The following is a 144,179-nucleotide window of genomic DNA, read 5'->3' on the forward strand; positions in this document are numbered from 1 at the left end:
CCACCTGAGAGAAGCTTTTCTTTCAAACAAAGTAGTGTTCAGAAGAGGCACCCTTCCACCAAGAAACTGATCTTTTTTTTCTTTTTATTTGACTCACACGGTGCAGAAACATGCCCAGTCTGGAAGCAATTTCAACATCTGAAGGGGATACCCTCAAAGTCGAGCGGTTGGATACAAGATCCCAAAGAAGAGTCAATCTTTATCTCAGCTAGGAGCCCTTTAGAAACGTCAATGTCAACCCAAATCCAAGCATAAGTAGAATGATATATATAATAAGAATCCTTATCAATCATTAGGAAGTCGCCTAAAGCCTCCCCAAATTCCTTTAGCAGAGAGTTCATCCATACAAGAAGGGGAAGGTTAGGGAGCCTAACCCAAATAGGGATCTTATTAAAAGAATCAATAGATGGGTTAAAATTCGAGAACCAGGGTTTAACCATCAAAACAAATTTATCCTCCCAACTGAAAGGATTGTTATAAAAAAAATTTGATCTATCCTCAACCTCTTCAAATTTAGCAATGAAAAAACCCTTGGCTAAAGGATAAATGTTTACTGTCAGCTTAAGAAATCCAAGTGTGCAGCTGAGGAAGGCTTGGCCAAAAGCCACAAAACCTGCAAATCAGTCCATGAGACTCAAACACAGAGGAGTTGTAGATGATCTCCTTTTTAGTGTCACTAGACACCCTAAAAGCCAAAGCATTGCACATGAGAACAACCGTAGGCACCAAGCCACAGGCAGCCTGATCCGCAACAGAGGGCGTTGAAACCTCAACACCACCATCTGCAACATTCTTGGTAGGAGCATCCACCTTCGGCCCACCAAATGCAGCAAACAACCTACTCGCCAGAGAAACAAGGTCATTAGGCATCAACCTAGAAGCAATACCAAGGGCACGCACCTGAAGGGAGGGGGTGAAGGAGTCATGGAAAGAGAAAGAGACATTTGGATGGGAGCGGGGTGGGTCAAACAAGGAACACAAGCTAATATGATTCTTTGGTTTTGTTATGTAACGAAGTAAAAGTGTATAGAACACTTGTAACTATACCATGACATATTGGCTTTGCTTGAAGAAAAACAAAAACCTTCATCAATTGCTTTGCTCATGCGGAGTCCAATCTTTGAATATCGTGCAGAAACGGGGCTAATTTAGTACTCTGTATCAGAACTGGACTTGAAAAAACTATTTATTTTTGCATTTCTAGGTTCCCCCATTTTCTGCATTGTAACAAAATGGCATCTATTCATTAGGAATATGATAGGGAAAGCTGCATGTCCAATGGAACAAATCATATATTGCTATTTCCCTCTTATTAACATGTGCTTCAATACTTGTCAATAATGGTATGAGGAAAACTCTTGTAGCCACTGTTCTAACTGTGAAATTATGCATTGGCCTTGGACAAATAAGCCAATGCATTTTAGTCACATCATATACGATCCTGTTCCATTGATAGATTGATATAAAGATTTGTTTTATGCCAATGTACAACACCAAGTTGAGGACTGTAGAGATTTCTTTCCAGTCACACAATGTGCAATTCAAACTAGCTAATTTAGTACTCTGTATCAAAACTTGACTTGAAAAAACTATTTATTTCTACATTCCTAGGTTCCTCCATTTCCTGCATCGTAACATAATGACATTTATACTTTGGGAATATGATAGAGAATCTTCCTATGCAATGAAACAAATCATGTATTTCTATTAACCTTTTATTAATATATGATTCAATACTTGTCAACAATGGCATGAGGAAAACTCTTGTAGCCACTGTTCAAACTATGAAATTATGCATTGGCCTTAGACAAATAAGCCAATGCATTTTAGTCAGATCACATATGATCTTGTTCCATTGATAGAATGATACAAGATCTGTTTTATGCCAATGCACAACACTGAATTGAAGACTGTAGAAATTTATTTCCAGTCACACATTGTACAATTCAAACTAGCTTATTGTGTAGTCATTCCCCTATTAATGAGAAACAAGCTTGTATGTGGCAGTTATAATTTTATCCAAACAATAAAATAATCCTTGCCTATTTCCTAAATGTTCAAGTTTGGTCCCATTATAACCAATGGTCAATACATACAAAACATCGTATTAATAAAAAATTAACTATCATTTATCATATTTAAAATAATATGAAATTATTTTAATTTTTTATTTTCAAAATAATGTTGGTCATTCAATTGGTCAAATTTAGATTTTAAGGATATCCATGTTATGATTATAAAATAAATTTGGTGATTTGAGAACCAACAAGAAGATGTAACATGTGTTGTGGGTTCACATCTAAATGAAAAATACAAAAAATTATAACATTACTCATGATTAACTTGTTGGTGATTTGAGTTGTAGGTCTCAAAATCCCTCAGCCTAGATAATCTCTTAAATGCCATGGGTGTCAAACTTTAAAAAAAAAATTACAAAACCAATGTTAAGTGGGTAACCAAATTCTTGAAGTAGGTGATGTAATACCCTAAAATTGGTCATCTAAACCATGGGCCCCTAATCTCGACAACATCACCAAGGTCATAACCAAAGGTAATTAAATCAATCTTGAGCACATTAATTAATTCTTTAATCATCAAATATTACATGGCAAGTGAATTACTCAATATTAATTAAATATTTATTTAATTAATTGAATCATTCCAAGAATATCATTTGATCAATTATCCTCTTTAATTTATTAAATATCCTAGCATATTTAATTAATTAATAAATTTGTCATTTAATCATGCAAAAAAAGGAATTAATTTATTACAAAAGAGGAATTAATCTGAAAATAGAATAAAAGAATTGAGAGAGAAATCAAACTTGAGATATTATTTCTTTTTCTAAATTGAGAACTTGAAATCAGGTAAAAGCAATTAAATTAAATCATTCTCTAAAATTAGAACTCAAAGTTTTTGAGAAAAAGAAGTTCAGTTGCATTAAAAGACACTTTTCTTGAATAAATCAAAGAATTATCTATTCTTATCACAAATGCATGGAATTAATTAATTCTTATTTCTAATGCAACTTGAGCTTCTTATTTAAATGCGTTTCAATTAAACTATAATTGGAATCTATCTCGAAGTTAAGTGAACCTGATTTCTCAATTATTTCAATTAATTCTAAATTGTGCTTTTTCTTGATCTCTCTTGTAATTCTCTATAAATTCAGCCTTCAACTCTCATTCAAATCACCCCAGAGATTTTTGAGAACACCTTGGAGATTATTATTATGCTGATTTTGCTTTGGAGTCATTGAAGATATTGTGCTTTCTTTTTGAGATTATTGCATCTTAGTTTAGATTATTCCTGTATATGGTGAAAAGTGGAAACAACAATATTGGAAGACTAAATGAATTCAACCACAAAACCCTAGCCTAACAACAACAAAGATCCACCATAACATATGAAGATTACTTAAGACAATGCAAATCAAATGAAATCACAAAGATTATACCATCACATGTCCAATAGGGTTTGGATCTCCATTCTTCCTATCTCCATTGATCTTGCTTGATATATTTGCTCTCAGATTTTATGTATGCACAAGAGCTCAACAAAGAATGGAATTGTGGGTGCAAGTAGGATCGCATATGAAAGTTCGAATGTTAGGATCTTGATTAGAATGCATAGGGTTGATAATGAAGGAAACATCTCCTTATATAGAAGACACTATAAGAAATGGAGGGATAAGATTAAGAGGTGTAAGAGATAAATGGTCAGCTATGATTAGAGGGTAGGTAGTGAAAATAAGAAAATAATGAGAGGGTAGGTAGTGTAGGAATTAAGAGATGAATGACATGTGTCATAGGTGGAAAAGGATAATGAATTAATTAAATAAATAAAGATTTATTTAATTAATAGAGGAAGTGGGATCAATTAAATAAATAAAAGTATTTATTTAATTTAGGAAAAGGGAAATTTAAATAAATAAATGTATTTATTTAAATGAGAAATAAGGCTAGAAGAGGATAAATGAATTAATTAAATAAATAAAGATTTATTTAATTAATAGAAGAATTAGGCTAAATAATTAAATAAATAAATTTATTTATTTAATTAAACAAGACAATTTTAGGTGTCTACATTTTGCCCCTCTTTGAGACAATGCAACTTGTTGCGTTGTTTCAAAGAAGATAAGATGAACTGATACAAAGTTGCCCCAAGATGGGAATGATATGCCCCCTCGAGAGATTGGATAGAAAGATCACAGACAATCTCTTGATAAGAAAGAAAGGCTAGAATGGACTGACCGGATAGAGTGATAGAGTCACGGGATAATGAAGACTGACTCAGGAAACGAGGGCTAGGGCTAGGGCTAGGTTAGTCTATAAGATAGACTATGAGGGGAAAACATCCTCATTGTCATCCACACATCCAAGAGATCAGAGTGGAGAGAGAGAATAGAGAAGCAGTAGTCAACAGCGATGGCATTGGTTCACAAATTCGATCGCGTTCGCCGATTTCAGAGGCCAGCAGATGCAGGAGAGCCGGTAAGTACCACAAAACCTCCTTGTACTTTGTCACAATAAATGTTGTCATTAATGCATGCTAGGTAGTGTAATAAATGCACATTTAGGAATGTCAAACAAGGTCAAAAAATGCTAAGGCATGTCTGTGCTGGTGTCAGGCGCATCTGGGTAAGCTAGGCGCGTATGTGTTTGTGCCAGGCGTGTCTGCGAATGAAAAGGCATTTGTGCCAAATGCGAGTGCGTCTGTGTTGTGCAAGTGCATTTGTGCTATATGGGTGGGTCTGTGTAGAGAAAAGGCACATCTATGTATTTCAGGCGAGTCTGTGCAAGAAGACACGTATGTGCAGTATGCAAGCGCATTTATGTCATGAAGGCGCATTTATGTCTTCTAGGCCAAATCGGCAGTTATGTGATAAACATACATTGTTGATTGGATAAGTTGTTGAGAGGATACACTCAAGCAGGTCCTCTAAGGAAGACTAGGATAGTAGATAGGGCTAGGATTGACAATTCTATGATAGAACATACGTTGCCAATTAGGAAACTACTCAAGAGGATACACTCAAGCAGAGGCCCTAGGATAAGATAGATCGAGGCACTTTGTGATGATCAGGGAATGCTACTAGGATAGAGAGAAGTACTTTGTGATGAATAGGGAGTACCACTAGGATAAAAAGTGACACTTTGTGATGAACAGGGAGTGCCACTAGGATAGAGTGCCATAAGCACTAGGATAAAAAGTAGCATTTTGTGATGAACAGGGAATGCCACTTTGACTGACACAGTTGATTTGCTTGACTATAGGAGGATCTACCTATGCTAGAGTCACGGGAGAGATTCTCATCGACTCAGAGTTTATGACCAGAGCTGACATTTGAGGATAGGGCAGCAATTGAGGTTATGGGCTTGCGCCATATTTTGTATGTGCCTGAGTTTCGGGAGAACATGGGGTTGCTGACCGCTTTAGCTGAGAGATGGCACTTAGAGACTTGTAGTTTTCATTTGCTGATGGGTGACATGATAGTCACCTTAGAGGATGTTTACAGGATTTTGAGGATACCGATTGATGGGGAGTTAGTACCCTATGATCGAGCCGAAGACAGGGATGAACTGAGACGAGTGTTCCAGGATCTAGGATTGGAGATGAGGGTTGGACACATGGCTTGGGATACCATGAAATGGATAGGATTAGCATTACCAGTAGTACTAGTAGGAGTGATTAGTAGGTTCCTATGTTTGGACAGGGTGACACAAGGGTTGGTCGTGGGCTAGGGTAGCACACTGGAGACACTGGTGACACAACATACCATATTTGCATGGGGACCGTGTCTACTGGCACATTTGTATTATGAGCTTCATCAGTTTGTATATCATAGATCAGTAGGATTGGGCTGCGAAGTGACATTGTTGTAGGTGTGGGCTTATGAGCATCTGTTAGTTACCTAACTGATTCATTTCAGAGGCAAGGGCCATTGGTGCAGTTTTGTGCATTTATATGATATGATTACATCTAACTCGTGGATTGGGAGATTAGAGTACTGGTGCAGGGTCATCGATGAGATTGACACTATAGTATAGAGGTTGTACCGAGAGTACAAGGAGTGGGAGGATGATGTAGTGGATCTGCCATATACATTTCAGAGTAGGTATCTGATTGGGTGGATGCCATATGTGCTGGAGAGGTAGTTAGTGGATAGGGTGGGCAGACAATTCAACAAGATACAGCGGATGCCATGGGGTTCCAGGATGTATGCTCAGACAGTGAGGGATCAGGTGCACTTCAGGCCATTATTGTCATATGATCAGGTAGTTATGCAGCTGGTAGAGATGATTCCCTTTCCTTGGGATATGTGGCCAGAGATAGAGGATGTAGGGATAGATGTAGAGTATACTGCATATTGGGCTGAGCATCCATTTCCACGGTTGATGGATCCTGGGGAGCTGATAGATGGAGATGGTGAAGGTGATGGGGATGATGATGGAGATGGTAGAGGTAGAGGTCGACGGAGGAGGTGGGGTATAGTAGGAGAGAGGAGAGTGGCTCTGCAGAGGGAGGGTGGAGAGGAGAAGTAGGATCGGTAGGCTCACATGGTGAGGGGAAAAAGTGGATTACCTTTACAGGTGCCAGCAGTACAGGGACAGGGACAAGGCCAGAGGTAGCCATAGGAGTAGCCATAAGGTGAGGGGGAGAGGAGGAGGATGAGTTGCTAGAGTTGAGGGAGATCTGCTAGCGACAGGTGGATGAGATCCAGGATCTCAAGCGGGAGAGGGATAGGCTCAATGGACAGCTAAGGGATATTGAGCGGGAGAGGGATCGGGCTATTCAATGCTATATGGAGGCTGAGACAGCACTAAGGGCAGGGAGACAGGCAGCAGATTACATAGTAGCTAGATATGCCTATGTTCTGTGAGTCGGGGAGGAGATAGGTTACTGGAGAGACCTATTCTATGGAGCAGTGCCACCAGAGAAGTGGGCTAGGAGCTTCCATAGACCATCATGGATAGCGATGACCATTGGAGGGAGGGACAAGAGATAAGCATCTAGCAGTGGGGTCATGGGTCTTCCACCACCACTAGATAGAGGGGGTAGGAGAGATGATCCTAGGGTGGGTCCTTCCAGGGTTCAAACTCCGTCAAGGCCAGGCGGCTCTGAGGGAGGCAGTTCATCATAGCCTTAGAGGGCTCCCTATGTATCAATTTTGTACCATTTTGTATGATGACACCTTCAGGTGATTGTAGCCATATGATTTTGACATCATTGTATCATGACACTTATGATTATATATATATGAGATTCATCCTTGCGGCAGCTATATGCATGTGTACCTATGTGATGAGATGTTTCATGATGTATGTTTCTATGTGATGGTTATGATATGGATGCAAATATGTACATAATGAAATGCAATATTTTTTATTTTTTATGTTTTTATATGTTATGCCAATGCAAATGTGAATGTATGAAATGCAAATGAATATGATAATGCAAATAACTATTTACATGATGAGAATGTAAAATGTGCTAACATGTGTTGTGTGCAGGATGTGATGCAATTGTGATATCTATATGTATGTATGAAATGAGATATGCTAACATGTGATAATGCAGGTGAAAACTACATGAAATGCAGATATTTTTGGGTGTGTCATTATACTTAGTCATGTGATAGTAGGCTACACGGACTCAAGAAAGATGATGGAAGTCAATTAAGAAAGGGGGATGGAAGATAGAAGATATGAAAGTGAAATAACTTCTTGTGCTATTATCATCATTGAGCTTTATTATGGCAAGTAGGTTATGACAATCCAAATATATGTTCGACCTGGAAAGTCATTGTACCCGTTTGCATGGAGATAAGATAGTTGCAAACAAGGAATGCCCCGGTTCATACTAGACTCACAGTGTCCTCATATCCTTGGACAAGTCATAGCATTACTAAGAGACAATCCACAGACAACAAAGAAAAATAGGTGACGATACCCCATCCTCACCTTTCTAGTCAAAGACATCCTGGAGATAGAATCTCTAGTCAAAGACATCCTGGAAAAGCTAAAAGACATGTCACCAGAAAGATAAAATCAAAAGAAAACCAAGACTCGACACCAAAATCCACTGTAGTCCTCAAGTTTAGTGTCTCTTGTCACTTGTATAAGTCTATTTGATTGTGGTCACAATGTTTACTTTCACAAAAGGATAGATAGCACTAAACCATAATTTTGTCTGAGTTTGTTGAAAGATTTGATTTGTTGAAGCCCATTGTTGCTGCTGTGTCTCATCTGAAACTGACTGAATCCATACAACTGATACTTTATTGCAAAGAATAGGAAACTTTATTGCGGATTGTGATGCAAGTGCTACTTTATTGTGGATTGTGCGTGGATAGACTGAAGAAAACTGGAAGAAACTGTACTCCTCAAAATATGTGATGCTCTCAGTTCCACACCCGTCACGAGACATAGGATTTGCCTTAGCCACAAATAGGAATTAATTTATTATGGATGGAAAGGGGTGAAAAGGGAGGTTTATTATGAATGGCTAACCAATCTTGGGTAGATCAATAACAAGCCATGATGGGAATGGGTAAGTTTATTATGAATGGATAGGCTCTAAGTGTGTGCAAAGTGAAAGGATGAAAGAGAATCCTAAAGGAGGGAGGAGCAATGTCTCTACACATGGTGTTGGTGACCCAGTTTTCACCATGGTAATTGCCCAGGGTGCCACCGAAGTGGTTTTCACCGTTGGACGAAATGTTTTTTCTTTACTTTTTTTTTGTGTCACAAGGCGCTTGTTTGCCAGGTTTTCACCAAGTAACGATTTATTTTTATTTTTATGATTTTTTTGTATTTTTGATTTTTTGATTTTTTTGAATTAGGATACTCTGAAGAGCTGTGTGTAAAACCTGCGAAGGTGCATGTTGTTGATAGGATCCTCCAAAGGTTCGCCATCTAGAATTGAGAGCTAATATGCACCGGATCCATAGGCCATTGTAATGATGTAAGGACCAAGCCAATTTGGTTTGAATTTGCCCTTCTTCTCTTTGTCTTGCTAATTTTTAGGATTTTCTCTGAGAGCTAAGTCACCTACCTCAAATGTGTGAGGCTTGGCTTTATGATTGTAATTGCAACATTCCTTGTCTGAATGATGTGTAGCTTGAGTGATTGTCTTCCTTGATAAAGGAACTGAGATAGAATTACTAGCGTATGGACTACACAAGCCCATATGTGTGTCACCTAAAGAAGTTCGGGCATCCTTGACAATAAAGCCCTTTGAGGAAGCTCCATTAAAGGTCCATGATGTATCGCCAGAAGGGAAAGGATGTGTGGAACGAGTGGATGAGTTATGAAGGCTTATGATTGTGAAAAGAAGTGAAAGTAGGATAGCATGATGGAGACTTAGGATCAACAAGTATGCTTTTTGACTTGAAATTGTAGAACTTTTGCCCCCAGTTATTTTGATATTAGGGGAGATCAACTCTTGTTCTTTTTTCTCCATAGGATTTTTATCCTTGACTTTGATTTTTGCAGAGTCCAATAGCTTATGATTTTGATTTTTGCAGAGTCCAATAGCTTATGATTTTGATTTTGATTTGAACTAAAAAACTTTTCTTTATTTTTTACTTTTAGATTTTTCTTTTCAAGGCTTGATTTTTCATCCCCAATTAGCAAGGGCTTTTGTAATTCTTGTTGATCCAAGTCTGGTAGAGGAGTGGAAATGGAATGAATAGGTGAAATGGTAAGGCTATGAGAGTTATCAAGAGGGCTAGCAATACGCTCAATAGATTCTTTGTTGGAACCACTCTTAGGATTATTGATATCAAGAGTTGCTTGCACCACTAGAGGAGATTTGCATTCAAACTTAGTAGCCACAACACTAGGTGGTTCACACCCAATTCCTTGGCATTGCAAATTGTTTGTAGATTGTTCTTGTTGACTAAATGTCTTAAGAGATAGTGGGAGTTGATCAACATGAAAGATATACTCACCACATCCCAGGTCTTTAATCTTGAACTTTTTTTTGATCTTTGTTTGTTTGGATGTAGAAGCTTTCAAGGATTCTGGATCCACATATGCTGAAGATGGAACAACTTCTCGATTGACTAGTATTGTTATTTCTGATCTATGTTGTAGGTTATTGCAATATATGAACGGATTAGGATCACCATTAACTGTTACTTCGACTCCATTGTGAGGAAACTTAATGCATTGGTGGTATGTAGATGGGACTGCCCTCATCTCATGAATCCAAGGATGTCCTAGCAATATATTGTATGTGAGATCCAGGTCTAGGACTTGACAAATCACATCCTTTGTAACTCATGACATTCCTGTAGACTTCCTTTTCTTTGCCCCCAGCATCTTGTTGTGCTAAGAGTGCCCCTAGTGTTGTTGAAGTAGTGAATATGTATAGTAATAGGGGTTGATTTGGAATCGGTGGCATTAAGACTGGCGGATTCAGAAGATAATCTTTGAGTATCCAGAAAGCCTGTTGACAATTATCATCCCATTTGAATTTGATGTTTTTGTGTAGCAAATGCTGAAAAGGATGACATTTATCTGCAAGTTGTGCTATGAATCTTCGTATGGACTGGAGTCTCCCTTACAAAGATCGAAGTTGACTGATATTTCTTGGTGGTTGCATCTCTAGGATGGCCTTGACTTTTGTTGGATCGGCTTCAATTCTTGTTTTTGAGACAATGAATCCCAGGAGCTTCTTGGAGGTTACTCCAAAGACACATTTCTTGGAGTTTAATCTTACTTTGTACTTTTCCAACTAATCAAAAATCACTGAAAGTATGTCCAAATGTGTATCTCTATCTATTTATTTTCCCAAAAGGTCATCAACATAATCTTCCATAGTAACATGCATGAGATCATGAAAGATAGTAGTCATGGTTCTTTGATATTTAGCGCCTGCATTCTTGAGCCCGAAGGGCATGACATTCCAGCAAAAAGTTCCCCAAGGACAAGTAAATGCTATTTTGTGCTGATCCTCAAATGCGATTTTTATTTGATTATAGCCAGAGAATCCATCCATTAAAGATAGCATCCCATGACTTGTTGTGAGATCTACGATCAGATCAATATTTGGTAATGGAAAATCATCTTTAGGACAAGCTTTGTTGATGTCTCTGAAATCTGTGCATATTCTGATGCTATGATCCGGTTTGTTAATAGGTACTAAGTTGGAAATCCACTCAAGATAGTCAATTGGGCGAATGACTCCAACATCCAATAATTTTTCAAGCTCTACTTTGACTAATAATGCCACTTGTGGATGCATCTTTCTTAATTTTTGTTTCACTGGTTTTGCCCCCGATTTGACTGTCAAATGATGCATTACCAAATCTGGATCCAGTCCAGGCATATCAGCGTATGACCATGCAAAATTGATTTGTCACTCTGTGAAGAAACTTATGAACTTTGATCTTTATGTCTCTGTCAGAGAATGTGCTAGGAATATGTTATATGGAATTTCTTTTGTACCAATGTTTGTTTTGATGGTCTCCTCTACCAACATAGATGATTTTTCTTCGTATGATGCCAGGAGAATGTTAAGCCTTCCATCTTTGGGTGCCTTAGAGAGGTTTTTGCCCTCAGATACATCCTTTCTTTTTACTTTTTTGGGGTCAGACAGTGCCACAACGTGGTTTCCACCATAAGACCCTTGATTTGTTTTTATTTTTATGTTTTTGCGACTGGAAGGCCCAACACCCTCACCAAAATATGCCACGCTATTGAGTTCTATAGTGTATCCTGCCTTATGGTCCTTAGGAGGAAGATCATCTCGTATGCCTAGATATTCAATAAAGGATTCATCATTTAGGAATGTGTCAAACTGTGCAGGTCCTTCATGGTCCCAGTCAATAATTTGGTGGTGAACAAAGGGAAGGCCTTTGATGTCTTCAAAGTTAGTGGGACTAGGGGTGAAGATGCAGTTATACTCAGGTATGTCGAGGTAGTTATCGGGGTCATCGTTGGCACTCTACTCATCTATCTCGATCGTAAATGAATCCAAATTGTCATCACTAGTAGTGCATTCCAGGACAGGTGTTCTCATTCTTCATGATTTTGACCTAGAACCTAGAGGCAAGGACTGTGTGGGATCCTCAGGGGTTACCCCTTGACCAACTTTGAATTTTCTATAAAATTCCTCTTCTTCTATGGGTTAACTTGGTTCTCTGAATGTCTCAGTGAGTTCATAGTCACTGGAGGATTTGTCTGAATCCCATTCCCATTCATTGGAGTCTGTGGAATAGCGATTCTCCTGTTGAATTTTGGCAACTTTGATTTGTAATGCTTCTCCTATCTTTTGAGTATTGATCTTGGAAGACATGAAACCAAGTCCTTTCGAGCATTCCTTTTTGAATGTCAAATCAGGTTGTAAAGGTTCAATGATGCCTTCCTTTCTTAAACCAAGAGGACTTTTGCCATCATACCCAAATTTTTGTAGGATCTTGAATCCTTTACCATACTTTTCACATGGTATGTTGATGTGATCTTGTGTATCATTTTCAGGGTCATAAAAATTTTGTATGTTGATGTGTCTTCCCTAACTGTTCTACAAGGTCATACTCAGGATTGGTTGATGATGCAGTGGTGTTTTTAGCTGGAGCACCTTGCAAAGTCAATTTACCTCGATGAGTTGTAACATTACATTTAGAGGTAGGTTCAGAAGAAGATCCAATTCCTTTTAGGACAATTTTGGGTCTTTGGGTAGAATTCTCAGGTGTTTTCTCCTTGATGATAATGGTAGAGACATAATTGTCCATCAAAATGTGATTGATAGTTGAATCATAGTTATAAGATTCTTTGGTATAGTTGGTTTGGTCATTTGTGGCTTTAGCTTTTCCCTTTTCATGTTTTGGAAATGGTTCTTTAAACATTTCATGTTCTTGATTAGATGAGTGTCTTTCACTTTCAATGTCACCTCTATCAATAAGATCTTGTATGATGTTCTTTAGTTGATGACAGTTTCCTATTTTATGACCCTTGCTTTTGTGATATTCACAGTATTCATCGTCATTCCACCAATTTGGTTTGACCTTTGGCTTATATGGAGGCAAATCTGGAATTGTTATTATTTTGTTTGCCACTAGCTTCTTGAAAGTTCATTCAAGTGGTTCTCCCAATGGGGTGTACTTCCTTCATGATTTGGAAGTTGTTTGAGTATTCACTTGATTGTTTGCAGAGCTTGATCCAGAAAAAACAATTTTGGGTCATACTATATTGGCATCAACAATACCATCATTGACTGTGTTCTTGTTTTTATTCCAAAATCTTGACTTGTCTTTTCCTTTAAAGTCCTCTTTGTTTTCTTTGAATATCTTAATTACTCCTTGTTCAATTAGGACCTTTTCTGTTGCTAAGCCTTTTTCAATAACGTCCTTGAAGATGGACAAACAATCTTTTCTTAGGTCATAACCAATGTCTTTGTTAACATTCTGGGTGAACATCTCTACCATTTGTTTTTGTGGAATTTCACAAGAGCATCTGCTGGCTAGATTTCTCCATCTTTGTAAAAATGATGAAAAATACTCTCCATCCTTTTGCTTGGTGTTGCACAAAGTAGTGACTGATATGTATGTCTCTATGTTGTATGAGAAATGTTGGATAAAAGCCTCTACTAAGTCACCCCATGACTTAATTCCAGGTGGGAGTTGGGAGAACAATTCCATAGCTTGATCACCTAAGCTCTATGGGAATAATCTCATCAAATATGTCTCTTTTGCTGCTACCTCAATGCAAGTTGTGAAAAACTGTCTTATATGTGCCTTAGGATCCCCTTTTCCTCTGTACTTATCAAACTTAGGTGTCACAAAATGTGTATGAAATGGAGGCACTGGAATGATTTTTTCAAATGGATAGGGACATATGTATCTCATTGTGCAAGTTGGCTTCAGTGTATTTATGTCCTCCATTTTCTTTTGTAAGTCCTTAATTTGCTATTCCAAATTGTTCGTAGGTGGAGACCGACTTCTTGGACCATACCCCATGCTTGAGGCATTAGGTGGAGGAGGAGCATGTTGCATATATGGATGATATTGATCATACACATGTTCATATGGAGGAGGTCTATAATGATGTTGTGTATATGGACCACTTGGTAGAGAGTCGTGATGAGGAATGGAATATCTATTTTGTCCTTGTATACCATACTCTATAGGAATGTCATGAGTTTGTTCTAGTGTGTTGCCCCCAAATTTGACGTGGGGTTTCCTTGTGTCCAAATTTTGATCATACCTTTGGATATCCAATTGCTTTAGTGGTTCATCCTTAGCATTTGCATGTGATTGAGCATATTTTTCTGCATAGGACTTCCATAATGCTCTGCGAAGGTGAGTATCATATGCTTGATCATGTGTATGTGGAACCTCTGGTTTTGAAACAAAGATGATGGTGATTCAGGCACCATATGTGGTCCTCTATTGCCTCCATTATTAGGCCTCCTTTGATCCATGTTGAGGTGAGGTTGTTGCAAAGGTCGATTTTCCATTATTTGAGACATGTCAAAGTCATGAGGGATCTTGGCTCCACTTTATGCCATCACTTGTAAGAAAAATTGTCTATCTCTCCTCATTATTTCCTCAACCAATTGATTAAAACGGGGATCCATAATGGAGTCTTCCACTTCTGCTAAATGTACTGAAATGTTGTCCATATTGTCATTGTGTGTATCATTGTTGTTTGTAGTATCCATGTTCTCAACATTTGGAATGTTTCTATAAGCATCCATGTCAGGTAATGTAGTACGATTAGAATTGAAAAAGATATCATTGTCATACTCATAGGAACTCATGTTTGCGGACTCTTTAGCCTCTTTAGCTTCTCTCCTGGATTTTTGGGAACAGGTTTCAACCATGAACTAGGTCTTGACCAAGATGTGTGAGACTAGATGAAAATGAAAAGAGTATGGAAGACCAAGAGTTGGATGGAATGTAAATGAATTCGAGGTTTACTTGCAATGTCCAAAGTGTAAGACCAAGTATGTATGTAGTAGAGTAGGTGTGACTTCCAAAGAGATGATAGTTTCTCTTGATGAGGTAAGTTGACCTTGACTCTAAGTAAGACCAAATGAGACCCAAAGGTGATAGACCTTGATGAGGGACCACTTAGCAAAATGTTGTTGTATGTAGTGTGTTGACAAAGCAAGATGAGGACAAGCAAGTGACCTTTTGACTCAAGTTTAGATAAATGTGAATGTAATGCAAGGTGTAAATGAATGATGAACTTGTGAGACCTAGAAATAGGCTGAATTCTAGATGAAAACTCAGAGAGATAACCTAGGAAGCTCAATAAGTCTGAAACTAATTGCTCTTGTTTGTTGGATTGTGTGTTTTTCAATTCTGAACACAGACACGCCTGTATACTTCACAGACGTAGTTTTGTTAGACACAGATGTGTTTCTGAGATTTTGTAAATGAAAGTTTCTCAAAAGAACATAGACGTGGTCCTGCCCTTCATAGACGTGATTCAATGACACAAACACTATTTTGCCAGACACAAACGCATTTTTGAAAACTTAGTGCAATTTTTCCAATGTGTGAAGTTGTTTGTTGTGACCCAATCTGAAATTTTGACTGTATTTCCATGACAAGAGGACACAATGTTGATGAAGACTCAATGTTTGCAAGTGTTTAGACTCAAAAATGACTCCAAGAAAAGTGTGTTGTTTGATGTAAAATTGTTTTGCATACACTTGAAGAAACAAAAGACACAATGTTTTGATGTTTGGTCTTGAATGTTTGAATGTTCAAAATAAGACAAGCACAATTCTTATGGCTGGCCAGGACAATAGTTGTTGATCCCACATGAGGCTATGCTATTCAGAGCGGATACTTAGATGCTTGACCCCACTGGCTCCACCGTCGGCACTCACTTCTCAGGGTAGCCAAGCATCAGTCCCCATGAAAACTCCTCGTGGTAAACTTTGTGTCTCTACTAAGAACCGTATGTGTGTTGGCCGCTCCAGAGGTCCGACCTCCTACCCCAACAACTAGAAGGATTTTGGCTTCTAAAACAAAAAGGTGCTAGTAAGGGCATCTACTCATATGGCCATACATGCGACACTTTCAGCTCTGTAAATATAGAAGGCTCCCAGCCGATAGGGGTTACGCCCTACAAATGACCAAATAAATTTGATCAAATGGATTTATGGGGAGACATAGTGTCGGTATGAACTAATTAGCACACGTTATCCATAGCTTTCACCATGAATACAGTTGTTTATAGTGGTTCAAAAGAGGTGAGTTTTCCTCGCTACCACTTGGGTCATTCTCTCCTCACTAGTAGTCCTAATGAGCACACGGGGAGACAAGCCCTCTAAAGATTAAACAAAAAGAGCCTATTGCTCAAGACACAAAAGCCACTGGTTCAATTTTAGTGCACCAATTTAAGTGTTTGCTAGTCTATGAAAACAAGGCACACAATAAAGATCAAAAACCCTTGCCAAGGTCCTACAACAAAGATCTGTTAGTAGTTTGGATTGTTTCAAATGATCACCCCTTCCTGCAAGCACACAAGTTAGGTAAATTTTAGATCCAAAAGACTTTGTGTAATAGGGGCCTTCAACAAAATGATTTTTCTTTCAAGACAAGCTGCACCAATTTCATTAGCTAGATCTGAATATGTTAGCTCAAAATAAACCAGATCCGAAGTTCGAATAACAAAATAAAACCCTAAAACTGGATAAAAGACCGAAATGCAAAAGCTAAAACACATATACAATTTTACCCTACACAAATGCGTTTCAACACCTCACAGACGCGATTTTGCAACACAGACGTGTTTCAACACCTCACAAACGCGTTTCTGCAAAAATATGCAAAACAATAAAATCTACAAAACACAAACGCGATTAAAATGATCACAGATGCGGCTAAATCTCGTAGATGTGATTAAATCGTCCACAGATGCGCCTATAATGAAAACTTGCAATCTGGAAAATGAAAATACTACCAGAGACACATACGCAATTCAGAGGTTCACAGACACAGCAGAAAATAAAAAACGCGATCTCAAAATGCGCAAATGCAAAAATATCGAAATGTTGTCAAAAATGTCAAATCTGCAACTTCAAAAACACAAAATCTACAACAAAATATGTTAAATGCAAAAGGGACAAGAGTCCCACCAGGCATGCCAAAATGTATATGGTGAAAAGTGGAAACAACAATATTGGAAGACTAAATGAATTCAACCACAAAAACCTAGCCTAACAACAACAAAAATCCACCATAACATATGAAGATTACCTAAGACAATGCAAATCAAATGAAATCACAAAGATTATACCATCACATGTCCAATAGGGTTTGGATCTCCATTCTTCCTATCTCCATTGATCTTGCTTGATATATTTGCTCTCAGATTTTATGTATGCACAAGAGCTCAACAAAGAATGGAAATGTGGTTGCAAGTAGGACCACATATGAAAGTTTGAATATTAGGATCTTAATTAGAATGCATAGGGTTGATAATGAAGGAAGCATCTCCTTATATAGAAGACACTATAAGAAATGGAGGGATAAGATTAAGAGGTGTAAAAGATAAATGGTCGGCTATGATTAGAGGGTAGGTAGTGAAAATAAGAAAATAATGAGAGGGTAGGTAGTGTAGGAATTAAGAGATGAATGACATGTGTCATGGGTGTAAAAGGCTAATGAATTAATTAAATAAATAAAGATTTATTTAATTAATAGAGGAAGTGGGATCAGTTAAATAAATAAAAGTACTTATTTAATTTGGGAAAAGGGGAATTTAAATAAATAAATGTATTTATTTAAATGAGAAATAAGGCTAGAAGAGGATAAATGAATTAATTAAATAAATAAAGATTTATTTAATTAATAGAAGAATTAGGCTAAAATAATTAAATAAATAAAGATATTTATTTAATTAAACAGGACAATTTTAGGTGTCTACAATTCCATATTTAGTTTATTTCATTATTGCTTGAATTTGTTATTGCTTGAATTATTCATCCATCTTGCATCCATATAGTTTAATATCATATAGATTAAATCCTTCATCTTGGTGTAGTCTAGTCACTGGTATTTCTTATAAAAATATGAGAGAAATCTTATACTCACATCTTTTAGAAGGCAATTAGTCGCTTTGTTATGGTTTATTATTTATTGATTATTCATTCACTAACCATACATGTAATGACTTAATGGAAGTGTTGTGCCTGTAGCTATTAGACCTCTTTTCACTTTTTCACACATGCATTTATGACACCCACCGTGGGGCAGAAGACTACATTTTTCGGCCTCAAGGACTGACTTTTTATTTTTGTTATTTTTCAGATTTTTTGGCTTTTCAGATTTTTTTCCGTACAGTCTGTTAGTGTAGAATTCTGATTTCCCTCTTATCCCCTTGTAAGAAAATAAATAACTTTGTCTGCATATGAAGAAATAAAGGAAAAAAGAACCTTAGAGTAACATATAATAAGGTGTTGAGAACCTTCTACACTTTGAACTTATACAAAGTTCAGGCAGGTATACCTTTTGTGAATTCACACTTTTAAATGAGATCCATAGTAAACCAGTGTCAAAAACCAGTGGATTTCATCACCTCAACATAAACTGAAATATTTGAATAAAAACTTATATAATTCTTCAGTAATGATCTTCAAGAAAATTAAAAAGAATCCCACAACAAGTACCAGTTCCTTATCCAAGCCACAAAGTCACCTAAATTAAGCAATAATTTTCAACAACTGAACATTATGATATGCCTCATCATCTCAGCTTTCATGAACCTCATACATGCCTAACATATACATAAATACTTTCCCATTTAACTAAAATAATTCATCAGATTCGTGGCAACAGACAATACATTTGCTGACAAAAATATTCCTTGCACATATAATCCCTCTCTTGAAGAGAAAAGCCAGAAATAATGTCTATAAGATCACCTTACAATCCATGCTCATTCAAAAAACCCTAGATTATCCAAATGAAACTAGCAAACTACAGAATGCACACTAGAAGACAAAGAAATTTTAGGCCTGAAACTTTGATTTATATATTTATATTCATTCTTGAAAATATTACATCATCCAGAGTCATCTCCATGAAACCAGAAAAAGAAACCCAAATATATTTTGCTAGAGTTTCCTTACAAAATTCTTGTGGTATCCTTTTCACTAGTCCTGGTATCCATTTATAACATTATGGATGCATACAAGCTTTGAACATTCCTAGAAAAGTTTGTTACAAACCGCGATACTCTCCAAGAAACAGTTACCACTCTTTTTCAATATCAACGACCTCTTCTATTTGTTGTTCTACTGCAAACTTTTCTATCTGCTCTGGAGTATCTTCTTTTTGTCTGATATATTTGTCCTTCCACTCCTGGAACACATCATCACTTGGCCAAGAAAAGCTAATAATCTTTTGTTTCATCCCTTCTAGCCTTTTCCAAGTGACCTTTAACTGCCCAATTTCTATTTTTATGAAACCATAATGTGATTTCACCTTTTCAATCTCTTCAATTGTATGGACAAATAAGGATGTGTCATCAATGTTAATGATTTCATTAACCCTTTGGGATAATTTGTGGTCCATCTCTTCTAGCCATGCCTTCTCCTCTTTCAACTAAATTGGACCAACAAAACCCCCTGGAAACAATTCATATTTGTGATCTGAATATTCTTTTCTATATAGTTGGGCTTTTATTTTTACACCTGCCCTTTCCTCTAAGAATATATTCATTTCTTTTATAAACTCACTAGTGGACCTAAGATTGTCATTTGCCTCTACATCTACATGGGATAAACACATGAGCTCTAACTCCTTACCTCTAGGCATCCACTTATTAAGAATTAGTCCTAAGGTGGTTTCATCCTCTCTTAATTCAATCAGAATATTCAGGATCCTTTTCATACAAATGTGCACAGCAGAGGCCTTGACCGAATCAGCAAACTTCAAAATTGTGGCTTTTACTTTTTCTTCATACTTGCTTGCAAACAATGTTTGAGCTTGTTTCAACTTTTCCAACTCATGTTGGATAGTTTCAACAGACTGGAAACCAGAAGGCATAGTAGAAGGGGAATATTCTATAATGGGACTGGTAGGTGGAAGTCTTGCTGGAGAGGAGGATATCATGAGATTAGAGGATTCACTTGGATGGTGCTGACCTGCCAACTGACTCTGAAGTCTAGCAATAATACTGTCTCTCTTGGCTACTCCTTATTTGGCCTCATTGTAAGCCTTTAAGATGTTTTCCAATTTTAATTGGAGATTAGCCTTCTCTTTTGCCTCCTTTTCTACTACTACCACATTGAACATTGTAGTTTCCAAGACCGTGCTTGCAGCTTCCACCACCCTTGTATCTTGGACTCTTTTTACAATCATGCCTCCTAGGAGACTAGAATCTGATACACCTTTCCTCCTTTTACTTTCATTCTTCTTCAGTGACCACATGACTAGAGTAGCATTATCTTTGTTGAAGGTCACTCCTTCCATGGGTTTTCTTTCCTTCCTTACTGCTTCAAGAACCAGAGCATCAACTATATCCCATTCAAGGAGGATTAAAACACCAGCCTTAGACACCATCTCTCTTCCCTTCTCAGGAATAATAGTCTTAAACTCTTCAATCATTTCCTACTTCACCTCTTCTTCCACCTGAGTTACATCTCTATGAAGTTGTTCACTCTTCCTTTGCTCACATCTGGCTTTGAATTGTTCCATATTTTGCTTCCACACAAATTGTGTGAAAGCCCCTATTGTAACAAAATTACTGTCAGCCAGGAACTCCTCACTGGCTTGCTTAACAGTAAGGTCTAATTCTTTTCCCTTTATCTCACCATCAGTCAAGTTCATTTCAGCACTAGGTGGCTCTTTTGGCATCCCCTCTTGGGTCTCCTCATATGTGTAGGCAATCTCCCCGAGACTCCCTAACTGCAACAATTGTTCAACCACCACCTGCTCATCTCCTATGTGGATAGGGGACTGAGATGGAGAATACTAAGGTTCACCAGTTTCAACTTCCTTCCCCACTCTTTGCCTTTTAGGGGAATCTTGGATGTCAATGACATCTTCAATTGCTCTTTTCCCTCTTGAAGTGGAAGGCGCACCTGTCACTGGCATCATCACACTGTACTTTGATTTCTTATGCATCATATAATCACTAGGTGGGATAGCCTTAGCAAAGGCAGGCTTTGCTAGGACCAATTTAACCTTGTCAGGATCATTTTGCATTATAACCTCCCTTTTTTCTTTCAAGGTTTGCATGAGGTCTTCAAAATAAAGAATCAAGAATTTGACTTTTTCCTCAAAAGGGTTGAAGCTAGAAAGAGGGTCATAACTACTATCAAATTGATGAATAAAGTCAAGAGCCCTTTTATATGCAACCCACTTCTCCTTCCTCAGTTCCTGCTCATCTAAATTGAATTCATTCCTAATTAAATCTTCAGGGAACTGAAATTGATGAGGCATACCTTTACACACTGCCCTCTTTCTAAACGTGTCATTGAAAAAGTCCACAGGGTCTGCACATCTTGAAATTGCAGTTGACAACCTATATGGCTTAAAGAATTCTTCAAAATATTTCTAGCCACCTTTAGTGATCACAAAATGATGGGCCATGCTAATGGTTGGGAAAATGGTCCCTTTACCCCAATTTGTCAGCTCTGCCTCTTGTACACCTCCAATTTGCCTCAAGACTTCTACAATCCCTATCTTCCATGGGACTTGATAGGGCAATAGATAGGGAGTACCTCTGAAACTATACACTCTGGAAATAGTAGGAATAGGGTACAGATACATATCTCCCCAATTGTGAACAATTGTAATACCCTCAACAAACTCTTTAGGCCTGAGGAATTCCAAGAGACCCTTAGGAATCCTAGGGTTTTCCGTGCACAAAACAATCCTAATTTTAGATGCAAAGCATCCATCAAACTTTAGATAACTAGCATCCTCTCTATCTTAGGATAAAATAGTGCTCCAAAGTTGAACAGGCATCTCTTCCTTATCTTTTACCTTAACCAAATCCCTTTCCTTTGCAAAATAGTCAGCACCCTTGAACAAAAACATGTGCATTAGAAGAGAATACCATCCAAACAGTCTGTCCACCTTACCATTTTTTATCCCTACTAGCCCTACATGAATTGCATCAGTAAGGTATGGCGCATAATCAAATGTTATTTCCAGAGAGGGGTTTAGAATTTGTGCAATCATCAGCATGTAATGGGTTGGCATGTTATTCTTAGCATCTTCTCCAAAAATCTGAAACAGTGCCCAATACATACCCTTAGCTCTTAGAGTAAACAGATTCAGGGAGAAGGGTTCCATTGTACTAGGGCCTACAACTGTTAACCCTCCTATTTTAACAAATAACTCTTTCAATGGGCCACTCCGAAGGTGATCCCTTTGTGCATCATAAACCTGAGCCAGTGATTCAAAATCAATAGGCTCTAACAAATTTGAAGCCTCACTGAGCTTAAACACACTTCCGAATTCATCGTCTTTAATTTCAATCAGGGCTGATCCTTTTACATTCTTGATACATCTAGTTATAGGGTCATAATTTTGGGCAATCAAAGTCAACAAATCTACATCCATGAACACACCAGGAACTATAAGCTTCCCCACATCAAATTCCCATATGCTATTTAAAGGGGCAAGGGAATGTCTCTGACCAAAACCTACTTTGAACAATCCTAAACCCGACAGCCATATTTGTGGTTCCCTTAACCAATTACCTTTATCATATAAGTCATTCCCAATTCTTAGACGAGGGTTCTTTGGTACTAATTCTTTATCTTTAGCCTCGACATTGGTTGACATAGTTAACTATTCCAAAAAATCATCACTAATGTTCCTACCCTGGTAATTCACTTTTCCTGTCAACTCCCTTCTTGGTGCTATCTTGATAATGCAACTATATCAATTGAGACTTGCACAGATCTCTAATGAAACAATTCACACAACAATCACCGACTTCAGACTAGAATTAGTAAGAAAAAGCATAAAAAACCTATTATTCGCTTGAAGAAAACCACTCTGCATCAATTTCTCTGCAGCAGACTCGTTGAAATGAAGCCAACATTCAAGTTGATGCGGACTCTAATACAGCAAGTTGGCATTGAATTTTAGAAATTAATCCCGAATGCTTCGGCCATCACCTCATAATTGAATTCACAAATCAAATTCAAAGAAAGGCTCCAACGGATCATAAATTCTCTGAGTATTTCCTCTATTTCATTGTTTCACTATTTCACAAAGCTTAAAATCTTCGCACCTTTCTTTTGCAAAACAATGATAATTGCTAGATCATGAGAATTTGCACTGCTTTTATTTCATCCAGTCTTTTAGTGTTAGTGACGGGCCCTACCTTCTTTTCGCTATTTCCTAGGCCTTAAAACTTGTGCAATTTTCCTTCGTGAAGCAACGCCGGCCATTAGATCATGATCTACCTGCCCGGTCTTTATTTCCTATAATGACCATTAGTCTTATTAACTAACCGCACATCACCTTGATGACTAATGGTTTTCGCCATTCACAGAGACTAAAATGCGGGCATCTTTGAGCTATGAAACAATGACAACTGTTGGATCGACTATGAGATGAACACTTTTTAACATGCTTTAGACCTTTCAAGTGGGCCCTTTAAGTCAGAGACCACTTTCTTTATCTCATCATCGGTTAACAAATGCCACATGGCAGTCAGCCATTTGCTCAAGAAGTTCCATCGGGTTCCATTCTAAAACGGCCACATGCTTTACTTCACTATTCTCCACATAACTGCCAGTTGAACCAAGGTGGGCCCTCAACTACCCTTCAGAGCCACATGCACTTGACAAGTCACCATTACACTCCATGGAACAAACCATCTATCCTACCATGTCATCCGTCATGTGATTGCCACATCATTTCTCTATTTCACGAACATTAATCTCTTCTTGACTTTAGGCCACGAATCCACAACAATCGTCCGATTAAATCATACTTAATTGTCCTTTAACTTTATGACCTGCCTATCCTTCGGGCCCATCGATCCCTTTCGCCATTTCGCAGAGCTTAAAATTTAGGTTACTTATCTTCGCGAAGCAGCGGTATCCGTTGGATCTCAGGAACTTGCTTGTCGGTTACCCTTGCTATGACCACCTCGCCCAGGCCCACCACCTTTTCGCTACTTCATGAAAGGTAGAACACATGGATCTTCTGGCCACGAATCAACATGAGCCGTTGATTATTTCTAAACCAATCATCCTTTAACCAAAGAAGTTGCTCACCTCTGGGACCCGCCAAGTCTTTCGCTGTTTTGCAAAACTTATATCACGTGCATCTCAGGCTAGCAAATCAATGCGAGCCGTTGGATTTAAAGAAAGATGCAGTCCTTTAATCTGACGGTCAATCCATTTGGTCGGGCACACCTAGCCTTTTCTCTATTTCATGATCATTAACTTGCTAGCATCTTTGCCTAGCGAAACAATGACAACCGCAAGATTAACAATGAGTTGCACAATAATTAAGGGGCCTGACAAACATTAAAACAAGATAAAGGTAAAGGCGCATAGATTTAAAAAATTAAAGGACCACCTAGGGAAATAACTAATGGGGGGACACTTTTCATGATAGACCGACTCTTCTCTAAGTGGTAAAAGTAACGCAGAAATAGAACATAAGGGTTTTTTGCAAACATAGGAAGGGTTAGAACTCAAAAACCTTAAACCCTCTTCTAACCCAAGAAAATCAGAGGCAACAAGGCCATACTAGACACATTTTTTGCATACTTCTAGCCAATTATGGAACAAGAATATCCAATTTTAAACAGTGATAACAACAGCTCTGACTAGGGATGGTTGATTGCAAGATCAACACAAGAATTCACAAACTCTCTGGAGAACAGACCAAACACAAGCCCAAAAAACAACAACAAAAGAAAACCTAAATATGTATAGACTAAGACCTACTGTGCATGGACATTAAGAGAAGTAATTTTTTAGGAATCGTCCATGCACTGGAAATTCCTATACCTCATCATTCATATTCTGCAAAAAATATGAATCCTTTCCATTAATATCACAAACCACAAAGGAGCCTATCCATAGTGACTCAATTTTTTTGTGTTTTCCCTTATCTTGTCCTTTCGCATTCCATTGAAGAACCACATCACCAATTTGAAACTTTCTCAATGAGGTCCTTTTGTCAAATAGATATTTTGACTGCAATTGGATCTTCAAATTCCTCTTTTGAGCCAAAGTTCTAATTTTTTCTATCTCCACCATCTGAATCATCCAGTCTTCCATAGGTTCAGATAACTCCATGTCTTCAGCTTGCAGGAACTTATACACTGAAAGAAGATTATTGACTGGCACCCTAGATTGCATACCATAGACCAACTCAAAAGGTGAGACACCAATTGCTCTCTTAACAGTAACCCTATCTACCCAAAGGGCTAATTTCAACTTCTAGTCCCATGATCTTTTATTTTCCTCCAAGATTTTCTTAATAATGTTCAAGAGGCTCTTATTACTTGATTCAACTTGCCCATTACCCTGAGGATGATAAGGTGAAGAGTAGGACATAACTATTCCATGGCTGGTGCAAAATTCAACAAACTCTTATGACCTGAAGATCATGGCATTATCCATCACTAGTTTTATAGGGACTCTGAATCTGGTTATGACATTATCCATCAGGAAGTCAATAACAACCTTACTTGTGGCTCTCCTAGTGGGTATAGCTTCAATCCACTTGGTAAAATAATCAGTAGCTACTATAATCCACCGATGACCTCTTCCTAATTTTTCAACGATTTCTCCAATAAAATCAATGCCCCATTGGATAAAAGGAGCTTCCATTGTGATTGGGTTGAGGGGTAAAGCTCCCTCATACTTCAATTTTGATGAAAACTTCTGGCGTGGGTCACATCTCTGGAGATGTTCATGAGCATCTTTAAACAAAGTAGGCCAATAATATCCAACCCGAACTATCTTACCAGGTGTTGTCTTGGTAGAGTAGTGACCCCCACACACTCCATCATGCATTTCAGTTAACACTCTTTTAGCCTGGTATTTATCCAAACACATTAGTAATGCCTCATCTCTATTCCACCAAAATAGATCACCCTGAAAGAGGACATATTCTGTGACTTCAACTTCAAAGTTCTTCTCTGGTTATGGGTCATTCCTTCTGAAAATGTTGCATCTCTTAAAAAATGTACTATCTCTAAGTACCAGGGTTGTGCCTCAATACTGGTGACCAGGATGTTCTCAACTTCAACATTATTCACTTCAACATCAAGAAGGTTTGATTCAGCCATAAGCTTAGCAAGGCCTAACCCTCTCACCAATTTAGTGATCTTAATTTCTAAATCAAATTCCTAGATTTTGGTTATCCATCTGCATCTTTTACCTATGACCTCAGAATGGGATAGAATATCTTTGACAACCACATGTGGGACCTAAGAAATTACTCGTGCATTTACAAGATATGGCCTAAAATCTTTAACAGCCTTGACCAAAGTACATGCTTGCTTCTCCATAATTTCATACTTTAAGTCTGCAGCCTATAAAGATTTGCTATAAAAAGCTATAGGATGTTCATATCCTTCATTATCCTTTTGTAAAAGAACTGTAGCCACTGTGTGATATGAAGCAAAAGAAAACAAAGAGAAAGGCTTACTATAGTCAGGGGACTTCAACACTGATGCCTCCTAAATAGCCTTTTTTATTTCATCAAAATCCTTTGAATCTTCTTCATCCCAGCAGAATTTTGTATCCTTCTTAAGCAGTTTAATGATGGGCTTGACTATCTCTACAAAATTTGCAATAAATCTTCTAACAAAATTTACTTTGCCCAAGAAAGATTGGATACCTTTAACATTCTTTGGCTCAGGCACATTGTTTATAGCCTCAAGTATTTCAAGGTCTATTCTTACCCCTTCTTTGGAGACAATATGCCCTAGCAGCTTCCCTTCAGTAACAGCAAAATGACACTTTTCAAGATTTAAGGATACTCCAAATTCCAGAGCTTTATTAAAAACCTGTTCTAAGTGTCCATAGTGGTCATCCACCCTTTTGGAGAAGCATGTCAAATCATCTTGATATACTACCATGATAATATTGATGAATTCCTTGAAAGCTACATCCATTGCCCTCTGAAAAGTAGCTCCAATGTTCTTCAAACCAAAAGGCATTCTGAAATACACGTATGTTCCCCAAGGGGTAGTGAAAGTAGTTTTGAATTGTTTAGATTCTTTTACTAACACCTGGTTATACCCTGAGAACCCATCCATCATAGACAATAAGTCACAACCAGTTACTCTTTGCAACATTGCTTCCATATTAGGAGAAGAGTAATTATCTTTCAAGGAAGCAACATTTAGGTTCCTAAAATCAACACAGAGTCTAATGTCCCCATTCTTCTTTCTAACCAGGACCAAATTTGAGACCCATGATGAATTCCTTATAGGATTAATAATTCCCCCTTCCCTTAACTTGGTCAATTCTTACTACATTTTAGATTCCAACAAGGGGTTGATAGGTCTTTATTTTTGTCTAAAAGGCTTAGCATCTGGAAGCAAAGGGACTTCATGCTGAAACAGATCCTGTATATACACCTTCAGATCTTCATAAGACCAAGCAAAGACATGCTTATATTTCTTTAATAAATTAATAAGGTTTATTCTGACATGAGGAGGCAAATTTTTTCCAATATACACCAACTTAGGTAATGATTTTGTCCCCAATTTTACTTCCTCTAGTTCATCTAACTTAGTGGTTGATTGCTGGTGCAAATGACTATCATTGTAACTAAACATACCTTCTAGTTCCACCAACCCTTTAGGTATTCCATTAGTTTCTAACTGAACTAGGTCATTTCCAAACACTGTTTCTCTATTTTCAACCACTTCCACCAAGGCATTGCAATCAATTTTTTGTCCATCATAGTCATCAATGCATTGTATAAACCCGAGAATATCTTCATCATCAACAAACACTTGCCAATTATATGCATTGTCAGGAACGGCAGGCCTAGCTTTTACCTCAACTGTGGATATACCAGTTAGTGTTGCATCATCATTCTTTAATGCCACGTTTGCTAAGAAATCATCCATGATATTCTTAAATCTTTCTATCCAATTTATAGAGAATTCCCTAAAATACTCAATCACATCCCATACTGCATGCTTGTATCTTTTTAATCTATCATTCTTAGATGCATACTTAGCTCTAACTTGAGGAACAACCAATTCTGAGTCTCCTAACACTTTTAACAATTGGATGCCATGCCTTTTTGCAACTTCAAGTCCCAATAACAAGGCTTCATATTCAGCAGTGTTATTTGTACACTGAAAGGCTAACAAAAATGAATATTTGAATGTTATACCTGAAGGGGACAGAAAAAGAACTCCTACTCCAGATCCTTCTTTAGAGAAAGCTCCATCAAAATACATGTGCCACAAACTATGTTGTTGAGATTCCAATTCATTCACAATAGAGTCAGTATTCTTCAATTGAGGTAAAATTGGTTGTAATCTAAAATTGTCAAGATCCACATCAATCATACAGTTGAGCATACCAGGATCTACTTTCTCAATTACCCTAGGAGCACGTGGTTCTCTATACAATTTGACTTGGTTTCCATTAATTGGGATAGTAGCATATGATAGATCCAACTGAACATTTCCACCTACTGCTGCAGCCCACTGTCTAGACAACAACATGCCATAGTGGGGTTTGGTGTCAGTTACAATGACATCCATCTTGTATGTTGCTTTAGGGAAGGCTGCTATTTTTACTTCAACATCTTTCATTGTACCTATCACTAGCACTTCTCTATTATCCATAGCATAACATTTCCCATACATTGTACTCACTGACAATCCTAATTCTTTCATGACACCATAAGGCATTACATTTGCAGCTGCACCAGAATCTATCATACAGTTTTTAATTAACCGGTTATTTACTAACAAAGTAACATAGAAACGATCAACCTATGAGGGTTCTTGTGTATTAGTTGTTCCAACATATACCTCTTGGGTTTGCAGCTCCTGATCCTTTTCATCCTTAGTTGAACCGGAAGGTAAAGTTGTGTTACTATCAGATATTTTAGAAAATAAAGATAAAGCAGCTTCTCTATGTTCCTTTATTTTCAATAATTATATCAATGGGACAGTGACCTTCATCTGGGTAAGAGCCTGAGTCATATCAAAGGTGGAATTATTAATCAAGTCAGTATTAGTCTTAACTTTCTCTATCTTAGGTTGACTTTCCTTCTTCATTGTGACAGTTCCTTATATATCACTAGTAGCTTTATCATCCATACCCTTGGCTACATCTTTAACTTGGTTCTTCTTTTCTTGACCTTCTTGAGGCAAGGTGTTATTACTTGCTTCTTTCTTCTGGGATACTTCTTTTATAAACATTGAGCCAGGTTCACCTTGATCCCCATCCTTCTTAGTACTTCTCAAATTGTAATTGTGCTTGGCTTTGGCTATGGCAGCTTTAGTGAGATTTCTTACTTCTTCGTCACTAGGACTTCTAAGATGAACTTCTTCATCTTCAATTGTTAACACATTCAAAGTGGGATGCCAATCAAGTGTTAGTTGTCCTTGGCAAAACCTTTTACTATTCAGCACATCACATTCACTAAGTTCACTTTGTAATGACTCACCATCACTTTCTATGATAGTTTCAAATATATTTATATCAGGCTCAGCCTCTTGTCTCATGGATTCTTCAAGGGCTTGAGCTACATCACATTGATGAGGAGAATGTGGTCCATCATAAGCCATGCACCAAGGAGTATTCTCCATATTATGAACATTTCCTCCTTTTAAAGGATTTGGGGTATCCTGGTTCTGAGTATTCTTTGGCTTCTCATTTTGGGGCTTGCCATCCTTCCAAGTAGTGTTGTAAGGCATGTCATGCAACCTAGGAGGCCTGTCTTGCCAATTGTAATGAGGCTTATCATTTTTACTCACCTTGGTAGTAAGATCCTTCATAGCAGTCACTAATTTCTCTATTTTGTCTTCTTCTTTAGCAACTTTATTAGGCTGTTGTTTTGATTCTTGCAACAGCCTACCATTAGTTCTTCTCCCTATTTTCCCAGATGCTTTCCTATTACTCTCCACATTAATGGCAATTCTAAATGCATCTCTTAGACTATGCGTATTTTTATCCCTCGGAATATAGGCCATTTTAGAATCAAAGGCATTGTAATAAGTATTCAGGCACATATTATCATCTAACCTCATTACCTGATATAGCCTATGCATTGCTTTCTGAAACCTGGCATTAAAATCTGTGACAATTTCATTGTCAGACTTTCTGATATTGTTGAACTCATTGAGCATGAAGCTCACATTTGTTTTGTCACCATACTATTCTTGAAAGCAATTTTTAAAATCTTCCCAAGACCCAATGCTATTCATAGGGAGACCTCTATACCAGTCCCTTGCATCATCTACTAAAGACTGTACAAACATTTTCATGATGACATCTTCATCTACAATTTCATAGTCATTTATTAAGTCACCAAAAGATTTCAAGTGTTCTTCCACACTGATTGCATTATTCCCAGCAAATTTGTGAAGTCTATCCCTCAATTCCATAGGAACATGGCTAAGGTACCCTAGGATTCAATCAAAAAAGAGATTCCTATAAAGTTATAGATTAATAGGTCTTCTCTGGAATTGGTTAGTAGCAAGGTTATTTCCCATGTTCATTCTTACATTGGGGCTTTGAGTCAGAGAGATCTAATTACCTTGGTTAGTAACAGGGGCTTGATTAGCTGTGGCAGTGCTAATAGGCAAGGTTGGCTGAATTTTAACTGGAGGGAGTGAAGCTTGTTGAGGAACAAGTTTATTTAGGTCTACTGAGGGAAACATGATAGGAGGAGCCTTCAGATAGATAATATTTCTTTTAACTTCTTGATTGGCTTCTTCTAATTTAGCTTTCTCTAACTCCATTTGGAAATCTTCTTTCTCTTTCCTCATCCTTTCCATCTCTCTTTCATGTGTAGATAGCATGTGAGAGATCTCCACTGTAGTCTTAGATCCAGACCCACCTTCCATGCATTTCTGCTTTCCTTTGTCAACATTATTTCTAACAGGTTGTGGGTCACTAAGGACTTCCCTACTTGGTTGCACTACTGACTTATATGTAGGTTTGGTCTTGGGAACTAAGATTTCTCTGATCACTGGACCTTCCTCCTCACTCTTGGTCTTTTCTTGGGTAAATAGCTCAAGGTCAGAAATTTGTCTTAGAAGCTTGTCTCTCTCCATCAATTTTGCTTTTACCTCTCTCTCTTTATCTGCTTCCTTTTGTGTTCTTAAGGAAATTAAATGATGGACTCTTCTATTCAGGACTTCAATTTCTTGGGATACCTTACCTTCATCAGGGAAGATTTCTTCAGAGTCTGACATATTGACTTGGTCAATATCAATTAAACTAATGTTTCCATCAATTGTCCTAGGTACAAAATCTCTCTTAATGTTTGAACTACTTATGTCTTTCCCATAAAAACTAGCATGGGAGATCCCATGATTTGAAACTTGGACATCTTCAATATTCCCAAACAAACCAGAATGGAAACCTAAAATATCATGCTCAGATTTGTAGGAAGAAGAATTTGAATTTACATAGACGGGTCTCTCAGATGACTTACCTATATTGATGCTGTTCTGTACCCAAGCAGCATTAGATGGCTCATGTACAACTGATCTTTTCTGGCCTCTTCATGACTATTCAGGTAGTCCCTCTTGCAATGTCTCGTGAGGATGCTTCTTCATGAAAGACCTGGTGTTCCTTCCTCTCTACATTATGCTTGTTTTCTTAAAGAGTTTCACTTATTTAAAAGGACTGGTTATGCTTGTTAGAGTCGCCACCCACAAAGATTGTGGGAAATAAGAAAACAAGCTTTAAACAAAATACTTGTCGATTTTTAAAAACAAAAATCATGAAGATTTTCAAAGAAATAGATAACACAAATCAAAGATCAGGCAATTTCTCACAACATAGATATCCGAACAACTTCTGAATTAATTTAGGCACCAATCTGCAACATAGATACATACTATGACTCTCCCCAACAGAGTCGCCACTTTTGTTAGTCTCAAATTCTAATTTCCCTCTTATCCCCTTGTAAGAAAATGAATAACTATGTCTGCATATGAAGAGATCAAGGAAAAAAGAACCTTAGAGTAACATATAACAAGGTTTTGAGAACCTTCTACACTTTGAACTTATACAAAGTTCAGGCAAGTATAACTTTTGTGAATACTTTCACACTTTTAAATGAGATCCACAGTAAACCAGTGCATTTCATCACCTCAATATAAACTGAAATATTTGAATAAAAACTTATATAATTCTTCAGTATTGATCTTCAAGAAAATTAAAAAGAATCCCACAACAAGTACCAGTGCCTTAACCAGGCCACAGAGTCACCTAAATTAAGCAATAACTTTAAACAACTGAACATTATGATACGCCTCATCATCTCAGCTTTCATGAACCTCATACATGCCTAACATATACATAGATCCTTTCCCATTTAACTAAAATAATTCATCAGATTCATGGCAACACACAATAGATTTGCTGACAGAAATATTCCTTGCACATTTAATCCCTCTCCTAAAGAGAAAAGCCAGAAATAATGTCTATAAGATCGCCTTACAATCGATGCTCATTCGAACAACCCTAGATTATCCAAATGAAACCAGCAAACTACATAATGCACACCAGAACACAAAGAAATTTTAGGCCTGAAACTTTGGTTTATATATTTATATTCATTCTTGAAAATATTACATCATCCAGAGTCATCTCCATGAAACCAGAAAAAGAAACCTAAATATATTTTGCCAGAGTTTCCTTACAAAATTCTTGTGATCCCCTTTTCACTAGTCCTGGAATACATGTATAGCATTATGGATGCATACAAGCTTCGAACATTCCTAGAAACGTTTGTTACAAACTGTGATACTCTCCAAGAAACAGTTACAAGTCTTTTTCAATATCAACAGCCTCTTCTATTTGTTGTTCTATTGCAACCTTTTCTATCTGCTCTGGAGTATCTTCTTTTTGTTCGATATATTTGTCCTTCCACTCCTGGAACACATCATCACTTGGCCAAGCAAAGCTAATAATCTTTTGTTTCATCCCTTCTAGCCTTTTCCAAGTGACCCTTAACTGCCCAAATTCTGTTTCTATTAAACCATAATGTGATTTCACCTTTTCAATCTCTTCAATTGGTTGGACAGATAAGGATGTGTCATCGGTGTTAATGATTTCATTAACCCTTTGGGATAATTTGTGGTCCAGCTCTTCTAGCCATGCCTTCTCCTCTTTCATCTGAATTGGACCAACAAAACCCCCTAGAAACAATTCATATTTGTGATCTGAATATTCTTTTCTATATAGTTGGGCTTTTCTTTTTACACCTACCCTTTCCTCTAAGAATATATTCATTTCATTTATAAACTCACTAGTGGACCTAAGATTGTCATTTACCTCTACATCTGCATGGGATGAACACATGAGCTCTAACTCCTTACCTCTAGACATCCACTTATTAAGAATTAGTCCTAAGGTGGTTTCATCCTCTCTTAATTCAATCAGAATATTTAGGATCCTTTTCATAGAAATGTGTACAACAGAGGCCTTGACAGAATCAGCAAACTTCAAAATTGTGGCTTTTACCTTTTCTTCATACTTGCTTGCAAATAATGTTTGAGCTTGTTTCAACTTTTCCAGCTCATGTTGGACAGTTTCAGCTGACTAGAAACCAGAAGGCATAGGAGAAGGGGGATACTCTATAATGGGACTGGTAGGTCGAGGTCTTGCTAGAGAGGAGGATATCATGATAGTAGAGGATTCACCTAGATGGTGCTGACTTGCCAACTGACCCTGAAGTCTAGCAATAATATTGTCTCTATTGGCTACTCCTTATTTGGCCTCATTGTAAGCCTTTAAGATGGTTTCCAATTTTAATTGGACATTAGCCTTCTCTTTTGCCCCCTTTTCTGCCATTGCCACACTGAACTTTGCAGTTTCCAAGACCGTGCTTACAGCTTCCACCACCCCTGTATCTTGGACTCTTTTTACAATCATGCCTCCTAGGAGACTATAATTTGATACACCTTTCATCCTTTTACTTTTATTCTTCTTCTATGACCACATGACTAGAGCAGCATTATCTTTGCTGAAGGTCACTCCTTCCATGGGTTTGGTTTCCTTCCTTACTGCTTCAAGAACTACAGCATCAACTATATCCCATTCAGGGAGGGTTAAAACACCAGCCTTAGACACCATCTCTCTTCCCTTCTTAGGAGTAATAGTCTTAAACTCTTCAATCATTTCTTGCTTCACCTCTTCTTCCACCTGAGTTACATCTCTGTGATGATGTTCACTCTTCCTTTGCTTACATCTGGCTTTTAATTGTTCCATATTTTTCTTCCACACAAATTGCATGAAAGCCCCTGTTGTAACAAAATTACTGTCAGCCAGGAATTCCTCACTGGCTTGCTTAACAGTAAGGTCAAATTCTTTTCCCTTTATCTCACCATCAATCAAGTTCATTTCAGCACTAGGTGGTTCTTCTGGCATCCCTTCTTGGGTCTCCTCGTATGTGTAGGCAATCTCCCCGAGACTCCCTAACTGCAACAATTGTTCAGCCACCGCCTGCTCATCTCCTATGTGGATAGGGGACTGAGATGGAGAATACTGAGGTTCACCAGTTTGAAATTCCTTCCCCACTCTTTTCCTTTCAGGGGAATCTTGGATGTCAATGACATCTTCAATTTCTCTTTTCCCTCTTGAAGTGGAAGGCTCCCCTGTCACTGGCATCATCACACTGTACTTTGATTTCTTATGCATCACATAATCACCATGTGGGATAGCCTTAGCAAAGGTAGGCTTAGCTAGGACCATTTTAACCCTATCATGATCATTTTTCATTATAGCCTCCCTTTTTTCTTTCAAGGTTTGCATGAGGTCTTCAAAATAAAGAATCAAGAATTTGACTTTTTCCTCAAAAGGGTTGAAGCTAGAAAGAGGGTCATAACTACTATCAAATTGATGAATAAAGTCAAGAGCCCTTTTATATGCAACCCACTTCTCCTTCCTCAATTCCTACTCATCTAAATTGAATTCATTCCTAATTAAATCTTCAGGGAACTGAAATTGATGAGGCCTACCTTTACACACTCCCCTCTTTCTAAACATGTCATTGAAAAAGTCCTCAGGGTCTGCACATCTTGAAACTGCAGTTGACAACCTATATGGCTTAAAGAATTCTTCAAAATAATTCAAGCCACCTTTAGTGATCACAAAATGATGAGTCACAGTAATGGTTGGGAAAATGGTCCCTTTACCCCTATTTGTCAGCTCTGCCTCTTGTACACCTCCAATTTGCCTCAAGACTTCTACAATCCCTATCTTCAATGGGACCTGATAGGGCAATAGATAGGGAGTACCTCTGAAACCATACACTCTAAAAATAGTAGAAACATGGTACAAATACATATCTCCTCAATTGTGAACAATCTTAATACCCTCAACAAACTCTTTAAGCCCGAGGAATTCCAAGAGAGCCTTAGAAATCCTAGGGTTTTTTGTGCACCAAAGAATCCTTGTTTTAGATGCAAAGCATCTACCAAACTTTAGATAACTAGCATCCTCTCTATCTTAGGATAAAACGGTGCTCCAAAGTTGAACGGGCATCTCTTCCTTATCTTTTACCTTAACCAAATCCCTTTCCTTTGCAAAATAGTCAGCACCCTTGAACAAAAACATGTGCATTAGAAGAGAATACCATCCAAACAGTCTATCCACCTTACCATTTTTTATCCCTACTAGCCCTACATGAATTGCATCAGTAAGGTATGGCGCATAATCAAATGTTATTGCTAGAGAGGGGTTTAGAATTTGTGCAATCATCAGCATGTAATGGGTTGGCATGTTATTCTTAGCATCTTCTCCAAAAATCTGAAACAGTGCCCAATACATACCCTTAGCTCTTAGAGTAAACAGATTCAGGGAGAAGGGTTCCATTGTACTCGGGCCTACAACTGTTAACCCTCCTATTTTAACAAATAACTCTTTCAATGGGCCACTCCGAAGGTGATCCCTTTGTGCATCATAAACCTGAGCCAGTGATTCAAAATCAATAGGCTCTAACAAATTTGAAGCCTCACGAGGTTAAACACACTTCTGAATTCATCATCTTTAATTTCAATCAGGGCTTATCCTTTCACATTCCTGATACATCTAGCTATAGGGTCATAATTTTGGGCAATCAAAGTCAACAAATCTACATCCATGAACACACCAGGAACTATAAGCTTCCCCACATCCAATTCCCATATGCTATTTAAAGGGGCAAGGGAATGTCTCTGAACAATCCTAAACCCGATAGCCCTATTTGTGGTTCCCTTAACCAATTACCTTTATCATATAAGCCATCCCCAATTCTTAGACGAGGGTTCTTTGGTACTAATTCTTTAGCTTTAGCCCCGACATTGGTTGACATAGTTAACTGTTCCAAAAAATCATCACAAATGTTCCTATCCTGGTAATTCAGTTTTTCTATCAACTCCCTTCTTGGTGCCATCTTGATAATGCAACTATATCGATTGAGACTTGCACAAATCTCTAATGAAACAATTCACACAACAATCACCGACTTCAAACCAAAATTAGCAAGAAAAAGCACAAAAACCTGTTATTCGCTTGAAAAAAATCGCTCTGCATCAATTGCTCTGCAGCAGATTCGTTGAAATGATGCCAACATTCAAGTTGATGGAGACTCTAATATGGAAAGTTGGCATTGAATTTTAGAAATTAATCCTGCATGCTTCGGCCATCATGTCAGAATTGAATTCACAAATCGAATTCAAAAACGGGCTACAATAGGTCATAAATTCTCTGAGTATTTTCTCTATTTCGTTGTTTTGCTATTTCACAAAGCTTAAAACCTCCACACCTTTCTTTCGTGAAACAACAACAACCGCTGGATCACAGGAACTTGCACTGCTTTTATTCCGTCTAGTCTTTCTGTGTTAGTGACGGGTCCTACCTTCTTTTCGCTATTTTGTGGGCCTTAAAACTTGTGCAATTTTCCTTCGTGAAGCAACGCCAGCCATTAGATCATGATCTACCTGCTCAGTCTTTATTTCCTACAATGACCATCAGTCTTATTAACTAACTGCGCATCACCTTGACGGCTAACAATTTTTGCCAGTTTGCTGAGACTAAACTACGGGCATCTTTGGGCTATGAAACAACGACAACCATTGGATTGACCACAAGATGAACACCTTTTAACATGCTTTAGACCTTTCAAGTGGGCCCTTTAACTCAAAGACCACTTCCTTTATCTCGTTACCGGTTAACAAACGCCACGTGGTAGTCGGCCATTTGCTCAGGAAGTTCCATCGGGTTCCATTCTGAAACCGCCATGTGCTTTACTTCACTATTCTCCACATAACTGTCGGTTGAACCAAGGCGGACCCTCAACTACCCTTCAGAGCCACGCACACTTGACAAGACACCATTACACTCCATGAAACAAACCATTTGTCTTGCCATGTCATTTGTTGTGTGATTGCCACATCATCTCGCTATTTCATGAACATTAATATCTGCTTGACTTTAGGCCACGAATCCATGACAACCGTCCGATTAAATCATACTTAATCGGCCTTTAACTTTATGACCTGCCTGTCCTTCGGGCCCACTGGCACCTTTCGCCATTTCACAGAGCTTAAAACTCAGGTTACTTATCTTCGCGAAGTAGCGGTATCTGTTGGATCTCAAGAACTTGCTCGTCGGTTACCCTTTCTATGACCACCTCACCCGAGCCCACCACCTTTTCGCTACTTCGCGAAAGGTAGAACACATGCATCTTTTGGGCACGAATCAACGCGAGTCGTTGATCTTTTCTAAACCGATCATCCTTTAACCAAAGAAGTTGCTCGCCTCTGGGACCCACCAAGTCTTTCGCTATTTTGCAGAACTTATATCACTTGCATCTCGGGCTAGCGAATCAACGTGAGCCATTGGATTTAAAGAAAGATATAGTCCTTTAATCTAACGGTCAATCCATTTGGTCGGGCCCACCTAGCCTTTTCGCTATTTCACGATCATTAACTTGCTAGCATCTTTGCCTAAAGAAACAACGACAACCACAAGATTAACAATGAGTTGCACAATAATGAAGGGGCCTGACAAACATTAAAACAAGATAAAGGTAAAGGTGCACAGATTTAAAAAATTAAGGGACTGCCTAGGGAAATAACTAATGGGGGGACACTTTTCATGATAGACCGACCCTTCTCTAAGTGGTAAAAGTAACACAGAAATAGAACATAAGGGTTTTTTGCAAACCTAGGAAGGGTTAGAATTCAAAAATCTTAAACCCTCTTTTGACCCAAGAAAATCAGAGGCAACAAGGCCATACTAGACACATTTTTTTCATACTTCTAGCCAATTATGGAACAAGAATATCCAATTTTAAACAGTGATAACACAGCCTGCGTAATATCGTATGACATTTGTCACAGGTCAAAATGACAAACTACAGGTGTCGTACGAATTGGAATCCTATATCGTACGATCTGGTAAATATTGTCGTACGATTTTGTTTTTTTTCCTAGTTAAAAAGAGAAAAAAAAGAAATTTTTATGACTCTGGTTTTCTGTTCAAATTGATTATACTGACGACTGACCCTGGTTGTTTATTTGACTATCTTAGAATTTTTCACAGCCTAATCAATTTTTGCAGAACGCTTGTTGAAGAATATGATTGTTGCACAAAGACAATATGACTACTAATTCATTGTCATTGCAGGTTGCCTGAGAAGAATCGACCAAACACCGTGTATTCTTTAAATTCATTTTTAGGCACCTAAATTGCTATATGGTTAAAGAACAAATCTGGATTTTGTGTTTTAAGTAAATTCTGAGAGGTAGGAGAGTATGCTCTTGTCTTTTTAGACAAATCAGAAATCCAGACCCTTAAGGCCTTTTCTTTGTTTGAGATTTGTACATCTTTAGCAAGTCTTCCCTCTCGAGGAGCTTAAAAACTCTTAAAGCCATTACAGTCGGTGTGAGGGGAACGACCTAAGTGGGAATGGCTAAACGCCAAGTACTCCAACCCACTATAAAAAAAACATGATTTGATGAAAACCAAGTCAACGGTAGTGCTCGGGAATAGCTCTCCTCAGTACCTTCGGGTATATTAAACCTTGGTTTTCAAGGCTGGGAGACCTCTTAATTGAGTTTATACCTCAACACACCAAACGGACCCCTTACTAGATCCAATTAAAATTAGAAGCTACCCGGTTCAACTCCAAAAGGGGGATAATTTTTGTGCAAGAGAGATAGTAACTCTCCCAAGATACTTGTCATTTCGTGCCCCCATTAGTGTTTGGAGTCAAATAATATGGCATTGAGAATCCATTGCGTGAGACTCAGTGATTGTATTTTGATTAGCTATTGGGTGTATACCTGAGTCTACAAGAAAAGGTTTTCTTCTCTCACCAAATTCCGTAGGGTTTGCATGTTGTGATTGGGGTTACTATTCATATTATGTGTTTTCATCCCTCAAACTAAAACTGAAATACAAAAAACTGGAGAAAACAAGAAACAACTCAGTGATCAAAAACTTTGTCTGTGTCAGAACTAGTCTATCCTAAGTCGAAATTCTATCCAAAACTAGTCTATCCTAGTAAAAAATCTATCCATCTCAAAATTGGTCATACTCGGTTGTCATACTCAGCTATTTAAAATTCAGAATTTAGACTCTGTCCTATGAACAGTCATACGAATCTGATCATTTATCATTCCGTTTCATATCCTGTATCGTATGAGTCTGATTATTTATTGTTTGAGCCTCAATACTGTGTCGCACAAATCCTAAAAGTTTATCGTATGTTGTTGAATCCTGTGTCGTACAATAAAAAAATTGCACTAAATAGTCTGTCATCCTAGACATACCCATCTATCATACAGTATTAGGAAGCAACTCATACGAAACACTGTTGTTGTCATCTTGATGCTATTGAATTGTCGTCTGGTCCTGAGAAACCTATCATACAAATCTCTAATTTTATCAGTCCAGAATAGTCAAACTTGCCTAAAACAGTCTACAACAAGCATAAAACTGGTTATTATCATCCTGAGTATAAACAGATCAAAACAGTGTACCTCTGCCAGCTGTGTTGCATGATTTGTCGATCATCCTTTTAGCTAGTTCAATCAACTATATATCAAACCTAAGTCACTTAGATAAACGTCTTATACAGGATAGATCTTTCTTGAAACCAGACTGAGTCTTAGTCACTTCTCTCAGATCAACTTAGTTAAACGTCTTATACAAGATAGATCGTTCCCGAAACTAGACTAAATCTTGGTTGCTTCTCTCAAACAATACGTTAACTGAACAACTAGCTTTGAATTTGATCTTGACTTCTGCATCACAAACAATTTTAGGTCACACCAATCAATAAAAATGCCTACTCAAACCAGGAGTTCTCGTAAGAAAGATGCTAGAGGCAAAGGGCAACCCTATTTCATATAAAGATAATCCATTTTACGAAGAGGATCCCCTGACTGATAAACCTTCATCATCTGAGAGACTAATTTATGATCAACCATTATCTCCCACTATACCTAGAATAGAACAAAATGATGAAGACAACCTCAGTATTCATGAAACCAATAATGATTCCTCATCGAGTGAAGCTGAAGATTCTGAACCTCCAGAAAAAGATATCCATAAATGTCAAAAGGATAAAGATTTCCAAAAAATGATGAAGGCTATCATGGCTAGAGAAAAAGAAGACTATTTTCTAGAACTAGCAAAACAATGCACCAAACTTCCCACTGGATATGATGTTCAAACTCTCATCACTAAAAAGGAAGAATCACATATAATGATGGTCCACAAACAATTACTAGCTTTACGGACTGAGCTCGCAGAACTCAAAACAAAGGATAAGTCCCCAAAACAATATTCTCTGGAGACAATATGCCCATTTCCATTTGACAAAAACCTATACATGCCTCCATTCCCTTCAAGATTTGAGATTCCAAAATTTGACAAATATGATGGTGCCTCAGATCCTCAAGATCATGTTAGAGAATTTTGCGCTACTTGCATGGAGTTCATGCACAATCAAACGTATCTCATGCACCTTTTTCCAAGGAGTTTGGGAGGACAAGCTATGGAATGGTTCTTAAGTCTACCTAAAGGGATAAAAACTTTTCAAGAACTAATACAGCTGTTTTTACAACAATACTCCTACAATATTCGACATCCTGTTACTATGATCGAACTTTGCAATACCAAACATAAAACAAGGTAGCCTTTGCTCACTTTCCTCCAACGTTGGAGAAAGATGTTCTCTAGGTATTCACGACCTATCCCAGATTCTGAGAAAATGAATATATTTGTCGACAACTTGGTCCCTGAATTAAAATATAGTATCCAAATGCAAGTACACCCATCATTTAACAAAATGGTAGACAATGCTATCCGAATGGAAGATGCGCTTATAAAGAAAGGAGATATCACACCTTGGAAAGAAACACAACCAGGCTCTAGCTCTAAAGAGAAGAACAAGTATTGGAAGTATGGAAAAGACAACAATAAGAATGTTGTTAATGATGGAGTAGTAGACATTGTTAAAACCAACTCAAAGCCCATGATATTCAACTTGGCTAGTGGCATACAAGCACTCAAAGCAGCTGAAACCACATTAGAAAATCCTCTGAAGAAATCAAAAGAGTGGTTCAAAGAGAAACCTTGGCTTTCGAAACCTAGACGCAAATTCACTCCTCTGGAAGAATCATACGAAACCGCATTCAAAACTCTCTTGGCAAACAACCTGATAACGTTACCAGATAATTCTAGGCCATATGATCCGAAAGTCAAACCAAAATGGTGGAGAGAAAATGAGTACTCTGACTTCCATTGGAATAAAGGTCATAACACAAACAATTGCATGAAACTCAAGCATGAGATTCAAGATCTCATAGACGCTGGTAAAATTGTTGTTGGGAATCACCCAACAAATGCTGATCATAAAGCATTTAAGGACCCTTTACCTGTTTACAAACAAGGTGAATCCTCAAAGACCAGAGGAGGTGCCAAAGTCAATTATACTTATACCAGCAATGATAACGTCATCAACATGATTGAGCCTTCCCAATCTGAATATTGCAATGTGATTATAATCCAAGATAAACAAAATGAATCATGATATGCAAGAGCCATGAATCGTTCTCAAAAGAAAGTCACTCTCCAAGGAGCTAGTTCTTCAACTCCGACTCAAGCAACATCAAACCTACCAGCCTCGTCAAACAAACAAAAAGAATCAACATTTGATAAATTTAAAAGGCTAACTTCATCATCATCCTCTGGATATAGCATTGTTGAACAGTTGAAAAAGACAAACGCTCAAATTTCCATATTTGAATTACTAAAAATCTCTCCTGCTCACAAAGAGATCTTGGACAACGCTTTGCTTGCCAAAGATGACAACTCACTAAATCATCCACATAACCAGCCATTACACATTGAAGCCACGATCCATAAAAAAAGAGTCAAATGTGTTTTGATAGATGGAAGCGTGGGGTTGAATATTTGTACTTATAGTCTACTTACACAACTAGGATTTTCTAAAAATGTCATTGATTCGAGAAAAAAAATAAAAATTAAAGCCTATGATGAAGAGGAAAGGACCTCTAAAGGTCTGGTATCATTACCAATCAGGGTGGGACCTGTAGAAAGAGATGTCATTTTCCAAGTACTTGATCTTCCTCTGTCATACAATATCTTATTGGGCAGGTCATGGATTCATGAAATGAAGGCAGTTCCATCTACATACCATCAATGCTTAAAATTTCCTTATAACAGAGCTGAGGTTAGTATTCCTGTTGATACAAATGTCCCCTATAATTCATTGACAAAAGGTGTTGATGCCTTTGTGCTTCATGATAGAGAAGCCTCTACAAATGAAAGTTTAGAAGCCCTGATGAAAGACTTGGAAAACAAATTTAAAATTACCAATACTAGCATGGATGAATACAAGATAGAACCAGTACTTTCATTAGTCTCTCTTCCTCCATCACCGAAGTAGTTGGGCAAACCATCAGAGGCTATGAGAACACAAACTTCAACTCTGAATATCATATATGATGGTCTTTTTGTACAGTCATCTACTTCCCTGGTAGATGAAATAGAAGAGGATGTTGTTCTAAAATGGCTTTTCAAGAAAGATAGTCAAAACGAGGAAGTATGACATTGTAAGATTTCCTCAACCCAATATGGTCTTGGCTACAAAATGATCCAACACATGGGATATTCAGGTACTGGTCCTTTGGGAAAACATCAAGAGGGTATTATTGAACCGATTCAACTACAAACAAAATCAACAAATGATAAGGCTGGACTGGGGTACAACCCAAAAAAGACATCATACCAAAAACATGCTTCTAAGTCTAAGTGGTAGAAAAGGATATCGCCTTCAACATTACAAGAAACAAGCATTCAACAAACTCAAGTAGAGTGTGTAAAAGAAAAAGAGGAATCAACAATCAAGAAAGAAGAAACAATAAACACTCAAGCTCTGATGGTGTCAGCTACAATAATACAAGGAGTTGAAGTACTAGAGGATATAAGAGATGAAGTAGAAAGAATCAAAGAATTGTTTGTGCCATTGAAAATTGCAGTCACATACACTGGTAGGCAACAAGTAGATGATTCAGAGACTGACTCAAATGAGTATGAATGGGGTCCAGATCACCTCTCAGATACATCCACTACAAAAACTCCAGAAGATTATAATGGTATCACGGATGATGCTCAAGAGCTGATGCGCTTAAAGCTAAAAAAGGAGATACAGGAAATCAAACTAAGAAGACAAGCAGATTATGAACAAGGGCTGGAGGAAGGAAGAATACTAGAAAGTTTTTCATCTATTATATACCCCTTTAATAAAATAGAACAAATTAGGTATGGGTTTACACAAGAAGAATTGGAAGCTACAGAAGCAAAACCGGTCATTAGTCCAAAGGAAGTTGAATGGAGTAGACAACAGGAAGTCACGGAACCATCAAGCTCATGTCAATAGGTCTATCAGATACAAATGCTAAATGAGACAGATCTTGAAGGAACTTGCAGCATTAAATATGTTGGTGTTGATACCATACATATACTCACTAAATCACTTGAAGAAGACTTGGAAAGTTCATCCGATGACTCTAATGACTCTGACAACAGTCCTATTCTTGATAATACCTACTCAACATCCAACTTTGAATCATCTGATGTAAATGATGAAAATCTGTCTACTGATCTTATTACTGTCGAACCTCAATATGAATTTCACCCTAGCATAGAGAACGATGCTACAAGTAGGTCTATTGGATTACGTCAACTAAATATTAACGTGCATTTTAATAATCATGTTCTGACTCTTCCTGGTCTCGAGACATTTATGCAAGGTATCCTTCTAGAACTCAACTTTTCGATCTGCAATTGTGATGACAATATCGTGAACTCCCTCAAACCTGTCCAAAATTTATCCATAGTACATCTAGAACTAATTGACTATACTTTACAAGACCAGCCCATAAATATACCTACTTTTGCCAATGACTATACATTAGCCTATTATCTCAATGCAGTTGAACCTATGGACTCTTCCACCAATGAACAGAGTGAAATCATGACTGAAACAAATATCAAGTATCTTAGTTGCAAAAATAAGAAAAATAAAAATAAAACATCTGATGGCGAAAACCACATTGTGGTGGTATCAGATCTAAAAAAGAGAAAATAAAGGACATACCTAAGGGTGAAAACCTCTCTGAGGTGCCTGAAGGTGAGATACTTGATATATTGTCAAGTCACTTCTAGGAGAGATCTTCTATATTGATTGATCCAACTCAGCCAGTGAACATTGGGAGTCAAGAGACACCACACATCATTCATGTAGCTCAATCATTATCAACAGAAGAATTGAAATATTTCAATCATCTCTTTTCAGAAAAGAAGATCAATTTTGTATGGACATACTCTAATATGCCAGGCCTGGATCCTAATCTTATCATGCATCATCTTTCTATCACACCAGGAGTTAGACCAGTCAAGCAAAAACTCAATAAGATGCACCCTCACGTGGCACTACTAGTCAAAGCTGAGCTAGAAAAACTGCTAAAAGCTGGATTTATCAGAGCTATAGACTATGCGGAATGGATTTCAAACATAGTACATGTGTCAAAGGAAGACAAATCTATTAGGGTTTGCACAGACTTAAGAGATCTCAACAAAGATTGTCCGAAGGATGACTTTCCATTACCAAACATTGATATGATAGTTGATATGACTGTTGAGTATGATATGTACTCGCTAATGGATGGATTCTCCGGTTATAATCAAATCAAAATAGCTCCTGGAGATCAAGAAAAGACATCTTTCACCTATGCATGGGGAACCTTTTGCTGGAATGTCATGCCATTCGGGCTGAAGAACGTAGGAGAAACTTATCAAAGAGCAGTAACAACTATATTTCATGACATGATGTATAAGAATATGGAAGATTATGTTGATGAAACTTTGGTAAAGACTATGAAGAGATCCACGCATATTCAAGAGCTAGGCCCTATACTAGATAGAATGGAAAAATTCAAACTCCGACTAAATCCAAAAAGGTGTACATTCGGAGTGACATCTGGTAAACTACTTGGCTACATCATTTCAAAGAAGGGAATTGAGGTTGATCCTAAGAAGGTCCAAGCTATAATGGAAATGCCACCTCCGAAGAACATCAGTCAAATGAGAAGTTTACAGGGACGTCTCCAATCAATCAGACGCTTCATTTCTCAGCTGGCAAATAAAGCTCAACCTTTCACAAAAGTATTAAGGAAAGGATTAATATACAACTGGGATCGAGAATGTGAACAACACCTTCAACGGATCAAAGAGTACCTATCCAACCCATGAAAATTGATGCCACCAAATCAGGGAAAACCATTGATCTTATACATATCAGCCATTGATTCATCATTGGGGGCACTTCTGGCACAACAGGATGAAAATAAAAAAGAGAGAGCTATATATTACATCAGTAGAACATTGGTGTCTTATGAAATGAACTACACTATAATAGAAAAAGTGTGCTTGGCATTAGTCTTTGCATCACAAAAATTTGAGACATTATATGTTGGCACATTCCATCAAACTAGTAGCTAAGATTGATCCACTCAAGTATCTTCTCAACAAAGCAACACTCACTGGAAGATTGGAAAAATGGGTCATGGTACTTGCAGAGTTTGATATTGAATATGTGGAATGCAAAGCCATCAAAGGATAGGTAATTGTAGATCAACTCGCTGAAGCTCCACTTGAAGACACTCAACTGCTGCATATAGAGTTTCCAGATGAATCAATAATGCACCTTACTCAACAACCCTGGAAGATGTTCTTTGATGGGTCTTTCACTCAAAATGGTTCCGGTGCTGGAATACTATTTATTACTCCTCAGAAGTATTCAATCCCAAAGTCTTATAAGATTTTGTTCCCTTGCACAAACAACATTGCATAATACGAAGCTTTGTTCAATGGGATAAAGCTAGCTATAGAATGGAAGGTTGTAGAATTACAAATCTATGGAGATTCTCAGTTGATCATCAATCAAATCAATGATACATATCAGTCTCAAGATGAGAAATTGATGCCTTATAAGAGAATGGTGGGTGATCTCAAGAAATATTTTTCCTTTGTATCATTCCAATAGATCCCTAGATCCACAAACAGAGCAGCAGATGCTATGACCACCTTGGCGTCTATACCTAAGTTACAAGAATCCAATTTTCGCTTTGAATTCCTGGTGGAAGAGTTACATTACCCTGCCTATGATTCTCCTGAGACCCAAATAGTTTGTTATATTATTGGACATGACATCCCGATACATCCACATTTACTCTTATCTATGAGACCAAATTATCCCTAAAAATCTTACCTGTAATGAGAAAAGGAACTTAACTCGAAATGCTTCGTGGTATGTCATCATTGCTAATGATTTGTTTAGGAGAAGTTAGGATGGCACATTGCTTAGGTGTCTAGAAATTGAAGAATCTAAATGTGCATTATCGGAAGTCTATTAAGGTATTTGTGGATCTCATTCAAATGGTCTTACTTTAGCTTGGAAACTACTAAGGGCTAGCTACTACTGGCCCGACATGGAGAAGGACGCTATAAAGTTTTCTAAAACTTGTGAAAAGTGTCAGCTACATGGAATATCATACATGCTCCAGCAAGGGATCTCATACCCTTCATCACACATTGGCCTTTTCAGCAATGGGCCTTTGATCTCATTGGTCAGATCTATCCTGCATCATCCAACAGACACAAGTTTATCATAACTGTCACTGAGTACTTCACTAAGTGGGTAGAAGAGGTTCCACTCATCAAAGCAACTGGTAAAAAAGTAGCTCTATTCATTCTAAACCATATCATTTGCAGGTATGGGATACCTTCATCCATCATGACTGACAATGGAGGACAATTCAAGAATAAAGATCTGGGCGAGCTCTATGAGAAATTCAAAATTAGACAACACTGGTCATCTGTATATTACCCTCAAGGTAATGGACAAGCTGAGGCATCTAACAAAAACATGTTGGCTATCTTACACAGAACAGTAAACAAATCTGGGAAGGATTGGCATCTGCAGCTCACTCCTGCATTATGGGCTTACAGAACAAGTATCAGAACACCTACTGGGGCTACACCTTTTTCTTTGGTGTATGGGTCCGAAGAAGTATTACCTATTGAAGTAGAAATACTATCTCTAAGAGTTTCTTTGCAAGGTCTTGTTACTGGTGAAAACTATAGAATATCTAGATTGTAAGAACTCAAATTGTTGGATGAATGTCAACAAGTGGCATTTGATCATCTTAGTGTGTATCAAAAGAGAATGTTTAGAGGATATAACAAGAAGGTTCAACAAAGATAATTTCACATTGGTGACCTAGTTCTAAGAGAAAATCCTAAAAATCAACAGTTTTGAGACAACAAAGGGAAGTTTCAACCCAACTGGTTGGGTCCCTACATCGTTACTACAGTATTTGGCTTTGGTGCCTATCAGCTCTCAACATCGGAAGGAGAACAACTCCATGAACCGATTAACACCATCCATTTGAAGAAATTATTCACTTAGCATTCTCTACTCCAGCAATCTCTACAACTAAAAAATGTCTTGAAAAATAACAAAAAAAATAAAATCGTAAAAAGTCTTGAAAAAAAACAAAGAGAAAAAGAAAAAGAAATGCCCTGGTGAAAACCTGGTAAACAGGCACCTTGGTAAAAAAAGAAATGAATCTCTTCCAAGTAGGTGAAAACCTAGCAAACAGGCGCCTCTTGTACTCAATGCTCCATCTATCAACGCAACGTTGGCATTTCCCGCTTTCATGTATCTTTATTGTTGCTTGTCCATATATTTCAGTCACATTTGTGATATTCTGGTTTGTTGGAACCTTCATGGCTTGAAACTAATTAATGTCCTAGTCTTAGATTAATCAACAGAGCACAATATATGTCCTAAGTAGTATCAACCAAGTCATCTTTCCATCAGTGAAACCTGGTCATCCACTCTGAGTCAGTCACCTAAGTCACCTATCTCTTAACTACCGAAGACTTTTATCACTGAGTACACAAGCAAAACAACAAAATTGAAAACAATCACTAAACAGTTTGAGCTATGAATGAAAATTTACTTTGTATGTTGTCTTTTATATTGATTTTTTGATTATTATCCCTCTGAGTAACTCGAGGAAGTCTATCTTGACTAAGAGGAGAAAGGATTGAGGGCATAATATTTTCTTTGTTTTCTGCTTGTAGGAATGATTCTAATGATCTAGAAACATCTAATAAGTTGGGTGTATGTGATAAGAGCCTTCACATCAAGGTGAAATCGCCACACATACCTCGACTCCGCTTACTTGAATGCTACAGGGAGGTTCCCATCATTTCTTTGTCTGTTTTGAGGGAATTTCTTTATCATGCAATCCGGGTCCCTGAGAAATATGTCCAAGGATATGAACAAAAAAAAAAAGAGGTCATTGTGAACAAGATAATTAATATTGCATATAAAAAGAAAGGAACTCTAATCTGCCTGTTATGTTTGTTATGCTCAATGATGAAACTTAAGCATTTTAAATCCAGTGACTAGGTTTAGGTTGCATCTCATTTTGCATTTCATTTTATATTTTGTGAATTTAGAGTGATTTCGTAATGGTAATAATCTCTTTATATTCTGAATGAGAGTTGGGTGCATCATCATTTCTTAGCTAAGTGGTCTCTTTTTCATCATTTCTCTAATCAAATACTTGTGTATTGAGATGTTAGTTGCATACATAAGCATCTTATATAGATTCATACATTTCATTATCACTCATTCGCATTCATCTTATTGCATAGAGAAAAAGAAAATTTGCATTACTCATTACTCGTTTTCATCATTTATTTGCATATGAAAAGAAACAAAAACAAACATTCATATTCATCTGCATTACATACATCCATGCAAAATAAGAAATGCATACATATAGAATAAATCATATAGAAAGCATCTCAAAAATGAATCAACATAAGTACAATGAAGTCAAATCAGATCTTGTATATGTATATATTGTATAAAGTCTCAGAGTACAAAATTATGTCAACTGACATCTACAAACTCCCATCAGAGCAAGAATCGTATAAGCTACATAAAATGGGTGTGTCTACAAAAAATCTCAAAGCTAAAAAAAGAATATCTAGCTCTCGGCCTCTCCCTCATCGCCTGGTGGAGGAGGTGGAGCCTGCTGACTAGGATCCTGACGAGGTGCTTGTGCTCCCTCTGATCATGCCATGTACCGCGAGTAGGGTACAAGCTGCTGGGCTACAGGAACAGCTACGCTGTAAGCTACAATGTAATAAGCTACCCGACTGGTCTGGTGCAAAACCTCCTGTTGAAGAGTGTCTCTCTCTACCCTCATCGCTGCAGCCTAAAAATCTATCTCCACTCTAAGATCTATTAGTTGTCGGTCTCACTCCGCTAGTTGTGTATGTGCCACTGTCAACTGTGACTGTATATCTGCTAGACGTGCTCTCATCGACCGCGTTGTGTTGGCCCCCTCATCTCTTGTAGGCTCTCCACCCCCATCTCCACCTCCAGCTCCACCCTACTCCTCCCATCTCTACCTAACCTATCTCGGAGCTACTCGCTCCTCCTCACCTCCACCCAACCTAATACCAACACTACCTAGGGATCCACCCTCACCCCTTTGTTGTCTACCTCCTACTGGAAACCTGCTGCTACTAGCACCAGGATCACCACCTATCCACTTTAGAGCCTCGACTCTCAGTCCCTATCCCTATCCCTGTGTGGGGGCATCATCCTCAATCTTCTCAATATGAGGTGCCTTCTCTGCTGGATCAGTGAATCTAGGGAAAGAGTGCTGCTGGAACTAATCCCTGTACTGGGGCAATACCCCCACATCTGCAATGCCATCCATGTAATCCCACCGGAGTCATTGTAATCCAGTCAACTCCTACATACCCAAGGCATAGGATAACCTCGATGCCCATCCCCGCCTCTCCTCATCAGCATATCGCGCTTATGCAGTGAACTCCTATGAAATCCCCTGAGGTCTACCATATTGCCTCATCACTCGAGAAACCACAAATCACTCAACCATAATCTGTGATCTGCCAATGAGTGGACGAGTAACAAACAAATCTCTCTGAACAATCCTCCAATCATCCCACAGCTCTAAACCCCTGTAAGGTCTCCATGTAACGGCTATCAAGCCATCCAGCTATCGTCTCCAAAAATTTGTCTTGCCCAGATGGGGCTGAGTGACATAACCTAAATATCTATATACAATAGGTTGACTAGGATCTCTGCCATCATCTACAATCGGCCTGCATACTGGGAGGTGCTCCCAAGCCCACACCTATAAGATCAAAACTCTGGCAGTCATGCTCTTCCCCTCTCTATAAAGAATCTCATGCATCTCGTGATACATGTGTGCTAATATACAAGAACCCCAACCTAATCTCTGAGGGGTCTCAACAAGCCTTTCTAGCATCCTTCCCCATCCACACAAAAATCCCTGTTGTCCCCTATCCGGCATAATAAAACAGCCGATAAACCCTGCCAAGATGCAAGCAAGTGGAAAATCCTCGCTGTACCTACTCATCATCACATCCCAATTGATAGAACGTGTCAAAATATCTAGATCCCTGAAAACATGTCTGACAGCCTGTAACCTAGGATGTTGCGCTGCATCATAATCTACCTTACCCCCAGCAAAAGGGATACGGAGAATCCTATAAACGTCCTCAGGAGTGATGGTCATCTCTCCAACTAGCAAGTGGAATGTGTTATGCTCAAAATGGAATCTCTCTACAAGTGCAGTCAGCAGTCTGTGGTTCACACGAATATCAAGTAAATCAAGAAGGTGGGTCAATCCGCACAAATCAATATGAGCTTGATCAACCTCTGACAACTGACGCACTAATATCATCATCGGTAGATAGACGCACCTGAAAAGGACATGAGGCAATCGAACCTACAAAAATCAAACAATAGAGCATCAAAAAATATTTCAAATGAGCTTATAAGAGAAGTAAAACATCATGCAAATTCGACTACACCAATTGCAAAATCAAAATTTCAAGTTTGCACCTTAAAAAATGCTCACTATTTTTCAAATGATAAAACACAGAAGGGAAGGAACTCGTACAAGTCAGGAATGGGCTCCGTAAGTCAAAAGACTCCCGTACAATACAAGACTATACCTAGGATGACAAAAGACTCCCATACGATACAAGACTATACCTAGGACGACAAAAGGGGCTCTTTTGAATATTGTCATACGATACAAGGGTAGGCTTCGAACGACAAAACTAGTAGGCTTAAATGACAAAACAAACTTCATCAGTTTGTCATACGAGACAGGATCCTATCTTGCATGACAAAACGAGAATGGCCAACTTTAAACGTGCTAAAAATTGAAAAATTCAACAAAAAATTTCAAAATTGAAATGAATAAAAGGCTTAAGATCGATCACTTACAGCTGGCTCATAGTCCCGAGGTCAATTATGTCGTCTTTGTCACTCGAATCGATGCTCATGAGTGGGAACCACCATTTTTCTTCACATAAGGGTTTTTGAATTTTCAAACTTGGAGGGTTAAAATGAATTGAAAATGACACTTTTACCCCATATATAGCCAAAACCCTAATTTTTCAACTTGCTCTGAAGGACATGAAAATTGTACCCTTAGCTAATTTGCCTGTTTTGATTCCATTTTCAGGATCAAAATCGAAATACGAGATCATTTTCCTAATCAATTTTACAATTTGGACCACTTAGCACTTTTTCATCAAAAGCTCATTCTTTCTTCAAATTGCGCCCAATTTCTTAGTAATCAACGCTGAATCTCAACTCAATTTCTCATCAATCAACGCTGAATCTACAAAAATTCCTCTGAATCAATTTGTGCTCAAATAATTGTCATCGCCAAAAATTGCCTATAATCATGTACCCTCGCTATCTTTCGATTTCGCTCCCGAGGGGGCATACTCATGAACTCATGATTCTCACATCTTCAAAGTCGAGAAAATTTTCAAATCTTCATCAAACTCGAGAAAAAAAATATCTTTTTCAATTAAAGGAAATCAAATTCTTATTGCTAAGGGGCATCTCAGCTTCATCGCTTCACATCAATTTGAGATCTCTTGATCATCTGAATCGAATCAATCGCTAGGGGCATATCAATTTCATCACTTCAAATCAAGCTGATATTTGTCTTCATCTGAATCAGTCTCTTAACGTTAATCAGTTTCATCGCTTTTCACCAAGCTGATTATTCATTTAAACTCAATCAAGGGTTTAAAGAGTATCTTCAATCACACGCTCAATCTAAGCAAGTGTTCAGTTTTATTGCATCAAATCAAGCTAGACAGTTTATCTTCGCTCATTGTGCCTTGATCCATCAAGTTCAAGATCAATTTTATCTTTGCTCGCTGTGCCTAGATCAATCAAGTTCTAGACCAATAAGATCCACTTCTTGATCAATCAAGTTCAAGTTTGGTATCTTTGTTCTCTATCGTTCCTAGTTCAATCAAGGTCGGGATCGGTATCGCTTTAATCAAACTTTGTTCAGCTTCATTGCTTCAAATCAAGATAAACACCTCGCTTTTTATCTGGTTCGTGAGCAATCAAGTTCAGAACTGGCATCTCCTAGACATCAACTATTCTTTGAACCAACATGTTGCTCGCACATTAATTGAAAGAGGGGCAAATGTAATACCCTAAAATTGGTCATCTAAACCATGGGCCCCTAATCTCAACAACATCACCAAGGTCCTAACCAAAGGCAATTAAATCAATCTTGAGCACATTAATTAATTCTTTAATCATCAAATATTACATGGCAAGTGAATTACTCAATATTAATTAAATATTTATTTAATTAATTGAATCATTCCAAGAATATCATTTTGATCAATTATCCTGTTTAGTTTATTAAATATCCTAGCATATTTAATTAATTAATAAATTTGTCATTTAATCATGCAAAAAAAGGAATTAATTTATTACAAAAGAGGAATTAATCTGAAAATAGAATAAAAGATTTGAGAGAGAAATCAAACTTGAGATATTATTTCTTTTTCTCAATTGAGAACTTGAAATCAGAAAAAGCAATTAAATTAAATCATTCTCTAAAATTAGAGCTCAAAGCTTTTGAGAAAAAGAAGTTCAGTTGCATTAAAAGACTCTTTTCTTGAATAAATCAAAGAATTGTCTATTTTTATCACAAATGCATGGAATTAATTAATTTTTATTTCTAAGGCAACTTGAACTTCTTATTTAAATGCATTTCAATTAAACTATAATTGGAATCTATCTCAAAGTTAATTGAACCTGATTTCTCAATTATTTCAATTAATTCTAAATTGTGTTTTTTCTTGATCTCTCTTGTAATTCTCTATAAATTCAGCCTTCAGCTCTCATTCAAATCACCCCAGAGATTTTTGAGAACACCTTGGAGATTATTATTATGCTGATTTTGCTCTAGAGTCATTGAAGATATTGTGCTTTCTTTTTGAGATTATTGCATCTTAGTTTAGATTATTCCATAGTTTAGATTATTCCATATTTAGTTTATTTCATTATTGCTTGAATTCATATTGCTTGAATTATTCATCCATCTTGCATCCATATAGTTTAATATCATATATATTAAATCCTTCATCTTGTTGTAGTCTAGTCACTGGTATTGCTTATAAAAATCTGAGAGCAATCTTATACTCACATCTTTTAGAAGGCAATTAGTCGCTTTGTTATGGTTTATTATTTATTGATTATTGATTTACTAACCATACATGTAATGACTTAATTGGAGTGTTGTGCCTGCAACTATCAAACCTCTTTTCACTTTTTCACACACACAAGTGAGACCTTCATTTTTGGTTCTATAAAACAAGGAGGGTTTCCCTAAGATGTTGAGTTAAATGATATCAAAGGGACTGAATATATTATCTCATTACAAACCATACCTAATACACACTCTATCCCTATTCTTATTGTCATAGCATACCTATGTATTGGTTTAAACATACAAAATTATGCACCTTTATAGCAAAAAAAACTAACTAAATAAAATGTTTAAAATAGCAATGCACAACACCTATTGTTGTTATACACTTATATACAGAACTTAAGAAGAATAAAATGGTTGTAAATGATTATATAATGTTAGTTTGTTTTAAAGTGAAGTGATGGAAGAAGGAATGAATAATATACCAGTGCATGTATCAAGTGGATAAAGAGTATTACATACACAAAATATGCAATACTTGAAACTAAATGGGGTACCTTAATCAAGATGCACCTAAAGATTGTATTTACTCCCATGCACACATAAACCGAGTTCTACATATGCAAATAAATAAATAAAAAATACAAAATTCATAGCTTTTATATATGTCTACTTAATAATCTAGCAAAAAATATGTATATATTTTGATTGAGCTTGAGAAAATACAATTCAAATGTTTTGGAAGGATTTTGTAGGATTCTAGCTGACCAACTCATCAAAGCCTAATAACACATAAAACTCTTGGAGACACTTGTACAATGTTGGATCTACTATTTACACCAACTCTTCAAATTTATGATGGTTATGTTGCATATTCTAAACAAACCCACATCAATACAATCCCAATATTACACTCTATAGAACTAGAAAAAATGAAACCATTGGGCTTCCTCCAATATCTTCTTCTTGCTAGCTCTACAACTACTCAATTTTCTATTTTTGGAGGTCATCCTCTCAAATGGTGCATGATTGATTATTTTATTCCTAGATATATTTCAAAATCTATAATAAATTCTCAAGCTCAAAAAATGATATGTCTTATAGGGTACCCATGCCTATCATAAACTATTTTTCTTAAAGTTGCATCATGAATCACATTACGAATTCACCTAGATGTATGGGAAAAACATGAAGAGAATGTTTTTCCTCAATTTTAAGGTGTTTATATCATTAATATCATCACTAATTTAGGAGTGCAAGCTGAGAAAGTGATTGCAAAGTTTGTTGAAATTGTGGCTAAGCTTCACACGCTACATTAAAAACATAGTCAAGGTTACCCCTTTTTTAGTTGTTGGAAATATATGAATTTGTGTCCATTTTGGTAAATAATAATTTTGGGTAAAAAATATGATCTGAAAGGTTATTGCATCATATCAGACCATTCATGGTGACCTAAGATGTATAGGTTTGAACAATAAAAAGCATGGAAGTTGTAGACTTTAAGGGTGTGGGATAAGGCATGTCTGATGCCTTTGGTTGCGGTAGTGGGAATTGAGAGCGAAGAAGAGCTTGTGCCATTAAGGTATGTAGCCTGAAGGAAGTCTAAATGAACAACTTTGAAAAGAGAAGAGAGTCTAAAAATGTTGGAGGTTGAGAGTCAGGCATACCTTATGAGAGGTACCAAGGGAGAAGGAAGGTTAAAAGAATTATTTTAAAAGAGTACTTAGTAAAAGGTTTAAGATTCAATGGATTAGAGTTGGCAAAGAACGCGTGACAATAGGGGAAAGTCCAAATTTTGACGAATATATTTTAGGAAGCTTCTAGAGGGAAAGGAATCATGATGTCAAGGGTAACATGGAAGGGTATTCAAGTAGAAGAAAGCCTGCAAATCTAACTCAAATATAATACGTAGCAAAAGACATCGAGTTATGAGTTGGGAGTAGGGGAGGGTCCAAATAAGGTACCCGGGTAAGGTATGGTCCAAAACTCTAATTTGAAAGACCAAAAAAATTTGATGACAAAGGTTTAAGATGTTGGGAGTAAGGGAAAAGGTATACCTAGAGGATGAAGTCCAATAACTCAATAATAATGATCAAAGGAAAGGAAAAGATGGTTGAGATGGCATACCAGGGCACACAACCCCAAAAGCTATAACCCTAATAAATTTTAGAAACCTAAGGAAATCACACAAACACACCCAACACATTTTAGATTTCTTAAACCTTGGACACTAGTAGCGACAACAGGGATTTCATAGAGTGGACACTAGTGAGGACAGTGGAGATTTCATAGAGTGGCAATTAGGAAAAAATTAAATCATGAAATATTAACTTAAATTAAATTAATTTGGTAATAAATGATGGGCTAGCACAATACAACATGTACAAAACATAGGAAAAATGGATAAAAGAAAGAAAAAAAATAGGGTGTCAACATTAGCTCTTTTTGGGGATGTGTGGCTCTTGTAGGCACAACAAGGATCTATAAATCTCTACGAGTAGATCAAAAAAGACAAAAGGGTGGACTAGGATAAACACACTTCATTGTGGCCAAACTAGGACTGTAACTACACAAAGACACACATGACACACTAATTACAAGACAAAACACTAACAACAATGAGAAATAAATAGTATACAAAGGTCAAGAGAACCTCGCCCTCAAGAGAAGTAATGCTTAACGTATTAACCATGAATTTATAATCTATGAAATCTTCATCCAAACTCTTAAAATAAAAAGTTCCTTGTCCATGTTCCTCAATAACTTGGCAGGGACCAATCTATAGGGCATCAAGTTTTTTAATCTTTCCCTTGTCTTAGACCTAGAACTTTACATAACAACAAGGCTACATTCTGTAACTCTCCCTTCACAACCCTCTTTTCAAAGCGGTATTTCATTTTTTTATCTTAACAAGCTACTTTAATGGGCAACCCTTCTTATTTCTTCAAGCTCAAGCAAATCATGCACCCTTTGAGAAATGGTGTCTACTTCTTCCCCTAAAAAACTAGTAACTCAAGGTTGAGTGGTAACTTGGCTTCCATGCAATAAAATGCTTCAAATGGACTCCTTATAGTAGCCTTCTTATGTGTCACTCTATGTGCCCAAACAACAAATTTTGATTTATCATCCCATCTCATCTTTGTCCATTTCCCTACAAATGATAAGAGGATGAATGATGTTTTTTGTTACAAGACTCACCTTGTCTATTTCCCTACATAAGATAAGGAGATTAATATGTTAATGCAATCTCATATGGTGACCACACATTAATAAAATCTTTGGATATAAAACGTAATAGTAATTATTTCAAATGACACTCCAAATTTGGTAATTATGTTGAGGGGCATCTACAATGACATCAAAATATCCATAAACAAAAATTCAATTTTGAAACAATTTGACATTCAAATAATGGACAAATGTGTGAAATATATCATCTTTTGGTTTTTGTGGAGGTGTTATTTTATTACTCCAAATAAAATAGAATTCTCGCCACTTGTCTCCAACTATATGAAACTGTTACATTCAGATTCCTTTCTATTATAAGATATCTCTCGACATAATTCACCTATATTTTTTAAATATAGATATACTAATTATGCTGAGAGACTTTCATCAATAAACAAAAACATATTTTACATAAATTTGACGTCCTTCAACCACTACCATTAATAATGATTTATTTTAATGTTCTCAGTGACATGGTCAGTGGGGATGAAAGAAATTGCAACAATTACAACTCAGGCAGCTGGCATTACGTAAGTGATGGTTAGACATAAGAGTGGGATGACGATAATGAAGAATGAATCGAACCACCGTTCTTCCAGTATTACTCTTTCCCTAGAGATTAGGATCCATCTATAAAAACATTTTCCTCTGTAACTGACATTTTGGATATTTTGTAATAGATCCATCCTCACATGGTTGGAGTGCCTCTCTGCAACTTAAAACAGAAGAAGAGCTTGTGTATGTCAATGAAAAACAATACCATGGAATTTTACAACATAGACAATCACGAACCAAGGCAGAGTCAGAAAATAAAGTTGTGAAAGTGAGAAAGGTACAGTGAAGTTATCTATATCACTAATTTCTTATCATTTTTGCAGGTAATTACACTCTGGAAAACATTCAAGCCATAGTGATAGGAAACGATTGTAAGCCATTGGTTGATGGCCTTTGCAGGGGTGAGCATATTCATTCTTTTATTCTCCTTTATAAGGAGGTCCATATAGTTACATGTACTTTTTACAGTGGAAAGTTTTAATCTTGGGTGAAGTAATTCATATAAATTTTTTTGTTACATCAACTTTTTACCAAAGATTTTCTTTTATTATTATCATTAGTATATTCAATACTTGAAAATATCACTTTATTTTACAATTATTATCATTAGTATATTCAATACTTGAAAATATCACTTTATTTTACAAAGGATTGATATTGTTATTTTTAAATCCCTAACCCTAACATACTTATAATTTATTTTTAAAATGATATCTTTTGATGTATTTTACATACATTCATATGAATATAGGTATTGCTAGTTATATTATTTCGTAGAAATTTTATCACTGGTTTTGAGGTAGCATTTCTTGTAGGAATTACTTCTAACCGTTCTGTAAAATAATTAATGGCCACCAACATCCACCTAAATCTACTGGTTTTTTTTGTTATCTCCCTTTAAAGTTTATACCCACTATTGTAATTGACATATGCTAAAATAGTGATAAGGGGAATGCACCTACAAAATTACCAAACAATCTCTAACACTAATCACACCAATTTACAAACTTATACATCTCTTTAAATAATATATATTTCATAATTTTGTGAGTAGTTAACATGAAATGCCAACCACAAAATCCTTGATGGCATTTATCAACAACTTTTACAAAATTCAACTCATCTCAACATTTCAAATAAAACCATAAGGTTCATCCACATTAACTAACTTTGGAGTAGTATGCACCTTTGATCTTTCAAATTTAATGTTCCTATTTGTTTATCATTTGGTTATAAAGGTCGGCTCATGTTTTATAAATAAAATATTATGTCCTTGTACTAAATACAATCTTTCAACTAACATGCAAAAAAAGATGGGTCTGTTGGCATTTTGAGTTTGTTGGCATTTTGCATATAGATTGCATTAATGATATGTTGTCATTGATGTCAATTGAACCGGTAATGGTATTCATGTTATTGCTCATATTGTTGTTTTTGATATTGCCTAGTAACTGATAAGAAGAGCTTTGTGGAAGACGTTGTAAACCGGTATGTAAAAGTTTGTGAGTTGAACCGGTGAACTGGTGTAAAGGGTTAAACCTTTCTATGCAATGTAAGGTCAGTAAACCCTATCAGTTGTTAAACCCTAACCGATCAAGTTTGTTGGTTTATTATCTGATGAGTGGTAATGATGGAGACACGTGTGATCATTGTATGAGGATAAGTTCAAATTGTTTTGGCATGTTTAGTTATTGTCTAGGGAAGAAGAAAAGTGGATTGCATCTAATGGACAATGCGTGATGAGTTACAAAGTCCGATGAAGCAATGATCATGGAGCGGTTGGAATTTTCTTGAAGAATATGAAGAGATTGTCATGATTTCTAACGGTCAAGATTGTACTGACTTGTTTGTAATTTTGATGATGAGAATTAGGTTTTTGTTGTGTTATCGACCTAACTGATTTGTATTTAAGGTTGATGAAGTTGTTTGTAAAAGGGTGTTGGCAAAATTGATTGAAACCTATTGAGTGTGTAGTTGCCTAACCAGTGAATGGATCTACACTTTGAGTGAAGGCAGATTGAAGCTTAGAAGGATCCTATCAAACAAACGTAGTGCTACTCAGACAAATCAAGAAAACCTGTTGTTTTCTAACAATTACAGCAGAAGTGAAATTCCTTAACCGAGTAAGCTCCAACAAGCTTGGTTACTCATTAAATCCTCTAACAAGGTGGTCCATTAGATTGGATTCTTAAATCCTCTAGCGAGGTTACTCCTAACAAGGTATTGTGCTTTTCATCAAGGCATATTTGTAAATCCCCTAACCGAGTGATTCCTAACTGGAATTAGTTCTTAACAACACTTATTGTAAATATTTAACAGCTTGGCTCCTAACAAGGCGAACTTCAGAAGAGTTTAGATAGCTATCCTTGTGATTTTCATCTCACCGTGGTTTTTACCTATTTGGGTTTTCCATGTATAAACATTTGTGTCAAGTGGTGAATGCTTTTGTGGTTATGATCTTATTTGTTGATTTGATTAACTTTTGATAAGGCATGATAAGTAGAAGCCTTGAAAGATGAATATGTTGAGTTATGATTAAGCATTGTTGATGTTTACAAGATTGAAGTTGTTTACTATTAAGTTGTCATAACGGTTAAACCGTTTGATGTCAAGTATTCTTTTGAATGTTGATCTTGACTGAGATATGTTTACCTTGTGTGACTAAGTTTGAGATTGGGAACTTTGTATTAGTTTTTTAATATACTGATTCACCCCCCTCCCCTCCTCTCAGTATTCTGCCAGATACTTATTCTTTCATCATACCATCAATTGGTATCAGAGCATCTCAGGTCCTCTTAATCTAAAAGCCTAACAGCTTGAGGAAAAGATATTGTAGATCATGATGAAGAAAGAAGGTCTGAAGTTCAACAAACATAACTATAGAATATGGAGTGACAGAATGAAGATTTACATTAAGAGTATTGGTAGTCAGTATTGGGATCATATTGAAAATAAGTATATTACACCTATTGGACCCCTGACTGATGATCAAAAGAAAGAACAACAAGAAAATCATCAGGCATTAGAGGCTATTATCAGCTCCATGTCTGATGTTGAATATGTAGATGTTCATGGTCTTGAAACTGCATATGAAGTATGGAAGAAATTAGAAGAGATTTATAGCAGTGATGAACATGTCAAGATTGCCAAAGAAGAGAGTTTAAGAGGAAAGTTTGATGACATGAGAATGTCTGAAGGTGAGAATATCCAGCAGTATGGTCAAATGATTAAAGAGATAGTTGGAGAGATAAAAGAGTGCAAGAGGGAAAGTGGAAGATGTCACAGTAATCAGTAAGGTATTGAGAACCCTGCTACTAGTCTATGCTATCCGAGTTGCAACTATTCAAGAGGTGAAATCCATTGACAAGACAAAGATAACTCTTGACTCTATTATTGGCAAACTTATGGCTTTTTAACTAAATGGCTATGATGGTAGTGTACAGAAATCAAAATCTGCATTCAGAGCTTTTGTCTCTAACTCATCTATGAGATGAAGTAGAGATACAGACCATAGCTATGAATCTAGATCCAGCAGAGATGTTGATGATGAAGACAGCTTAGTGGAACTTGAAGCTTTGTTGTCAAAATGACTCCCTAAAGGCACTGGTAAATATAGAGGTAAGCTACCTTTAAAATGTTTTGCATGCAACAAGATTGGTCATATAACAGGCAATTGCCCTAATGATGAAAATGAATACAAGAGAGACAATTTTAAGAAGTATAAGGGTAAAGGCAAGAGAGATTGTCTTGTAGATATTGACAGTGGTATTACTGATGAAGAATCTGATGATGATGCTAGTGAAGATATTGTGTTTGTAGCTATAAAGGAAGAAACATCATATCAAAAGGCACTAGTATCTAGAATGGATAACTCTGATGATTGGATCATTGATAGTGGTTGTTCACATCACATGACCGATGATCAGAGCAAATTTCTTTCCTTGAAGGAATTTGATGGTGGTGTTGTCAAATTTGGCAATGACTCACCCTGTATGGTTAAAGGTAAGGGAATTATTTCTCTTAATGGGAAGAGCAGTGCTGATGGTGTCTATTGGGTTGAAGGCCTAAAGCACAATCTTTTAAGTGACTACTCGAACCCAAACTATTGTCGAACTCGGTTGAAGTAGAAAGGAACAACTATGTGGCTATACCATCCCTCTAGTAGATAGCTCCTCTACATGTCAAACATTTGTATGCGTAACCCTACCCACATGGACATCCTGAGGTAGGGTCTCCATATGATCTCGTCCGCTGTCAATCTATCCATGCTAAACCTCCAATACAAGAGATCATCGAATCGCCACTCATGGGTAAGAGGATAAGCATATACCCTAGGCTACTCTAGGACTAGCTCTATGGGGGCTCCACCAGGTCTAGTGCATGTGATATGCTCAAACATCCACACCTGTAGTAGTGTGCATGTCAGAAGGCTACATCCATGTCCGAACACATACTCTCCAAGGTCATGATAGAGATGTGCAAACATTCTCCAACCCCAAGAGTATACTCTCCTATGTCTCTCCATGGCTCGTATGGTGTAGATGAGTCATCTATGCATATGTGTGTCACACCCATTGGGGCTTACAACTAATGCAAGGGTCGCAATCATGAGTCACCTCACTAATGGAACCTCGTTTATAGGTTGTAGGAGCCAGCTAACCATAATATAACCCCTCATCTTGATGCATATCACTCTCCCCATAGCATAGACCTACTCTCTCCTATAATACTCCTCTGTGCAGTAGGATTGATATCTCTGATGGGTAGGCATACAATGCGGTATACATCCTCTAGGGTGATTGTCATCTCCCCCACTGGTAGTGAGAATGTTGAGGTATCTACATCCCACCTCTCCATAAGTGCCATCAACATAGCAGAATGGAATCAAATGGCCAACAAGGTCATCGCATCCCACGAGCCCACTACATGTAGCAAATCCCTCCCCCCTGTTGTCAGTCTCGGGACCTACTCCCGAAGACTCTAAAAGGTGAGACTGATGGTATTCCTGTGGATGTATGGTAGTGTCTACAAAACACAAAGAAATCTCTCATCAGTAATCGATCAATCATCTATCATCATCTAATCAAAGCAATCACTCTATCATTCCTATCATTTAGCATCTGATCTAGTGTCGTCGTTGGTTACCCCTAACAGGGACCGGGGCTCCCTGTGTGGACCAGGGCTGGGACCATGGCACCCTACTTAGAAAATGGCACCTAGAGGGAACCATAGCGGCCCCTTGGGACCATGGCGCCCTATGACCCCTAGGTGTCCAAAGGGTGGATCCCGGCCCAGACTAGGCAATGACATCATCACTTATGAAAACTATGAAAATATGACAAAGTCAAATGGAGTCAAGGGAAATTCAACTCACCTGGTCAAGCGAATAGCTGTCAAGTATGGACTAGAACAAGATCTACATCCGCGTAGGTCGCTCAGGTCAGCGTGGAGGCATGATGACTTGTATGTGGACTCCTCTATAGTGAATAGTGACAAAAAGTTATAAAGTGACAAATGAAGGTGTCATTTTCATATTTATGTGTTATGCACCTTTTGACTTTATGTTTTTAAGTTAAAACCCTAATTTGTACACTTTTTCTTCAATCTATTATATCTTGAGCTAGGAAGCTCCGATTCTTGCACCGTTGGTGGCATTGGAATCATGATATATTCCTCTTGCTCTATATTAGTTCCATAATACACTTGGATGAGTAATCAAGCCTTGTTGTAAACTTTCTTCATCACAATCTTTATCACAATTCATTGTGGAAAACATGATGCCCTTGTTTCACCTCACAAATAAGCAAGTCGAAACAGGGGGGCATATAGCTACTCGCAAATTTAATCATCTTCCTTAGTAAGAATTAGGTGATTTTGTGATCTCAAATGTGGTTTTGTATGGTGTGGTTCCTAACTATGTACTGTAGATACCGCTAGGGGCTTCGTTCGACAACTTATAGATATATCCTTTTTCAAATGATGTTTATTTTTCTCTACTTTAGCTTGCATATGCATGTAGTTTCATATGACCTCTAAACTAGGGGCTAAATATAGTGTTGTAAATTGTATACCCTTGCTAGGGTGGTACAATTTCACACTTAGGTTAGCACCCGCCTTCGTGTGTTTTGCATCTTGCATTTCTCATTCCCCTTTAAGCATTTAATTAATTAATTTAATTAAATCTAAGGTCATGTCTCATCACTTTACACATTACAAAGTTGGGCCCTTTACCCTAAGTGTGCCCCTTTTCATATTTTTTCTCCAATGAATCATTTTATCATAAACCCCAATTATGTCTTATTTTGATCGTTTAGGCCCGATTTCGCATATCAAAACATCTTGAAATCAGTTGTAACTTTGGGATGCACTCTAATATCATCATATCTAACAGCCCTGAAAATTCAATGAAAATTTGGTCAGACCGTGGCGGGAATGCACATGGTCCATGGCTTTTTTCCCAAAATTTTGGGAGCACAATCCTATGATATGATAATGCTTAACCCTAAAAGATTAGCGGGAAATTCAAATCCTAGATCTACCTAAACATGAAATTAAGATCTAGGGTTTCATACTTAAGAGCTCTTTTTCTTCATTTGAAGGGGTCTTCTTCTAAGAATCTAAGGGCAGGTTTTTGGAGTTTTAGAGCCTTCTTTGCAGTGAAAGAGTAGATCTTTTAAATCTTCAATAACATTCAACATTCATCCATCAAGCATTCATCAAGTATCATTTTATCAATTGGGGGCTTTTGAAGATGTAGAAGAACAATAGGAGATCACCGATTGACAATTGGATTGTACCTCTCCCTTTGGGTTGGGTATGGTTTCATGTTGTTTTCAGATCTTTGCATAAGCTTCATTTTGATTCATATTCATGCTTTAGATCACTTTGCATTGTGGATTTATAGCATTTACTTTGTCAATTTTAAACAATTAGGGTTTACTCGTTAGGGTTGTTCTAGGTTGTTTACTTTCATTCTTAGGATATTGCATATACACAAGGTTCTTACACACACATTTTCAATACATTATTGGCTATTTGTGGAGGTGGAAATCACCAACATGGGGGTTTGACTACAAAAAAACTCTATATAGCCACCCCAAACCTTCCCTTTTCAGATTGTAGGTGTAGAAACATGAATCTAGAAGCAGGTACAGGTCTGGAACAGGTATCTACATCACACAAAAACTTCAGAAGTACAATAAACCTATCAAGGATAGGGTGTGGTGCCCTAGTCCTGCCCTCTATCAGCAGGACTTGGCTGAACAACAACTCATAGGTCTCAGAATCCCTCCTGTCAGTTACAACTCTAAAATTGTAGAATCAGGACAGTGGAGTGGCACCTTGGTCCTAGCCATTTCTGCTCATATTTTAGACACAGGTGCACCTCTAATTTTCCCTTCTGATTTGTACTTTTCAACAGAGTATCAGTTGTTCTTTGATCTGTATTCTCAGATTAGGATTTGCTTGCTTATTTTCTTTCTAGATTAGATTGCATTTTGCATCATTCCTCTCTCTCATTTACAGCAAAGGAATATAAAACCTAAGTGGTAATCCATGACTCTCACTTTCTCATAAGAAGTAGTTGACATGTGTTGCCTCCCTAGGCTCTTTCGTATTCCATGAGTGTGTATGAGAGTGGAATTGGGGTTTCCATACTTAATCTTACTTTTTACCCTACACAGATACCTCTAGCTGAAACAATGTATCCCAATAGCTTACCTGAAGTGACACCAAAGGCACATTTCTTGGGATTTAGCCATAACTTGTACTATTCTAATTGGTCAAAGATCTTCTCTAGTATCCCTATATGTTCTTCTTTGTTGTATGATTTGGCCAATATGTCATCCACATAGTCTTCCATGAATGTATGCATCATGGCATGAAATATCGTTGTCATAGCTCTCTAATATGTAGCACCTGCATTCTTTAGTCAAAATGGCATGACGTCCAGCAGAAAGTACCCCATGGACATGTGAAAGTTGTCTTTTCATGATCTTTAGGTGTTATTTTAATCTGATTATATCCAGAGAAACCATCCATTAGAGAAAACATGGAGTGTCCAGCAGTTAAATCCACAATGATGTCAATGTTAGGCAAAGAAAAGTCATCCTTTGGACATGCATTATTAAGATATTTGAGGTCTGTGTATTACTCTGATACTTTTATCTGGTTTGGAAACAAGAACGATGTTTGATACCCATTGAGGATATGCTACAGGTCTGATGAATCCTACATCCAGTAATTTCTTTAGTTCTACTTTGACCAGAAGAGCGATATGAGGATGCATCTTCCTTAATTTCTATTTAACTAGTTTGGCTCCTAGACTGACATTTAAGTGATGCATAATAAGCTCTTGATCCAATCCTGGCTTGTCTACATATGACGAGGCAAAGTTGATTTGACATCATTTGAAGAATTCCATATATTGTTGCATTTCTTGTTCTGATAGAGAAGTTGTTGGATGTAGAATATTTGCTTGCTTTGTTATCCCAATGTTAATTGCCTCTGTTGGTTTGATCAATATGGATGATCTTTCTTGATAGTACTCAGGTAAAGTGTCAAATCTCCCATCTTTCAGTACATCGAGGAGGTTTTCACCATTAGATGTATCCTTTCTTTTTACTTTTTCTTGGTCTAATGTTGAAAATAAATGGTTTTCAGCATTAGACCTGATATTTTTTTCTTTATTTTCCTTTTTGCGACTGGGAGATTTGGCACCCACTTGATTGGAAGATGAGTTGTTGAAATTCTTGGTGAAATTTGTTGTGAGTTTGATTGCATTAAGATATAAGGATATGGCATGGTCATTAGGAAAGGTATCAATGGTAGTATGTCTTTCATTTTCCCAATCAATAAGTTCAGGGTGGATTAGAGGTAAGGGGTCCTCAGTTTGTGATGTTTCAAGGGTATTAAGGGTCATGATAGAGATGTCAAAGTTTTTGATATGTACTTCAATGTCTAGAATGGTACTCTCATTAGAATGACCTCATGCAAGTAGCTCCTGATTGTCCTTGATTAAGCCCAAGTCAGCCGTATGTGATTCTAATTCAAGTGGGCTAGTTCCTAACATTTTCCATGCATGCGTATGAACTACATCAACTCCTACGTCTTCTTCAAAGCAAGTTTCTTCAATTGATTATTCAGAATGATAGGAATCCCATTCCCATTCATTATAATTTGTCTCACTTGCAGCTTACAATCTACAGATTTGTTCATATATCGTTTATTTTGTTTCTTCTATTTTTCTTGCTATATCTTTTCTTCTCTCATATTCAGCTTCTTATGGACTGAGATTGAGTTCTGTAAACCTTGCTATCAGCTCTCCTTGATTTGTACTGGCTTCTTGCTTGTTTTGATTGAGAGTTAATGCTACTTGGGAGGTACCTTTAGTTTGTTTTTCTTGTTGATAAGAAGCTTGCTTCTTTTGTCATTTCATGTTTGTTTGTTCTCATTGCTTGGTAGATGTTTCTTCCCTTTCAATTGAAAGTTGTTCTTGTCTATTTTCATAATCATCTTGTTGTTGGCTAGAAGATGTGTTCTTTGGTAGAGTAACTTGTCCATACCCTAAGCCTGATTTGTCTATAGCCTGCTGAGTATGAGGTTGGATAGGTTCTAAGATACCTTCTTTTCTTTTTCCTACATGACCTGCTCCAGTGTATCCCATTTTTTGAAGGATGTTAAATCTTTTTCCATACTTTTCTGTAGGTATTCTAGCATTGTTGATCTTTTGTTGGACTTCTTCATCCTTGTATAGCCACTGTAGCACATCTTTGTCTTTTGTTTCCTCTGATAAGGTCCCAGCACTAACAAATGTTCCATCAAATATTAGAATATGTTTCACAATTGGTTGTTGTTTAGAGTTTGATGGTTTTCCATAAGATTTAGGAGAAAGTGGTAATCGTGATAGCGAATATTCTTCATTCCCTTGATCTCTTAACTACATTTGATTTTCCATACTTGACAAATTTAGACAAACGATTTTTCTTTGGATTGTGTGTTCGAAGATGATGCCTCCCTATTATGAGGAACAATGACCTCTTGAGCTTGTTTTAGATTACTACAGTACTAAAATGGATTTGAATCTGCTAAGATAATGATTTCCTACCCATTGTAGAGAAATTTTAGGAACTGATGATATGTTGATGGAACAACTTGTATGTCATGTATCCAGGGTCTTCCCAAGAGTATGTTGTATAATAAATCCAAGTCTAGGACTTGGCATGCCGTGTCTTTCTGAAAAGGTCCCACTCTAATGGGTAATATCACAATTCCTTTAGAGGAACGCTCTTCTTCATCATATGCTTTGAATGTGATCTTTTTTGGGGGATCAACTGCATCTTCAGAATAACCTAGAGCACAAATAAGACTCAATGATAAAATGTTTAGGCTAGCTCCTCCATCTATTAGGACATGTTTAACAAGTGTTCTATGAATGAGGACTTCAATTTGCAAGGTAGCATTATGGGGATGTTGCAAGGAATCAATTCTTAGATATGAAGGAGATGGGCTTTGAATAGGGTCCTCTGAAATAGGTTTGATGGCCATTATGGATATCCCTTGGGGAACTTCATCCTTGGGTGTATTGTTTGGTGAGGATGCTATGGAAGGTTCTTGCAAGTTTTTAAGAGGTGTAGGAATAGATGCCTTTGGAGAGTAAATTTTCTTATGGGGGAATGAGCCATTGCTAGACATAGGTGCACAATTTTGATCTTCCTCAACAAAATCCTTTAGGGATCTATTTAAGAGTTGCATAAAAGAGCCACCTTTCTTTGGAGATGCATTTGAATCCTTGTGAGGTTTTGACATAGTTGGCTTTTGATTTTGGACTTGTTTGATTTCTCTAATATATTGACCTGTTATGTCTTCTTCTTGTATTTTGCTTTGGTATTCCATGTTTCTATGATCTTCAGCTATTTCGAATGTTTCTATTTATGTTTATGTGATCTTTCATCTATGTGCTCTAGTTAAAATGGGCATACACATGTGTTGAATATTGTGCAAGGATCCAATTGTCTAGAAGGTGTTTTGATAAGTGACCAACTATCAATGTAGGTATGACAGAGTGATATGATATGAAAAGATAATTCAAGTATTTGTAGATTTGTAAGTTTTTGGATATTAGTTTGGACTGCAATGATGCTGATTTTGATAAAAACCAAGTGCAATAGGAATTATATATCCTACAATGTGGGACAAGGTTATCATGTTCAAACGTTGTAGTTTCGTGATAGAGGATGATAGATCCTAATGAGAAATTATGTTTTGAGTGATCAGTTCATCAAAGAAGGTGTGATGTTGCACTTTGAGATGTTAGATCTTAAACTTGTTGGAGATGAATACTTGAGAACCTTAGTGTGTCTACCTTTGAATTTGTTTTAACAAAAGATAACCTGACTGAGTGACTCAAGAACATGACCTAGTCTCTATGTTTGACTGTCTAAGAAGTAGGTTATTTTTGTTCTCTGATTTTGGTGCAGTTTACCAGAAACACTAACAAAATGACCAGAAACGTTGCTAAACTTACCAAGAATGCTACTATACTTACCATAACATTGCTATATGGACTAGAAATGCTGACAAACTAACCAGAAACACTAACAAACTAGCCATAAACGCTGACAAACTGACCAAGAACGTTGCTATACTAATGAGAAACGCTGACAAACTAAACAGAAACACTGAAAAACTTACCAGAAACGCTGCTATAATAACCAGAAATGTTGCTATATTGACCAAAAATGCTATTTTGTAGTGCAGTGACTCTAAAGTTCAAAACAGTGATGTTTAGACTCAACAAATTGGGTGGTTTAACTTAGGAGATTGTTGTTTTGACCTAACTTTTTTATTTTCAGACTCAGATGACTGATATTTAGACCCAGCAAGTGCAAACTAGGAGATCTAGTGTTGAAACATGAGCAATTTGACATTCAACCCAAAAGAGCTATTGTTTAGACCAAGAGAGATGACATTTAGACTAGAAGAGCTAACGTTTAGACCAAGAAAGTTGACGTTTAGACCAGAAGAGCTGACGTTTAGACCAAGAGAGATGACATTTATACCAAGAGAGCTGACATTTAGACCAAGAACTCTATTGTTTAAACTAAGAGATTTATTGTTTCAACCATGAAAGTTGTTGTTTAGACCAAGAGAGTTGTTGTTTAGACTAGAAACTATGTTGTTTAAACCAAGAGAGTTGTTGTTTAGACCAGAAGAGTTGTTGTTTAGACTAGAAGAGTTGTTGTTTAGACCAAGAGATTTGTTGTTTAGACCAAGAGATTTGTTGTTTAAACCAAGAGAGTTGTTGTTTAAACTAGAGGAGTTGTTGTTTAGACTAGAAGAGTTGTTGTTGAGACCAAGAGAGTTGTTGTTTAGACAAGAATCTCTGTTGTTTAGACCAAGAACTCTAAAGTTTAAACTAGTGACGTTGGAACTTAGACAATGGTTATTTTGACCCCAAGAGTTAATGTGTAGACTAAGAAAATTGATTTTTATACCTAGCAAGATCAACCTTGGAGAGTTAATGTTGAAATATGAGAAAGCTAACATTCATACCAAGAGAGTTGACGTTTGGACCGAAAGAGCGACTGTTTGGACCAAAAGAGATATTGTTTGGATTGTGAGAGCTACAGTTTGGATTGAAAGAGATATTGTTTGGACCGTGAGAGCTACTGTTTGGACCCTGAGAGTGACTGTTTGGATCGTGAGAGGGACTGTTTGGACCGAAAGAGCTAATCTGCTTTGAAACTTGTAAATTTAACAATTTGAAGTTTGAGTTTGCAATTTTTGTCGTATTTCAATGCATGATATCTTGACATGACTTACAAACATAGAATTTTGATTGTATTTTTGTCCCAAAGGACCCATAAAGTGTATGTTCAAGAAGATTAAAAGAAAGCCCGAGTTTTCACGAGTTTTGAACAATTGAAAACAAATCATTCAATCTATCCTAAGGAGATTGGCTTCATTATTAGTTCTTAGCCCACACTTGGTACCCTGTCAGCTCACACAACCTTGTCACCACCTAAAGGGCGCCCATGTTTTTGCCTTTGCGAGAGCTAGTGGAGTCCCATTATGAGCCTAGCAATCCGTATTTTTCCAATGCTGGTGGTTTGGAGGTAAACCGGGTAGCTTCTAATTTTAATTGGAACTATTAAGGGATTAGTTTGGTGTTGCGAGGTATAAACTCAATTAAGAGGTCTCCTAGTCTTGAAAACCAAGGTTTGATATACCCAAAGGTACGGAGGATAGCTATTCCCGAGCATTGTAGTTGACTTGATTTTCATCAAATCACATTTATTTTATAGTGGGTTGGAATACTTGGCGTTAGCCATTCCCACTTGAGTCGTTCCCCTCTCACTAGCCTTAATGGCTTTGGCCTTATAGGCTCCTCAGGAGGGTAGGCCCACCAAAGATATGTATTATTGAAAAGAAAAGATGAGTCTAGATTTCTAATCACCTAAGAAAGGTGAGAGCATACTCTCCTATCATCAAAAACACATAAGACATGTTTGTTCATTTCCATTATAATTAGTCTATGTGCCTAATTTATCGAAAATAAGTGCAAAATCCCGTGGTTGCAAACAAAGTTAGTAGTTTATATGGCATTCTTTGATGGAGAAATAGTTTATGACTCTAGTCTTTCACAGTGAAATAAGTACCTACAAAATCAACAAACTGCAAATTAGGTTTGGGAAAATGACAGTCCAGAAGTAGAAATGAGAAATGCAGAATACCACATTAGAAAAATCAATGAAAAACTAAAAATGCTATCAAATTGACCAAGAACGCTATCAAATGTTCCAAGAACGTTGTCCAATTAACCAAAAACGCTATTCTGAACACCAGAAACGCTACCGAATTGACCAAAAAAACTGTAGAATTGAACATAAGCACTATAGAATTGACCAGAAGCACTACAAAACAAACCAAAAGCATTGCAAAACAAACCAAAAGCACTGCAAGATAGACCAAAAATACTAAAGTACCAACTGAAAGCACTAAAGTACAGAAAAACATAAAAAACAAAGTTGAGAAATCTCCCAAAAACGCCATTTGAGGTGTCAGAACATTGCAAAAGAGGCCAAGAACACAAATCTGGAACCCGAGAGAGCTAATTTGTGCATCGAAAGAGATAATCAACCTGTCAATGAGATTTCCTATAAGAAAAATTGTTTCAGATCAAAGGGTCTAGGCCCCACGGTGGGCGGCATATTGTCATGAGTGTGAAGTAGGATACCTACAGCTGCAACAAAAACACTCAATAGATCATTACAAGCATGGTTAGAAAAGTGAAATCAAATGAAAGATAAACCATGACAAAGCGACCTATTGCCTCCTAAGACATGTGAGTATGGATTTTCTCTCAGATCTGGATAAGCAATCCCAGTGAATTGACTACACCTAGATGGAGGATTTTAAATGATATGATGTGCAAGCTAGATGAATGTATGATTATGCTAGATTGATCCAAGAAGATAATTATGATAATGATATGCATGATTATGATAAATGATGATGTAATTAAGCTAGAATAAAGATTGATTATGCTATATGATTCAACAATTATGCTAGAATATGATCATATTAAACTAGATCTAAGATGCAATTGCCAATAATAACAATGCTTAAATGATATGCTAGAATGGATATGCCTATAGTAACAATGCCTAAAATGATATGAGACGGGATCCTTTGTGCTCCAAAATGGAGGATTTTTATAGGAATTCCAAGGCCAAAGCTGAGTGGGAGGAATCAATGGCAAGATTGAATCTGAAGATATCAAGGGTCAAAATTGAGGAAGTTGGAGAAGAGGTTGGAGGAAGGGACACTTGTCATCTTTGTGGTGACAAGTATCAAGGAGCCTTGCTCATGAGCGGGCAAGTGTCCAAGGGATGAGACATGTGGCAAAAGTGCCATGTGCCTCAAGGGGAGAATATCCAACCCATAAGAGGTTAGGATAAAAGAGGTTAGGATGTGCAAAAGGATAGGGTTAGTTAGACCCTAGGATTAGATAGAATGGGTTAGGTTAGGGGATGGTTAGGTTAGTTGGTTAAAATTTAGGAGCCATGTGCTCATTTGAATTTAGAAATTCAAATATTTGAAAAATGGTAATTTATCTCAATAAACTTGAGTTTGTTAATCTTAATTGGGAATTAGAAGAATTGACTAAAATGAGGGGAATTAATTAATCAAAGGGGGATATGAAATGAACTATATAAATAAATCATGTAGATTTATTTACTAGTAGATGAAAGGGGAAATTAATCAAATTTTCTTGTGAATTCAATTAATTGGGAAGGGGGATTAATTAAATAACTGTGTACTTAATTAATTATCTTCATACCATTTTTAGGTGTATACACTTACAATACGCCCAGTTAGGAGAAGACCCTATTAGGAGTCACCCAGTTAAGGGATTTTCCTATCACTCCAGCAAGGAGCTTAATGATCTATTAGGATCAACCTGGTTAGAGGATTTAAACACTCTTTATGAGCTGCCCTGTTAGGGGACTTAGATGGAAAAGGCTTGTTAGGACCTACCCAGTTAAGGGATTTATGTTGTTGTAACTATTAGGGAACAACATTGAAAAATGATCTATTACTTTACACTTTCAGCTTGCTAAATCAAATCCATTTATTCTTCACAGTCTACAACACTCATGCAAATCTCTATCTTCTTTAGGATGGCTTAACTTATTCTCCTAATGTCACTGACACATGAAACATCAGTTGTGTCACCCTATATAGCCATAACAACTAAGTCAACCATAAAACCTAATTACATCTTAAATTTACAATACAGATCATATCAAATCAATATCCAGATCACTACAATAATTTACAATTCAATATCAACCATTGATTATTCATAACGCATCACAAAAATCCAATCTATACAGAAGTCAAACCCTTAGTTCATATCATAGAATTCCATCAATGTCAAAGGGGGAGATTATTGGATATCTTTGTTGCTAGGATATGTTGTCATTAATGCCAACATATTCCTATGTTTTGGTGTTGCGGAGATCTATTTGGTGATCTAGTGTTTGCAATGAGTTGATATAGTTGGTTTATCTATTTGGGATGTTGAATCACCTAGAATACTTCATTCCTTATTAGTTTCAGTGATCTAAAAGTTTACTTCATCATATCATTTGATCTAATTTGAGGTTTAATCTTTTTGTTCAGTGGTTGGAAAAGTCTGGTATATGATCCATTATGCTCTGGTATGATCATATCTTTGGTTGTGGATTTGGGAGAATGTTTTGGATGTTAATGTATATCTTCATTTCATATGGGTCATGATTTGGTGCTTTGCAAGCCATCTTTCTAGTCTGAATTGTTGTTGATGAGTGTTCTTGAGTGTTAGTGTATTGATCGATTAAGATTTGATTGAGTGGTGTTGGTGTAGCTATTATAGATGGTTCTAATGTGCTTGTTGGTGTTTCCTTATATTTTCCTGTTTGTTTTGATGGTCTGCATTGATCCTTGTGTGAGTTATTCAAGATCTTATGGGTCTGATGATATTCTTTGTGTTATGTGATATTTTTGGTGGTGTAGCGTATTGCGGTTGATCTTGGCAAAATTTTAGATGGTGATGCGTGTTCGAGGATTTGGTTTAGGTCCATGCTATATTTTTATGACATTGTATTGATCTGATGGATTGATTTATGTATCGTGTGATGTAATTTTATAATAAAGGGTTGAGGGTTTGGTCGACCTTGTAGTCAAGATTGATGAGTTGTATAAATAGGTGCTAGATTCATGAATTTGGGTGTGAATGTAGTTTTTGCATTATTAGAGAGTGGTGTATGTGTGCATAAGTGAATCTATCCTTTGGTATGGTGTGTTGAGCAAAAAGTGTTGTAGGGCAGACAAATAAGCTTAACCAGAACTGTCATCAAGCATGAGCAGATGTTATCTTTGCAGTTCATATATTCTGGATTGTATTTTGAATATTATTGTAAGGTAGTGAACCTTTCCTGAGGATTGGAGCCTTCTGGATTATCATATTTTGAGTAATGAGCTCTAGGAAGTGTGCTTGAATGCATGTGCATTCCCCATTGTAATATTTACACATACTACTACAAAGTATCAACTTATTGTGGGTAGGTTCCCACTGTGGCTTTTCCCTTAACAGGGTTTTCCACGTCAAAATCTTGGTTTTATGTATGTTGGTGTTATTGTGTTTATATTTATTCTCATTGAAGTTGTTTAGATCTGAGATTGAGCTTAATTTGTATAATTTGATCAAAACTGATTCACCCCTCCCCTCTCAATTTTCCTTCATTGTTGTTGCCAACAATGACATCTCTGCAAAGATATTGATTTTTATCCTTCTTATTAAATGCATATCCTTGAGAAGGTTTTGTAAGTTGCTTTCTATCAATGTGTATTTAATAGGTCAATAGGGTTATCACACTTTTCAACCTACTAAGGGAGTTCAAGCAAAGAAAAGGAGGTTTCTAGATCATCTCCAACAGCTACCTCCTATGGAGGAAGATAGAGGAATGTATGTCCCTATCAGAGAACTCAAAAAGTTGTTTGTCTTTTGCTTGTCATGCAGTTACCTAATTTTTGGACATTGTAAAAGGCCTAAAGCTTGTTGCATCCTCATTTTTTCTATAAGAGGATAATCAAGGCCATATTTTTCTTCTTCCTCTTTGACATATATACAATACTATTATGTTTTGGGAAGGAAGATTGTATACGCATTCACTCAGGATGAATAATATATAGCTAAGGCCATAGTTTTTTGCAATTTAGTAGTATAATCTAGTCCATTGTCCTACTTGTAGTAAATTTTGCAAAGGATATGTGAAATTACTTTGCAATTAAATAAACATATAGAAATCTAACTCAATGATATCCAAGATTGTTTCTTTTACTTGTTATCCAGAATCTTATATGAATCAATCAAATTAAGGATTTTTGGTTCATATGTCTACACTGTGTTGTTGAGTTTGAATTGATTTCAGCTTCTTCTAAAGTAGGAGATCAAATTTGCTATTTTTTTCGAAGGGATTCTACGTAGAGAACAAGTAATAAGTTTTAATTTGAAGATTAATTTTATGCTATGATTGATACCAAGTATCAATCATACTAGGCAAAAGATGACGTACAGTCTGTATATTCTATATTGTAATAATAGTTCATCTAGCCCAATGGATAAGGCATTGATCATGGTATTTTATTGATTAACTATGACTTAAAGAAAATTTCATCAACAATATTTGTTTTATTTTGAAGAAATTAGGACAATTAGTTCGCATTATGATCAGAATCTATACTTGGGTGAAAACCACATCATAAAGATTTTGAAGTCTGTTGAATCACATAATAGGCAATGAACATATCTATTGCAGCATTAAATAAGTCTAAAATACCAGTGATGATGTTAAAAGGAACACCCACCTAGGTCCTACAAAGCCTGAAGTGTAGAGAGAGTGACTAGTTCCTTATCCTTAGTCATTTCTCTATTAATTGGTCAACTGATCCAAAACCTTGAAGATTGAGGTTGGCTTCTCATAGAGGGAATCTTGGAGTAATCAATTGGAAACACCAATAGGATGATGCAAATTGTTGAGGTCTCTTTTGTTCTCTTCCATGTTGACTCAAAAGACACATGTTCCCTCCTTCAATTGTGGTTGTGGTTCCACTACCTTTTGGCAATGAGGTCAATTCAATACAAACATTTCATAATATACATTACTTATCATAAAAGCACACTGACCCCAGATTTAGTGGATCCCTTATATGTTTTATGACCATTATCCTTTGATTTTTCCTTTCATGGGGGCATCTCACCGTGGTAACATGATTGTCTTTGGATGCATGCTACCTTAAAGCAATTTCTCCCTATAAGGCGTATGCAATCGCTTTAACATGGGGAATATACTCTGCTCAATGTTTCACTTTATCCACACATTATCACATGTCTCAATATTCAAGTAACTTTGCAAACTGATTCTATTTCTTTGTAATTTGGTATTTTTTTCTTTTCATGACTCATAGTAAGTGAAACTTACTAGGCTAATAGTCATGATTCTCTATCTTCTCTCTTTCGATGTCCCTTTTATCTTGAGGTTGAAGTAATAAGATCCTAAATTCCCTTGGGGGCTTGGTATATCTTGTCTCCTTTATGCCTTGATGAAATTTTTCAATGCAAATCTTTGTACTTTACTATGAGTATGTTTTGTCTCATACTCCCACTAAAGTGGGAGCTAAATGTAGCATCATGAATTGTACTCCCTTACAATTTTGTCCCCACTTGGGCCCTCACCTTGGTGTTCATCCCCTAAGGCCTGATTGAAGCCCTAATTATACTCACACCATGTATCAAGTTCAAATTTTCATGATTTTCATTTCCTCCCAGAGATATTGAGACCCTAATGTCTAGGATCATGGCACTGGGCATCATGATCCTCAAGGATCGGGGTGCCCAAAGTCATGGTCCTCCCAAATAGGGTTCATTTTGGGGCCTTATAACGATAACATGATTTGAGTGGGAACCTAGATCTCGTGTCGGCCAGTGTTGAAAAATTAATTTGTTTTTCAACTAGCATTTATAAAAGGAGGTCTACCCCTTCCATTTTCACATGAATCCGGAAAACTCAAGTCCTCAATTAAATCACAAAAAATTTAAGTGAGCAAGCAATCAGTCTTCTTTCAAGCATTGGAGCAGAATTAAAGTCAAGATTCAAGCATTGGAGATGACATTTATGTTCTATGTTTTATGAAGACTATCTACATGAAACCTAATTCCTTGTGAAGACAAATAAATCTTCATAAAAAGGTATATCATTAGTGTTTTAGAAATTTTTAGCCTTTCCCTCAAAAGGAAAACATTTCAATTATAGCACTTCATTTACATTTCAATTTTATTTCATGGTTAATTCCAAAACTGTGGTTTGACTTATTCCCAACCATTTTCCCTTCTCCATTGTGTGCAGGATTAGGTACAGAGCTATAACTTTTAAGAACAATATTATTCATAAAGACGAACAGGTTCCCTTTTGGATGGTGAAAAGTTCAGAGGACCAAGACGACCACCACCATGGTCCTGAAAATTTAGGTTAACCTTCTAGGAATAGATCCAAGTACTCATATACTACTCAAATCCATGTCCATGGCTTTTTTTGATGACTTTAGCTCATTGTTTTTGCATAATTGCTTCATTTTACACAATTTTAACCTAACTTTAACATCATTAATTAAATCAATTCAACTTAAAGGGAAAGAAGAGGCGCATCTAAAAACCCCTATAATTTGATCAGAATCTTGGTCTTTTAGGCTTCAATCTATCTAATTTCATCTTTTCCTAATAAGAAAAAATTAGTGGTTTTACTACATTAATGGGTGAAACCCTAATTTTCACCAACACATTTACTTTCATAGACAGCTATCTCAATTTGGTGAGAATAAATGGACCTCAATAAAATAAATAGCCACTCAAATGTTAGATTATGATAGGGCATTTGTAGACCCTTACATATACATTCAAGTATTTGGGGAATATTTCTAAAATTTTCAAAAGAAGATGCACAATAGACATTGACTCCCCCATTGGGTTGTCCAAAAGTGTATTGATAGTATAGTATTTTATGTGGACAATTTTTTTGTACTGATGGATACATTAGAGCCTCATACATCATGGATCCCACCTCTACTTTATGAATTTTAGATGAAGAAGTAGACATCCATGCACATATCCTTCTCAAGATCCCCAAGGATTTGGAAGAGCCATGGAATCAAATGACAAAATATTTTTTTGAATCCTTAGCTCAAGAAAAAGTAGTGACAAAAGAAGAAAATAAAAATAAAAAGGAAAAATTGAGACAAGATAAGGAAACCAAACCAACCAACAAGAGGAGGTCTGGAAGATTGCAGACTTCAAGACACAATCAGGAACCAATTAAGAAGAAGGGACTTGATCGGTAAGGAGGAATTTGGAGACCATGCTGACAAAAGAAGCACCACTATAGAAAGAGGCCTATAAGGCTCTATTATGTGTGAGCTCAGAAAGACAAAGCTGGAGGAAACAACATGCTCACAAACCACCACCATCCTTGATCACATCTAGTGAAGAAGAGGAAGCATCAATCAAAGAAGGGGCAATCCCCAGAGTCATCCAAATCACCCCTTAGCCTCCACTTGTCAATGAGGATCAACATTACCAAACCTTATTTATCCCATAATTCTTTTCTAAAACCCTTGCCACATATCCCCACTTGCCCATCCTCAAAAAGCACACCACAAAGAAAGCCCTGATCCAATATATGATAGCCCAAAATAACATAGTATAATATTTCATGCAAAATCTTCCCAGTCCCCTAGCAACATCAATAAGAAATTGATGGTCTAGAGAACAGCAAGAAGAGAAAAAATTGAAATAGATAGTTGTTGATATAATAGAAGTGGACCTACTCCACCATAGGTGTATAAGCTTAGGTAGAAGTTGGGCATTAAACTCTAGAATAAACAAGGGCTAGATAAATTAATGTCAAATAAACCAGAAGAGGTTCAGAATACACAAATGGAGATTACTAAGGCTGCCACTAGAGAATATAAGGCATTGTGTGAAGAAGAGAAAAGATAAAAATTAAAGGAGCCCCTAATGTCCCCTCCCCCACCACCTCACAATGGAGCATCTACAATTATTGGTATTATGGATGACTTTTTCATGTGTTGCATTGGTTTTTTCATTGATGTCAACACTTGTCTTCTTGGAGGTTTACATTATGTTCACTGGTATGGGTAGTGGCTTATGCACAGTCATCGATATGTGTTCAACAATAGGTTATATGGTTCACCGGCAGCAATGATAACTTGGAGATCATTCGGTTATGTCGAAGACATGGATTGGAATTTTGGTTTTGGTGTTTTGCTTATTGGTCTAATCAGGTTGATAGATTTGCCTTTATCGGCATATAAGTCTAGGTTATGGATCGGTACTCCAGATTAGCACAACACGTCATGGAGATGATTTATTGATTGGTAAATGTATTGAGCTGACATGTTGTATCACATCAAGAATTATTTGTAATTGATTTAAATGTAATATCTTTAGTGAGCCGACCTATTCATTTGATCTTAGGTTTTGTATAAATGATTGTAAGATCTTATTCAAGATCAGAATATATAGGTTATGGTATGAGTGTGTGTGGATATTGAAGAGAGAAAATAAGTAGATCCGTGTGCGAATCATGCAAACATTATTCAAAGGTTGAAGGAAGGTTATGAAGGTGTTTTGACACTCTTGTTCATAGCTTAACCAGTACTGAATCCAGCATTGGAGATGCTATTTTGAGCAGTACATTATCATTGGATTTAACCATCCAATTGTGTAGCCAGTGTAACTCCTAATTTATGATTGAGCAGTGGGCTCTAGGCAGTTGGCCTTTCTACATGTGCAGACCCCATTTGTATACACATACTATCTATAGTAGTATCATCTGATTATGGGTAAGGTTTCCCACCGTGGTTTTTCCCTTACCAAGTTTCCACATCAAAATCTATGTGTTATGTGTTGTCGATATTGTTTCTGTTTTTGTTTCATGCTTAAGGTTAAACTGGTATAGCTATATATGTTAATTTGTTTTGCTAACACTTAAGTTTGGTTTACCGGCATTTAAGTTTAAATTGGAATAACTTTCATTTGGATTATAATTTATTGACAACTGGTTCACAACTGATTCACCCCCCCCCCCCCTCTTATTTGTCCTTCCTGGGACCTAGCAATTGGTATCAGAGCTAAGTCCTCTTTTTGCAGAAGCCTAATAGCTTGAGGAGTTCCTGTGGCAACAAATATTTTTAGGAAGGACAGTCTGAAGCTTGATGGAACTAACTATGGCATATGGTAGATCAGAATGGAAACACATCTAAACTGCATTGGAAGAGATATATGGGATGTTACAAAGAATGGCTTGTTTGCTCCTATTCCGAATCAACCTCATCCACCAACATTGGCTAAAGATATGGACAATGATTGCAAAGCAAGAGAAGCACTTATGAGCACATTATTAGATCGGCAAATCATGGGATTATCAGACCGATCTACTGCTAAAGCTATTTGGGATAAGCTAGAGACACTAAATGAAGGAGATACCACTATCAAGATTACAAAACTGGAATGTTATCGGGTCAGGTATGAAAATTTGAAAATGGAAGAAGATGAAAGAATTTCTGCATTTATGGAAAGAGTTAATGAAATTGTTTTAGGAATATAATGATGTGGAGGATCCTTAAGTGAAGATGAAATTGTGTCTAAAGTTTTAAGAGTATTTCCATCGGCTTACAAAATGAAAGTGACTACTATTAATGAAATGAGAACAATGCCTAATACTTCAATTTCTTTGCTACTATAAAAATTGATTTAGCTTTCAAATCATCATCATCATTAGCAGCATCATCATCATCTGATAAAACTGATTGGAAAGCACTTTATGCAAAAGAACTTGAAGATATGAGGAGAGAAAATGAAGAACTTGAAGAACTTGAAGCACTATTTGCAAGGAAAATGCCTAAAGGTCCAACAGGGAGTAATTATAAAGGTAAAGCACCTTTCAAATGTTTTAATTGCAATAAAGTTGGTCATATGGCATCTAGATGTCCTGATAGACATGCAAGACTAAGGGAGGAAGCAAAAAGATCATATAAACCTAACCCTGAATATCAGAGATATAATTCAAGAAAAATAGAGATAAGTCATGTTACTATGTAGATGAAGGTGTTACAGATGACTCAAATGAAGATCCAGCAGAATGGATGGGATTTTGTTGCAATAAAAGAAGATCAACCGACACCTATTGTCAAATCGGTAAAGCAAGCACTGGCAGCAAAAATTGAAGAAAAAGATGAATGAATTATAGATAGTGGATGCTCACATCATATGATTGATGATAAAAGAAAATTCTTATATTTTCAAGAAATTCATGGAGGTCTAGTAAGGTTCGAAGATGATAAAGCTTGTTTAATCAAAGGAAAAGGTACTATATCTTTGGATGGTAAGCATAATACTGAAAATGTTTATTATGTAGAAGGTTTAAAGCATAATCTTTTGAGTGTTGGTCAGTTAGTGGAAAAAGGATTTCAGTTACAGTTCAAGAATGGGAAATGCAAAATCATTAACAGAACTAGATTGGAGATTGCAACCGGTAATCAGACTAAAGGTAATATCTTTCACTTGAATACTACTGATAAAACATGTTTGATTGCACACATTGATGAAAGTTGGTTATGGCATAAAAGACTCTGTCATGTGAATTTTGATTGCATTGTAAAGATCAGTTCAACTAAGGCAGTAAGGGATTTACCTAAGATTGTGAAACCTCATAATCCGGTATGTAAGGAATGTCAAATGGGAAAGCAAGTTAGAACAACATTCAAGAGCATTACTGAGAAATCAAATAATATTCTTGATTTAATTCATATTGATTTATGTCGTCCTACAAGAACAAGAAGTCTACAAGGAGATAGATACTTTATGCTAATAATTGATGATTATTATAGAATGTGTTGGGTTACTTTTCTCAAGGAGAAATCAAAAGCTTTTTGAAGATTCAAGATATTCAAGGTGATGGTAGAGAATGAAACTAGCAAGAAAATCAAATGTTTGAGATTAGATCAAGGAGGATAATTTACATCTAGGGAATTTAATGCAATCTGTGAAGTGAATGGAATCAAAAGACAACTATCAGCACCCCAGACACCCCAGCAAAATGGAGTTGTGGAAAGGAAGAACATAACTATTATGGATGTAGCAAGAACAATGTTAATGGAAGAAAATCTACCTCATGTGTACTTGAGAGAAACAGTGAATACAACGCTTTATACTCACATCAAAAGTGAAACTGGTAAGACCCCTTATGAACTATGGTTTGGTCATATTCCTACTCTTAAGTATTTCAGAATATTTGGAAGCAAATGTTATATTAGAAGAGATGAGTATATTGGCAAGTTTGATCCTAGAAGTGATGAAGGAATATTTCTTGGTTATTCATCTAAAAGAAAGGCATATATATGTTATAATTAAAGGTTACAAAAACCAATTGAGAGTACTAATGTGAAGATAGATGAACACTTTAGAGGAGATTCAAGATCTATAGAACTGGTAGTTGAAATGATTATAAATGAACTAGCACAGATTGCACCGGTACAGAATGAAGACCCAGTCACACCGGCATCATCAGAAAACTCAACAGTGACTAAAGAACAGCAACCTGTGAATGTTAATCAGAACAAACCCAGGAATGTAAGATTGAATCATTCAAAGAATCAGATAATTGGAAACAAGAATCAAGGTGTTATGACTAGAGGAAGACTGGCAAATGAAGAGGTATGTTTAATTTCTCAAGTTGAACCAGAATCTATTATTGAAGCATGTAAGGATGAACATTGGATAAAAACAATGAAAGATGAATTAGAACAAATTGAAAAGAACAACAATTGGACATTATTCCTCGGCCTAAAGACACAAATGTAATAGGAACTAAATGGGTATATAGGAATAAACTTAATGAAGATGGAGAAGTAATCATAAACAAAGCAAGATTAGTTTGTAAAGGTTATTCACAGAAAGAAGGAAATGATTATAATGAAACCTTTGCACTAGTAGCCAGAATTGAGGCAGTTAGACTATTTCTTGCATTTGCAGCTCATAAGAACTATAAAGTTTATGAAATGGATGTAAAATGTGCATTTTTGAATGGAGATCTTGAGGAGGAAATTTACATTGAATAGCTTGATGGATTTTCTTTGACAGATAATAAGGATATGATTTGCAGGTTAAGGAAAGCTTTATATGGATTAAAGCAAGCTCCCAGAGCTTGGTATGCTAGATTGGATAAATATCTTTTGAAGCTTGGTTACACAAAAGGTAATGCTGATAGTAATTTATATTACAAAGTTACCAATGATGATATTTTGGTTATTGAAGTCTTTGTAGATGATATCATTTTTGGAGGTGAAGATGGATTATGTAAGGACTTTGCTAATCAGATGCAAAAAGGATTTGAAATGTCTATGATTGGAGAGATAAAATTCTTTTTAGGTTTGCGGATTTCACAAATAGATAAAGGTGTATTCATATGTCAAACAAAGTATTTGAAGGAACTTTTGAAGAAATTTGGTATGCAAAATTCCAAACCGGTAAGTACTCCTATGACTACAACTGATAAATTGACATTGAAGGATGATTCAACTCCTATTAATCCGACAAGGTACAAATCTATGATTGGAGGTTTGCTGCATTTGACACAAACAAGACCTAATATAATTAATGCAGTATGTATTGTTTCAAGGTTTCAAAGCAATCCTAAAGAAAATCATGAATCAACAGTTAAAAGGATTGTTTGGTACCTACAAGGCACAACAAATCTTGGTTTATGGTATCCTAAAGATGAAAATTTTGATTTATGTGCATACACCAATGCAAATTGGGCAGGAGATGTAGATGAGAGAAAGAGTTCCATTGGTGGTGCATTCTTTCTTGGTAGCAGATTGATTTCATGGATCAACAAGAAGTAGACTTGTACATCATTATTAACAGCAAAATCAAAATATATTGCAGCAGCAACTAATTGTACTCAAGTATTATGGATTAAGCAAATGTTAAAGGATATAAAGGAAAAATGAAAATAACCAATAATCATTTATTGTGATAATTCAACATCAATTGATATATCAAAGAATCTGGTATTTCACTCTAAGACAAAGCATGTTTCTATTAAGTATAATTTTTTGAAAGAGAATGTTGAAGCAAATGAAGTGAAATTGGTTTATGTGAATACTAAAGAGAAAATTGCAGATATCTTCACAAAGCCTTTGCCTAAGGAAACATTTGAATATCTCAGAGAGCATATTGGGGTAATTTCCCCACCGGAAGAGACTTAGATGTTGAAGATTGGCATCAAACTAGTAGAAACTAATAGAAAAATATTTTTTCGGCTTTGATGGAGGTAAGCTACTTCTCAGGGGGAGTAGTTGGTTGAATGTTAAGTTTTGAATTCTTAATTTCTTTGGCATTTGATGTCAAAGGGGAAGAGATATCTATGGAAAAACATTATTCCTTGGGGGAGAGATTACTCATTGAGGGAGAGATATACTCTTTGGATATATGTATTTTGGTTTTGGTTTTTGTTTGTATTATAGAACTTTGTATTAATTTATCTTTGGGAGATTGATTGGTTTACTGGTTTTGGCACTTAGATGTTTTTCCATCTAGTGTTGCCATCAATGCCAAAGGGGAAGATTGTTGGTATTATGGATGTCTTTTTCATGTGTTGCATTGGTTTTTTCATTGATGTCAACACTTTTCTTCTTGGAGGTTTACATTATGTTCACCGGTATGGTTAGTGGCTTATGCATAGTCACTGGTGTGTGTTCACCAGCATGTTATATGGTTCATCGGTAGCGATGATAACTTGGAGATCATTCGGTTATGTCGAAGACATGAATTGGAAGTTTGGTTTTGATGTTTTGCTTATTGGTCTAATCAGGTTGACAGATTTGCCTTTACCGGTAGATAAGTCTAGGTTATGGACCGATACTCTAGATTAGCACGACACATCATGGAGATGATTTATTGATTCGTAAATGTATTGAGCCAACATGTTGTATTGCATCAAGACTTATTTGTAATTGATTTAAATGTAATATCTTTAGTGAGCTGACCTATTCATTTGATCTTAGGTTTTGTATAAATGATTGTAAGATCTTATTGAAGATCGGAATATATAGGTTATGGTATGAGTGTGTGTGGATATTGAAGAGTGAAAATAAGCAGATCCTTGTGCAAATCACGCAGACATTATTCAAAGGTTGAAGGAAGGTTATGAAGGTGTTATGACACTCTTGTTCAAAGCTTAACCGGTACTGAATCCAGCATTGGAGATGCTATTTTGAGTAGTACATTATCATTGGATTTGACCATCCAATTGTGTAGTCAGTGTGACTCCTAATTTGTGATTGAGCAGTGAGCTCTAGGCAGTTGGCCTTTCTGCATGTGCAGACCCCATTTGTATACACATACTATCTATAGTAGTAGGTAGTATCATCTGATTGTGGTTAAGGTTTCCCACCGTGGTTTTTCCCTTACCAGTTTCCACATCAAAATCTTTGTGTTATGTGTTGTGGACATTGTTTCTGTTTCTGTTTCATGCTATAAGTTAAACCGGTACTACTATATCTGTTAATCTGTTTTACCGACACTTAAGTTTGTTTTACCGACATTTAAGTTTAAATTGAAATAACTTGCATTTGGATTAGAATTTATTGACAACTAGTTCACAACTGATTCACCCCCCCCCCTCCCCCCTCTCAGTTGTCCTTCCTGGGACGTAACAACAATATCATCCAGGGAGACATCTACACTGACACAAATGTGGTTGATCTTGACACATACACAACAACATTGAAAACTACAGCCTAACTCTTCAAGATTTTGGTGATTAGGGACCAATTGGAGATAGGAGGAATCACACCACTTTAGAAGTTCTAATTGGGTGAAATTTTGTAACTGATAACAAGGGAAGAGGTCTTAAAGGAGCATGTAGAGATAACAAACAAGGTGGATGAGATAATCAAGGATATATAAAACTGGTTACCACAAATTAAAGGGGACCCCTCTCAGCCCACTCTAGATCACCTCTCGCTACTAATTGATGAGCTTCTACAAGGTTTGAGAGTATAGAAGGATAACCTCCAAAAAGAATTCCAACAAGAGTTTGATAAAACAAAGAAAGATGAGGCCAAAAACTAGTGCACCACAACTCAAAGTACTTTGGAAACATAGTTGGACACTACAAAGAATACTACCACCAAAATTAATGAGCTCTACCTATATTTCTTACAGTGGCCTAACATGATCAAGCCCATGAAGAATAAAATAAAGTAGTTTGAGAAATAGATTTCTCAAAATTACAAGCAGTATGATGTCATGCAAAATATGGATGGAACAACCTGGGTCAATCTTGAGAGCATACATGATCAACATCAACAATAGTAGGAGCAGATGGATAACATAAGAAAGAAAATATGGCAACTCATGGATTTTTTCAGTTTGATATTGGCACATATCACTAGGTTAATTCATGAGGCACAAATCTTCCTTAGTAACATACAAACCTTAACATCCCTTTAGGATGTAGAGACACAACTATTGCAACTTCACATTCACATCAACCAAATGCAAATGATGAAAAAGCGATGGGATGACCAATTTTAGACACTATAGGTTATCTTTAAATATATTTTACCCTGAAAGACTAGTTGACTTGAGGAAAAGTCAAGGTTTTTTGAGAAGATGATGTTGATTGGAAAATAAGATACGAACACTAGTTTAGAGAAATAAGGATGTAATTTGGTAACATCATTCCCGAATAGATAACTTAGGAGATAGATTAGTTTATAAGGATACCAGCTAAGGGTTGCAACCCTAATAGGAGATGTAAGTAGTAAGATAAATTATAGTATGTAAGAAGATGGAGATGATGATAGAATATAAAATAATGGAGATAAAAGATATAAAGTGTAAAGAAGATATAAGTAATGCACTTTACATATTAAGATTTAGTATAATATAAAGATTTGAATATTGTCCTATTGGACATTATTGTTGCTAGGATATGTTGTTGACATTGATGTCAACATATTCTTGTGATCTATTGGTTTTGATGGTCCGAGAATCTTAATTGATCATATTATATGATCTGGTTTTGCAGTTTGTTTTTCTGATCAGTGCTTTGCAGAGTTCAGTATTTCCTCTGGTATATTCTGGTGTGAACAGATCTTGATCTGAGATTTTGAGATATTGTTTGGTGTAGCGTCCTAAAATTGCGACACTTGCAATTTCGACTGCATTTCGGTCTTCACGATGGCGACGCAACACGCAACCTGAATGGAGACCCCAAAACTCGCTCACGACACTGAAAACTGCATTTTTTAAGCACCCTGGCCTGAACCTCCTTGCACCCTGATGTCCCGGGAGGTGGGACCAGAGCGCCCAGCGCCCTGGTCCCTGGGTCCTATTTTGGGCCCGGTTTCCTAAGTGATATCGGGTCTTTTTTATTGCAATTTGGAAATATACTTCCCTGGTCGGCCTAAGGTCGGGAAAATCAGTCTATCAGCCCTAAATGACAAGTATATAAACTACATTTTCCTCTTTCATTCGATATGATGGAAAAAGGCGTGGAAATTATACTCAAGCATTCAAGCATTCAAGCATTCAAGCAATTGATCATTCCAAGTCTCCATTCAAGGCTAAGTGTTGCATTCAAGACAAGGATTCAACCATTGAAGAGGAGATCACATACTACATGCTACAACATACAACATACAACATCTAAACCTTCGCACATAAGGATACAAACATCCTTAGAACAAGGTATTAGTACTTGTTTTACAGTCATTTACATTTACAGCTCTTGCTCATTTCTTGGTTAATTCCAAAACCGGGGTTTGACCTAAAGGCAAACCCCTAATCCCTAACCCCCCAATCGTCTTCGCTTTTCTGTGTGTAGGTTGCAGGTACGCGGCTGAAATTGAAGATCTGGAATCCTTGTGCAGAGACGAACAGATCCCCCTTCGTTTCGCGGATTTTTCGGAGGACCGTGGCGCCGGGCGCCATCGTCCCGACAACTTTTGCTCAAATTTGCAGGACAGCGCCGTATCGACATTTTACTGCTAATTCCAGGTCCACAGCTTCATCCTATAACCCGAACTCAGTTTATAAGCGAATCTTTATGACTTTCTATGCATCCTTAGCTTAATTTCCTTAATCAACATTCTTTACAAAAGAGGGTAGCCTTGCTTTCCGAACCCTTGAAATTCATTTAGCATCCAATCTTACATCGTGTGGGATTGGATCTTATGAGTTTCAACCCCTCTTTTGAATGTAAAGTCTTCCCCCTAAGTGAAAACCCATCGAATCCTAGCGAACCTCCCTTCTCTCTCCTTGGAGTTAGAAGAGGGGAGACCAACTAGGGTTCGACCGCGATTTTCCGCTTTACATTTGGCATGGTCTTGTGTGTCTTCATTGTAGATGGTTCATGATTTGGTGCTCTACAAGTTATCTTTCTTCATGACAGTTACTGTTGTTTGAGTGTTCCTACGTTCAGATGTTGATCGATGAAGATTTGATAAGTGGTGTTGGTGTAGCTGTTACTGATGATTCTAACATGCTTGTTGGTGTTTCCTAATTGTGTCCTATTTGTTTTTATGATCTATGTAATACCCTAAAAATGGTCATCTAAACCATGGGCCCATAATCTCGACAACGTCACCAAGGTCCTAACCAAAGACAATTAAATAAATCTTGAGCACATAGTTAATTTCTAAAATCATCAATGTCAATGGCAAAATTAATCACTCAATATTAATTAAATATTTATTTAATTAATTGATCATTCCAAGTAAAATCTTTTTAAAAAATTATCTTATTTATTTTATTAAATATCCTAGCATATTTAAATAAATAAATCAATTTGCCATTAAATCATCAAAAAGAGGAATTAATTTGAAAAATAAATAAAAATTGTCATAAATCTTCAAAAAAGGAAACAAATCAAGAAAGAGGAATTGGAAATTATGAGCACAAATCTTCAAAAAAGGAAACAAATCAAAAAAGGAATTAATTGACAAAAAAGAATTAAAATTTGAGAAAAGAAATCAATTGGAGATAAACTTGAAAAAAAAAAATTTAATTGATAAATAATCTCAAAGAAAGCAATTAAAACAATTAAATATTAAAATTGAATGAAATAGAGAATAAATTAGTTTTTTTTTCTGATTTTATCTTAATTTTAGTTCAATTTCCTTTAAAACTGAGAAAATGCATCCAATCACATCAATTCACTTGGATTGTGCTTCCTCTTGGAAAATCTTGACCCCTCATCATCATTTGATCTCAACCTTTGGTTTCTTTTTGAATTTTCTATAAATTCAGGCTCTCATCTCTCATTCAAAAATCTTGGAGAATATATTGTTATTATGTTGTTTTTACTCTAGGTTCATTGAGAATTTGCATTGAGATATTGCATATTAGTTATTTCATATTGCTTAAATCATGTTAGATTAAATCTTGCATATCTAGCTTAAATATTGCATCCATTTACCTCATATTCATGCTCATATAGATTAAATCCTTCATTTAGGTGTTGTCTAGTCACTTGATAGCTTAGCAATCTGAGAGCAATCTAAACTTCCATCTACTAGAAGGCAATAGGTCGCTTTGTAATGGTTTATTATTTATTGATTATTGATTTACTAACCATGCATCTAATGACTTAATTGAAGTGTTGTGTGTTTCAGATACAGATACAGGTCCACTTTTCACACACACAGTCCACATTGATCGTTGTGTGAGTTTTTGGTGATTTTTTTGATCTGGTGATGTTCTTCGTGTTATGCAGTTTTCCTGGTGGTGTGGCATGTTGCGGTTGATCTTGGCATGATTTCCGGTGGTGTTGCATGTTTGGGAATTTGAATTAGGTCCATATTATGTCATGTATACTATTATATTGGTCCGGTGGTTGATCTTTGTATTGTGTGATGTAATTTTGTAATTGTGAGTTAAGGGTTTAGCCGACCTTGTTGTCAAGGTTGATGAATTGTATAAATAGGTGATATTGTCATGTAATTTAGATATAGAGGTTGTGTCTGTATTATCAGAGAGTGATGTATGTGTGAAAAAGGATTCATCTTTCAATGTTGTGATTGAGAAGAGAATGGTGTTGCAGAGTAGACAATTATGCTTAACCACAACTACCATTAGGCATTTGGAGATGCTATTATTGCAGTTCATTCATTCCGGATTGTAATCTGAATCTTATTGTAATTTAGTGAGACTTCCCTGAGGGTTGTAGCCTTCTAGGTCATTATCTTTGAGAAGTGAGCTCTAGGCAATGTGTCTGGATGCATGTGCATTCCCCATTGTAATATTTTCACATACTACTATAGAATATCATCTTATTGTAGGTAGGTTCCCACCATGGTTTTTCCCTTAACTAGGTTTTCCATGTCAAAATCTTGGTGTTGTATGTTGTGTTATCAATTTTCTTATCTTTGTTATTGTTGCAATTTATCAGATCTGTATTTGTGGATAAGTTTGTACATCCAGTGAAAATTGATTCACCTCCCCCCCCCTCTCAATTTTCATCCATTGTTGCTGCTAACTTATCCTAGTATTGTGTGTATAAAATTTTCAATCTAATTAAGTAACTAGACTAGATCCAAAATACATCTATTTTCTACCTCAATAGGACCATCCGGGGTTATAGAATAGAACTAGCAAAAATCCTTTGGAAACAAAACTCTTGTCTGTTTCCTTCATATTTCTTGCTAACAATCATGTAATGGATTATTTATTATAATCCATAAATTAGCCATAATTATCTTTAGAATAATCACACTTTAACTCAAAATCATATTTCTAGCAAATTTTTGGCTCTCTCATCTACATGCACACACCACATTGAAGTAATTAATATATGAAACATGAAACACCATCTCACTTATAAAAGGATATCCTATTATCAAGGAATGATAAATTAGATGTAATAGAATATTTATGCACATCAACCATAGAAAAGGGTTTTTCATAGTCCACATCAATAATATTATAAACTCTATTAAATATCCAATGACTTATAGGGTGAATGATAACTTAGGGAAAAGCTCTAGGTGGTGTAAGTATGTTAGTTGTCAAAAAAGGTAAATAAATAAAGTAATTCTTTATTTCCCTATGGTAATATTGATCTAATGAAAATAATTAAATTATATCTAAAAAAATGAGTGATTAATTGAAGTACTTGATGATGGCTAAGATGTCCATCTTTTCTTGTAGTTACAATTTGCATTTTGTTGTTGACTAGCTAATATATTGTTATAGCAAGTTATAGTCATGAAGTAGTGATTAAGGAGATACAATAGGGTTTTGTGGCATTTGTGATACTATAGACAAGGTCATGTCACGTATCCTATTCTAGTATTAATTCGTATAATGTATATTAGTGTAGCGTCCTCAAATTGCACCCCTTCCAATTTTGACCACATTTTGGGCCCTCACCTTATCGGTCTCATCCTCATGCTTGATCGGGACCCATTTATGCCTCCCTTATGCAACCAAAATTCAATTTTGCATCTTACAACTTCCATAGCCCTTTGATCCTAGCCCAAACTAGGGTATGACCAGGAAACTACACCCTAGTCCTCCCTAGGTAGGACCTATCTTGAGGCTCCTCCCCTTTGGTCCTATTTCAATTATGAGTGGGAAATAAATCCCCTATGTTGGCCTATGTCAGAAAAGTAAACAATTAACAATGAGAAAGTATATAAGGAGGTCTTCCCCTCTCATTTTGATAATAATGACAACACATTAATAACAAGATATGTGATTAGAAGGCAAGGAGAACTATAGTCAAGCATTCAAGAATTGAAGGATTTGTCATCAAGCATCTTTAGAGATCTTCAAGGATGCATACTCTTCATTCATTTATTGGAGTGACACTATTTCATCATTCATTTTCAAGCATGTATATGTGTTAGGGTTTTGTCATGTTCATGCCAATTCATACAACATATGTGATTACATATAAGAAGCAAAGAATCGTCATCTTCTATTATGGATATGAAGGTATACCTTTCCATCATTTATTTCAAGTATTTACAGTATTTCATTCAAGGTTGATTCCAAACTAGGGTTTGACTAAGGCAAACCCCTATTCCCAACCCCTTTCTCCTTCTTTATGTGTATAGGAAACAAGTGCGCAGTTGTACTTCTAGAGTTAAGCTTTATCTACAGAGATGAAAAAACCCTTTTCGACGCATGAAAAGTTTGGAGGACTGATAGAAGGGCGCCCCTGTCTGGACACATGATCCCTACAACTTTTATTGGATATTGCAAAGCAACTCTGAATCATCTCAAACTTCCTAGATCCAAGTGCACGACTGAATCCCGAATCTGTAGCTCATTGTTTCTGCCAATTTTGTCTTCAATTTTAGTACTTTATCTATTCAACTTACAAAAGATGGTCAAATACATTTTAATTTCAACTAATATACTTAGTATTATGATGCAGAAGCATCCCCAGTTCATAGCAATCTTGCATCAACCAAAAATATTTTCTTTATGTTTTGCTTTCTGTTTCAGTTTCAACTTTTCTTTTTGTGTGTCCCAGTTTAGGCTCACTGGATCATGTGGAGTTGGATTCTACTTGAAGAATTGATCATATTTCTTATTTCTAGACCGCATTGCATTTGGATCATTTTCTAGCAAGATATCGCTATTGGTTTCCTTGGCAGGTTCCTATTACTGGTTGATAGTTCTTGTTACCAGTTGCTTGGACCTATTTCAGTGATCTACATGAACCCCTTCCAAAGCTTGTGAAGCCTTGGGCATTGATTCCAATGTTCCTTGGCATATGTCTGACCTTTTCCCGTGATCTAAGTTTCATCCTTTGGATTTTCCAGAGGAATCTCTTGGTGGAGATCAACCTTGTTTGTTTTACACGTTAGGTCTTGTTCTTTAGGTTTTGATACCTTTTAGGCTGACTAGATTCTTTGGATCAATATATATAATTGTAATTGTGCATTAGAATGTAATGAATCGAAGAATCAAGTAGCTAGACTACACATAGAAGATAGATCTTAAGATCCAAGGTCTTGGTTGTGACCTATTTTGTATGTTCTACTAGGCCTATGAGTCGGTATGATGTAACTCGATTGTTACCAGTTGGATGTAATCAATTTTCATGAAATAAAACAATTTATTTTGCATTGCCTCCATCATATCTTTGTGTTTCTATTGTGTTTAATCTTGCTGATCGATCCGGATTGATCTCTTTGAGGTCCCTCACCGATGACTCCTTCAAGTGGTATCAGAGCGAAGTTTCATTCTGGAGGTTGTGTGTCCTGAAATTTTGTTGTAGGGTGGCGGATTGTGCATCCAACCTATAGCTGCATAGGACCGGGATGAACAATGGCGTGAAGAGGAGCTAGGAATGGTGGAGTGTGTGGGAATGCAGACCCTGTTGTGATGGAGATGTTGTGAGGTATAGCAGCCCGGTTGGAAGTTGTGGAGACAGCCCAAAGAAGAGGCTAACATATCAAAGATGTAAGTGAAGATTAAGGAGAAGAAGCCCTAGCAGAGCAAGCAAACCTACTGATGGTTGATCCAGATGAGGAAAAAAAAATTAGGGTTTTGAGTAGGGCGAATACTAAACCTCATTTTACCCCACCAGAATATGATGAGAAGTTAGATTTGGATGAATTGATGGATTGGATCTTGAAGATGGAGAAGTATATCAATTTTGAAAATAGTACAAAAGAGAGGAAGGTGAAATATGCCTGTACCTAGTTGAAAGGTCATGCATCTCTTTAGTGGGAGCATTTGCAAGTTGATAGCCATAGAAGAGGTAAAGAAAAGATTAAGACATAGGATCAGATAATTTCTAAGTTGAAGTCAAAGTTTATGCCAGCTGATTATCAAGTGAATATATTCTGAAAGTTGTAGAATTTGAGATAGAAGGAATCTAGTATGAAGGAGCACACCGAAGCATTTTATAAGTTGAATATCAGATCCAGACATATTGATGATAAATTTGAACAAGTTGCAAGATATTTGAATGGATTGTGGATGTCTATACAAGATAAACTGAGTTTAATTAAATTGGAGAGTGTTGAAGAGGCTTACCAGTATGCCCCAAAGGCGGAAGAGAAGCTAAACAAAAGACATGAGCAGAGGCAGAGAGGCAGAGGTGGAATGTTTATCGGAGGAAGATTTCAAGGAGGAAGAGGATATATCAGAGGTAGAGGAACCAATACAGATCAGAACAAGGACAAGGAAGTGAACAAAGAATGTAATTCATACCGGAAGGATGATACAAATTTCTACCAAAGGAGAGAACCAAATGGCTAGCAGAATGAGAATTTTTTAAGACAAGACAAGAGGACATTTAGAGGAACCTTCTATAAGTGTGCAGGAGGACATCATGCTTTCAAGTGTATGAAGACATAGAATACCAGAAGAGTAGCAGTGGTAAAAGAAAACCCCACCAGATCAGACAATAAACTAGAAGATGGAGAACTATTGGTGATGAGGAGAGCTTTGTGTCATACCAGAGGAGATGAAGAGCCCTTGCAGAGGAAGAATATGTTTAAGACTAGATGTAAGGTATCTAGTAAGTGTTGTAAGTTTGTTATGGACAGTGGTAGTTCAGATTATCTTGTTTCAGAAGAGATGGTGAATAAGTTGAATTTGGAAAGATTGAAACACCCTAAGCCTTATCAGATTGCATGGATTCAGGATGAACATAAGTTGTTACTAAGTGAACAATGCTTGGTGAAATTGAAAATTGGGAATTATCATGATGAATTCTTGTGTGATATTATGCCTATGGATATTTGTCATCTTTTTTTGGGTAGACCTTGGCAGTTTGATAGACAAGAAGTACATGATGGGAGGAAGAATACATACACTATTATGGCCAAAGGAATGAAGCAAACCTTGTTGTCTTTGGAGGAACCTTTGAAGAATGATTTTTTTACAAATGCTAGAATCTATTTGGTATATAAAAGGAAATGCATGGATGGATTAAGACATGAGAATGTGTGTTTTGTCTTAATTCCTAAGAAGACTGAGAAACCAGAACGGAAAGGAGAACAACCGGAAGAGATAAAATGGCGCATGGGAACCTCATAAACACTCAAATCATGACCCTAAGGATGAAGAATAGGATCATTAGGGATGAATACTAGGATCATTGGAGTGTATTATTGTGTCTTGTGTTTTGTGTATGCAATAAACCCCACCATGTAAGCCCATGTCACCAATTAGGCAATTTGATAAGCCAATTGGGACAATGTGGTCAATAGGGATAGTAGATGGTTTAGTTTTGTGTTTGCTAGGTTTTAGACATGTTTTATTAGTGTTTGGCTGATCCATGTATGTGGATTCCAACCTTAGCAAGTTTGACAACATTTTGTGCAAAATTAGAAAATTGCAACTTTTGTAAAATGCAACTTTTGAGTGCAAAAGTGCAACTTTTTGAAATACGGTTGGGGGAAGCCTTTCAATGGCTCAAACCTACTCCAAATTAGGTGGGAAACCATTGGAGAGTTTTATAAGCCTTTTGGACATGATTCCCAAGGTTGTTGCTATTGTAATTAGAGTTTGTGAAGCAATAAAACACAAAATACTATAGTTTTCCCAGAAATTTTGAGTTTTGCAAGAGTTGCACGTGCTTGTACGGATTGATTTGAATCACACCATCCATGGAGTAGATAGAGGGATGAAATCATTTTTTTTGGGTGATGGTCTGAGGTCCTAATTGTACTAGATTAGTGAGAACCCTCCATTCTTCTGACTGTAACCCATAATTTGAGGGTTTTGGACAAACATGGCCTAATCATGCATTCTAGTCCATTAGAAGACTCTTCCTTTAGAGGGATGTAGGATAAGCCTCTGTAATTTATATTTTTCATGGTTTTATGTAGGGGAAACTTGGTTGTGTGGAGAAAGGAGAAAAATTAGGTAGGCATCTCTATATGACTTCCTAGGACAAGATTTAGGATAGTCATCATAAAATGTCATAGCAATGGATTCCAGGCATGAAACCCTAGAATTAAAGGTCACTCACCATCTCCCATAGGCCCATAGAGTTGGTTTTATATTTTGTATTGATTGATTGGTAGTTGGTTTGTAAAATAGGCCTAATTTCCCCTATTAGGTCTCTTGGCCTCTAAAGGGATGAAACCTTGTAATTTCAGACCTAGTCAAATCATTTTCGGGATCATTACAACTTCCAAAAGGGTGTTTGAAATGGTAATTTTTTTGTATGTGTGTGTGGAAAATTTTGGAGTTAAGATCCATTTTATCACCAAATAGGGCTACAAGCCTAGGGGATAGGTTTCTAAAGGAGGTATAAGGAACCGAAGCCTAATCTCAAAACCAGTGCTTGGACCAATTTCTAATGGCCATAAATGAACCAATTCCTAAGCCCTTAGGAGCAAGGTGTCTTAGGATGGTGTAGGGTAGGTATTGAGGCATTTACTCATCTAGAGTAGGCCCAAGCCTAGTAAACTTGTGAGTAGTTTCATCCAAGGTGTGGAGTCCTTCCTTGTAGGACCCTTGTGATCACTTGAGGGGTCAGAAGTATAACCTTGTTTGGGCTTGTCCTTAGGTGTGTGGGTAGGGCTCTGCATCAAGATCATAGGAGTGTTCTTTGGATAGAAGGAGAAGACAAGATGTCAGAAGAAGAGGGATCCCAAGAGGCACCTTCAAGAATGACCAATGTTGACTTGAATGTCCTGGTGAAGAAGCAAATGGTAGAGAGAAGAGCATTCAGGGCTAAGAATCAAGCCTTGAGAAAAGAGACGGATTGGTTGAAGGACAGAGTGGAGAGGGGAGAGAGAGACTCTGGAGAAGAAGGGGATGAAGAGGAGATCCCTAGGCAGGAAGAGCTAGAGGTTCCTACAGACCAGAGACCCCTGATGAGTGTCCTCAAGTCCATGGAGAGAAGAACAATGGATGTGAATATGGATCTGCTAGTATTTGTAGCCAAGATGGAGCCTGATACAGTGATGGAGTGGATAGAGTCCTTGGACAAGTTTTTTCAGAGTGAAGACATACCAGAGCACCAGAGGGTGAAGATGGCCCAATCCAAAATGAAAGGGGCTGCACTAACTTAATGCACTTTTATCCAAGATGAGAGGGTGAAAGAGGGAAAGAGAAAAGTGGCTACATGGAAGAAGATGATGGCCTTGGTGAGAGAGGCATAAGAGGAGACATAATTTGAAACAAAAGGAGATGGACGTGAGTTCCTATGCTGAGGAGTTCATGAAGTTGTGTGTGAGGACCATGATGAAAGAGATTGAAGATGATAAGGTGGCAAGATATCTCAATGGGTTGAGATTTACAATCCAAGAAGATTTGAATCTCCACACCTCGGAGACAGTCCAAAAGTGCTTTAATTGGCACTCAAGGTGGAGGAGAAGTTGAAGAGAAGGCAGGAAAAAAATGGTAGAGGTAAAGGGAGATAGAAAAGATGGGGAAGAGGCCCTTTCAGAGGTATAGGAAATGGCTTTAGATACCAAGGAGACTCTAACCAAGGAGGCAATAGAGGAGAGAGCAGTTACAACCAAGGAAGGGGTACAATCCAAGAGGGAACTTTAGGGGTAGAAGACCACCCTCTAGAGGAAGATCCCAAGGCAAGGGACCTCTTAGGTGCTATAACTACTACCAAGAAGGGCACATGACCAATAGGTGTCCGGAGAATGCTTCTAGCTCCATGGGAGAAAGGAGAAACAATTTGGTATAGGAATCTGATTGTCAAAGTGTGGCAAGTGCAAACACTTATCAAAGTGTTAATGCTCCCGATAGCTATGGCTATCCTGAAAGAGGAGAGGATCTAATGATGAGGAGAGCAGTAACCACCATGAAGGTACCTGACAAGGAGCCTACACAAAGGAAATCTCTTTTCAAAACTACTTGCAAGGAAGGAGGAAAGGTATGAAAGGTATTGATAGACTCCGGATCCATTGAAAATTTTGTATCACTTGAAATGGTAGAAAAGCTTAAACTTAGAAATCTACCTCATCCTTACCCCTACAAGGTCTCATGGCTCACCCAAGGTCAGGAAGCAGTTGTAGAAGAGTAGGCTTGGGTGGAGTTTCAGATTGGATCATACAAGGATAGATTGCTATTTGATATAGACAAAATGGATGCATGACATCTCTTGTTTGGAAGACCATGGCAGTATGACTTGAAAGATCATCATGATGGGTTGAGAAACACCTACTCAATCACCAAGGATGGTAAGGTGATAGAACTCTTACCTCTAATAGAGGAAGAGATGGAATCAAAAGGGAAGGATGCCAAGGTGCTGATGGTAGAAGGTAAACAGTTCATGAAGGAGATTGCAGAGAAAGGTGCAGTTTGCTATGCCCTCATGCCTAGCCCCAAGGTGACAAGGAAGGAGCAGTTTGTTGAAGGGAAAGAAGGAGGACAAAAGCACATAGACAATGCAGTCAAACAATTGCTTGATAAACATCAAGGCATCATCTTAGATGGAATGCCAAGATCCCTACCACCAATGAGAGACATTAGTCATTGCATAGATTTGATCCCTGGATCTACTCTCCCAAACAAATCAGCCTACAAGCTCACTCTAGACCAGAATACAGAAATGGCAACGCAGATTGAAGAGTTGCTTGAATCAAGACTGATTGGAAAGAGCTTAATCCCATGTGTAGTACCTGTTGTCCTTGCACCCAAGAAAGAAGGCACTTGGAGGATTTGTACAAACTCAAGGGCCATCAACAAGATAACTATAAGGTATAGGTTTCCAATCCCTAGAATAGAGGATTTACTTGATTGCTTGGGGAGTGCTAAATATTTCACCAAAATGGATCTAAAAGGTGGATATCATTAGATTAGGATAAGGCTAAGGGATGAATGGAAAACAACTTTTTAAACCAATGAGGGGTTATATGAGTGGAAATTCATGCCATTTGGGTTGTCCAACGCCCCTAGTACCTTTATGAGGTTGATGAATGAAGTCCTGGTGGAATTTATAGGCAAATTTGTCATAGTATACCTAGATGATATCTTGATCTTCAGTCACACAAGGGAAGAACACCTCAAACACATAGATATGGTTCTCAAGAGGTTACATGAAGAGCAACTAATGATCAATTTGGATAAGTGTTTTTTCATGCAGGAGGAGATCATCTACTTGGGTTTTGTAATCTCACAAGGTGAGTTGAAAATGGACAAAGAGAAGGTGAGTGCTATACTATCTTGGCCAACGCCTAAGACTATGAATGATGTCTGAAGCTTCCATGGTTTAGAAAATTTTTATAGGAAATCCATAAGAGGATTTAGTCATGTTTGTGCACCCATGCTTGACACCATAAAGGGAGGACAAAAATGTAGGTTCAGTTGGACCAAAGAGGCAGATGATTCATTTGAAACATTGAAGAAGAAGGTTGCAGAACAACCAGTCCTAGCCTTACTAGACTTCAACAAGATATTTCAGGTGGAATGTGATGCAAGCCACATGGCTATTGGGGCAGTGCTAAGTCAAGAAGGAAGGACTATTGATTTTTTTAGTGAAAAGAAATGATGCCAAGAAAAGATACTCATCTTATGACTTGGAGATGTATGCTCTAGTACAGTCTTTGAAGAAGTGGAGGCATTAGTTATTCCCTAAGGAGTTCATAGTTTTTACTAATAATCAAGCCCTCAATTTCATAAATAGCCAAGAGAATCTAAACCACCATCACATGAAGTGGGTAGAGACCCTACAAGCCCTCACCTTCACCCTCAAACACAAGAAGGGAGTCGAGAACAAAGTTGCAGATGCTTTGAGCAAGAGGGTCTTAATTGTCAACCAAATTAAGATGGAGAGTGTTGGTATTGATTCCTTGAAGAGTATGTATGATGTTGATGAAGACTTTGGAGAGATATACAAGGTATGTGAAACCTTTGGTGAGAGGTATCATATTGATTTTTCTGAATTTTGGATACAAGATGGATTGTTGTTCAAAGGAGTATAGTTGTGTATTCGTAAGTTTTCCATGAGGTTGAATATCATTAGGGAGAAGCATTGTGGACCTATGGCAGGTCATTTCGACCTTGACAAGACCCTAGACCTTGTGAAGAAACACTATTACTGGCCTAAATTGCAGGTAGATGTAAGAAAGTTTGTGGAGACATGTGTAATATGTCAGAAAGACAAGGGGAAGTCCACAAATGTGGGTTTGTATCAGCCTTTACCCATTACTTCTAGGCCATAGGAGAGCATAAGTATGGACTTTGTGTTGGGTCTACCTAGGCCAAGGAGGGGATTTGATAGTGTCTTTGTAGTGGTGGACAGGTTTAGTAAAATGGCTCATTTCTTACCATGTAAAACTTCTTGTGATGCATCATATGTTGTAGACCTATTCTTCAAAGAGATAGTCCAAATACATGGGTTTTCCCTAAACATTATTTCAAACAGAGATGTGAAGTTCATAGGTCACTTTTGGAGGACCCTTTGGAATAAGTTGGGGACTAACCTATCTTTCACATCATCCTATTATCCTCAAACAGATGGACAAACTGAAGTTGTCAATAGGTCATTGGGAGACCTATTAAGGTGTTTGACAAGGCAACATGGAGAAAAATAGGATAGTATATTGTCACAAGCAGACTTCTCTTACAATGATACCATCAATAGGAGCACATGGAAGTCTCCTTTCTAGATTGTATATGGCATCCACCCAAGGGGAGTATTGGAGTTAAGGGATTTACCCAAGGAAGAACCCATCAGTGCAGATGGTGAAGCTTTTGCATCAACCATCAAAGAGATGCATGAACAAGTCAAGTCTCATCTCCAACAGTCTTGAATGAAGTATAAGGTTCATGCTGATAAGAAGAAGAGAGATGTACAGTTTAGTGTTGGGGATTTTCTATGGGTACATTTGAAGAAGGAGAGACTCCCAAAAGGTAAATACACCAAACTCATGCAGAGGAAGATTGGACCATGTCAAATATTGAAGAAATGTGGACAAAATGCCTATGAAATCCACCTTCCTCCTGATCTTGGATTATCACCCATTTTTAATGTGTGTGATCTTACACTTTTCAAAGGTAGTGACAATGAAGGGGAGGAACCAATGCAGGTTGCAGCAGACAATGACATTCCAAGGCATGAATCACCTAAGATGAGAAAAGTGTTAGACACTAGAGTCACAATGAAGACAAGGAATAAGGAGTATATTGAGTACTTGGTGGATTGGCAGGACAAACTAGACTCTAAGGCAGTTTGGATGACAAATGAAAATATTTCCAACCATGGGGCAGATCTACAAACTCTGATCTCAAGTGGGCTTGAGATCTCTTCTCCTGGGGAGTATGGTGCAGGGGCACCTCATCAACACTCAAATCATGACCCTAAGGATGAAGAATAGGATCATTAGGGATGAAGAATAGGATCATTAGAGTGTCTTAGTGTGCCTTGTGTTTCATGTATGCAATAAACCCTACCATGTAAGCCCATGTCACCAATTAGGCAATTTGATAAGCTAATTGGGACAATGTGGTCAATAGGGGTAGTAGATGGTTTAATTTTGTGTTTTCTAGGTTTTAGACATGTATTATGAGTGTTTGGTTGATCCATGTATGTGGATTCCAACCTTAGAAATTTTGACAACATTTTGTGCAAAATTGCAACTTTTGAGTGCAAAAGTGCAACTTTTTGAAATATGGTTGGGGGAAGCCTTTCAACGGTTCCAACCTACTCCAAATTTGGTGGGAAACTGTTAGAGAGTTGTATAAGCCCTGTGGACATGATTTCCAAGGTTTTTAATATTGTAATTGGAGTTTATGAAGCAATAAAACACAAAATACTGCAGTTTTCCTAGAAATTCAGAGTTTTACAGGAGTTGCACATGCCTATATGGATTGATTTGAATCACACCATACATCGAGTAGATAGAGGGATGAAATAGATTTTTTTTTGTGATGGTATGAGGTCCTAATTGTATCAGAGTAGTGATAACCCTCCATTCTTCTGACTGTAACCCAGAATTTGAGGGTTTGGGGAGGGTTTTGGACAAACATGGCCTTATCTTGCATTATAGTGCATTAGAAGACTCTTCCTTTGGAGGGATGTAGGATAAGCCTTTTTACTTTAGATTTTTCATGGTTTGTTGTAGGGGAAACTTGGTTGTGTGGAGAAAGGAGAAAAATTAGGTAGGCATCTCTATGTGACTACCTAGGACAAGATTTAGGACAATCATCATAAAATGTCATAGCGGTGGATTCCGGGTGTGCAACCCTAGAATTAAAGGTTACTCACCATCCCCCCCATTCCCATAGAGTTTATTTCTGGTTTGGATTCATTGATTGGTAGTTGTTGCTGGCATTATAACAGAAAAAGGGAGATTGTTGGCATTTCAATAAGGATATTGAGAAGGTTGTTATGGATATAACTAATTAAGGATGTTTACTATCTTAATATTATTATTTTGTCATTGATGTCAAGAAATTGATTTTCTAATTCAGTATGATGTTGCCATATCTTCAGAAGTATGAATTGGTGAGTATAAAGATGTCGGTAAAAGACACATAAAGAATGTGATGAATAAGGGGAGGAATAAGTTATTCAAATGGGAAACTATTACCGAGTTGGACAATGATGAGATCATGATGTTTAGATTGTTTTGATATCCTATATATGTTATTGATTGTAAGGTTAATACTATACTATGTTACCGAGAAAAGAACCTAGTCGGTAAACCCTAAGGTTATCACTATCGGTTAATGAAGGCGGTATGTCTACCAAGTGAAGTTCAGTATTTACTGAGTTGCAACCGAGTAATAACAGAATGCATTGAATGAATAAAAGCATTATTTAATGAGGGAAGCTGATGAGATAGTTATGATTAAATGATTGGTATGCCGTGAATGAAGTTTGTTAAAGAATCTATGGCAAAGGAAAATCGGCAGGAAGATCTAAAGCTCAAATTGAACCGCAATACCCTAGCACAAGTTCCAAGAAATGTATGCAAGTTCCAATGCGGGGTAAAACATTTTCAGATCGAAGGATACATTGAACCTAGTCAAGTTTGAAGATCTGATGGCTATGATTGATCATGGGAAATGTGATCAAGGAGATTAAGCGGTTGGCAAAATGTTTATAAATAAGGAACTATTGATAAACAATGTATGCGGGCAAGTGTATGCACAGGGATGCTACATAGTGATTACCGAGCACTGAAGCTTGAAGACCTATTTTGAATACTAGAGTATAGAGCCTAGCAGATGGACAAGATAAGTCCTATTGTATTAAGAAAATAAGAATCTACTTTAGCATTTTAGATGTGAAGTTGCAGATAGATTTTTATTACTATTATTTTGTAAAGTGACAAAAAATCTCTTAACCGAGTGGACTTAACAGTCTTATTTTTAAAACCCTCTAGCAAGGTGACATTCTAATTGAGTGTTTGAAATCCTTTAACAAGGTCACTTCTATCAAGGTGAAGATCCTAACAGATCTGAGGGAAATCCCTTAACTGGGTCACATATAGCAATGTGTTTGTAATCTTTAACAGGATTTGCTTTTAACCAAGCATACTCTAGAAGAGTATATTTCTTAGTGGGTCTGAAATCCCATAGTGGTTTTTCGCTATTTAGGTTTCCACATTAAATCTGGTGTTATGAGTTTTATGATGTTTATATGCTTTTGAGTTTGCATGTTTAGCAGTTTTGGTTATATTACTAAAGTATATGTTACCGAGGTTGAATTTGTTGTTTTTATGGAAGATTAAGTTTGTATGATTCACCCCCCTCTCTCATCTTATTAGCTTGGCATCTATACTTAACATTAAGTATCATAACTATCAATTGGTATCAGAGCTTTGGACTCTGGAAGAAAAAGTTTAAAGGTACTTGAGGCAAAGATCAAAAGATGTATAAGAGAGATGCACCGAAGTTGAACAAGTCAAGTTTCTCTACATGGCAGAAAAGGATGAAGCTGCACCTATTAGGAGTTGGAGAATATGTTGTATATTATCTGGAGAATGATTTCAGTACACCGAGCACCTATCCATTGACAATGGAAGAGATAAAGGCAAAGCAAGAACATATTCAAGCAATGATTGAAACAACATCTGCATTGACTGACTCAGAGTTTAATGATCTAGAAGGCTATAATGATGCAAAAGCAATGTGGGACAAGCTCATATCTGTGTATGACGATGATGAACATGTTCAAAGGCAAAAGTGGATAGTCTAAGAGGACAAATTTAATCTATGAGGATGAATGAAGGTGAGAACATAACCCAATACAGTACAAGACTAAAGGAGATTGTCAATCAAATCAAAGGACCAGGTGGAACTATTGAAGAAAAGGATATAACAAGTAAGTTGTTAAGAACCCTTCTACTAGCTTATGCAATCCGAGGCTCTGCATTTAATGAATTGAGGTCTGTACCCAATATGCCAGTTTCTTTAGATGTTACTATTGGTAAGCTACATGCATTTGAGTTAAATAATTTTGATAATAGTGGGTCATCGGTAAATAAAGTTGAATCTGCATTTAGTTCTTTTCATATTGGTGAATCTGATGATTACAATGATAGAATGAGTAAGTACACTAAAGGGGATCATAGTGGAGCAAGTGAAAGATTTCCCAAGAACATGGAAGAAGTACACAAACTCTATGAGGAAATCAAAAAGCAAGAAGAGTTTGAAGCACTATTAGCCAGAAGGTTACCAAGAGGCAAAGGTAAGTATAAAGGAAAACTACCTTTGAAATGTTTCAATTGTGATAAGATGGGACATATGGCTTCTAACTATCCTAACAAAGATTCTATTGAAAAGAGAGATTACCGAGATGAAAGACAGAAAGATAATCATTACAGAGGACACTGAGACTTCAGAAGAAGAGATAGAAAGTCATGTCTAATAGCTGATGAGGAATCCAATGATGATAAATCAGATGAAACTGATATAGAGGAAGTAGTTTATGTGGCTATCAAAGATGGATCAGATGAAGAAAGGTATGAAGAAAAAACCCTAATATCTCACATAAATACTAATGATTCTTGGATCATAGATAGTGGATGCTCACATCACATGACAGGTGATAAACACAAATTTGTTACATTAGAAGATTATGATGGAGGTTATGTAAGATTTGGTAATGATGCACCATGTCCGGTAAAAGGTAAAGGATCCATAACACTTCTTAACAATGCTAAATGTAATGATGTATATTGGATTGAAGGTTTGAAATACAATTTGTTGAATGTAGCACAGCTAAACAATACAGATTACCGAATAGAATTTCAGAAAGCAATTGTCAAAGTTCATGACAAACATGGAAAGTTAGCTGCTACCGGGACACAAACAAAAGGTAACACATTTCACCTTGACTCAACTCGGAACAAGTGTTTGTATGCAAAGATAGATGATACCTGGTTATGACATAAAAGGTTTTGTCATGTAAATTTTGATAATCTAATCAAGATAAGCAAGAAGCACCTAAGTTTGGAAAAACCTGAGAATGCTATGTCCCGAGGATGCCAGATGGGTAAAATGACTGTTGGCATATGGACACTCCAATGAGACATTGTGTGTGATTGAAGGTTTTGTCATTGATGGCAACCTTGCAATCCTATGGCACCGGCAAGACATCATACCGGCAAAGCCTTACACAAGCAAGATAGTGCACCGGCATCAACAAGATCACTCTACACCGGCACCTGCACGAGCACAGAAGAAAAGATGTATACCGGCATAGAGGCCGACAGGATTTGTGATATGTAATATTTTGATTATTATTGTAAGCCGACTTGGAAAATTGTAAAATGACTCTTGTATATAAAGGAGATCATTGTAGACATTTAAGAAAGTAAGGTAGCGAGCATAAAGAAAATTATTAGGCAGACCTAATGTGCGAATTATAGGTCAAGGGTATATGTAAAGAACAGAGTTAGAACCGGTACTGAATCTAGCATTGGAGATGCTATTGTAAAGTAGTACAAATCATTGGATTAGTATAATCCTCATTGTAAGTCAGTGTGACTTCTCGTTGAGCAGTGAGCTCTAGGCAGTTGGCCTTCCTGCATGTGCAAGCCCCTATTGTAAGTAATATTCTCTTATTGGCCAATAAGTGAATATTGTGGGTCACAAATCCCACCGAGGTTTTTCCCACACCGGGTTTCCTCATTAAACATCTTGTGTTATGGTGTTCTTTTCATGTGGATGTTTCTGATTCTATTTATTGCATTAATTCTTGCATATCGGTATACTGCTATTTTATGTTCTGCATGTTTTAACTTAAGAAATACTACTCACCAGTTAGATACTGATTCACCCCCCCTCTCAGTATCTGTGGGAATCCTAACAATTGGTATCAAAGCTTGGTCCTCTATTTTCTGAAGCCTAACAACTTGAGGAAGATCTTGACACCAATAAAAATGGAAAATTTGATGAAGCAACTTGAAGAAGCTCTTACTGACTATGATGCAGAGAAGTTGAAAAATATCAAATTAGAAGATGATTTAAGAGTAGCTCATGATATCATTCAGGCACTTCAAGAAAATCTTACTGTTACAAGAAATAAGAGAAGAGAACTTTGTGAAAAATTGCAAAATGGGAATGATGAAAAGGAATCACTTAATGATATGATAAGCAAGCTGAAACAAGAGATCATGACAAGAAAAAATGAAATGCAGGATATGACTATGAGATTTTGCAAAGAGATTGAGGACAAAAAGAAGAATGAAGAAGAATTGACCAGAAGGCTAAGTGATGCAGCAAATGAGAACACAAGACTTAGCTATGAAAATGACATGTTGAAGACAGATATGATGCATACTCAGAATGACTCAAATGAACTAATGAGACAAAAAGAAATCTTGGAAAGGGAATTGGAAACTACAAATCAACATAAAGAAAAATTCAAGAAAAGCTCAGAAGAACTTGGTACCTTATTGAAGAATCAAAAACCCAAAGGTGACACTTCTGGAATTGGCTTTGAAGTTGGAGAAAGCTTCGGTACTGCAAATACTCAGGATCACAGCAAACCGGTAAGACCACCTAATGCTTATAAATTCAATGGAAAATGCTTTAACTGTAATAAATATGGTCATAGGGCAAATGAATGTAGATCTAGGAATTATCAGAATATCAATCCACCCACCGGTCAATGTTCCAAATGCAACAAAGTTGGTCATAACTCTGAAAAATTGCAGAATGAATGTGAGATGTTATGTTTGTGGAAGATTTGGACATCTATCTAATCAATGTAGAACACAAACCGGCATAGGTTATGGGAAAGCTATTCAGAAAAATAATGTAACTTGTTATGCATGTAACAAGATTGTGCATATTGCTAAATTTTGTAGAAGTAAAGGTACACCAGTAGACAACAAAAGTGCTAGCTTGAAAGGTAAAGAAAAAGTTGAAGAGGTTAAGCAAGAATTCTCAAAGCAATGGATTAGAAAAGCTGATCTAAATATTGGGAATACTCCTCCACCGGTAGAACCAACAAATGCTTCACTGGCAGGACAGAGCAGTGCTCCACCAGCAGGAAGTTCTTCATCTAATTGAAGAAAATTTTCTTGAGGGTTTGTCAATCTAATGACACATGTGCTATTATTCACTTGGTTAGAGATAAGAAGTTGAAAATCACTTACTACTGGCAAACAATGTTAAGTGAATACTTAACCGGCATGCAATTAATGTGGTAGATAGTGAAAAAGACTTTATAAAATAAGGTTTTGGCTCCATTTCATTTCACCATGATTTCAAACTTTCATAGAGCACGAAGATTCCGAGCTAAGGCATTTCGAGCAAGAAGCAAGCACACTCCAAGCAATCATCCATCCAAGATAGAAAAAGGTATTTAATCATGGCATCCACCTCTACAATTGAATACATAGTGAACCCTACTATTGTGGAAGTAATTAAAAGACCTAGGCCCGTATTTCAGTTGGTCCCTGCAATAGCAAAGAAGGATGATACCTTAGGTGCATTTTCTCAAATCCCTAAAGGTGTTGTATATGCTGAAGACCCTAGAATGTATATTCACTACAATATTGAAGAGTTAGGAGACAAGGAAATCAAAACCATATATAAAACCGAGATATGTGACGATACCAGCAATGTTAAAACTGAACACAAGGTTATTGAAACCCTAGGATTCACAGAAATCCTTAGCATTCCTAAATTTCCTAAGGATGTGATTAGGATAGTGTTAAGTAGAGTTCATGGAGAATTTTTCTGGTTAGATGCAATTCATAAGATCACCAAGGAAGCAGTAAAAGCTATCACAGGGTTACCGGCCACTGGTAGAAGACAGGACAAAAACAAGAAAGTTTCAAATGACTTAGTCATAGACCTAACAGGTGCAACATTTGATAAAAGATCTCTAAGGGTTAACAATGTAAAGGATACAAATGTGAGATTCTTAAGTGTGATATTAGGTTACAAAGCCACTCATGCCAATAGACTTAACTCAGTTTCAAGTTTATGCATTAAGAGTGCTTATGATATGGTAACAAACAATGCAAAAATTGACATATGTGAATGGTTAAAGGATGAACTGATAGACAACCTTGGAAAGATAAAGAAGGATAAGCAAGGAACTTTCAGATTTGGAAATCTATTAGTATGTCTAATGCTTCATATAACAAAACAGGTTCCCGGTATAGGATATAAAGAACTTGGATATGACATACGGATAGGAAAGCAACTGATAGAACTGTTCAATACCATGGGTGAGAACAAGGAAAACAACATTCATGACTTTTTCCAAGCACTAAAGAGAAAAATGAAGAAAAGGACAAGGTTATCTCAGAAAATTGTAGATAAATACAAAGATGATATATGCTTTGTTATTAAAAAAGATGAAATATGGATGGAAGCAGTCATCCCAAGGACAATCTGGGTAACAGAAATGGGCTATGAGACAGATGACCACATAGTTGAAACTTATGCCAAAGCACTTCTGGAAGCCCCCAATGAACCTAAGGAGGAAGTATTTGGTAGTGTTGAAACAATAGAAAAACAAATATAGTCCAATAAAAGAGTGAAGAAGGTAGAGGCATTTGTGAGAAAAGGATCCAAACAAGCAAAAGCCATTAAGGAATATGTATTAAAGAAAACCGGCATAACTGAAGATGAGTTGGCAGCCCCACAACCTAAAGCTCATCTATCACTGGTAGGTACTTTTTCGGAAGGAGACATGCCAGCAACCTTTGAAAGAGTTGTTAGGAAAAGAGATCCCTCACCGGCAACCACTCCTTCACCTAGAAGGACAAGGCAGAAGCAACAAGCTGTGAGATCTCTAGTCAGAAAGGTCACACCTAAAAAGAAGCTGACTCCTAAGAAAAAGAAAAGACAAAAACTGACTTGGCACCTCTAGACATTTTTCTAAATGAGATCACAGAGGAAGGAAAACTGAAAAACATAGGGAAAATTTATGACACCCTATCTGCTGATGAAAAAGGGCAAGTTGAGGAGAGTGTAATATTACATATGGACATGTTCAAAAAGTTTTTGATGGAAGTCATAAATGAAATTCCTAATGATTTATACAAAAGACTTGAGGCTAGAAGGCAAGGAGTAATTGAATTAGACAAGAAAATAAAAATAGAAAAACTACTTGTTGTATATCCAGTAAACTCCCTAAAGGAAATTGATGATCTGATTGCTTAGGCAAACCGGATAGTTTTCTCCACTGCACACCAGCATATTTCACTAATGGCAAGAAGAGTTACAGAAGTTTCAGAGGAAACAGAAGATGGTTGGGACATATTCTTGGTTGAAAAAGAAAAACAAGAAGAATACAGGAATCCCAAGCCTATTAAGGTATATCAGAAGGATAAGGACAAAGGGAAAGGAAAAATTGGTGGACCTCCAAGCATAAAGGTTAAAGACAACCTACCTCCACCTGTAAAAATTACAACCCCTGAAAACCAACCGGCAGCTGAAAGCATGGATGTAGAGGATAGCAATCCAAATCTTGAAGTCCTATACACTGTAAATGTTGATACCCAAAAGATCAACATAATAGTTGATAAAGATACAACTGAAAAATCAAATATGGCTAAAGAGCCTCTAGTAACAGGAGATACAGAGCAACCGGCAAAGGATACAGGAAAAAAGATGGAATCTGAGGCACAAACAGAGAAACCCACAGAGCTAAAGGCTCCAAAACAGGCTCACAAGGAAACAATGCCACCAGTAAGCAATGAAGTAGGAAAACCAGTACTAAAGGAAATGCAGACACAAACTAACCTGCCAAAGGTCAATACAAGCATGGTCACTTCCACCGGTACTCAGTTTGTTGGGTCATCATCAAAGTTGACAAATGTGACTGAGGTATTACTTGAATCCATTAAGAAAATAACTGACTACAGTTCACAAGCTTACAAAGCAATAGATGATTCAATACCAATTTTGAAGATAATTGCTCCTGATTGTAATATAGATAATAAAGATTCTTTAGGATAGTTGGATACATTATGTAAATACATTTCTGGAAATATTGAGAAAATAAAGGAAGAATCTGTAAAGGACATGGTAGAAAAGGAGAAATAGAAATTCTTTGAAGAAGAAATAAAGAAGTGTAATAGAGACTTTGACACACTTCTACCGGAACTGTGTAGTTTCTTAAAAGAGTATAAAAACCTGTATAAAGACACATGCAAAACAAACTTCCTGACTGTAGATGTTGACAAGAAAATAAGTAAGACACAGGAAGAGATAAACAAGCTTGCAGACAATTTTTTCAACTCACCGGACTAACTATCTATTTTTGAAGATAAGTTAGCAAATTTTGAGGAAGAATTGCTTAAATAGCAAAGAGAGAAAGAGACAATAATAAACAAGGCAAAACACTTAAGATCTAAACTGAGTCCAAGATTGGACTATCTAGCATCTCTGCGGAAGGAAATCTCAGAGGCATTAGCACAGGGAAGTAAAACATCGGCAGAACAATTGCAACATCTCACCGGTACTGTGAAGAGGACTGAAACATCAATAAAAGATAGCAAAAAGTTTATGAATACTATAAACTTAATTTTGGGCAATCTTTTTCAGATAATAACTACCCAACTACAAGGTTGAGGATATGGATAGGTATAACTACAAACTCTACTAACATCTTGACAACCTTTGTCATTGATGCCAAAGGGGGAGTAGTAGGATGAGAAAGTTCAAAGACAAGAATCATATGCTCAGGGGGAGCCCTTCATATTTTTGGTAAATTTTTTGGACTACACATTTTGGACACTTTTTGAAATTTCTCATGAGTGTTGCCATCAATGCCAAAGGGGGAGATTGTTGGCATATGGACACTCCAATGAGACATTGTGTGTGATTGAAGGTTTTGTCATTGATGGCAACCTTGCAATCCTATGGCACTGGCAAGACATCATACTAGAAAAGCATTACACAAGCAAGACAATGCACTGGCATCAACAAGATCACTCTACACCGGCACCGACACCGGCACAGAAGAAAAGATGTATACCAGCATAGAGGCCGACAGGATTTGTGATATGTAATATTTTGATTATTATTGTAAGCTGACTTGGCAAATTGTAAAATGACTCTTGTATATAAAGGAGATCATTGTAGACATTTAATAAAGTAAAGTAGTGAGCATAAAGAAAATTATTAGGCAGACCTAATGTGCGAATTATAGGTCAAGGGTATATGTAAAGAACAGAGTTAGAACCGGTACTGAATCTAGCATTGGAGATGCTATTGTAAAGTAGTACAGATTAGTATAATCCTCATTGTAAGTCAGTGTGACTTCTCATTGAGCAGTGAGCTCTAGGTAGTTGGTCTTCCTGCATGTGCAGGCCCCTATTGTAAGTAATATTCTCTTATTGAAAAGTAAGTGAATATTGTGGGTCACAAATCCCACCGAGGTTTTTCCCACACCGGTTTTCCTCGTTAAACATATTGTGTTATGGTGTTCTTTTCATGTGGATGTTTCTGATTCTGTTTATTGCATTAATTCTTGCATACCGGTATACTGCTATTTTATGTTCTGCATGTTTTAACTTAAGAAATACTACTCACCGGCTAGATACTGATTCACCCCCCCCTCTCAGTATCTGTGGGAATCCTAACAATGACAAGATCAAGCTTTACAAGTAAGTCCTACACTTCTAAGGGAATTTTAGATCTTGTGCACACTGATCTTTGTGGTCCTATGAAAGTTCAAAGTTATTATGGTGATAAATATTTCATATTATTTGTGGATGATTACTCAAGGATGATGTCAATTATGTTTTTAAAATAAAAATCAGAAGCTTTTCAAATGTTTAAATGGTACAAGGCAAGACTTGAAAATGAAATAGGAAGACAACTAAAATGTCTTAGATCAAACAGCGGAGGAGAGTTCACATCTGATGAGTTCAACTTATTTTGCAATGATCATGGTATAAAAAGACAAGTCTCTGCACCGAGAACTCCACAACAAAATGGAATTGCTGAGAGAAGAAACAGATCTATTGTGGATTGTGTCAAAACCCTGATGATTGAAAAGAAAGTACCACAAACATTTTGGAGAGAAGCAATAAGCACAGCAGTTTACACCCTGAACCGAGTAAAAATGAAGAAAGGAACTTTGAAGACACCATATGAGATCTGGTATGACAAGAAACCTAATGTAAGTTATTTTAAAATCTTTGGAAGTAGATGCTATATTCACAAAGATGATAGAAATGGAAAGTTTGATCAGAAAAGTGAAGAAGGAACATTTCTAGGTTATTCTTCTAGAAGAAAAGCATTTAAATGTCTGATCAAATCATCTAACAAAATATTAGAAAGTGCAAATGTGAAAATTGATGAATTTGCAAAAATAAATGATGAAGGAAATTCCAAGGAACCTGAAGATTATGATGAATTTGTCTATGTTCAACCGACAGGTCCTACCGAGAAAACTGTAGAAGAAAATGAAGAGAATATCTAGTTACCGTGTGATGAAGAAGATCATACAGAGCCTACCGAGCCTATATTAGCCAAGTATGTCAGAAGACATCATGCATCAAGTCAGATTATAGGAGATAAGGATGATCCAGTGATGACAAGGAACAAACTGAGACAGAACACATGTCCGATATCTGAATTTGAACCGAGGATAGTGAAAGAGGCATTTAACAGTGAAGATTGGATAAATGCTATGACAAAAGAGATTGATCAAATCAAGAAGAATGACACATGGACACTGCTCCCAAGACCAAAGGACAAAAATGTAATCAGTACAAAGTGGATTTTCAGAAACAAGCTGAATGAAAAAGGTGAGGTCATTAGAAATAAAGCAAGACTAGTTTGTAAAGGTTATACCCAAGAAGAAAGAATTGATTATGGTGAGACTTTTGCACCTGTGGCAAGACTTGAAGGAGTAAGAACATTGTTGGCATATGCTGCTTACAAGAATTTCAAGGTATATCAAATGGATGTCAAATCTGCATTTCTGAATGGTATATTAGAGGAAGAAGTTTTTATTGAACAACTTGAAGGATTTGTTGAAGACAAGAATAATGATCAGGTATGTAAATTGAACAAAGCTTTATATAGTTTGAAACAAGCACTAGAGCATGGTATGAAAGATTACACTCTTATCTGATCAAGATTGGTTTTATAAGAACAAGTGAAAACAACAATATGTAAATGAAGAATGATGAAAATGGAATACTGATCTCAGCCATATTTGTTGATGATATTATATTTTGTGGAAATGACTCTCCATGCAAGAACTTTGGAAATGAAATGAGCAAAGAATTTGAGATGTCATTAATTGGTGAGATAAAGTATTTTATAGGTTTACAAATACTGCAAATGAAAGATGAGATTTTCATTACTCAATCCAAATACATAAAGGAAATCTTGAAGAAATTTGGAATGGAGGATTCAAAACCAGTAAGTACTCCTATGACTACCAACTGTAAACTATCAAAGAATGATGAATCTGCATCTGTTGATGAGACACTTTATCGATTCATGATTGGAAAGTTACAATATGTTGTTCACAACAAGCCAGATATAGCACATGCAATAGGTATAGTTGCAAGATTCTCTGCAGATCCTAAGGAAACACACATGACAGCAATCAAGAGAATTTTTAGATACTTGAAAGGCACTGAAGATTATGGCTTAGTATATCAGAAAGGAAATGTTTTTGATTTAAAAGTTTATACTGATGCTGATTGGGCAGACAACATTGATGACAGAAAAAGCACAAGTGGAGGAGCTTTCTTTTTAGGAGAAAGACTAGTGAGTTGGCTTAGCAAGAAACAAGGATGTGTTTCACAGTCAACAACAGAAGTTGAATATGTTGTTGCAGCATTGAATTGTACCAACATAGCATGGATCAAACAACTATTTGAAGGTATAAATGAGCAAGTTACCAAGCCAGTAACTATATTCTATGACAATACTAGTGCCATTAACATTTCAAAGTATCTTGTTATGCACTCTAAGACAAAGCACATCTCTATCAAATATCATTATCTTAGAGAAGAAGCTCAAGAGAAGAAAGTGGTGTTGGAGTATGTTAGTACAAAGGAACAAATAGCAGATATCTTCACCAAGCCACTACCAAGGGACACTTTTGATTATCTCAGAAGTAAGTTAGGGGTCCTACCCCTATCTTCCATTCACTGACCGAGTTCAGTGAAAGCATCAATTCGATGAATCTACAGAATATCTTTTAGGAGTTGATGTTGATTTACACACTTTAGGATGTTTTCTAAAGGTGTGCAGGAAACAATCACAGGGAATAGGAATTGAAGACAAAATGCTCTGACCGAGACTAAGTTGACACATAACAGTAGGAAATCACTTCATACAGGAAGAAATTATGTTTTCGTTCTTTACTTTTTGGCATTGTTGTCAAAGGGGGAGAGGACTAAAGAAAAGGGGAGAAGACTAATGTATGGGGGAGAAGACTGATGACTGGGGGAGATCATTTCAGCATTTCAGCATATCAGAATCTCACAACAGTCGGAATCAATTAGGTCAAATCAATTGGTTTTGCCATCAATGCCAAAGGGGGAGATTGTTGGCATTATAACAGACAAAGGGAGATTGTTGGCATTCCTATTACAATAAGAGATTGTTGGCATTTCAATAAGGATATTGAGAAGGTTATTATGGATATAACTGATTAAGGATGTTTACTATCTTAATATTATTATTTTGTCATTGATGTTAAGAAATTGATTTTCTAATTCAGTATGATATTGCCATATCTTGAGAAGTATGAATTGGTGAGTATAAAGATGTCAGTAAAAGACACAGAAAGAATGTGATGAATAAGGGGAGGAATAAGTTATTCAAATGGGCAACTATTACCGAGTTGGACAATGATGAGATCATGATGTTTAGATTGTTTTGATATCCTACATATGTTATTGATTGTAAGGTTAATACTATACTATATTACCGAGCAAAGAACCTAGTCGGTAAACCCTAAGGAACCTAGTCGGTAAACCCTAAGGTTATCGCTATCGGTTAATGAAGGCGGTATGTCTACCAAGTGAAGTTCAGTATTTATCAAGTTGCAACTGAGTAATAACAGAATGCATTGAATGAATAAAAGCATTATTTAATGAAGGAAGTTGATGAGCTGGTTATGATTAAATGATTGGTATTCCATGAATGAAGTTTGTGAAAGAATCTACGGCAAAGGAAAATCAATAGGAAGATCTAAAGCTCAGATTGAACCACAATACCCTAGCACAAGTTCCAAGAAATGTATGCAAGTTCCAAGGTGGGGTAAAATGTTTTCAGATCGAAGGATACATTGAACCTAGTCAAGTTTAAAGATCTGATGGCTATGATTGATCATAGGAAATGTGATCAAGGAGATTAAGCGGTTGGCAAATTGTTTATAAATAAGTAACTGTTGATAAATAATGAATGCAGGCAAGTGTATACACAGGGATGCTACATAGTGATTACCGAGCACTAAAGCTTGAAGACCTGTTTTGAATAATAGAGTATAGAGCCTAGCAGATGGACAAGATAAGTCCTATTGTATTGAGCAAATAAGAATCTGCTTAGATGGACAAGATAAGTCCTATTGTATTGAGAAAATAAGAATCTGCTTTTGCATTTTAGATGTGAAGTTACAGATAGATTTTTATTACTATTATTTTGTAAAGTGACAGAAAATCTCTTAACCGAGTGGACTCAACAGTCTTATTTGTAAAACCCTCTAGCAAGGTGACATTCTAATTGAGTGTTTGAAATCCTTTAACAAGGTCACTTCTAACAAGGTGAAGATCCTAACAGATCTGAGGGAAATCTTTTAACCGGGTCACATCTAGCAATGTGTTTGTAATCTTTAACAAGATTTGCTTTTAACCGACATACTCTAGAAGAGTACATTTCTTAGTGGGTCCGAAATCTCACAGTGGTTTTTCCCTATTTGGGTTTCCATATTAAATCTGGTGTTATGAGTTTTATGATGTTTATATGCTTTTGAGTTTGCATGTTTAGCAGTTTTGGTTATATTACTGAAGTATATGTTACCGAGGTTGAATCTGTTGTTTTTATGGAGGATTAAGTTTGTATGATTCACCCCCCCCCCCTCATCTTATTAGCTTGGCATCTATACTTAACATTAAGTATCAGAACTATCAGTTGCTTTGGAAAATAGGCCTAATTGCCCCTATTAGGTCTCTTGGCCTCTAAAGGGATCAGACCTTGTAATTTCAGACCTGGTCAAATCATTTTGGGGATCAGTACAACTTCCAAAAGGGTGTTTGAAATGGTCATTTTTTTGTATGTGTGTGTGGAACATTTTGGATTTAAGATCCATTTTATCGCCAAATAGGGCTACAAGCCTAGGGGATAGGTTTCTAAAGGAGGTATAAGGAATCAAAGCCTAATCTCAAAACTAGTGCTTGGACCAGTTTCTAATGGCCATAAATGAACCAATTCAAGTAGGGTGTCTTAGGATGGTGTAGGGTAGGTATTGAGGCATTTACTCATCTTGACTAGGCCCAAACCTAGTGAACTTGTGAGTAGTTTCATCCAAGGTGTGGATTCCTTCCTTGCAGGACCCTTGTGATCACTTGAGGGGTCAGAAGTCTAACCTTGTTTGGGCTTGTCCTTAGGTGTGTGGGTAGGGCTTTGCATCATAAAATATTTGCTGACAGAATATGAAGACATCATTTTAGATGATGTACCTGATGGATTGCCACCTGGGAGAAGTATTAGTCATGGCATGGACTTGGTCCCCGGAGCTAGTTTGCCTAACAAAGTTGCACACCAATTGACACTGGTAGAGAATGAAGAACTGAATAGACAAGTGTAGGATTTGTTGAAGAAAGGTTTGATCAGGGAAAGTTTGAGCCCTTGTGCAGTACCAACAGTATTAGCACCTAAGAAGAACGGAGAGTGGAGAATGTGTACTGATTCCAGAGCAAAAAACAAGATCATAGTGAAATGCCAGTTTCCTTTGCCTAGGATGGATGACATAATGGATTGTTTGAGCGAAGAAAAATACTTTACAAAGATAGATTTGAAGAGTGGAAATCATCAAATTAAGATCAAAGAAGGAGATGAGTGGAAGACAAATGAAGGACTGTATGAATGGTTGGTGATGCCTTTTGGATTGACTAATGCACCAAGTAATTTCTTGAGGCTGATGAATGAAGTATTGAAGAAATTATTGGGTAAGTTTGTTATTGTGTATTTGGATGACATTCTGATTTTCAGAAAAATAAAAGAGGAACATTTGTTGTAGTTGAGACAAGTTTTCCAAAGATTGACAGAAGAAAAGTTGCTGAAAAACATCAAGAAATGTAATTTCATGAAGGATGAGTTAGTTTATTTGGGATTTGTAATATCTGAGGATGGTTTGAAGATGGACCCTAAGAAAGTAAAAGAAATTATTGAGTGGCCTACACCAGAAAGCATTGGAGAGGTAAGATCATTTCATGGATTAGCTAGTTTTTACCACAAGTTTATCAAAAATTTCAGTTTAGTTTGTAACCCTATGACTGAGACCATGAGAGGAGATTGGAAGGAATTCAAGTGGACCACCTGAGAAAACAAAAGTTTTCAACTATTGAAGAAGAAAGTGACTGAGCAACATGTGTTAGCTTTACCAGATTTCGATAAAGTATTTCAAGTGGATTGTGATGCAAGTGGAACAACAATAAGAGCAGTCTTGAGTCAGGAAGGGAGAGTAGTAGCTTATTTCATTGAGAAATTGAATGATTCCCAGAGGAGATATTTAGTGTATGATCAAGAGTTTTATGCCATAGTTCAAGCCTTGAAGAAGTGGAGACACTACTTGTTGCCTAAGGAGTTTGTGTTGTATACAGATCATCAAGATTTGTAGTATTTGAACAGTCAGAGTAAGTTGAATTAGAGACATATGAGATGGATAGAATTCTTGCAGAGTTACACCTTTGTGTTGAAGCATAGAAGTAGGAAATCTAACAAAGTTATTGATGCATTGAGTAGGAGAAGAAATTTTTTGACAAAGATGAGAGTGACAGTAGTAGGATTTGAAGATTTGAAGACCTTGTATGATGATGACTTGGATTTTGCAGAACCTTGGAAAACATGTAGAGAACCGGTTATGATAGATAGAAGCAAGTGGTTGGATTACTTCATACATGATGGGATGTTATTCTGAGGAGTTGATTTGTGTATACCAAAGAGTTCTATGAGGAAGAATCTGATAAAGGAGAAACATAGTGGAGGTTTGGCTAGACATTTTGGTATTGACAAAATAGTAGCATTGGTGAGTGAGCAGTACTTTTGGTCCCAAATTCATAAGGATGTTAAGAGATATGTGCAGAGTTGTAGAGTTTGTTAAGTTGCAAAGGGTAGTAGTCAAAATGTGGGATTGTATAAACCTTTGGCAGCACCGGTAAGACCTTAGGAGGATATAAGCATGGATTTTGTACTTGGATTGCCTAAGACGCCGAGAGGGAATGATTCTATATTTGTGGTAGTGGATATTTTCTCGAAGATGCCTCATTTCATACCTTGTAAGAAGACATCAGATGCATTGCATGTAGCAGACCTATTTTTCAAGGAAGTGGTGGGATTGCATGGACTACCTAAGAGCATAGTTTCAGATAGAGACACTAAGTTTAATGGCTATTTTTGGAGAACACTTTGGAAGAAGATGAAGATAGATTTGAAGTTCAGTTCTACTTTTCATCTATAGACTGATTGACAAACAGAAGTTGTTAATCAAAGTTTGGGAAATTTGTTGAGATGTTTAGTGGGAGATAAAACCGGAAGTTAGGATTTGATCCTTGCACAAATAGAGTTTGCCTACAACAATTCAGTGAATAGGAGTACCGAAAGAACACCTTATGAGATTGTTACCGGAGTGCATCCTAGAGGTATATCAGAATTGAGAGATATTAGTAGTGAAGACCGGAGAAGTTCAAAAGCAGAAGACTTTGCAGATCACATGGCAACCTTGCATATTTAGGTTAAGCAGCATTTTGAAGACATGAACAACAAGTATAAGGAGAAGACAGATGAGAAGATGAGATATAAGGAATTTGAAGTTGGCGATGAAGTAATGATATATCTGAGAAAAGAGAGATTCTCGATTGGAACTTACAACAAATTGCAAATGAAGAAGTTTTGACCTTGCAGGATTTTGAGGATGTTCAGTTCTGGAAATGCATATGAAGTGGAGTTACCAAATAGTCTAGGTATTTCATCTGTGTTTAACATTGCAGATATTCATGAGTTTCATGAACCAGAATTTAGTGAGGACGGTATTGCAAACTTGGAGAAACAGTTGCCCCAGAAGGAACCAGATCAAATTGAAGTGATTTTGGACAGTAGGATTGGGCGTAGTACCTGGAGCAGTCAGTATAAGGATTATCTTGTGAAGTGGAAGGAAATACCTATTGAAGATTCATCTTGGATTTCTCAAGTAGAGGTAGACCATCTTGGTTTTCCTCTGACCCCAACAAAGTGAGAGGCTCACTTTTTCAATAACCCTAGAAGTCTAATGCAGCATCATCCTCGGTTCATAGCAATCTTGCATCAACCAAAAACATTTTCTTTCTGTTTTTGCAGTTTCAACTTTTCTTTCTGTGTGTCCTAGTTTTGGCTCACCAGATCCTGTGGAGTTGGATTCTACTTGAATACTTGATCATCTATCTTATTTCTAAACCACATCACATTTGACTCATTTTCCAGCAAGATACCGCTATCAGTTTCCTTGACAGTTTCTTGTTACTGGTTGACAGTTCTTGTTACCAGTTGCCTGGACTTATTTCGGTGATCTATCAGAACCCTTTTCGAAGCTTTTAGAGCCTTGGACGTTGATTCTGATGTTCCTTGGTGTGTGGTCAACCTTTTTCCCGTGATCTAGGTTTCATCCTTTGGATTTTCCAGAGGAATCTCTTGGCAGAGGATGACCTTGTTTATTTTACACGTTAGGTCTTGTTCTTCAAGTTTTGATCCCTTTTAGGTTGACTAGATCCTTTGGATTGATATATATAATTGTAATTGTGCATTAGAATGTAATCAATCGAAGAATCAAGTAGCTAGACTATGCGTAGAAGATATACCTTAAGATTCAAGGTCCTGATTGTGACCTATTCTATATGTTCTACCAGGCCTGTGAGTCGTTGTAACCTGGTTGTTACCAGTTGGATGTAATTAATTTTCATAAAATAAAGCAATTTGTTATGCATTGCCTCCATCATATCTTTGTGTTTCCATTATGTTTACTCTTTTTGACCGGTCCAGATTGATCTCTTTGAGGTCCCTCCTCACCAATGACTACTTCATATTCAGTCCTTGCATCATTTAGGATTGGATATAATAGATTTAACCCCTCTTTTGAATGTAAAGTTTCCCTAAGTGAAAATTGAGCCTAGCAAATCCTCCACCCCTCAAGTGGTGAATTGGCTAAGGTTCTCCAATTTTCCACATTACATTTTGGTGAACTCAACGTCCTACACCTTTAACTTTAATTTTTGTTTTCAGATCTGAGTGTATGCAATTTAAAATTCAATTTTTCCTTTACAAGCTTGATCTTCTTGTAAATTTCACAAATTTAGAGGTTAATTTCATTAAAAATTTAATTTCTAATTATAAAATCGAGCTTATCATTTTCTTCATTTGGATAAATTATTTTAGATCTAAATATTCATTCAATTTGAAAATTCAAATTTTCATCTACAAGTCAAATTTCACAATTTAAATTTAAAAGTAAGTGGTTAATTTCAAAAACCCTAATTTTTAAATTTTAAGCTTGTGGGTTATTTAAATTTTGAATCTCCCTCTCATCACTAATTCAAATTTGAAATCAAATTCTTGGATCAAATTTAAATTTTAAAATTACGAGGTTAAAACAACCTTGATTTTATAATTTAAATCAATTCTTTTAACATTTAAATTTTAAATTTTAAAATTAAGAGGTTATCTTTATAAGGCCCTAATTTTAAATTTAAATCTCTTGTGGATAATTTTAATTTTCAATTAAAATATCATTTTTACATAATCCTAATTTTAAATTTTCAATCTCATTAATTTAAATAAATTAAGAGGTTTTATTGATAAAATATTATTTTATTTTTGTCATGGAAATCAATAAATTTGATGTATTTGCTTTTTCACATATGATTACATTGATTTTTACGTACATTTATTATAATCATGTGTTGGATAATGGCTTCTTCCATTTCATGTTACTTCTTTTCAATCATAGCACTTGGCCATATTGCATTTTTAGAATTTCTAAATTGCTTCATTTTCATCAACTAGATCTCAAAGCAAGCATTTATTATTTACGTTGCTTTATGGTGAAGTTTTTAGGAGAGTGTATTGCTTTTGTAGATCCCAATCCTCAAAATGTTCATGAAACACCTCACAATTGTACCTCTCCAAGAGTATCTAATGAGAATGACAAACAAGCCAATTCTCTTATCGATGATATTTCTAATGGAGAGCAAGCATTGAAGAGAAACATGGCCCCATCTTCTTCTCATGCACATACCCTTGTGCAAGGGGGGGGAAATCAAAATATTGGTGTTTCTATATTTTTAGATCCCCCTTATTCTACTGGAGCCTATCTTAAACATTAAAACATTTGTAGAGAAGATGATGTCATGCATTTCATTCATGATCTTTCCCCAAATATAACACTAAGTAAAGATGAGGCCTTAGATGATAAGGATCCCCCTTCCCAACCTACCAAAGAGGATATCAATGATGAAAGAAAGGAAAATCCTCCTTCACAAGATATTCCTTCTTCATCTGCTAACCTTTTTATTCCTTCTAAACATCTTTACACTACAAATTTTGAAGAAATTCATTATGATATCCCCCTTCTTTATCAATCAAAAGACTCTTATAGGAGTGGCTTTAACACAATATCAAAACAAGGTTTTAGAGGACAAGAACTTGATAAATTTGATTAAGGAATTCAAGTCTCTATAAACCCTCCTACACAAGTGGCCACAAAAGGCCTAGGAAACAATACTAAATCTCCTATGGATGATCCACTTAGGATTCAATACTTCAAAGATCATCTTGTTGGGCAAAGAAGGCGTCAAGAGGCTAAAAGGGATTCTTCCTCAAAAGTTCCTGTTTGTTCATTTCATCAAACTCATGATCATGATGCTAGTGATTGTCTGGATTTTCAAGAAGGCATAAAAAGGCTTGTTGATAATGGAACTATTAAACTCATTGATAACAATCCTTCTTCTTCTAAAAACTCTTGTCCTCAACTTCAAAAGAATAAGGTTATACCCACTAATGATCAAGAAAGCTTAGCAACTAGAATTTTTTGGAAATTGAAGTATGATAACAATGTTGTCTTTCCCTTTGTGAAGTTTAGCAATAAGCTTAAAGAGGGAAATGAATATTGCCTTTATCATCATGGTGGCCCTCATTCTCTTGGAAAGTGTAAATCATTTAAAGAATTTTTCAAGAACAATATGACAATGCTTATATATGTCTTTCAACAGATCTTGCTCTCTTTCTAGGTAAAATAATAGTGCCCTAGCAGTTCCTTTACCCTCATGTTTCTCCTCACCATATGACACAAGTGGTTAACTTAATTGAGGACTCTTTGTCATTAGAGGTGGTGTTGTTTCAAATTCAAATATCTTGGGGTAGCAACACGTTTCTCTCTAATCTTTTCACCATTTCCTTTTATGGATCGCATTATTTATAAATTGGTGTTCTTTCTTGCATGGAATTATCCTTCATGCAAACACAAACATTTTCATTGGCTAGGACAGATTCCTTGCTGGAAATGGTACATCTTTTATGAATAATCTCTCCTTAGGAAGGATTTATGATCTCTCATCTACCTAGCTCTTTCTCTTTGAATATTTTACCTCTTCTTGTGTGTTACTTTATTCATAATGTGATGTCCTTGTTGGCATATGTGCAGAGCTTGATGACATGATGATATTGTATGTTGTCATTAATGTCAATATGCTGAAGTATGAACCAGTATATTGAAGCAAGCAAACTGGCAAGAGAACCGGTATGATATTGTGAGCTGGTATATGTGAAAAAGTGAAGCAGTATGTTGGAATGAGAACTGGTATATGGGAAGTTTTATATCGGGGTTTCATTCGGCATGACTACTGGTTGGTAGTCTCAGCTTTAGGGTTTCTGGTTGATGCATTCCAAGCCTGTGTGATTCAACTGATGACATCTTGTGATAAGTTAGCATTGTAATGAAGATCAGATTGTGTTGACACGTCATCCTTGTGCACGTGAAGGGTTTCCTTGAGGATCTTGCATGTAGAAGTTTGATCCTATCTACCTCGGGAATGTGAGAAGTCTCTATAAATGGTGGAGAGAGCGTGATGGGTTATCAACTTCCTGAAGCAGAAAAGAATGAACGTTGTAGAATGTCTTGAGATCTGTTCAAGATTGTTGTATCCAATGCAGTATGATTAATGGTCAGGATTGAACTGACTGAATTGTTAAACTAAAAATGTTTAGGGTTTAGGGTTTATGCTATTGACCTATCGGTTTCCTATAAGGTCGATGATGTTTTTCATTTTGAAGTTGTTGGCAAATGTTATGTGTGTATCCAAGTGAAGAGATATTTGATTCTTACCAGATCGGAGAAGTGTGTGGATACCTACAGAGTGTGATTGCAGAAGCAAAGGAGCTAAAGAGGATCTGCCTTGGCATTGTGTGTTGTTATCAAATCGGTGTATTACCTGTTGACTTCTAACCATTTCAGCAGTTGGGAAATCCCTTAAACAGGTAGCTTTAACAATCTTTTGTGTAAATCCTTTAACAAGGTGACTCAATTCAATGAGTTCTTCAAATCCTCTTGCAAGGTAGCCTTTAACAGGGTTCTAACCTTTAACTGGGTATTTAGCCATCCCTTAACCGGGTGATCCCTAGCAAGATCGGTTCCTAGTAGAACCTATTATAAAAGTATTTAACTGGACTAGGCTCCTAATAGAGCGGACTTCAGAAGAGTTCAAAGAACAGCTCATGGGTATTCATCCCCACCGTGGTTTTTCCCAGTTGGGTTTCCGCGTGAAAAATCAGTGTGTCATGTGTGATGCTTTTCATGTGATGCCTTGATATTTTATTTCAAGTGGTAAAGCATGTTGAACCAGTAGTCATTATATTTCTAATGATATATTACTTGTTTATGCATGCGGGTGAAGTGGAAATGAGATATTAGATTATGTGGAGATCTAAGCGTTACCAGTTTATGTCTTTCACATTCTCACTGTGTTTTACCGGTAGTACCCTGATTTAGACCGGTGATATTGTTTACACGTTAAGTGTAGTCTTTGTAGTCAAACTGCTTTAGGGAAAGTTTTTTGTTTGTACTGATTCACCCCCCCCCCCTCTCAGTACCAGTTTGGTACTAACTGTTCATCATTATTCATCAATTGGTATCAGAGCGTCCTCTAGGTCCTCTGTGTTGTAAGCTTAACCACTTGAGGAAAAGATCCTATTCTAATGATGAAGAGGGAAGGTCCAAAGTTTAACATAGATAACTTTAAGATATGGAAGGACAAAATGAAGATCTACATTGGAAGCATGGGTGCTCAACACTGGAGCTATGTTGAGAATGCTTATGTTATCCCTACCGGTACTCTCACTGATGATCAAAGAAGAGAGATTCAGGAGAATGGGCAAGTCATGGAAGCCCTAATCAGCAGTCTATCTGACATTGAGTTTATTGATGTTTAGGATAAAGACAAACCCAAAGAAGTATGGGATGCTCTGGAGAATATCTATGGCGATGATGAGCATATGAAACAAGCTAAGGAAGAGATCCTTAGGGGAAAGTTTGAAGACATGCGGATGGTTGAAGGAGAGACCATTCAACAATATGTAATAAGAATCAAAATTGTTGTTGGAGACATCAAAAGTGTAGGAGGTAAAACAGATGATTCCGTTGTTGTTAGCAAAGTCTTGAGATCCTTGTTACCAGTCTATGCAATAAGGGTTGCTGCTATTCAAGAGTTGAGGTCTATAGACAAGACAAAGGTATCCCAAGACTCCATCATTGCTAAGTTGACCTCATATGAGCTAAATAATTATGATGGCAGTATTCAGAAGACTAAATCAGCCTTTAGAACATCTGCTACACCATCTAGAAAGGGAAAAGAAGCTAGTACTAGTTGTGAACCAAGACAAAGTAGAGAAATGGATGATGAGGAGATCCTGATGGAATTTGAAGCTCTTCTTGCCAAGAGACTTCCTAAGGGAACTGGTAAATACAGAGGTAAGATCCCTTTGAAATTCTTTTCTTGCAATAGGATAGGACACATTGTTGTAAACTATCCTAATGGTGAAAATAAGGACAAATTAGAGAAGTTCAAGAAGTTCAAAGGAGGAAATATGAGAAACTATTTTGTAGCAGTTGATGAAGGTGTCATTGATGACGAATCAAAAGATGAAGAAAGTGAAGACATTATGTTTGTAGCAGTTAAGGAAGATGTGTCAGACAAGAAGGCTCTTGTCTCTCACTTTGATAATTCCAATGAGTGGATTATTGACAGTGGTTGTTCTCACCACATGACTGGTGACCGGAGTAAGTTTCTGTCTCTGGAAGAGTATGATGGTGGTGTGCACCATGTATGGGAAAAGGCAGAGGGTCCATCTCTCTAAATGGAAAAAGTAGTGTTGATAATGTGTATTGGGTAGAAGGTCTCAGGCACAACCTTTTGAGTGTTGCCCAGTTGAATGATAATGGAATCACATTGGAATTCAAAGATGGAGTGTGCAAAATAAAAGGAAAGAGTGGTGAACTAATGGCCAACGGTATGCAGACTAGAGGTAACTTATTTCAGCTGAATGCAAATATGAGTACATGTCTAATGGCTAAGTTTGATGATAGTTGGATATGGCATAGGAGACTCTTCCATATAAACTTTGATAATATTGTGAAGGCCAGTAAGATCAAGGCAATTAGAGGATTTCCTGTGCTGAGCAAACTGGAGAATCCTTTGTGCAGAGAGTGTCAACTGGGGAAAATGTCTTCCTCAACCTTCAAAGGTAAATCTTTCACTGCAGACAATTTACTTGATCTTGTGCATATTGATTTGTGTGGTCCTATGAAAACTACGAGTGTGTAGGGAGATAGGTACTTTATGATTCTCACTGATGAATGCTCAAGAATTATGTGGGTCACATTCTTGAAAGATAAGTCTGAAGCTTTTGGAAAGTTCAAAGCTTTCAGAGCACTCGTTGAAAAGGAAAGTGGTAAGAGGATTAAGTGCCTAAGAACTGATCAAGGAGGAGAATTCACTTTCGGTGAATTCAACAAGTATTGTGAAGAGAACGGCATCAAGGGGCAACTATCTACCCCCCGGACTCCACAACAGAATGGCCTAGCAGAGAGGAACAACTGGACTGTAGTTGAAGCAGCCAGAACGATGTTGAATCAAGGGAAGGTTGCTCACACCTTCTGGAGAGAAGCGGTGAGCACTGCAGTCTACACCAGGTACTCATAAAAAGAGGTAAGGATAAAACACCTTATGAGTATTGGACCGGTAAGACTCCTGTAGTAAGCTACTTTAGAGTGTTTGGTAGAAAGTGTTATATCAAGAGGAGTGAACATCAAAGCAATTTTGATGCAAAATGTGATGAGGGAATATTCCTAGGGTATTCCACCAAGAGCAAAACTCTCAAATGTTTCAACAATAGGACTCAGATAATTGTTCAAAGTATCAATGTTAGAGTTGATGAAACTTCTGAGAAACCTAAGGAAATCGACAGTGAGCAAGTGGTAGATGAACCGGTTGTAACCTTCTAGGAACCGGTTGCAAAACAACCTAGTACCAACAACAATGCTCCTACACTAGTAGATGTTGATGCTGATGAAGATGAGGATGAAGAAGAAAAGAAAGAGGAAACAGCTAAGATCATTCCTAGGTATGTAAAGCTGAATCATGATCCAAAGCAGATCATAGGAGACAAGGATGCAGGAATTCTTACAAGAAAAAAGGTCAGAGAAAACTCTTGCATGATCTCTGAATTTGAGCCTAAAACTTTTAAAGAGGCACATAAAGATGATGACTGGATCAAGGCAATGGAAGAGGAACTTGACCAGATAGAAAAGAATGGCACATGGTCTTTGGTACCCAGACCTGAGCATAAAAATGTCATTGGCACCAAATGGGTTTTCAGAAGTAAGCTGAATGAAGATGGCACGGTGGTAAGAAACAAAGCCAGACTGGTGTGTAAGGGATATGCTCAAGAAGAAGGAGAAGACTATGGAGAAACCTTTGCTTCAGTAGCTATATTGGAAGGAGTTTGTATTCTTCTTGCATATGCAGCCTTCAAGGGATTCAAAGTATATCAAATGGATGTAAAATTTGCATTCCTGAATGGAATACTTGAAGAGGAGGTGTATATAGAGCAACTAGATGGGTTTACCCTATCAGAAGATAGTGACATGGTGTGTAGGCTACATAAAGCCTTGTATGGATTGAAGCATGCACCTAGAGCATGATATGAATGCTTACATTCCCATCTTGTAAAGATTGGATTTGGAAGAACAAGTGAAGATAGAAATATCTATTTGAAGTCAGAAGGAGATCGGATTCTAATTTGTGAAGTATTTGTTGATGACATAATTTTTGGTGGAGATGACAAGATGAGTCATGATTTTGCAGATGAGATGAAGAAGGAATTTCAGATGTCACTTATAGGGGAGATTAAGTTCTTCATTGGACTACAAATTCAACAAATGAAAGATGGTATTTTTATCACTCAATCCAAGTATGTCAAAGAGGTGTTGAAGACCTTTGGTATGGAAGACAGCAAACCAATTGGTACACCGATGGTGACTGGTTGTAAATTGTCAAAAGAGGATGACTCAATGTTGGTGAATGAGAAGGAATACCGATCAGTGATTGGTAAGTTGCACTATGTAGTACATAGCAAACCGGACATTGCACATGCAGTGGGAATTACTGCATGGTTCTAGAAAAGTCCAAGAGAATCCCACTTGGTAGCAGTCAAGCGGATTCTTAGATATCTGAAGGGAACTATTGACTATGGATTATGGTATCCATACAGTAATGATTTCAACCTCAAAGTGTTTACAGATGTTGATTGGGTTGGTAATGTGGATGACCAAAAGAGCACAACCGGTGGTGAATTCTTTCTTGGTGGTAGACTAGTTTCATGGATGAGTAAGAAGCAAAGTTGTATCTCTCAGTCTACAATGGAAGCGGAATATGTTGCAGCATTTATGAACTGCATCCAGACAATTTGGATGAAGCATGTATTAAGTGGTTTCAAAGTTCCTATATCAGAACCGATGAGTATATCCTGTGACAACATAAGTGCAATTAATATTTCCAAGAACTTGGTTTTGCATGCTAAAACCAAGCACTTCAAGCTCAAGTATCATTTCTTGAGGGAGAAGGTTGAGAACAAAGAGGTTGTATTGGAACATGTTTCCAGTAAGGAGCAGTTAGTAGACATATTCACCAAGCCTCTATCGAAGGCTACATTTACCTATTTAAGAGGTGAATTAGGGGTGTTGCCTCTTCAAGAGGTGAACTAAAGGTGTGTGCTCCACATCAGTCAGGTATTGCATTGATAAATATTTTTTAGGATTGGTGTGTTGAAGGATGCTACTCCTTAGGGGGAGCAGCATAGTGGAACATAGTTGTTTGTGCCTCCACTTTGGCATTGTTGTCAAAGGGGGAGAAGATGTGAAGCGGAGAAGATATCTACAGTATTGGGGAGAAGATATGAAGTAGAGAGATATCTTTGTATATTGCCATCAATGCCAAAGGGGGAGATTGTTGGCATATGTGCAGAGCTTGATGACATGATGATATTGTATGTTGTCATTGATGTCAATATGCTGAAGTATGAACCGGTATATTGAAGTAAGCAAACTGGCAAGAGAACCGGTATGATATTGTGAACCGGTATATGTGAAAAAGTGAAGCGGTATGTTGGAATGAGAACCAGTATATGGGAAGTTTTGTATCGGGGTTTCATTTGGCATGACTACCGGTTGGTAGTCTCAGCTTCAGGGATTCCGGTTGATGCATTCCAAGCCTATGTGATTCAACTGATGACATCTTGTGATGAGTTAGCATTGTAATGAACATTAGATCGTGTTGCCACGTCAGCCTTGTGCACGTGAAGGGTTTCCTTGAGGATCTTGCATGAAGAAGTTTGATCATATCTACCTCGGGAATGTGCGAAGTCTCTATAAATGGTGGAGAGCGTGTGATGGGTTATCAACTTCCTGAAGCAGCAAAGAATGAATGTTGGAGAACGTCTTGAGATTTGTTCAAGACTATTGTATTCAATGTAGTATGATTAACGGTCAGTATTGAACCGACTAAATTGTTAAACCTAAATGTTTAGGGTTTAGGGTTTATGCTACCGACCTATCTGTTTCCTATAAGGTCAATGATGTTTTTCATTTTGAAGTTGTTGGCAAATGTTATGTGTGTATCCAAGTGAAGAGATACTTGATTCTTGCCAGACTAGAGAAGTGTGTGGATACCTGCAAAGTGTGATTGTAGAAGCAAAGGAGCTAAAGAGGATTTGCCTTGGCATTGCGTGTTGTTATCAAATCAGTGTATTACCTATTGACTTCTAACCATTTCAGCAGTTGGGAAATCCCTTAACCGGGTAGCTTTAACAGGCTTTTGTGTAAATCCTTTAACAGGGTGACTCAATTCAATGAGTTCTTCAAATCATCTTGCGAGGTAACCTTTAACAGGGTTCTAACCTTTAACCGGGTATTTAGCCATCCCTTAACTAGGTGATCCCTAGCAGGATCGGTTCCTAGCAGGACCTATTGTAAAAGTCTTTAACTGGACTAGGCTCCTAATAGAGAAGATTTCAGAAGAGTTCAAAGAACAGCTTGTGGGTATTCATCCCCACCATGGTTTTTCCTAGTTGGGTTTCCACGTGAAAAATCAGTGTGTCATGTGTGATGCTTTTCATGTGATGCTTTAATATTTTTTTGTCAAGTGGTAAAGCATGTTGAACCAGTAGTCATTATAATTCTAATGATATATTACTTGTTTATACATAAGGGGTGAAGTGGAAATGAGATATTATATTGTGTGGAGATCTAAGCGTTATCGGTTTATGTCTTTCACATTCTCACTATGTTTTACCGGTAGTGCCCTGATTTAGACTGGTGATACTGTTTACCAGTTAAGTGCAGTCTTTGCAATCAAACTGGTTTAGGGAAAGTTTTTTGTCTGTACTGATTCACCCCCCCTCCTCTCAGTACCAGTTTGGTACTAATTATTCATCATTATTCATCAGGCCTTTCTTGCATGGGATTTTTCTCCATACGAATACATGTGTGTCCCTTGTGAGGTCCTATTCTTTATTTGAAATGGCATGTCTTTTGTGAATAACCTCTCTTTAGAATATGTGAAGTTTTTCTCCTTGTCTTCTTGATTGGGGGGAAAGGGTGGCTTTTTATTTCTCTCTTTCTATATAATCTATCACTATTCCCTTTAGGGGTTGAATTTTTCATGTGTTGATATCCTTTCTTGCACTGGCATGTCTCTTATGATTATTCCCTCCTTAAGAGGAATATGTGATATTTCTTTCTCTTTCTCTCTTTTTGAAGATTACCTCTTCTTTTGAGATACATTTTACATATACTAATGTCTTTTCTTACATTGAATATGCATTCATGTGATTTTATTATACATTTTCTCATGACTAATCTCTCCTTAGAAGACTGTGTAATTCTTCTCATTGTCCTTACACTTGGGGGGAAATGATTTATCCTCCTCTCTTTTCTCTAAGGATCTACTTTACCTTTGTTAAGTGATGTGTGTTCATGATTTGATATCATTCCTTGTGTGAAGTTATTTATTACTCAAGGATTCTCTCTTATACAAGAGGTGTAAGTCCTTGGCTACAACCTCTTCTCCACTTGGCAATCTATATCTATCATAAACTTACCCCTCACATTGGGTCAAAAGTATGTCATCCTTCATCAAGAATCTCTTTCACCTAGAAATAGGAGGGAGGTATGGATTCTTGTTCTCCTTACCTTCTTTTGGTATAATATATTATGTTTGTTCAAGATAGATTCTCCTGGAGGTAGATGTCTTTCAAGCAAAGATCTCTTCTCCTCAAAGGATCTCCTTTACACTTGTTGCAAGATATCTCTTTTTCAACTATCTTATCCTCTCTTGAAAAGTATCCCATCTCTAGCTTGGATTTATGACATTGTTGCTTAAAGGATATCTCCTTGGTGTTGAAGGTTAGGTATCTTTTCTCTAGCTTCCTTAAGACATCAACATAAAACTATGTTGACATCTTAAGGGGGGGCACCCACATCACTCCCTTTGTACCATATTGTACTATGCTCTTGCATATCATTTTTGCATGTCTTAAATGGGGTGTTCATTTTTTAAACCAAAGTAAAAGCTCTTAGAGAGAGATGCTTCACACTTGAAACTAGATGCAACATTTGATATATGTCTTAGATGGGATTAACACATCATCGAAAATAGAAAAGTCTTAAACGGGATGGCCTTGAAACCAAGCATGTATCTTTTCCACTTAGCATTTACACATTTGCACACACATAATCACCCCTTGGCATTTGCATTTACATTATATGTCTTAAATAGGTTAAAGAACACTAAAAAATAGAGCAAAGACTCTTACATGGGGTGCCTTATACTTGAAACCACACATCACTTGCACACACGCACGAGGATGGGTGGAACTACCTAAAAACATCTAGACTATTCTTACTCTCCTCCCCATATGGAACACCTATATAAAAACATCTAGGGGAAAGTAGTCCATGTCCTTTTCTCACCATGGATCACCTAGATAAAAACATCTAGGGGCGAGTAGTCTATGTCCTCTCTCTCTTATTATTCTCATGGATCACCAGGATAAACACATCTAGCATGTATTCATGCTCTCTCTCCTTCCTCTCATGAATTCATAGAATTTATATTGATAGTTCATGGATGATGCTTGCTTTTCTCTTTTATGTGATCATTTATGTGTGTGAGATGGTATTTTCAAGAAGGATATTAGTTGTTGAGACATTTTGATATCGAGGTCTCTTTGGCTAGTTGACTTGAGGTCTTGTTTCTGGTCTTGTGTGTCTTTGTGTTTTGTCCTTTGTTGTCTTGTTGTCTTTGTTTGTATTTTGGGTTTTGTTTTGTGTGCCCTTGCATATGTTTGAGTGAGTTGAGATCCTAAGATTGGGGTATTTATTCCTCAAAATTAGTGACATCTTATACTTCTAGTGATCTTGCTCTACAGTCCTTATCTTCATTCCTCTCTCTTCTACTTTACCGCGATTATTTGTGTAAGCTCAAATTCCTGCTAAAGTGGGGGCTAAATGTAGCATCCTAAAATTGCACCCCTTGTAATTTTGACCATATTTTGGGCCCTCACCTTATCGGTCTCATCCACATGCTTGATCAGGACCCATCTATGCCTCCCCTATGCAACCAAACTTCATTTTTGCATCTTACAACTTGCATAGCCCTTTGATCCTGGCCCAAACTAGGGTAGGACCAGGGCGCAACACCCTGCTCCTCCCTAGGTAGGACCTATCTTGAGGCCCCTCCCCCTTTGGCCCTATTTCAATTATGAGCAGGAAATAAATCCCCTATGTCAACCTATGTCGGAAAATTAAACAATTAACAATGGACAAGTATATATGGAGGTCTTCCCCTCTCATTTTGATAATAATGATAACACGTTAATAATAAGATATGTGATTATAAGGCAAGGAGAAATATAGTCAAGAATTCAAGAATTGAAGGATTTGTCATCAAGCATCTTTAGAGATCTTTAAGGTTGCAAGCTCTTCATTCATCCATTGGAGCAACATTATTTCATCATTCATTTTCAAGCATGTGTGTGTTAGGGTTTTGTCATGTTCATGCCATTTCACACAACATATGTGATTACATCTAAGAAGCAAAGCATCATCATCATCTATTGCAGATTTGAAGGTATACCTTTCCATCATTTATTTCAAGTATTTGCAGTATTTCATTTAAGGTTGATTCCAAACCGGGGTTTGACTATTCCCAACCCCTTTCTCCTTCTTTTTGTGTGTAGGAAACAGGTACACAATTTTACTTCTGGAATTAAGCTTTATCTGTAGAGACGGAAAAAACCCTTTTCGACACGTGGAAAGTTCGGAGGACTGATAGGAGGGCGCCTGTGCCTAGACACATGGTCCCTGCAACTTTTGCCAGATTTTGCAGAGCAACTCTCATCTCAAAATTCCCAGATCCAGATGCACGATGGAATCCCAAATCTATAGCTCATTTTTTCTGGCTATTTTGTCTTCAATTTCAGTACTTTATCTATTCAACTTACAAAAGAGGGTCAACTACATTTCAATTTCAACTAATCTACTTAGTATTCAGTCCTTGCATCATTTAGGATTAGATCTAGTAGATTCAACCCCTCTTTTGAAAGTAACATTTCCTCAAGTGAAAATTGAGCTTAGTAAATCCTCCACCCCTCAAGTGGCGAATTGGCTAAGGTTCTCCTTTTCCACTTTACAATTAGTCTAAGTGATGTGAACTAGTCTCTTACTAATATGGTCTTCCAATTCTATTTTTTTTCAATTTAAATAATTTTAAATGGGGTGGTGCTTAATATTACATAGCATTTTGCTTGAAGAATATAAGAGAAAACCTTGTCTTTTATTGATGCTAGTAAAACCCTTCAAAAAGACCAAGATGATCATATACAAGTCATGCATGTAATGCATATGTCCCGGTCTAGTAATATAATGAAGATATGCAATGCCTAATTATAAAATTTAGCTTTGGACTCTCTATAATTAAATATATTTTTGTGATTATTGCTACCACCTATGATTTTCTCTGTTTTATCTCTATTTTATCTCTAGTTAGATTATAATGGTCTAGGAATGTCTATAAAGACACATCTATAGGTGCATGACTTATATTTGTGGGTTATTGAGATAAGAGTTCCAATTTATGGAAGAGTTGGCTTTTGAGTATGAAATTTGAAATTAAAAAGAGGTGGAATGGGTTGTATCATTTGGCCTAGTCTATGGTCAAAAAATGTTATGAATGTGGATTGTTTGAGGTTAAGTTGATTTGTAGAGGTAATTACCTTATGAATTTTGGATTAGGGGATAATTTTTGTGTCAAATTAGTCAAACTAACTACTTTGATTATGTATTTATGACATATGCAAAGCATAAAATGAAGGTGTAAAAGTTAATGATACACATGCCTATCCCTTATGAATATATTGTGTAGACACCTAAAATATTCCTTAAACCATTACCTAGTCCTAATTGACTAAATTCATTACCTAGGACAAGTCCCTTTCACCTAGAGTCTTCCACAATTAAATAATCATATAACTAAATTAATCACTTTTTCCATTCCCTCATAATGAATAAATTTCAATACTTGAAATTTCCACCTATTTCTCACCTCACACATGGTTAAAATAGTTTTAGCGTCCTAAATTACTCACCTACAATTTTGTCCTCACTTAGGCCTCACTTTGTCATTTATCCTCTAAGGTATGATTGAAGCTTTGATTCTGCTCACACCAACTACCAAACTCAATTTTTTCATTGTCTGCACTTTCTCCCACTTAATCCTAGAGCCCTGATGTCCAGTATCATGGTGTTGGGTGCCATGGTTCTCTCAAAAAGGGCCCATTTTAGGGCCTCATAACAATCACCCAATTGAGGCAAGGACCTAGATCCCATGTCGGCCTGTGTCTAAAATTTAATTTTTTTTTCAACCAGTAAGTATAAAAGGAGGTCTATGCCTCTCATTTCAAACCTAAGCCAGAAAATTCAAAATCTCAATTACACTCTAGAAAAATCAAGTAAGCAAGCAATCAATATTCTATCAAGCATTAGAGTAGAAGTGAAGTCAATATTCATGCATTGGAGATGACATTCATGTTCTATGTTTTATGAAGACTATCTACATGAAACCCTAATCCTTATAAAGCAAATAAAACTTTATTAAAGGTATATCATTAGTGTTCCAAACATTTTTAGCATTTCCATCAAAAGGAAAACATTTTACTGCAGTATTTCATTTACATTTCAATTCTAATTCATGGTTAATTCCAAAATCGGGCTTTGACCTAAGGAAAACCCCTATTCCCAACATTTTTTCTCTTTTCACTGTGTGCAATAACAAGTACGGAGCTATGTTTCAGAGGAACAACAGGGTTCAAAGAGACGAACAGGTTCCCCTTTGGAAGGTGAAAATTTAGGAGGACCGAGGCAACCATCGCAATTGTCTTGACAATTCAAGCCAAATTTTGGGGAGCATACCTGAATCATATTCCTTTGCCCAAATATAGGTTTGTGGCCCTGTACAATGACTGTAGCTCACTGTTTATGCATGATCTCTTCAATAATTCACTATTTTACCCTAATCTTTTACAATTCAATCTAGGGAAGAAAGAGCCCGACTTAGGAGGCCTAGAATCTGATTAGAATCTTGGTCTATTAGGCTTAGATCTATCAAATTACTATATCTCCCTAATGTGATGGCAATTAAGAAAAAATAATGGTTTTATTACGTTCTATGGTGAAACCCTAATTTTTCACCCATCACGTTTTGGTGAACCCAACATCTTTGTTGGCAATTTGGAGGAATCGATTATGTGTTCCATTAATGTTTTGTCATTGATGGCAACACCGGTTGTTTTAGTTGTTTATCAGTTTCCAGTTGGTTCTGATAGAGTGGTTGGTTTATGATATTGATCCAGTATGCTTTGGTTTGTGCAATTGGTTTGGATCTTTCATTCATGCTATTCAGATATGTATCATGATCAATTGGTTTAGGATTTGATGAATCGGGAGCTATCATTTGTTCTAGTAAGCCTTTTGGTCACTGGTAAAGGTTTTACTGACAGAGCTTTATTGAAGATATTTTGATGCACTTGATAAGTGGTGTTGGTGCGGCTTCTAGATGGCTTTCAGGATGTTGTTGGTTATCTCATTCGTGTTCTAGTTCATCGGTGGTGTTGGATTAGGTTTATGGTGACCTATTTTGGGTTTGGTATTATCTAGGTTATGGACCAGTTTCTGTAACATGTTGGAGGATGTTCCTGATGCGTAACGGATAGGATTTAAGGATTGGTTTACATTGTTTTTGGCCTAAGATGACTTGGTTTATCATTGGATGATGGATTTATGTTATGAACTTATTGTATTATCTTTTTACTGGCCGACCTAATTGTTTAGGTCTCAGGTTGGTATAAATATGATGTAAGATCTCTTTGTAGATCATAGGTCAAGGTTATGGGATGATCTGTGTGTGAATAATATTGTAATCATATGTAGAAGGTTTGGTTGATCATAGGTGATCAAATTGGGTTTGCAAGAGAGGTTTAAGGCCTCTGGTATTGATCTTAATCGGAACTGTACTCAAGCATAGGAGATGTTATACTTGCAGTTCACTCTTCTTTCCAGATTGTAGTCTAATGTTTATGTAGTCAGTGAGGCTCCTTTTTGAGATGAGAAGTGTGCTCTAGTTTTTTGACCTTCATGAATGTGTAGGCCCCTCATATAGTAATCACATACTTACTGCAGAAGTATTATCTGACTCAGAGTAGGCTTCTCACTATGGTTTTTCCCTTTACCGGGTTTTCCACGTACAAATCTTGGTGTCATGTGTTATGGATGGATGGTAACTGTTCTATGATTTATGCTTATGTTTAATTGCTATATATGTCATTCTGGTATTTGGTTTATGCATTCTAGTATTGAGTTTATGTGTTCTGGTAATAAGGTTTTGAATGCTTAAAGTTCTTTAATCTTGTGACAACAGATTCACCCCCCCCCTCTCAGTTGTCCTATGGTTATTCGAGTTGTCTAACAATTGGTATCAGAGCTTGGTCCTCTCTACAGAAGCTTAACCACTTGAGAAAGATCCTATGGCATCTAGCAGTTCAAGTTCATCAAATACATCAGCAACTATTTTCTGGAGAGAAATTCCTAGGCTTGATGGGACAAATTACAGGGTATGGAAGATTCAGATGGAGAATCACCTGAGATGTCTTGGCAAGGAGATTTGGGAGATCACTAAGAATGGTGTTACATCATTTAATCCAGCATCTGGCAATCCTCCTTTGGCAAGTCTGGATAAAGAGATTGAGAATGATTGTAGAGCTAGAGAAGCCCTTTGTGTGCACTTTTTGATCAACAATTAATGGGACTGACTGACAAATCAACTGCAAAAGCTATATGGGACAAATTTGAGACTCTAAATGAAGGTGGCCCTATTGTTAAAATTTATAAACTTGATGGTTACTGGGTGAGGTATGAAAACATGAAGATGGAAGAAGATGAAAGGATTACTACTTTTATGGAGAGAGTTAATGAGATTGTTTTGGAAATTCAATGTTGTGGTGGATATCTGAGTGAATATAAAATAGTTTCTAAAGTACTAAGAGCTTTTCCACTGGATTATAAGATGAAGGCTACTACAATTAATGAGTTGAGAACTATGGAAAACACCTCTATTAATAGGGATACCTTGGTTGGGAAGTTATCTGCTTTCGAGCTTGAGGAATTTGGACCTTCTTGTGCTGTGAAATCTGAACCTGTTTTTCATGCATCTGCATCATCTACTGGAAAGAGTGATTGGAAAGCTTTATATGCAAAGGAACTAGAGGATATGAAGAAAGAAGATGAATAATTTGAGCAACTTGAAGCCTTATTTGCTAGAAGAGTACCTAAAGGACCGACAGGAAGTAAGTATGAAGGAAAATCACCTTTTAAATGCTTTGCATGCAATAAGATAGGTCATTTTACATCTAGATGTCTTGGAAGGAATTCAATATTTGAAGAAAGAGCTAGAAGATCTTTTAGGCCTAACCATGATTATCAGAACAAGCATAAGTATAGGAAAAACAAAGACAAATCATGCTACTATGTGGATGAGGAAGGTGTGTCTGATTATGATGATGAACCGACACAAGATTCAACTAGTGGATCCAACAATGGAAAGGAATGGGTATTTTTTTACTATCAAGGAAGATGCTCTGGTACCTAAAGAGAAGGCCCTTACTGCTAAAATTGAAGACAAGGATGAATGGGTAATTGAAAATGGATGTTCACATCATATGAATGGAAATAAAAGGAAGTTCTTATCTATGCAAGAATTTGATGGTGGTCTGGTTAGATTCGGAGATGACAAAGCATGTATGATCAAGGAAAGAGGAACAATATCATTGGATGGAAAGCATAAAACTGATAATATTTATTATGTTGAAGTTTTAAGGTATAATCTTTTGAGTGTAGGACAGTTGGTGGATAAGGGATTTCAGTTACAGTTCAAGGATGGAAAATGCAAGATTATCAACAGATTTGGATTGGAAATTGCAGCTGGTACATAGATTAAAGGTAATATCTTTATTTGAACTCCGGTGAGAAGACATGTTTGATTGCACAAATTGATGAGAGTTGGATATGGCATAAGAGGCTGTGTCATGTGAATTTTGATTGCAATGTGAAGATCAGTTCTACTAAGGCAGTTAGAGATATACCTAAGATTGTAAAGCCCTATAATCCGATATGTAAGGAATGTCAAATGGGAAATCAAGTCAGAACAACTTTTAAGACTATACAAGATAAATCTAATAATGTTCTTGATCTTATTCATACTTCTTTGTGTGGTCCTACTAGAATCAAAAGTTTTCAGGGTGATAGATATTTCATGCTAATCATTGATGATTATTCTACAATGATGTGGGTTAATTTTTTAAGGGAGAAGTCTGAAGCATTTGCAAAGTTTAAAATCTTTCAAGCTAAAGTTGAGACAAAGACATGATTGAAGATTAAATGTTTAAGGTCAAATAGGGGTGGAGAATTCACATCCTGTGAATTCAACAGCTATTGTGAGAAGAATGGGATAATGAGACAATTGTCTGCACCCTAGACACCTCAGCAAAATGGAGTCATGGAAAGGAAGAACATAACTATCTTGGATGCAACTAGAACTATGATGATGAAAGCTAATCTGCCTCATATCTACTAGAGAGAAGTTGTAAGCACGACAATATACACATTCAACAAAGTTCATATAAAAGGAGATATCGGTAAGACACCTTATGGATTATGGTTTGGTCATACACCGATAGTTAAGTATTTCAAAATCTTTGGTAGTAAATGTTATATCAAAAGAGATGATTCCATTCGAAAGTTTGATCCTAGATGTGATGAAGGAATATTTCTTGGTTGTTCTAATGAAAGAAAAGCATATAGATGTTATAACAAAAGATAGTAGAGAAATGTGGAGAGCACAAATGTCAAAGTGGATGAGAAGAACAGAAGTCAAATCAGAACCTATGAGAGAGAATCGGTAGTGGAAATGATCATAACTAAACTGGTAGCACCTACACTAGAACAAAATGTTGAGCTAGTTACTCCGGCAATATCAAAAAATTCAACAGTAACTGAAGATCAGGACAGAGGAACAAAAAATCAGAAGACTCCTATGTATGTAAGGTTCAATCATTCAGAAGATCAGATCATTGGAGACAAGAGCAAAGGAGTGATGACAAGAAGAAGGTTGGTAGCTGATGAGGTATGTTTTATTTCTCAAGTTGAACTAGCATCAGTAATTGAATCTTGTAAAGATGAAAGTTGGATGAAAGCTATGGAACAAGAATTAGATTAGATAGAAAAGAATAACACATGGACTTTAGTTCCACGGCCTAAAAATAAAATTTTTATTGGAACTAAATGGATTTTTAAGAATAAATTGAATGAGGATGAACAAGTTGTGAGGAATAAAGCTAGATTGGTTTGTAAAGGATATTCTCAGAAGGAAGGAATTGATTATGGTGAAACCTTTGCATCGGTAGCTAGGATTGAAGCTGTGAGATTATTTCTTGCTTATGTTGCTCATAAGAATTACAAGGTTTATCAGATGGATGTTAAGTGTGCATTTTTTAATGTAGATCTTGAAAAGGAAGTTTATATTGAGCAACCTAATGGATTTTCACTTTCAGATGACAAAAACATGGTTTGCAGGTTAAAGAAAGCTTTATATAGATTGAAACAAGCCTCTAGAGCTTGGTATGAAAGACTAGATAAATATCTTTTTGAAGCTTGATTTCACTAAAGGTAATACTGACAGTAATTTATATTATAAGATCACTAATGATGCCATATTGATTATTGAGGTCTTTGTTGATGATATCATTTTTGGAGGTGAAGATAAGTTGTGTATAGAATTCTCTAGCAATATGAAGAATGAGTTTGAGATGTCTATGATTGGGGAGATGAGATTTTTCTTAGGTTTACATATTACTCAAACTGATAAAGGTATTTTCATCTGTCAAACTAAGTATGCTAGAGAGTTGTTGAAGAAATTTGGTATGAAAAATTGTAAACCGATTAGTACTCCGATGGTTACAAGTGAGAAATTGACAAAGAATGATGCATCTACACCGGTAAATCCTAATAGGTAGAAGTCTATGATTGGTGGTTTGTTATATCTAACTCAGACTAGATCGGATATAACGAATGCAGTTTGTATTATATCAAGATATCAGAGTGATCCTAGAGAAAATCATGAGAGTGCAGTGAAAAGGATTTTTCAGGTACTTGCAGGGAACAACTGAGTATAGTTTGTGGTATCCTAAAAATGATGGCTTTACATTATGTGCATATAAAGATGCAGATTGGGTTGGAGATGTTGACGACCGGAAGAGCACATCTGGTGGAGCTTTCTTTATTGGAAAGAAACTTGTTTCATGAATAATAAGGTTTTGAATGCTTAAAGTTCTTTAATTCGATGACAACTGATTCTCACTCCTCCCCCCCTCTGAGTTGTCCTTTGGTTATTTGAGCTGTCTAACACATATTACACCTTAATTTTTTATTATGTTCTTAGATCTGATTGTTCATGCATTTTCAAATTCAAACTTATATTTTCAAGTTTTATTTCCACTTGAATTACATAAATTTAGAGGTTAAATTCACACAAACTCTAATTTTGAACTTGTGGCTTGCCTAATTTGGATATATTGTCTCATATCTAATTGTTAATGAAATTTAAAATTTAATTTTCCACTCATAGATCTCATTTACAATTGAATTAAATAAATCTCAAGGTTGATTTCACAAAAACCCTAATCTATAATTCTAACATGTACTTGTGGGTATAATTTTTCAAATCTATTTTCAGATCTGATTTTTAGGATATGTTATGCTATGATTTAGAGGCATTTATCTTTCAAATTCATAAATCACATTTCTTAATTAATTGGTTAATCAATCACTTTTACAAAATTTTGCATTGTTTAATCACAATCTTCGATTTGTGCATTCAAATTTCCCTCCTTTGTGCATGAGTTTTGTTACCATTAGTCCTACCTACAATATTCTTGTGAGAAGAAGTTGTATAATTACAAGGTTTAATTACTAAGGATATGGAGCCTAATTTGGATAACTTATTTCATGAGAATGTAGGTGATTCCTCCAACCCAATAAATGATGTCATGTATCCCCATTATTTTCATAATTCTCATGATGTGGATGAATCACTAACTAGGGTTACCATTTACCAATTGGATAATATTGACAATGAATTTGAAAATTTTCAACAATAAATGAGTCAACAATACCCGAAAAGTGAGGCAATCTCATTGATTGAAGGATTAAAAAGAATGGTGCAAAGTGATAAAATTGGTGTCAATTTGTTGTGTGGCCTTGCTCATATTGTTGATACTAATATCATGCCTATAAAAAGTTTTGTCAAATTCCTTGGTTACACTCAACCCACTAGTTAAGTTAATAATTCCATTACTATGCCTACATCCTATACATGTTAGTCAAAGGGGAAACCTTGTTAGTCAAAATTCTTATATACCTCCTTTCGTGAGTCTTTCATTTGTGTCTCAATCATCTCCCATACCCATGTTCTACCTCCTTATTCTCAACCTCCACCTACATATACCAATGTTACTCATCCATCCCAATCCAATATGTCCAATTTCAATACATCCACCAAAGCAACCATCAATAACTTAGCTCAAAATGTTTCATCCCTACAACAACAATTGGCTTCCATTACCCAATCCAAGTTTAATGTGCCCAAATTTGATGTAGCGAGCCCATTATTCAATGACATTATCCATGTTGTCCATCATAAACATATGAAAGTCCCACAGTTGGAGCTTTACAATGGAAAAAGATCCCTTCACTCATGTGAAAATATTTCAAACTTTGTGTAGTGACTTTGCTCATCATCAAAGCCTTATGGATAAATTGTTTACTTGAACCTTTCGGAATAAAGACTTGCAATGGTATTGTTCTTTGCCTCCTTATTCTATTGCATCATTTCAACAATTAGCTAATACTTTCATTTAACAATTTCACAATAATATTGGTCCTAAGATTACTTTGATTGATTTGATTCATTATAAGAAAGGTGTTAAAGAAAAAGTGATTGATTTTATTGGTAGATGTAAACATTTGTATTCTCAAATTTATTATCCTATGCTTGATCATGACATTCAAAGAATTTTTATTGTTAATTTACAAAAAGACATTAGGGATAAGCTTCTCTTTTCTGAGTTTACTTTATGCAATTGTGTGTAACGCTTCATAATTATCAGCTTCAAGTGAGTCAATTTGAATCATCTCCTTCAATGCCTCTAGTTGATAAGAATGAGAGTGCTTGACAATATTTTACAAAGTTTAAAACAAACAAGGAATACATCAAGATAAATGACAACATCAATACTCAAGTGGTAGCCATGACATTAGGTGTGGCCCCTTTATCCAAATACTTTAGAAAAGAATTTACTCCTCTTTCTGAGTCTTTGCATAGCATAATGACACAATTGATCAATAAAAATATGTTGAAACTTCCTCCCATTAAGCCAATTGATACCTCCAAACCATTTCCACCTTATCATGATTCCAAAGCCTTTTTCCAATATCATCATGAACCTAGTCATGATAATGAAAAGTGTTATACCTTAAGCAGTGGGATTCAAGATTTTATTAATACTGTTGGTGTAAATAATTATTCATCATGGATATTATTACAATTTACTTAAGTTTACTTAGGTACATGCATTTAATAGTA

This window comes from Cryptomeria japonica, chromosome 1 (assembly GCF_030272615.1).
Source record: "Cryptomeria japonica chromosome 1, Sugi_1.0, whole genome shotgun sequence".
Taxonomy (NCBI): domain Eukaryota; kingdom Viridiplantae; phylum Streptophyta; class Pinopsida; order Cupressales; family Cupressaceae; genus Cryptomeria; species Cryptomeria japonica.